At 38.7% G+C, this 144,179-nt stretch overlaps 1 protein-coding gene across 1 annotated transcript; it reads right to left on the bottom strand.

Moving 5' to 3' along the window:
• Nucleotides 1-17,658: 17,658 nt before the first annotated feature.
• On the bottom strand, nucleotides 17,659-19,456 carry LOC107816401 (UDP-glucuronate 4-epimerase 1). Its single transcript, XM_016642118.1, has one exon. It carries the CDS (start codon nucleotides 19,196-19,198, stop codon nucleotides 17,918-17,920), a length of 1,281 nt encoding a protein of 426 aa, XP_016497604.1. The 5' UTR covers nucleotides 19,199-19,456; the 3' UTR covers nucleotides 17,659-17,917.
• Between the last annotated feature and the right edge of the window lie 124,723 nt (nucleotides 19,457-144,179).

Here is a 144,179-nt window from a genome sequence, read left to right as displayed (position 1 = left end):
TATGGCTTACCCTGGTAAAGCACATTGGCATGCTGTGAAATGGATTCTCATATACTTGCGAGGTACTTCAAACATATGTTTGGAGTTTGGGAGAAATACTAACACTTTGGTTGGTTTTGTTGACTCAGATTATGCAGGTGATCTTGACAAAAGAAGATCACTGACAAGCTATGTATTTTGCATCGTGGGTTGCGCTATTAGTTGGAAAGCTACATTACAACATGTAGTAGTTTTATCTACTACCGAAGCAGAATATATGGCAGTGACCGAGGCGATCAAAGAAGCTTTATGGTTGAAGGGTCTATTTGCGGAACTCAGTTTATACCAAGGTGGTATTACCATTTTCTGTGATAGTCAAAGTGCCATTCACTTGACTAAAGATCAAATGTATCATGAGAGGACGAAGCACATTGATATAAAGTAACATTTCATCCGAGAAATCATTGCTGAAAGAAAAGTCTCTGTTCATAAGATCAACACTAGAGACAATCCTGCTGACATGTTCACAAAACCTCTTCCAGTGTCCAAGTTCAAGCTTTGCCTGAACTTGATTGGCATTTATGAAGAATGATTTTTCCCATTTGGGTTTTTTGCGGAGAAGGTGAAGCAAATTTATTATATATAAGCCGAAATTAGGCCAAGGTGGAAATTTGTAATATGGCCAAATTTTCATGACATTTGCCATGACATAATATCCATTATAACAAATTTGTGGATCATGACATTTGCCATGACATAATATCCATTATTAGGCCAAGGATTTCTTACTATAAATAGAGGAGTTTCTCCTCATTTGTAAACACACCAATTCAAGAGCTTTTCACTCTTGTCTTTCTTTCTCCTCCTTTATTTCATTATAGAGTATTTTCTAAGAGAGTGAGTGTTGGGAAACACTTGTGTGAACCATTTCTTTGGAGTGATCTTGTGAGGTTATTCTCTTGGGGTATTTGGGATTAATTAGAGTATTTACTCTAATTTTGTACTCTTGTTGGTATAGTGAAATTGCTCATCTCTGCTTGTGGACGTAGGTCACTTTGACCGAACCACGTTAAATTTGTGTTTTCTTTATATTCTTTAATTGTCGTTATTATCAACTTTCATTGTCTTTGTTATTGTCATTATACCGTTGTTTGGCTAAATTTCGCACTATCCGGATTCCCGATCCTAACAGGATGGTTGAGATTCATCTATTCTTAACTAGAGTTTGAGCTTTGGGGACGAAGAACCATTTGATAGAAAACATTTTATCTCCTTAGTGGATCTACGTAGCGAAATTTTGAATTATTCGAATTAATGAATTTTTGATAGTTAAACCAAAAAAAATATGAAATAATGTTAAGTGAAAAAAAGGGTGTAGTTAAAGGGTTTGACTTTTATTCAAAGGGAATCTTAAATTAGAGTAATCATTTTGTTCTTAAACAAGCTAAATGATTTGATCTAAGACCTAATTAGTTGCCACATCTAAATTCAAACCTACCAAGAATTGTAGAAACTCCAAACCCCTTAATTTTTTGGATTCATAAACAAGAAAACCTCCATTTTTCCGATGCATATATTATTTAATACTAAACTATAACATAAATAAAAGCAATTATAATCCAAAGTATTTGTTCAGTCATCCTATAAAATCGTGAATCAAAAGTTCACAGCGATAATCTTTCAAAATTCAATCTCTGTTTGTATGAACTTGTTTGCACAATCGGTTTTAGTCATGATAAAAGAGAAGAGTTCCAGTAGGTTGACAGTTTATGTAAAACTAGTCAATTTTTTATAAATCCTCACAATTTTGAGCTTAAATTCAATGAAAGTGACGGTATAAATTCATATATTTGACTTCAAATTGCTTGAAATTGAGTTGCCATTGTTGTTACTTGTTACTATAGCTATATTTTTTCAAAATTACAGAGAACTATATTGACTTGTAGTCAAACGGATTCTTGAAATAGAGTGACTTAATTTGTTCTTAAATTTGACTTAATACCTGATTAGTTGCCATATCAATGATATTACTGCTGTAACAACTTTGTTGTTTGCTAAATCCAAACCTTTACCCAAAAAAAGTAGAAAATTCAAAACCCTTTATATGTATTTTTAGTTGCATATATGCAAGAATACTTCCAAATGAGGAATTAACCAAAAAGAAGAAACCAAACAGCTCGTTAATTAATGATTAATCACATAAATTAGAATCTCTCTACGTATTTTGTTCTCCTCTTTGTTTGTGTGTATCAGTCCTTTACAAAGATATCTTATACATAGTAGTATTTAATTAGAAGCTACAAATTTAAAAACATATTCTCATTCGTTAGGCTCGACCTAGTTAATACTCAATAATCACGACTTAGAAGTAAGATCTTAAGTTGCCAATTGGCAAATACTATTGATTGAAAAGGAAATAAATAACAACTCAAATCTTTTCTTTAGCGGACCATAGTTGGTATCAACTGCACGAATCATTACTATCGATATTAGTTTTTGAAACTGAATTCAATTTAATATTTAAAAATCTGGATTCATTAATATATATATATATATATATATATATCCATATTATCTATTAACATATAATTGTTTTTTAAAAAGGTAAAGTTACCTAGCAGACTTGAACTAAAATAAAAGTATCAACATGAGTAAAACTTAATCCAACTTATCTAAATATAAAAGCAATTTCTCTAATTCTACACTTTATTTTACTATGCTGATCAATAACATGTAAATCATTCTCCGAACTCTTGAATTATAGTTTGGAATTTACACAAAAATCAAAATATTTTTTCATGTGAACCCAATATTATATAGTTCTAATAAACTATCACAAAGGCCAAAGCTGTCTAGGCCAAAAGTTGCATACTTTTCAAAATTCAAACGATGCAAGAAAAACTCAAAATTTGGATATTCTACCGCTTAAGGTGTGTTTGGTAGGATGTACGAGGGAAAATAATATGTATTAGTTTTGGTGTTATTAATATTTTATTTGGTAGTGTTTTTAAATTACAATAATAATAACAAACCCAGTTTCATCCCGTAAATAGGGTCTGAGAGGGTAATGTGTACGCAGACCTTACCCATACCTCATAGATAGGGGTGTTCATGGTTCGGTTTGGGTCATTTTTTTCCAAAATAAAACCAAACCATGTAAGTCGGTTGTTCAAATATTGGAACCAAACTAAACCAATTAAGTCGATTTTTTATTGATTTGATTTTTGTCGGTTTTTTCGGGTTTTTCGGTTATTCATCGATTTTTTTTTAAATATGAGATATACACTACTAAACGCATATTCCGGCGACTACATTTTTAACGTAACACTATCAAATCAATTGCTCTTTGAGAAATCTATCATTTACCAAGATATATTGATGATAATTGAATTAAATAGTGACGAATAATTAAAATGTTCAATTTAAAATCGACTATTTTTAACATGAAATAAATTCTTGTACTTAGCAAAAGAAAACTATCAATCAAACTAGAATGTAAAGGCAAAGAATTAGATTATTATAATAGCAAAGAACTAGACTAAAAATATAAATGACTAATATGTACCATAAAATTTTAGAAACTTTATATAAAAATATACATATATATAGGTGTAATAATAAATTTAAATAGCTAGCTACTATTAATACTAAAGTCCGGGTAGTTTAGGACTCATAGCATGAATTACTTGTGTAAATTGTATTCTTTGTTTAATTAATATTATTTGGTGTGTGTGTGTGTGTGTGTGTGTGTGTGTGTGTGTGTATATATATAATAATAAATTTAAGTAGCTACTTTTATAGTCAGTTTGGTTTGGGTTTTTTCGGTTATTTTTTTATTAAAACCAAAACCAAACCAAATTTAATCGGTTTTTAAAATTCAAAACCAAACCTAAAAAGTATCGATTTGTTTGGTCGGTTTGGTTCGGTTTTCGGTTTGGTTCGATTTTTTGGGTTTTTATGAACACCCATACTCATAGAGATAGAGAGGTTGTTTCCGATAGACACTCGGCTCAAGGAACAATGAAGATAAAGCAACCAAGTAGCAGAGAATATTAACAATAATATAACATGGTAACGGGCGTGAATGCCACGACATGCATAATAAAGAACCATAAGTAGAAAATTACAAAAATAGTCCTAGTACTGCTGAATGGCCTAGGAGGAACACACTACTATCTGTCAACCTACAACCCTAATCATCAACCTTCACGCCTTCCTATCGTGGGTCATGTCCTCGGTAAGATGGAGCAATGACATGTCCTGTCTAATTAAGTATTTTTTAAATTATGTATAACTAATCCTTGTATTAATTATACACCTCATTCAATACTATTCTTATTCATAACAAACCATGGCATTAATAATACCATTATTTTTAATACATGGATAAGCATTTATAAAGATTTTTTTTTAACCCCTCCCAAATTAGGAGGATCTATAGTGTTTTTACACTTTTCCTCCAGCGTGACTCGAACCCAGGACTTAAACGGTCGTAGATGGAGGTGCTTTTACCAACTGAGCAAGCCTCACTTGTCAAGTTGGAGACAGACCCTAGAGTCTAAAATGTTTCAAGTTGATCAAGAAGCAGGATATAATACTACAAAGAACTTTAAATTAAAATATATATATATATATATATATATATATATATATATATATATATAAAATGCATGTTATTTTTAATACACCAAACCAAATAGTCGATAAGAAGTAATTCCAACATAAGTAATCTCAGTATTACTAATACACTATATTCAATAATATTTTCATACACCTTACAAAACGACCCGTTAGAATTTTCTAGAAGCTACTATTTTTTTTTTTTAAGTCAAAAAATAATCATGGATTTAAGTGAACTGCAGTATGCAAAGATTGCCAACAAAAGTGTCTGAGTTTTCCATGTGATGAATTATTAGTCAATTGGGACGATATCTTAAAATCTTTTATTTTTTGCAACTTGCGGTAAAACTTTATAATTTGAAATAAATTGAACCTATCATAAATTATGAATGTTTTAAAAGTTAGTGGATTTCTGTTTAATATGGTTTTCACCAGATTTTTGTTTAATATTACTCATATTTTAATGAGCTAGATTGCCGACCAAAGTATATGAGTTAGCCATGTGATCAATTATTAGTCAATTGCTCATGTAATTAAGATTAAAAAAAATGAAAATTAGCAATTCAGAGCCTAAAAGTTTAAAAAAAAAAGAGAAACCTAAGGGATAATAGTAATTAATCATAATGATTTATTAGAGATTTTCTCGAAGCGGAAAACTAAAAAGTTTTAAGATTATTCCATCAATTTTCCTGTAGTCAAAGCCAAATCTAAACTACTATTCTGATCTTTTATACATCAAAGATCAAATACCCAAAGTATTTTTTCAGGATCATGATATTATTTTCTTCATGAGATAGTGTTTATCCATTATAAATTAACTCAATTCTCTTTCTCAACAAAACACAATGTAGTTGACGCCGCCAGATGCGGAACCATAATTTAAAATTTATGAGTTTCTAATTTGCCATTGAATCCACCGCTAGTCTTAATTATTAAGTTCGTAATTAAATATTTATATATATTTAATAAAAAAATTAATATAAATAAATATGTAAATAAGTGTAATGGAGTTCGGCCGAACCCGCATACAATAGACTAGCTCCGCCTCTGCTTATGCAATTGTCAAATACTTTACTCGGGTTCATTCCTGAGAATGGAGTCCCATTGATATCACGCGCTAAAAGTCTCGTAGTGTAATTTCTACGGCATGAATTTGATTTAGTCGAATCAGTAAAGTTTCAAATACCTATTGATTAAATATAAAAATTCAATATTTAAATCTTTCTATAACATCCATCTTTTATAACAACATTTTAGTACAATAGTCAAGTTTTTATTGGAACCAATTTTTCATGTTATGTTCTATATAATAACATTTCACTATAACAGTAAAATAATATCGAAACAAATGAAGTTATTATATAGAGTTTTGAAATATATGTACTTTACCTCCCCACCTTTTTTTTTTCTTTTGCTAATACCTGCCCCTTAATTACACTAACTTAAGATCCTATTACTCGCTATCTTTTCTTATTTCCTTTCAATCAAGGCAAAGAAATACCTTCTCCCATAAGAGTTATTATAACATACAAAAAGTATCTTATTTTTTACAATACAAAACTTTAGTGTTGGGCCAATCATGAAAATCCAAACATGACAATCTGTCAACATTATAAAAAATTTAAAAATCAAAATTATAGATTATTAGTGCACATTAAGGTCCACATATGTCGGTGGATGTCTAGTCCTTTTCTAAAGAGATAAAGGAGCGAATATAGTGTTTGTATTCAAAAGGCGTTTAAATTTTCTTTGAAACCCTTTTCACATTTTCTGAAGCTTTTGTCAATTAAACACAAACTATTTTTCATTTTCTGCGAAATTTGAAAAATACATCTGAATGTTATAAAATAAAAGCAATTTAGTAAAACATGAACAAGAAATAGAGATAGAGAGAAGGAAGAGATTTTCTTCTTCAATTGTGTGTATTTTCTTATCTATTACAAGGCCTTTATATAGGCATGAAAAGTGAAGAAAAATATGTTATTGAATATGTCATTAAGCATAGAAATATGTCATTGAATATGTCATTAAATATTTGAGAAGATCATGGAGGAGGAGCAGACATCCACCATAATTTGATTTTTCTTATAATACTCCCCCTTGAATGTCCATAGATAATGTGCCTCGTTAAAACTTTATTAGGAAAAAACCCTATGGGAAAAAAAATTCTAGGGAAGGAAAAAGAGTACACATGTTTAGAAATACGCCTTTTAATTGTCTCGTTAAAAACCTTGCAAGGAAAACCTAGTGGGACAAAACCTTGTAAGGGAAAAAGAGTACAACGCGTATTAACTCCCCCTGATGAGAACATCAATTCACATCCTTGAGCCTTCGCATCCCAATCTTGTACACTAGTTTCTTGAAGGTTGACGTCGGTAGACATTTGGTGAACAAATCAGCCATATTATCACTTGAACGGATCTATTGCACATTGATATCACCATTCTTTTGAAGATCATGTGTGAAAAATAGCTTTGGTAAAATTTGCTTTGTCCTATCTCCTTTATGAATCCTTCCTTCAATTGGGTTATGCATACTGCATTGTCTTCATACAAAATTGTGGGTAGTTTGTCACACTTCAAACCATATTTGTCTCGAATAAGATGTATTATAGACCTCAACCATACACATTCTCGACTTGCTTCATAAATAGCAATTATCTCAGCATGATTAAATGAAGTAGCCACGATTGATTGCTTAATCGATCGCCAAAATATGGCAGTGTCTCCATATGTAAACACATAGCCTGTTTGAGATCGAGCCTTGTGTGGGTCATATAAATACCCAGCATCACTTGGCCAATCATTTATCTGTCCAAATTTCATGACAGATTTGAGCTCAAGATCCTCGTCAATATTAATAATATTGAGCGCTACATTATATTAACAATATCGTCAACGATCATTTTATATCGGTTCTACTATTACCCAATAAAGACATAACTTATGGAGATCTCTTTATCTTATTATCTTCAGGTACCTGAGCCTCTCCCATGAGGTCTTATGAAGTGTTATGTCGTGATGCTCTTCTAGAGCACTTGCCTCCTTATTATGACCATCTTGAACATTTGCTCCTCTCCTTGTTCAAGGAGTTTTATCTTTGGAACCGATTAGTCTATTATGCTTCATGCATGCCATAGACTCTATTCATTATGAACTTAATTTTATTTGGAGCATTAGCAGCTGAACATGACATTTAGTTTTGGGTCAGCAAATACGCCTGGCAATATTTTGCAAATGAATTATCACTTGAACTTCAAGTTCACATTTTCTCGTACGAGGATCTAGATGTACTCATAATAATTCATTACATGCATTACTTTTTCAGCTGCCCATTTTCTCCCCCTATTGTTGGGATCGCCAACAAATATCCCTAGCCTTATTTGGGGATTCATCTTTGTGCATTGTGGTGGAACAATTAAATCATATAGCACATTCATATTTCTAGATGGAAATTATTTGGTTTCTGACCCTGAACCGATTGTGATAGGGAGAACTTATCATAACTTGGCTAGATGCGTACAAGTGCTGTTGTATATTAAATAATATATCACATACCAAATTTTATTTTGGCAATTTTGTTCTCATAACCAATGGTTTAGATATAATTGGAGGCATACAATTTCTGCTAAACCAACTTGGATTTAAACCAGTATTATCAAGATAAATCATCATAATTTATATTATGGAACTGTGCTCTAATAATTTGAGCAATCAATCTTGCAAAAGTCAAACTGCAAGTTGATAACAAATGCACATGTGACCATAGAATAGATGCATCTATCAAAATCATATAATAGTAAACGGTCCACATGAAAGGTGACTGGACCCATATTTATCACCTTTTATTCGTTCCATAAATCAAGGGATTCAATCCCAACCTTAACTGGTATATCATGAGAATAAGCAGCAGAAGAGAATTCTTGAAGAATCTTATATTTCTTCAATATATGCCAATGTAATTCTCAATTAAATTTTCGCATCATAATTGAACCGAGATGGTCAACCGGTCATGCCAACTAATATTTATTTTAGTAAATCTCTAGTTTACTTATGGCTTGTGATTGCATCATCATGCTTATACTTGTGTAGTACAAATGGAAGAAAAGTCAGGTAACATTTCATATTTACACGATATGATTATAGTAATATAAAGATATTCAATCTTCTTTTCATTTATAGTCTCAATATGCCAACCACTTTGGCTAATATATTTGTAAATCAAAATGTTTCTTTTGAGACTTACTACAAGATTAATGTCATGAATAATTTAATTCATTCGGGTAGTAACAAATTAGTTCTTTCAGATATCTACACTGCTTTTGTACTACAAGATCTTTTGTCACACCATCCATATAATGAATGTCTCATTCACAAAGAGAATCATATCATAATAATTCTCATGTTCAAAATCATCATAAGCAAAATAATTTCTTACTTTAATTTTGCTTTTAATAACTTTCATAAGGCTTGACAAAATATTTGGCGTATCACATGTATGCGACCAATGATATATTCATGTAAGTACACAATAATATTCATTATCTTTCTTTGTCTCAAACCTCCCTTAGAGGTGAGTTGTAGTATTTATCCAACTATGCACTAGTACATTATTATGCATAATCTTTATCACATATAAATTTTTACATTCACTTTCAGGAATGAGTATGCATTCTCAATGTTTATCACATGTCACATTCTCTTCAAAGAATGGAGTATAATCATACAATGTGCTTTATTTTATTTTTTTCATACCAATTTGATGGTAAACATTGTCTTGTTCTCCCTTTTTATAATTACCATAGTGCTAACTATTATTATTTTGGCCTTTCGCACGCCCACATTTATTTTTCAACCACTTGTCTTTATTTAGACTTATCATGCACTGCTATCACATTCACTTCAAGAATGGAGCAAATCAAGTGGGACAAGCTTCATGTTTTTTCATGAAAAATATATTATTTTTTTCTTTAGTTATTATTATTATTATCAATATGGTGCATTAGGACTCAAACTCAATGTCTTACCCATATAAAGGCATGCTAGGCCATAATGCGTTGGAACTTGAATCCAACGTCTTTTTATCAACATAGTGCGTTGGGACTTGAACCCATCGTCTTACCCTCAATCTTTGGCATAATAGGCCAAAATTCACTAGGACTCGCACTCGAGCCTTTAAAATATTATTACTTCATAATTATAGGCATAAGTAAATTAACTTTCAAGAAGACATATATAACTATTTCAATCTTGAAACAGTTCCTCTGCAACAAAAATGCTAGTTAGGATATATGCCATTTGTTTTTTAAAATGATACAATCATTTTTATATTTTAATAAATTAATTAGGGGAAAGATGCAGATAAGCTATAACCACTTATATTTCAAAGACTATAAGAACTTCACCAAAAAAATCCAATACGGAGGAATGAGCCTTATGTTTCCAGCAAAAATATTTAAGACTTAATGCATAACTGTGACTATTATAAATTATAACTATAATGAGTTTATATTGATTGTATATTCGAATGCCAAATTTGCAAGGTACTGTAAAATCGCCTACATATTTGATAATTTTGCTTTCAATAAAATACATCATGTGATGGTAAAAATATTATTACTAAATTACCTTAATAATTATCTATCATAGTATGTAAAAGGTCAGAACATATATATACGTTAGAATATTATTTTTGTCCTATAAGAGATGTAGCAAATAAAGACATACCTTTCCAGTTCTTTATTTCACTGGATACAATTGAAAAAAATATTTTTTTCCAGTTCTTTATTTCAGTGGATACAATTAAAAAAAATATTTTAACTAAATACTGCACATAAAGTGAATGCAAAGATATGAAAATATGAATGAGTTTAGATGGATGTAAAACTTATCTTTGTATTATCATCCAAGACATTTTTCATTGTACTTGATCTCATTGTCTGCTTATAATTTACATAGTCTTGACGTAGAAGATCATAAAATGAGCAATTCGTACTGATAACGTGTTATAAAATAAAAGCAATTTAGTAAAACATGAACAAGAAATAGAGATAGAGAGAAGGAAGAGATTTTCTTCTTCAATTGTGTGTATTTTCTTATCTATTACAAGGCCTTTATATAGGCATGAAAAGTGAAGAAAAATATGTCATTGAATATGTCATTAAGCATAGAAATATGTCATTGAATATGTCATTAAGCATTTGAGAAGATCATGGAGGAAGAGTAGACATCCACCATAATTTGATTTTTCTTATAATACTCCCCCTTGGATGTCCATAGATAATGTGCCTCGCTAAAACTTTATTAGGAAAAAACCCTATGGGAAAAAAATTCTAGTGAAGGAAAAAGAGTACACATATTTAGAAATACGCTTTTTGGTTGCCTCGTTAAAACCTTGCAAGGAAAACCCAGTGAGACAAAACCTTGTAAGAGAAAAAGAGTACAACGCATATTAACTCCCCCTGATGAGAGCATCAATTCACATCCTTGAGCCTTCACATCCCAATCTTGTATACTAATTTCTTGAAGGTTGACGTCGGTAGAGATTTGGTGAACATATCAGCCATATTATCACTTGAACGGATCTGTTGTACATTGATATCACCATTCTTTTGAAGATCATGTGTGAAAAATAACTTTGGTAAAATTTGCTTTGTCCTATCTCCTTTATGAATCCTCCCTTCAATTGGGCTATGCATACTGCATTGTCTTCATACAAAATTATGGGTAGTTTGTCACATTTCAAACCACATTTGTCTCGAATAAGATGTATTATAGACCTCAACCATACACATTCTCGACTTGCTTCATAAATAGTAATTATCTCAGCATGATTAAATGAAGTAGCCACGATTGATTGCTTAGTCGATCGCCAAAATATGGCAGTGTCTCCATATATAAACACATAGCCTGTTTGAGATCGAGCCTTGTGTGGGTCATATAAATACCCAGTATCGGCATAACCAACAAGATCGGGACTGCAATCATTGCCATAAAATAATCTCATATCGGTAGTCCCTTTTAGATAGTGCAATATGTGTTTGATTCCATTCCAAAATCTCCTTGTAGGAGCATAGCTATATCTTGTTAAGACATTAACTGAAAAAGTTATGTCAGACCTTGTAATGTTAGAAAGATACATTTGTGCACCAATTGTACTAAGTTATGGTACTTCGGCACCAAGAAGCTCTTCATTATTTTCATGAGGTCGGAATGGATGTGCTTTATCCATATATAATCGCTTTAAAATCATTTTAGTGTATGTTGGTCGATGGACAAAAATTCCATCTTTCATATACTCAATTTGTAAACCAAGACAAAATTTTATCCTCTTCCAAGATTTTTCATTTTAAATTCTTTCTTTAATTAGTCTACTGCTTTAGGAAGCTCCCTAGGAGTTCCAATGATATTTAAATCATCAACATATACGGTGATTATAATAAATTTAGATCCAGATCTTTTTATAAAGACACAAGGACAAATTAAATCATTCTTGTACCCTTCTTTCAACAGGTACTCACTCAGGCGATTATACCACATGCGCCCTGATTGTTTCATCCATATAAGGATTTTTGAAGCTTTATTTAATAAATTTCTTGAAAACCTTAATATGCTTCAGAACAATTTAAATCCTTCAATGATTTTCATTATACGCATATCACGTTTTTCTTGTATTGCCAGATTAAAACCTGAAATAGCGACATCCACCACAGGAGAACATGTCTCTATATAATCAATGCCAGGATATTTATAAATTTTCTTGTGACACAAGTAGTCTTTATGTTTATCGACTTGACCTTTTTTTTTCCGCACAAGAACACATTTATACCTCCACTGGCTTTATACTTTCAGATGTTGGGACTATCCGTCCAACTTCATATTTTTCAGGTGAAATTAATTTTCATTGCGTATTTTTCATTTGGCCTATCATTTATCTGTCCAAATTTCATGACAGATTTGAGCTCAAGATCCTCGTCAATATTAATAATATTGAGCGCTACATTATATTAACAATATCGTCAACGATCATTTTATATCGGTTCTACTATTACCCAATAAAGACATAACTTATGGAGATCTCTTTATCTTATTATCTTCAGGTACCTGAGCCTCTCCCATGAGGTCTTATGAAGTGTTATGTCGTGATGCTCTTCTAGAGCACTTGCCTCCTTATTATGACCATCTTGAAACATTTGCTCCTCTCCTTGTTCAAGGAGTTTTATCTTTAGAACCGATTAGTCTATTATGCTTCATGCATGCCATAGACTCTATTCATTATGAACTTAATTTTATTTGGAGCATTAGCAACTGAACATGACATTTAGTTTTGGGTCAGCAAATACGCCTGGCAATATTTTGCAAATGAATTATCACTTGAACTTCAAGTTCACATTTTCTCGTACGAGGATCTAGATGTACTCATAATAATTCATTACATGCATTACTTTTTCAGCTGCCCATTTTCTCTCCCTATTGTTGGGATCGCCAACAAATATCCCTAGCCTTATTTGGGGATCCATCTTTATGCATTGTGGTGGAACAATTAAATCATATAGCACATTCATATTTCTAGATGGAAATTATTTGGTTTCTGACCCTGAACCGATTGTGATAGGGAGAACTTATCATAACTTGGCTAGATGCGTACAAGTGTTGTTGTATATTAAATAATATATCACATACCAAATTTTATTTTGGCAATTTTGTTCTCATAACCAATGGTTTAGATATAATTGGAGGCATACAATTTCTGCTAAACCAACTTGGATTTAAATCAGTATTATCAAGATAAATCATCATAATTTATATTATAGAACTGTGCTCTAATAATTTGAGCAATCAATCTTGCAAAAGCCAAACTGCAAGTTGATAACAAATGCACATGTGACCATAGAATAGATGCATCTATTAAAATCATATAATAGTAAACGGTCCACATGAAAGGTGACTGGACCCATATTTATCACCTTTTATTCGTTCCATAAATCAAGGGATTCAATCCCAACCTTAACTGGTATATCATGAGAATAAGCAGCAGAAGAGAATTCTTGAAGAATCTTATATTTCTTCAATATATGCCAATGTAATTCTCAATTAAATTTTCGCATCATAATTGAACCGAGATGGTCAACCGGTCATGCCAACTAATATTTATTTTAGTAAATCTCTAGTTTACTTATGGCTTGTGATTGCATCATCATGCTTATACTTGTGTAGTACAAATGGAAGAAAAGTCAGGTAACATTTCATATTTACACGGTATGATTATAGTAATATAAAGATATCCAATCTTCTTTTCATTTATAGTCTCAATATGCCAACCACTTTGGCTAATATATTTGTAAATCAAAATGTTTCTTTTGAGACTTACTACAAGATTAATGTCATGAACAATTTCATTCATTCGGGTAGTAACAAATTAGTTCTTTCAGATCTCTTAACTGCTTTTGCACTACTAGATCTTTTGTCACACCATCCATATAATGAATGTCTCATTCATAAAGAGAATCATATCATAATAATTCTCATGTTCAAAATTATTATAAGCAAAATAATTTCTTGCTTTAATTTTGCTTTTAATAACTTTCATAAGGCTTGACAAAATATTTGGCGTATCACATGTATGCGACCAATGATATATTCATGTAAGTACACAATAATATTCATTATCTTTATTTGTCTCAAACCCCCCTTAGAGGTGAGTTGTAGTATTTATCCAACCATGCACTAGTACATTATTATGCATAATCTTTATCACATATATATTTTCACATTCACTTTCAGGAATGAGTATGCATTCTCAATGTTTATCACATGTCACATTCTCTTCAAAGAATGGAGTATAATCATACAATGTGCTTTATTTTATTTTTTTCATACCAATTTGGTGGTAAATATTGTCTTGTTCTCCTTTTTTATAATTACCATAGTGATAACTATTATTATTTTGGCCTTTCGCACGCCCACATTTATTTTTCAATCACTAGTCTTTATTTAGACTTATCATGTACTGCTATCACATTCACTTCAAGAATGAAGCAAATCAAGTGGGACAAGCTTCATATTTTTTTATGAAAAATATATTATTTTTTCTTTAGTTATTATTATTATTATCAATATGGTGCGTTAGGACTCAAACCCAATGCCTTACCCATATAAAGGCATGCTAAGTCATAATGCGTTGGAACTTGAATCCAGCGTCTTTTTATCAACATAGTGCGTTGGGACTTGAACCCATCGTCTTACCCTCAATCTTTGGCATAATAGGCCAAAAATCACTAGGACTCGCACTCGAACCTTTAAAATATTATTACTTCATAATTATAGGTATAAGTAAATTAACTTTCAAAAAGACATATATAACTATTTCAATCTTGAAACAGTTCCTCTGCAACAAAAATGCTAGTTAGGATATATGCCATTTTTTTTTAAAATGATACAATTATTTTTATATTTTAATAAATTAATTAGGGAAAAGATGCAGATAAGCTATAACCACTTATATTTCAAAGACTATAAGAACTTCACCAAAAAAATTCAATACGGAGGAATGAGCCTTATGTTTCCAGCAAAAATATTTAAGGCTTAATGCATAACTGTGACTATTATAAATTATAACTATAATGAGTTTATATTGATTGTATATTCGAATGCCAAATTTGCAAGGTACTGTAAAATCGCCTACATATTTGATAATTTTGCTTTCAATGAAATACATCATGTGATGGTAAAAATATTATTACTATGAATGAGTTTAGATGGATGTAAAACTTATCTTTGTATTATCATCCAAGACATTTTTCATTGTACTTGATCTCATTGTCTGCTTATAATTTACATAGTCTTGACGTAGAAGATCATGAAATGAGCAATTCGTGCTGATAACGTGTTATAAATTAAAAGCAATTTAGTAAAACACGAACAAGAAATAGAGATAGAGAGAAGGAAGATATTTTCTTCTTCAATTGTGTGTATTTTCTTATCTATTACAAGGCCTTTATATAGGCATGAAAAGTGAAGAAAAATATGTCATTGAATATGTCATTAAGCATAGAAATATGTCATTGAATATGTCATTAAGCATTTGAGAAGATCATGAAGGACGAGTAGACATCCACCATAATTTAATTTTTTTTTATAACATTGTTTGTATTCAAAAAGCGTTTAAATTTTCTTTGAAACCCTTTTCACATTTTCTGAAACTTTTGTCAATTAAACACAAACAATTTTTCATTTTCTGCGAAATTTGAAAAATACATCTGAACTAATTTTTCCATTTGGGGGAAACTAGAAAGTACATCCCAAATGGAGTTTGGTGAAAAATATATTCATGCTTTTTTTTTTTAATGAAAAACTAGAAAAAGAGATTTTTACCTGTTTAACTCGCTCTGATTCATACTCTCTCCGGTCCAAAATAAATGTTGTTTAAAATTTAGCAAAGTTATTAATAAAAAATAAATAAATAGTACTATTCATAAGAATTTTCTTAATTAATTTGTTATCCCGACTAAGATTTTTCAGAAAATTATATAGATTTTTTTATTGGAGTGATGATAGAGGACATTACAATACCACCAAAGATTATCATGAAGTCGATCGAATTCCTCCACCTTAATTAGAGGTATCGGGAATTAGTATTAAGCTTTAGGGATAGAAAAAATTATGGTAGGTAGTGCTTTTCCTTTTACTGAAAGTTAAATAATATTAATTATATATATTATATATATATTATACATGAGTTATATATATTATATATCTATTAGTTATTTTTAGTTTAAGAGATTAAGTCGGCAAAAGAGGATATAAACCCTCTTTCTGTCCCTACATAAAAACAGTGTAGGCCCACAAAACCCAATTTTGAAATTTGAAAAAAATACAAAAACCCAAGAGTTGAACGAAGTGTCGGTAGGAAAAAGCCAAGAAATAGTAGAATACAGTACAACTTAGATTGACGCTTTACAGTTGGATCGCATCCGCACGATTCAGCCCAATTCAATCCAACGGCCTAAAATAAAACTTTAATAAGAGCAATTACATCATTCACATGGTTGTGGATCCCTAAATTTAATAAAAATCCTTTACAGCCGTATTTCACAGTCAAAGCTTAGCTGTCCCCTTTCCACTATTTATTGCTCAACCTAGCTGTCTTTAAAAAATCCCATTTGCCTATACAAATTTTACTACTACTAAATATTTTACCAAAACAATTATACAGTCGAACTCTTTTTATAATAATTATTTTCTATAATAACAGTTGTATTGAATGTATTGAATTAACGATAAAATTATCTTTGTGTGATATATGTTACGAGTGTGAACCTTGGAAGCAAACATTAATATTTACATTAGTGATAGATTATCTATATCACATCTTTTTGGGTGCGACCCTTTCACAAACACTGCGTGAACGCAAGATGCTTTATGCATCATGTTGTCCTTTAACAATTCACTACTACCGCCAAGTTTTCTTTTTTTATATATAACAACCCTTCACTACATCAACCATAAATTATCAAAACAAATAAAACTGATATAAAAAAATTTAATTGTATTTCCTTAATAAAAACACCAATATGTAGCAAAAACCATATGGCAATCCAAATTCCAACTACATTCTACAAGAAAATACTAATATAAAAGTAAAAATGTTACTGTACTTGGTACTACTTTTTATGAATACATGATTCTGTAGATGTGTTTAATTATTACTCAACCATACTTTAATTATTACTTTTTTACCTTACTCTATACTAGTTATAATAAACTAATATGATTTAATATAAACACTAATGTAAATTACAAACTCAACTCTACCACCTTAACTATTTGGATGAAAAATGCTTCATATTGGGTGCAAATTCTATTGACCTTAGAACTATTGAATCCTTACTTATACTAGTAACATTTTGCTAATTATTTTATTACTAATAGGCAGTAGCAATAGTTTTTACACTATAAATGTATTGTATCATTTGATATTTTTATTATACTTTTTTATAAAAAAGAAGAATAACAAGAATATGGTGCATAGAAGTTTACACAAAAAGTAAGAGACATAATATGAGACAAAGAATGAGAAACTTTTTTATCCTTTACAAGGAAAGCAACAACAATATCTTCTAACAAAGGGGAAAGGGAGTTTATCAAATCTTCTTCTCTCCACTTTCCCCCCAATTAAAATAAGAATTGGTATTCACCTTTTCTTTTCCTTTTTTCTTCCTCCAAATTCTTTTTTTCCTCGTAATTTAGAAAAAAAAAAATCTAAAATAACCACAATAAGAAGAAAAAGAATTAAAAAGAGAAAAAAAAAAGGAATATTATCACTTTACAGACTTTCCTTGATTGTAGCCGTAATAAGAGAGATACCACTTAACAAACTTCTTCAACCCGGTTTGCAAATCGGTTGTCGGTTTATACCCGAATTCTTTTCGGGCCGAACTAATATTCGCATGTGTGAACGGAACGTCGCCGTTTCCGGGCATTTCGACGAAATTCTTCTTAGCTTTAACCTTCAAATGCTTCTCCAAAATCCCAACCATCATCGGAACAGTCACCGGCGACGTATTACCCAGATTAAAAATCCGGTATGGAGCGGGTCCCCGTTTCTTCCCACCCGACCCGGTACTCTTACCCGACGTATCAAGCGACCCAATACACCCTTTCACAACATCATCAATGTAAGTAAAATCCCGAGCCAAATCAACCCGATTCTTGCCCCGATAAACCGTGATCGGTTTCCCTTGTAAAATGTTCCTTGTAAAACTGAAATAAGCCATATCGGGTCTGCCCCACGGGCCATAAACCGTAAAGAACCTCAACCCGGTAATTGACAACCCGTAAATATGATTATACGTGTGTGTAATTTCCTCACCCGCTTTCTTCGTTGCAGCATATAACGAAGCGGGTTGATCAGTCCGATCCGATTCAGAAAATGGAACCTTTTCGTTCAACCCGTATACGGAACTGGAGCTGGCCCATACAACAGCGGGTTGCGGGTTAGCATTCTTGCAAGCTTCTAGAAGAGTTACAAGACCGGCAATGTTACTATGAACGTAAGAACCTGGATTTTCCAGCGCGTATCGCACACCCGCTTGAGCTGCTAAATGCATCACGTGCGTAAAACGAACAATTTCAAATAGCTTTGTTAGCATCCGCATATCGTTAATGTCACCTTCGATTATGAAAATGTTGTGATTATTGAGAAGATTTTTCCTCGCTTTTTTAAGCGAGGGATCATAGTAATTATTGAAGTTGTCGAGTCCCACGACTCCGTCGCCTCGTTTTTTCAAGGCGAGGGAGACGTGGCTCCCGACAAAACCGGCTGCGCCGGTAACAAGTACGGACATGCCGTTAGAACGGTGGATCTGAGCAGAAGTACGGACTTGTTTCTCCCAATGATGACCGCCCCACGTGGCGGAGAAATACCGGTTACCGGTATCCATAAATGATTGGAAACACAAATACGACGCCGTTATAGCTATTAAGAATAATGCCCAAAGGAACATTGTACTTGTTGAAGCAAAACATCTGTGGAAATGCCGGTTCCTGTCCTTGAACTTTCCCGGCGTTGACGGAAACAATTCTTCCTCTAACGACGGCATCTTTTCACCGGAAAATCAAGAAAATACTCGCCGGAAAATCAAGAACGTATTTTTTTCGACTACCCACTTTTTTTTTCCTCAATATGGTAGCAAGAAAAATACTGGGTTTAAGTTTTTTTTTGGGGGGGGATTTTTGGAAAATGGGGATTTTTTTTTTAATAATAAGAAGCAGATGCAGAGAACAATTTTTTGTGAAATTGGAGTCTGCACCTGCGGAAGAGAGAAGGAAGATGGAGGAATATATATAGTAGGTGACCACAAATAAGAGACAATTGTAAACGCGTGAACGCGTTAAAAGAACAGAGAGATAGAGAGAAGAAAATAGGAAAAGTATTTAATATGTTTAGATTAAAAAAGAAATTTCTGACTAGAAATAAGGAGACAGCCAATGCCAAGCAGTACAAATCTTAAGAAAAAGTAAAGCTTTGAAAATGAAATGGGTTTTTCCCTTTTTAGGAGAAAAAGTGATTAGTAATAACTTATATTTGGTTCATTTAATAACCTTTTTTCTTTAATTGTTCTGTGTTCAGAATTACTAGTATGATTAATTCAGATTGTTAATTAGCAAAAAAAAAAAAAAAAAAGATTGTCATAGCAAATTTATTTATATAATATTTTGCTTGGGCGATGATTTATTCAAAACAACCTTTTAACCTTACGTAAGGTAAAGGTAAAGTTTAGTTCCTGGTGTTATTGTTGGTGTCTAAAACCACTGATTTGATTAATCCAAATCGGCAACATAAAAAAAATTCACTATATAAATTTTTTACGATTATTATCACGGAGAACTCTATTGTCGAGTTCGAATTTGAAATCTCTAAACAAATAGGGCAATCGGATGCACAAAGTACAATCAGACATCTGTATAACAACATCCCTATATAACAATACTTCACTATAAAAGCCAAGCTTTTCCAGAACCAATTTTTATGTTATGTTATAATATATGTTCTCTATAACAATACTTCGTTATAAAATTCAAAAATATTCAGAATAAACGAAATTGTTATAGAGAGGTTTGACTGTATCTTGCGTTCACGCAGGGTCGAGAAAAAGGTCGCACCCTAAAAGATGTGATGTTAGGCAGCCTACATACCCTTATACAAGCATTAATGGCTGATTATACTGTTCAAACCCGTGGCCTATAAGTTACACGAAAATAACTTTACCATTACAAGTAGGGTTGCACATAGGTCGGGTTGGTTCGGATTTTCTAATTACCAAACCAAACCAATTTTATCGGGTTATTAAACCTAAATACCAAAAAACCAATAAAAGTCAGGTTTTTTAATCTCGAGTTTTCGGATTTTTTCAGGAGGGGGTTTCATAAAGTCTTCATAGCACAAAACATAAAATTTATGCTCCAAATATTTCTTTAATCCCAGTAAGACAGAACTATATAAGGTGTTTTTCAATAAAATAACATAAATATGAGTGAGTCATGACATTGTACTAAAATATTCAACAATAAAGATAATAAAATTGCATAAAATAAATATTATTAATAGGCCATAATGAAAACAAACATAATTTAAAATTACGACTAATAAGTACTATTATTTACATGACTAACCACTAAAAGAAAAATAAGTTATACATTTTATCTAAATCATGAAAAAATTAAAAAATAGATATTCAACACTATTTTCATTCATAGTATAATTGAATTGAATGTTTTATTAGCATTAGTATTGATTTGATTTTGGTTTAGGATTTATTTGTGTTACTAATATTTATGGACTATAAAACTTATTGGAGCATCCAAAAATTATAAGCACAAAGTTGAAATAAAACGTTAAAAGATAAAACTATAAAAAAAACTTAAGAAATATTTATAAACTACACTACAATAAATACATTTATGTATTTAATATATTTAAAATTTCTATACATATAATATCGGGTTGGTTTGATTTCGGTTTAATTTTATTTAGTTAAAACCAAAGCAAACCAAATATGGTCGGATTTGTTTTCCAACACCAAACCAAACTATAGTCGGAATTTTTTTCTCGATTTGACTCGAATTATCGGGTTGATGCGGTTTGTCGATTTCATTTCTACACCCGTAGTTACTAGTGATAGTAAAATCTTTTTCATTCTGCCACACCTTCTTGGTACTCTATTTAATAACTAATACTAGTAGAGTAAAAATATACTAAAACTTGTTTTTGGAAAATGGTTTAAATTGATCTATATGTGGTGTGAAATATTTGGAATGTTGTGTTGGAAAGTAGTAATTTTCAAATTGGTCTTGTGTGCTTCGTCTTTGTGACTTTCCTGACTTTGCTTAAAGTTTTTAGAAGATGGTGTAAATTTGTTTATACATCTTAATTAGTGATTCGATATTCCAGCGAATCTTGTTTCAATCATTATGTTCTTAAATAAGTACGTTTTTGTCGTTTTTTTAGATTTACTGTCTATAGTTACTCCTACTAAGATTTTGCTAGCTAAGTTCTCTGTCATGTTTCATGTATGGATTTTTTGGGTAAACACTTATTTGTAGTTTCGTATATAATGCTTATATACTAAACATATTAATTTATAATAATTAAGTAATAAATTAATATAAAAATATGTATACTTTTTTTAAAAAGTTATGCTTTAGTGCACTTTGAAAATATGTATATTCTAGTTGTGATTGAGATAAAGGTAATATGTCAAAACATGAATAAGTTTTTTCTGACCGTTGATTGTGTCAATTCTTAAAATAAAAGTGCAAAAATATGTGATTTAATTTTCTATATAAAATTACACATTTGTAACTACATAAAAAAACAACAAAATCGAACTTATTAGGAGTGTATAGAATTAACGTTTCATAAGAATTTTTTGAAAGCAAATAATAACTGCCAATTTAATTCTGCAACTTGAAACATACGAATACTCGACTTAAACAACTGATAGTAAATCATGTGCCGATTTTTTTTATTTATTATTATTCAGAAATTTTGTAAAAAAATTAAACTGCATATAGTTGGAGTCAACTCTCACAATGTGCTCCCGGAGTCAACTCTCACAATGTGCTCCCCCTTGCTATCCTCTCAAAATCTATGAATAATATTGTGATTCTAAAAGTGAGGAAATTAAATCACCAAAATATTATTATTCTTTTTAAATTCCATTCACATTAATATTCTTTAATTTTGCTTTTTCATCTTTATTTGATTGGTATCTACTAATGTCTAGGGGCGTAGCTAAAAGCTCAACTACGTGTTCTGCCGAATCTTAAAATTAAGTTATTAGTACTTCAAGTCATCGTTCTAAAATCTTGAACCTATAAAGTTCGGCTCGGGCCACTATGTTAATGCGGGATTATTGTCAATAAGGGATTGAGGGAACATCACTAGATACACGTAAGGATATTGTATTAAGTGAAGTAACTAATTGACCTTGTTTTATATGGCATTTTAATTATCAAATTGTCTCTTGCTTCCATCAAAGAGCTATTGAATTTCCATAAATTAAATGAATTATAGTGTAACACGTAATGTGCTTGTTCAAATTTGTCAAATTAGTGTTATTTTAATGATGATTTCAATATTTGTCGTCTTTATGATATCTTGATTTGCATAGACACGGTAAAGAAGAGATGAAGGTCAATAAATATAGTTTCATCAAACATCTTCATTTGCTTTCTACCATGCTCTATTGCATTTTACTTGACCCAAAGCTAAATATAATGAATTATCTTTTTATTTTAGCGGGTACTAATACAGTTAAACATATTTAGAGCAAATTCATTTGTTCTGATATTTTATAGTTGTTATAATAAAGTATTATTATAGACACAATATATTATAACATAATATAAAAATTAGTTTAAAAAAGACTTAGTCGTTATAGGAAAGTGATATTATAGATGATGGTTGTTACAGAAAAGTTTAACCGTATCACGAACTTAAATTAGTCGAATCAGTATATTTCAAATATCAAATTACCATTGAAAAAAGAGGGGGGAAAGGAAGAAGCAAAATGTACCCCCTTTTTTTCTGCAAATGTGTACACTTTTGCAAAGGGGAATATTAATTCAAATAGTCGCCTGCCTAATCTCTTAAATTAAAAATAATCGATATATATATAACTGTATACACTTAATGTATAACATATATATATATATATATGCCAAAAAAATAAATATTAAATTTAACCGGCTATTTGCGTAACAATTCCTTTGCAAAGTGTATGTATATGGCCCCAATGTTAACTAGAAGGACGTATATAAAGAGTCCACACGGTTAGAGTTGTACGTTCACGCGCTCTTTCGAGAGGTGTGGAGTGGGTCCTACAATTCAATTGAGTATATTTATGAGTCACTGACTGTGACTCACAGAACATGGACACCATTTCGTTGGGCCGGTTTTGTACAACTTGACAAACAGTGGCTGCACGTTATTTCTCACATATAAATTTTTATTATTTTAAAAACATAGTTAAATAATTACATTCTCACTTTAATTTGTAGTAATTCTTAAAATTAATCTTATTTTCTTGCTAGTTTACCTTCTCGTATTATAGACGTATCACACAGTGGCGAAACTAGTAATTTTGTCAAGGGTGTTCAAATTTGAAAGAAGCAAAAAATAATTTCAACAAAGGGTGCTCAATATGTGTTATATATCTCTAAAACGTAATATTTTATCTATATACACAATGTAAGTTTTTGACGAAGAGTGGTCAATTGACCAGGCTTCGCCACTGGTATCACATATAGCATTACATGGTATTACAGTCAGGGGCGGATGTAGTGCATTGTGGACAGATTCAATTAAACCCATAACTTTCGACGCAGAGTAAAAATTTATATGTAAAAATTTATTAAAATTATAAAATAGTAGATATGAACCCATAACTTTAAATATATAATGGGTTCAATACTAAAAATTTCAAAAGTTGAATCCGTAAGATTTAAATCCTGGATTCGCCTCTGAATTTACAATCAAATCTCTCTATAACGACCTCATCTGTTCCGATAATTTTGGTTGCTATAGTAAAGTGCTATTATAAAGGGCATATTATAACATAATATAAAAATTAGTTCCGAGAAAAACTTAATTTTTATAGTGAATGATTGTTATATAGAAATATTGTTATAGAGAGGCCCGACTGTATTTGTTAATTGAAGTACCTCAAATTGTACAAATAAAGATGGTATGGTGAATATCTTCCCTTCAAATTATACCTAAAGTTTTTGTTTTACTATTGTTCTCCCGAAATAGAAGAGGAACCTTGGAGCAATAGTAAAGTTCTTCTCGTGTAATCTATATACATGGGCGGATATAGTGTGTTACCAACAAGTATAATTGGACCCATAATTTTCGACACGAAGTAAACCTTTAACTGTAAAAATATAATGGGTTCAATGCTAAAATCCTTAAAAGTTGAACCCATAGAATTTATGTCACAACCAAAAATCACGTGACCGGCATCCGGCACACTACCCGACCCGAGCGAACCAAACCATATGATGCACCTAAAACCATATGCATGAAAATAAATTTAACTGCGGAAGCTCTTCGAAAATCACACATGACACCTTTCATGATAATAATGGGATCAAATGCAATAAATATCTTTTTACATATGTCGTGTACCATTCCGTTATTACAACTCATCACAACTATATGTGTAGCATCTATACAAAGAATAGAACTCAATAATTAGGCCAATGCCCGACTAAAAAAAAACATGATAGCTACCATGAAATAGGAGCCTCAGCAGATACTTTGGGAAGAGAGTCATCCTAGCGATGTCTGCACACCACGTATTATACCCCTCATCCTGAAACACGTAAAGTAAGCGAAGCCCTGAAGAGGGCCCCCTGAGGGCTGAGGACACCACCACGATACTCAATAAGTATCATAAACTCTCTCTAACTCAAGTTTGTGGGATAATATTTTACAAAAATTATGCAACCAATATTTGATATAAAGTGATAAATAATTATATAAATCATGTTCTTTATTATTTCAAGTGAAGAGACAAGTGAAGTATAAACTGTGATATAAATTCTTAGAATATTTATATCAATTCAAATTTTTTAATAAAATCATACAAAACCATTTCTCTTTCATTAAGTCATCGAAATCAATTTCGGCTCCTTAGGCCTAAACATAAGAAAGTCTTCTTTATATTTCAGTGTACTATACCGACACCGACATAATAAACAACTACTAGGTGATCGACCTAGCAACAAATATTTGACCCTACTTGTCTAGGCGGCTTCCCGTAGTGCCGTACGAGTCGACTTAACCTCATTACTTTAAGTAATGATCATTTGCCCTCTCAATGGGGAACTTTATCCCATATACCTCGGCCTAGACTTGGAATGCATCCCTACACCGGCACGTGTAGTTTTATGGTAACAAATTTAATATTCGAACCAATCTCGATCGTCTCCACTAGTAACTCCCAAAATATTTGAATATCAAAACTAGATTCATAGCCTAATAGCCTCAATGGATCTATTTTATCAAATCATAATTTTCATTGCCAACCAAACCATTTGAAAAAAAATCAAATGAATAACCTCTTTCATGTTAATGTCTTTAGCAATTTAACATCAATCTTTTAAAGATACAACAAGTGCTACTCCATTGTTCAATTTTCAAAACACATACTTTTTCATGAAACGTATCTTTATCACTCAAATAGTTTATACTCTTATCAACACAATTTTAATAAAACTTATAACGTTTTTCTTAAATGTCATCTTGCAAACAAGTTTTGAAAATAAGATTTTTATATAAAATCACATGACACTTCAAAATCAACAAACTTAAAAACATATGGTGACATCCTTCCCGCTTGTCCCCACTAGTATAATGCACATTTATAAATAATATCACGTATTAACTCAAAATATGCTTTTAGGAGATTTCCTCAAGAAGAGTAAGTCGTAATCAACTTACCTCAATCTTCACGCTCCAAATAATACTACACCGTTCCAATTGATTAAAATGCTCAAATATTGCCAACAATTCAATATTTACCATTAGATATCCCAACTACATCAAAACAACACATGAAAAGATTCATAAATATCTATTTAGGCTTCACAATTCGGTAACAAGCTTTCAACTATTCCAAATTATCCAATACGTCCACCAATTAGACTATTCAATTCCATTCTTATCATTAATTACTCATTTGAAGTCATTAATGATACTATATTATTTACTCGACATCACCAAGTCACTATTCATTATCTTCTCAAATAAAACTCTAGGTTCAAGAACATCCAGTTCATGAACTAGTGTTACTTCATAGCCAAATGGCGATCCCCCCTTCAATTCGTCGATCAATTAGGTTATCAAGTCTATTGGTATCATTAAAAACTCAAAACAATTTCATTTATATCAACTCGCTGCTATTCACTGTGATGACCCAAAAGGCCATCTTATGTTTTAGAACTCGATTTTGCGCTCTTAAACCTTTAAAAATCTCATTTTTACCCTCCTCGATTTTCATGTACAGTCCGAGCATGTTTCCAAAAAATGTTTTATGTTGAAAATTGATGAAAATAAGAATTTTTACCTTAAAAGTTAATTTTAGTTGACTTCGGTCAATATTTTTGGTAAACGGGCCCATATCTATATTTTGATGGTCCCGGTGGATCCGTATCGAATTATGGGACCTGGACGTATGCCCGGAATCAAATTCGGAGGTCCCTACCTCGAGTTATGAATTTTTGATGGAAATTAATAGTCTGAAATTTAATGGTTTTTAAGAATTAATTAATGTTTGGCATTTTTATACCATGTTCGTATTTTGGTTCTGAAGCTTGGTATGGGTCCAATATAATAGTTATGACTTATCTGTGAAATTTGGTGAGAAACGGAGTTGGTTTGACGTGATTCGGACGTCCGGTTGTAAAGATAGAAATTTTAAAGCTTTCTTGAAAATTTCATTCGGTCTGGTGCTAAATTCGTAGTTGTAGGTGTTATTTTGGCATTTTTTTTAGTGTCGAGCAAGTTCATATGATATTTTTAGACTTGTGTACAAGTTTGGTTTGGATCCCCGAGGGCTCGGGTGAGTTTCGGATAGGCTACGGGATGTTTTGGACTTAGAAAATCTGGTATTTTGTTGCAGCATGTGTTCTAGCATGTCCTTCTTCGCGTTCGCAAAGGCTCTCTCGCGAATGCAAAGGGTAAGCTGGTTAGGCTGGAATTTTCTTCTTCGCAAACGCGAAGCGATGGGGGCGTTACCTTTCGCGGACGCGACAAGCTCATCGCGAACGCGTAGTGTTAAGCATTGGAGGGGGGGGGGGAGTCAGTATTTCCTTTATCGCGAACGCGAGCAATGTCTCGAGAACGCGAAGGCCGGGGGGTAGACTACGCGAACGCCAATGCGAAGGCTTGGCAGCCTATACTCTTCGCGAACGCGACAGTGCTCTCGTGAATGCAATGAATATTGTCGCCCAGCACTTAACAGAATCCAAAAACGGGAATTGGCCATTAACTCATTTTCTCAAAAATCAAACGGGCTAGAGGCGATCTTTCAAGAGATATTTTCTGACCCAAAGTGTTTGTATGTGATTCTAAACTATTTTCTTTTAATTACCCATTACATTTCATGAATTTTTAACCTAAAATCTAGAGTTTTCATGGTAAAATTAGGGGTTTGGGTAGAAACTAGGGATTTCAGAAATTTGGGGATTTAGACCTCAATTTGAGGTTGGATTCCAAAACTAATTATATATCCGTGCTCGGGGGTGAATGGATAAATGGATTTTGGTTAGAACCTCGAGTTTTGACCAAGCGGGCTCGGGGGTCGATTTTTGACTTTTTGGAGGAAATTTAGGAAATCTAAATTTATGCAATATAATTAATTCCTTTAGCAATATTTGATATTATTGAGTCGTTTTTTAATAGATACGAGTGGTTTGGAGGTGGATTCTAAAGGAAAAGTTGTGATTGAGTATTGAGTGGCCTTTGGAGCGAGGTAAGTATTGTGTCTAACCCTGACTTGAGGGAATTAGGAACCCCAAATTATTTGTTATGTGAAATTCATGTGAGCGGCGTATATGTGAGGTGACTTATGCCCCGCCAATTTACCTGTTTTCCTTGTTTCTCCTTTTTTTTCTTATATTGTCTCTTTCCTATGCCTAATTGCTACATGTGTATACTAGTGTTGTTAAATTGATCGTTCTTATTATATTTACGGATTTTCTGGTGATAATTGAGAAATTATTTCAAAGTTGAGATTGATATTGTGGAACCAAATGTTGAAGTAAGGCTTGTACTTGTTATTCTATCTCCCTGTTGTTATTTATGCATTGCATTATAGTAAGGGAGAGTGTTAATGCACGAAGGGTGATGCCGTGCCATATTGTGAGTGTTAATGCACGAAGGGTGATGCTGTGCCATATTGTGAGTGTTAATACACGAAGGGTGATGTCGTACCATATTGTGAGTGTTAATGCACGAAGGGTGATGTCGTTCCATATTGTGAGTGTTAATGCACGAACGGTGATGCAGTGTCATATTGTGAGTGTAAAAGTACGAAGGGTGATGCCGTGCAATTTTCCTTTACTGTATTCGTGCTCCTGTTGATTCATATTATATTGGTGGTTCCAGTTCTCATTCTGCTATAGCTCTTTATTTCGTATTTTCCCCCAGCATGTTCTCCCCGATACTTATTGTCTAACTCTTCGTTAATGTTATTTGTATATATACTGTTAAACTGTACAGGTTGATTTATAGGTGGCTTACCTTAGCCTCATTACTACTTCGTCGAGGTTAGGCTCGACACTTACCAGTATATGGGGTCGGTTGTACTGATATTGCACTCTGTACTTTTTGTGTATATTTTGGTACCGGTTCGGGTTGATCGAGATTTTAGCTGTTGGACCCACTATCCGGAGACTCAAGGTAGATCTGTCGGCATTCGCAGACCTTAAAGTCCCCGTCTATCTTTTCAGTTTTACTGTTTCTTTCATCCAAACAGTTATATTTCTTTCAGACTATTACTTGTAGTGAATTTTAGAATGCTCATGAATTGTGACTCCAGATCCGGGTGGTAGTAATTAATACAGTTTTTATATTATTTCGCACTTATTATATTTCATCTTAGCTAATTATTGTTATCTACTGAATGGAAAAAAGGATTTAGGTTAATGATTCTCTAACGTTAGCTTGCCTAGCAAGTGAAATATTGGGCGTCATCACGGTCTCGACGGTGGAAATTTCGGGTCGTGAAAAGTTAGTATCAGAGCACTAGGTTGCCTAGGTCTCACGATTCATGAGCAAGCTTAGTAGAGTCTGGAGGATCAGTACGGAGACGTCTGTGCTTATCTTCCAAAGGCTATGAAGTTTAGGAATAAATTTCACTTCTAATCTCCTCTATCGTGCGATGTTGTTTTCTAAATACTGATTGAACTCTTTTACTCTTATTCTCTCTCAGATGGCGAGAACACGTACCTCTTCCTCAGCTGAGCAGCAGCCAGAGCCTCCAGTGGTAGCTCCTACGCGGGGCAAAGGCCGAGGCCGTGCCAGAGGCCGAGGTAGGGGCAGAGCTCAGCCCAGATCCCGAGTAGCAGCCCCAGCAGTGGAGCCTCAGATAGATCTTGACGAGGAGGTTCCAACCCAGACTGTTCCTGCCGGACCAGCTCAGGTTCCGGAGGGGTTCATTGCCACCCCAGTACTTCAGGACGCCTTGGTCCATTTGGTGGGCCTTATGGAGAGTGTGGCCCAGACTGACACATTTCCCATGGCACCAGCCATCTCTCAGGATGGAAGAGGAGCTCAGACTCCCACTACTCTCGCTCCGTAGAAGATAGCTCCCCAGTATCAGGTCCCAGCAGCTCATCCAGTCGGAGTAGTTCAGCCAGTTGTTGCGCCACAGACCGGTGACGGGTCAGCTATGTCTTCTGAGGCTTTATGGAGATTGGACAGGTTTATTAAGCTCTTCCCAGTTCACTTTAGTGGTGCTCCTACAGAGCATCCCCAGGAGTATCTCGACAGCTATCGCGAGGTTCTATGGAACATGGGTATAGTGGAGACCAATGGGGTCGACTTTGCTACATTTCAGATGACTGGTTCCTCCAAGAAATAGTGGAGAGATTATTTGTTGACCAGTAGCAGGGTCGCCTGCTCTTACTTGTGACCAATTCTCTCAGCTCTTCCTAGAGAAGTTTCTGCCTATCACATTGAGAGAGGAGAGTCGCCGTCAGTTTGAGCGTCTCCAGCAAGGCAGTATGACACCCGTTTTGTGGATTTGGCCCGTCATGCTATTCTTCTGCTTCCCACCGAGAGAGAGATGGTGAGGAGGTTTATTGATGGACTTGCCCAGCCTATCAGATTGCAGATGGCTAAGGAGACTGGGAGTGAGATTTCTTTTCAGGCGGCTGCCAATGTTGCTAGGCGAGTCGAGATAGTTCTTGCTCAGGGAGGTCAGGGTTCTGACAAGAGACCTCGTTATTCTGGTCAGTTTAGCGGTGCCTCATCTAGAGGTCGGGGTACTTATGGCAGAGGCCATCCTCCCAGGTTGTTTCATTCAGCACTCCAGGCATCCCACAGTGCCTCAGGTGGTCGTGGTCCTCATATGCATTATTTCGACCAGCTAGCCTACAGTGCACCACCAGCTCCTATTAGTGCACCTCCACTCCAGAGTTATCAGGGTGGTTACTCAGGTCGACAGGTTCAGTTTCAGGGTCAGCAGTTACAGCAGCCGAGGTCATATTATACTTCTGGTGATCCGAGGCACATTGCTAGATTTTGCCCTCGGGCAACGGGCAGCTCACAGTATCAGAGTTCTCGTGCCATGGTTCCGGCACCAGTTACTGTACCACCTTCTCGGCCAGCCAGAGGCAGGGGTCAGATAGTTAGAGGTAGGGGTCGGACTGTTAGAGGTGGAGGTCAGGCCGTTAGTGGTAGGGACCAGCCATCTAGAGGTCATCCCAGGGACATAGTTCAGGGTGGCGGGGCCCAACCCCGGTATTATGTTTTGCCAGCCAGGACTGAGGCTGAGTCATCTGATGTTGTTATTACAAGTTCTGTTTCAGTTTGCAGTAGAGATGCTTCAGTTCTATTTGATCCGGGGTCTACTTACTCCTATGTGTTATCCTATTTTGCTTCGTATTTGGTTGTTCCCCGTGATTCCTTGAGTGCCCATGTGTATGTTTCCATACCAGTGGAAGATGATATTATTGTAGATCGTGTTTATCATTCATGTGTGGTCACCATTGTGAGTCTTGAGACTCGTGCAGATCTTCTACTTCTCGATATGGTTGATTTTGATGTCATACTAGGTATGGATTGGCTGTCACCTTATCATGCTATATTAGATTGTCACGCCAAGACGGTGACCTTAGCTTTGCAGGGGTTGCCTCGATTAGAGTGGAAAGGTACTCTTGGCCATTCTACCAGCATGGTTATCTCTTATGTGAAGGCTCGGCATATGGTCGAGAAAGGGTGTCTAGCTTATTTGGCTTATGTCCGCGATTCTAGTACGAAGGTTCCTTCCATGGATTCAGTGCCGGTGATTCGTGAGTTTCTAGAGGTGTTTCCGACAGACCTGCCGGGGATGCCACCCGACAGGGATATTGATTTGGCTCAGGGCACTCAACCCACTTCCATTCTGCCATACCGCATGGCCCCGCCAGAGTTAAAGGAATTGAAGGAACAGTTGCAAGATTTGCTTGATAAGGGCTTCATTAGACCTAGTGTCTCGCCCTGGGGTGCACTTGTGTTATTTGTAAAGAAGAAAGATGGATCGATAAGGATGTGTATAGATTATCGGCAGTTGAACAAAGTCACCATCAAGAACAGGTACCCTTTGCCGATGATTGATGATTTATTTGATCAGCTTCAGGGTGCCCAGGTGTTTTTGAAGATTGATTTGAAATATGGCTACCATAAATTGAGGATTAGGGCATCCGATGCCCCTAAGACAGCTTTTCGGACTCGGTATGAGCATTATGAGTTTCTAGTGATGTCATTTAGGCTGACAAATGCCCCAACATTATTCATATATTTGATGAACCAGGTGTTCAAGCCCTACTTGGATTCCTTTGTGATTGTGTTTATTGATGATATCTTGATCTACTCCCACAGCTGAGAGGAGCATGAGCAGCACCTTCGGATCGTTCTTCAGACTCTGAGAGACAACCATCTATATGCTAAGTTCTCAAAATACGAGTTTTGGTTGAGTTCAATTGCTTTCTTGGGTCACATTGTATCAGTAGAGGGTATTCAGGTGGATCCTAAGAAGATTGAGGCAGTCCAAAACTGGCCTAGACCCACATCAACTACAGAGATCTGTAGTTTCTTGGGATTGGCAGGTTATTACCGTCGGTTTGTGGAGGGGTTTTCATCCATAGAAGCCTTGTTGACCAGGTTGACCCAGAAGGGTGCCCCGTTTAGATGGTCAGATGAGTGTGAGACGAGCTTCCATAAGCTCAAGACAGCTTTGACTACGGCACCAGTATTGATGCAAAGTGGCAAGGTTATTGCATATGCTTCGCGACAGCTGAAGGTTCACGAGAATAATTACACTGTTCATGATCTAGAGCTGGTGGCCATTGTTCACGCGCTGAAGATTTGGAGGAACTATCTTTATGGAATGCCATGTGAGGTATTCATGGATCATCAGAGCTTGCAGTATTTGTTCAAGCAGAAGGAGCTCAATTTGAGGCAGAGGAGGTGGTTGGAGCTATTGAAAGACTATGATATCACCATATTGTATCATCCCGGGAAGGCCAATGTGGTGGCCGGTGCTTTGAGTAGAAAGTCAGCTAGTATGGGTAGCCTTGCTTATATTCCAGTTGGTGAGAGACCACTTGCATTGGATGTTCAGTCCCTGGATAACCAGTTCGTGAGATTGGATGTTTCTGAGCCCAACCGTGTTCTAGCTTGTACAGTTGCTCGGTCTTCTTTGTTTGAGCGTATCAGAGATCGGCATGATGATGATCCTCATTTACTTGTCCTTAGAGGCACAATGCGGCACGGTGGAGCCAAGCAGGTTACTGTTGGAGATGAAGGAGTTTTGAGGATGCATGGTTTTATTTGTGTGCCTAATGTGGATGGACTTCGTGAGTTAATTCTTGAGGAGGCCCACAGTTCCTGGTATTCTATTCATCCGGGCGCCGCCAAGATGTATCAAGACTTGCGGCAGTATTATTGGTAGAGGAGGATGAAGAAAGACATAGTTGCATATGTAGCTCAGTGTCTAAATTGCCAGCAAGTAAAGTACGAGCATCAGAGACTTGGTGGTTTGCTTCAGAAGATAGAGATTCCTGAGTGGAAGTGGGAGCATATCACTATGGATTTTGTTTTTGGACTCCCACAGACTCAGAGGAAGTTCGATGCAGTTTGGGTCATTATGGACAGGCTGACCAAGTCAGCGCACTTTATTCCTGTAGCAGTTACCTGTTCTTCGGAGCAGTTGGCAGAGATTTACATTCGTGGCCCATGTCTATCATCTCTAATCGAGGTACATAGTTCACCTCGCACTTCTAGAGGGCAGTACAACATGAGTTGGGTACGCGGGTTGAGTTGAGCATAACATTTCATCCTCAGACAGACGGGCAGTCCGACCGCACTATTTAGATCTTGGAGGATATGCTCCACACATGTGTTATAGACTTCGGAGTATCGTGGGATCAGTTCTTTCCCCTTACAAAGTTCTCCTACAACAACAACTACCAGTCGAGCATTCAGATGGCTCCCTATAAGGCATTATATGGTAGGCGGTGTCGGTCGCCAGTTGGGTGGTTCGAGCCGGGAGAGGCTCGGTTGTTGGGCACAGACTTAGTACAAGATGCCTTGTATAAGGTCAAGATTATTCAGGATCGACTTCGCACAACTCAATCCAGGCAGAAGAGTTATGTCGATCGCAGAGTTCGTGATGTTCCATTCATGGTTGGGGAGAGACTGTTGCTTCGGGTATCACCCATGAAGGGTGTAATGAGGTTCGTAAAGAAGGGCAAGTTGAGCCCTAGGTATATCGGGCCTTTTGAGATTCTGGAGAGAGTGAGAGAGGTGGCTTACAGGCTTGCATTGCCACCTGGGTTATCATCAGTTCATCTGGTGTTCCATATGTCCATGCTTCGAAAGTATCACGGCGATCCATCCCATGTGTTAGACTTCAGCTCTGTCCAGTTAGACAAGGATTTGACTTACGAGGAAGAGCAGTGGCTATTCTAGCCCGACAAGTTCGCCAGTTGAGATCAAAGAGTTACCCTTTAGTTCGAGTGTAGTGGAGAGGTCAGCTTGTTGAGGCAGCTACTTGGGAGTCTGAGTCTGATATGCGGAGTAGATATCCCCACCTTTTCACCACCTCATGTACTTTTCTATGTCCGTTTGAGGACAAACGATTGTTTTAAAGGTGGAGAATGTGATGACCCAAAATGTCATCTTATGTTTTAGAACTCGATTATGCGCTCTTAAGCCTTAAAAATCTCATTTTTACTGTCATGACCCAAAATTCCCACCTTCGGACCATGATGGCGCCTAACATTTTACTTGCTAGGCAAGCCAACGTTAGAATAATATTATCTATTTTTAAAATAATTTCTAAATTTATTAATAATAAAGAACAAATGCGGAAGTAAAGTCTGAAATGTAGTGAATAATACATATAAAAAAATAACGGTGTCTAGATACCATCCCAAATTTGGTGTCACAAGGGCACGAGCTTCTAAAATAATACAAATAAAGGTCTGAATAAAATAAAGCTGTCTGAAAATAAACACACAGCTAAAGTAAAATAGACGGAGACTTCAGAACTGTGGATGCCATGCAGTTATACCTCAAGTCTCCTCTAGGTAGCTGATATCCGAGCAAGTCTACGGTACGCCACTAGGACCAACTCCGAAATCTACACAAGAAGTGCAGAGTGTGATATCAGTACAACCGACCCCATGTACTGGTAAGTGGTGAGCCTAACCTCGATGAAGTAGTGACGAGGCTAAGGCGGGTCACTTACATAACCTGTATGCAATATTAGTAACAACAACAAATAATAAAAATAAATCAGATAACTCATTTATAATAATTGAAGCCAATTCAACAGTCGTAACCAATTATCATTTCCATCAAATCTATTACAATGTGCAACCCGCTCTCACAACATATTCACATTCAATTCTGTTGCATCGTGAAACCGGCTCTCCCAATATATTCCTTTTAATCAAGTCTGTCATATATTTATTTCAATCAAGTATATATAGACTTTTAAATAAGTCTGTTGCGGCGTGCAGTCCGATCCCCCAATATTGACTTTTAATAAGTCTATTGCGGCGTGTAATCCGATCCCCCAATATTGACTTTTAATAAGTCTGTTGTGGCGTACAACCCGATCCTCCAATATGGACTTTTTAATAAGTCTCTTGCGGCGTGCAACCCGATCCTCCAATATAGACTTTTTAATAAGTCTGTTGCGGCGTGCAACCCGATCCTCTAATATGGACTTTTTAATAAGTCTGTTACGGCGTGCAACCCGATCCTCCAATATGGACTTTTTAATAAGTCCGTTGCAGCGCGCAACCCGATCCTCCAATATGGACTTTTTAATAAGTCTATTACGGCATGCAACCCGATCCTCCAATATGGACTTTTTAATAAGTTTGTTGCGGTGTGCAACCCGATCCTCCAATATATCCATTTCAATTAATTTTGTTGCGGCGTGCAACCCGATCCTCCAATATATCCATTTACCAATTCTTATAGAAGAAATTTCCCTAATAAATGCAACAATTAATATAAAATTATAAGACAACAAACATACAATAATTATGATTTAATTATGAAACAAACAATGACAAATAGCAAATTATTATGAAAATCAGGGAGAAAATAGGCAGTTTAATATTTAATATGCTAAATATCAAATAACACTTAAAACACATAATTCAAATAGCACGTAACAATTAATGGAGTAATTCAAGAATTAATATTTGACAAAGAATAAGAGAGAAATAATTATTATAATAATTAATTTATGATTTAAAATAATTTATGATTTTTCAAGTAAGAAGGCAAACAATTAATTTGACGACGTATAGACACTCGTCACCTCGCCTATACGTTGTTCACATGCATTTCACATAACAAATAATTTAATGGTTCTATTCCCTCAAGTCAAGGTTAACCGCGACACTTACTTCGCTTTGCAAATTCCAATCAATTACTCGACCACAGCTTTTCCTTTTAAATTTGTCTCCAAAAGGTTCAAATCTATTCACAAACAATTCGATATACTTAATACGAATCATAGGAATTAATTCCATATGAATTTACTAATTTTTCGGATAAAAATCCTAAATTCATTTAAATATTCGACAGTGAGACCCACTTCTCAAATCCCAAAAAAATTTGCAAAATCCGAATACCCGTTCCTCTACGAGTTCAACCATACAAAAATTATCCAATTCCAATATCAAATGGACCTTCAAATCTTAAATTCTCGTTTTTGGAAGATTTTATAAAAAAACTGATTTTTGTTCCCTAAATTCACGGATTCATTATGTAAATGAGTATGGAATCATGAAATATAATCAATATAGAATAAGTAACACTTACCCCAAGAATTATACTCTTAATCACCCATCATTACCCAAACTCGAAATTGAAGATTAGGGGTTAGAACCTTACCTCTTTGATGAAGAACTTGAGGAATTTCTTGTTGGTTTTCAAGGCCAGGACAAGAATTTGATTAACAAGACACTTTATCTCTTTCCTCTCTCTATAACACTCTTACTTCTCTCTAAAATCATCAGATAAATGCCCCAAAATAAACCCCAAAGCCTATTTATCAAAATGGGGTCGGGTTATGAAAATAGAAAAATTACCCCTCCAAAAACAGGTATGCGGTCGCATAATGGACCGCACAATTGGTGTGCGGGTCGCAAAATGATCGCATAAATCGGTGCCCAGAACTGGGCTATTCTGGACCATTTTGCGACTAGTTTGCGATCGCATAACCATTTTGCGATCGCATAATGGTCGCAGAATCGCATTCTGTCAGCCTTTGGTAATTTGGGCATAACTTCTTGTAGGAATGTCCAAATGACAAACGGTTTAAAGCGTTAGAAACTAGACTCAAAGATATTTCATTTGATATATAATACACCATACACAACTTCTTATTATGAGAGTTATGCTCATTTGAAGTTAGATCTTATGCGAACTCACTTGAAACTTTAATCTTATGAAATTTCCAACTTCTACATTCGATGCCAAAACCTATCGAATCAAGTCCGATTGACCTCAAATATTGCACACAAGTCATAAATGACATAACGGAGCTATAAAATTTTTTTGAACTGGATTCCGACTCCGACATCAAAAAGTCAACCCCGTGGTCAAACTTGGAAATCTTTAGCCTTTAAATTACTAGTTTTCGTTAAATGGTCATAACTTGAGCTAGGGACCTACAAATTAAATTCCGGGCATACGCCCAAGTCCCAAATCATGATACGGGCCTAGCAAAACTATAAAAATATTGATTCGGGTTCGTTTGCTCAAAATGTTGACCAAAGTCAACTCAGTTGAGTTTTAAGGCTCTATTTCACATTTTAATCCATTTTTCACATAAATACTTTCCGAAAATTTTTACGGACTGTGCACGCAAGTCGAGGAATGATAAATAGTGCCTTTTCAGGTCTTATAACACATAATTACTTATTAAATTTAAAGATGACATTTTGGGTTATCACATTCTCCACCTCTAAAACAAACGTTCGTCCTCGAACGGAGTTAGAAAAAGTACCTGAGCTGGAGAAAAGGTGTGGATATTTACTCAGCATGTCCGACTCGGACTCCTAGGTTGATGCCTCTAACGGCTGACCTCTCCATTGCACTCGAACTGAAGGATAACTCTTAGACCTCAACTGTCAAACCTGCCGGGCTAGAATAGCCACCGGCTCCTCTTCGTAAGTCAAATCTTTGTCCAATTGGACTGAGCTGAAATCTAACACATGGGACGGATCACTATGATATTTTCGGAGCATAGACCCATTTAACACCGGATGAACCGCTGATAAACTAGGTGGTAATGCAAGCCTGTAGGCTACTTCACCCACCCTTTCAAGAATTTCAAAGGGTCCGATATACCTGAGGCTCAACTTGCCCTTCTTTCCGAACCTCATTACACATTTCATAGGTCAAACCCGAAGCAATATTCTTTCTCCAACCATGAATGCAATATCACGAACTTTATGGTCGGCATAACTCTTTTTCCTAGACTGAGTTGTGCGAAGTCGATCCTGAATAATCCTGACCTTATCTAAGGCATCTTATACCAAATTGGTACCCAACAACCGAGCCTCTCCTGGTTCAAGCCAACCAACTGGCGATCAGCATCGCCTTCCGTATAATGCCTCATATGGAGCCATCTGAATGCTCGACTGGTAGCTATTATTATAAGCAAACTCCTCAAGTGGCAAGAAATGATCCCAAGAACCTCCAAAGTCTATAACACAAGCGCGGAGCATATCTTCTAATATCTGAATAGTGCGCTCTGACTGTCCGTCTGTATGCGGATGAAATATTGTACTGAACTCCACCCACGTGCCTAACTCACGCTGTACAGCCCTCCATAAATGTGAGTTAACTGCGTACCTCGATCTGAAATAATAGACACGGGTACACCGTGAAGGCAGACAATCTCACGAATATAAATTTCAGCTAACCTCTCTGAAGAATAGGTAACTGCCACTGGAATGAAATGTGTTAATTTGGTCAACCTGTCCACAATGACTCAAACTGCGTCAAATTTTCTCTGAGTCCATGGGAGCCCAACAATAAAATCCATAGTGATACGCTCCCACTTCCACTCAGGAATTTCTAACTTCTGAAGCAAACCACCAGGTCTCTGATGCTCGTACTTAACTTGCTGACAATTCAGACACCGAGCAACACATGCAACTATATACCTTTTCATTCTACTCCACCAATAATGTTGCCGCAAATCTTGATACATTTTGGCGGTACCTGGATGAATATAATACCTGGAACCGTGTGCTTCTTCAAGAATTAATTCACGAAGTCCATCTATATTAGGCACACAAATACGACCCTGCATTCGCATAAGTCCATCTCCCCTCACAGCAACCTGTTTGGTATCACCATGCCGCACTGTGTCCTTAAGGACAAGTGAATGAGGATCATCATACTGCCTATCTCTGATGTGCTCATATAAAGAAGATCAAGCGACTGTGCAAGCTAGAACCCGACTGAATTCTGAAACATCTAACCTCACGAACTGATTAGCCAAAGTCTGACCATCTGCAGCTAATGGCCTCTCACTAACCGGAATATGCGCAAGACTGCCCATACTCATAGCCTTTCTACTCAAAGCATCGGCCACCACATTGGCCTTTCCAGGGTGATACAAAATGGTGATATCATAGTAGTTCAACAACTCCAACCATTTTCTGTGCCTCAAATTAAGATCCTTTTGTTTGAACAGATACTGAAGGCTACGATGATCAGTAAATACCTCACACGAAACACCGTAGAGGTAATGCCTCCAAATCTTCAGCGCATGAACAATGGCTGCCAATTCTAAGTCATGAACAGGATAATTCATCTCGTGAACTTTCAACTGCCACGACGCATATGCAATTACCTTGCCATCTTGCATTAATATTGCACCAAGCCCAATGTGAAATACATCACAATATACTGTATACGATCCTGAACCTGTGGGTAATACCAACAGTGGCGTCGTAGTCAAAGCAGTCTTGAGCTTCTGAAAGCTCAACTCACACTCGTCTGACCATCGGAATGGGACACCCTTCTGGGTTAGTTTGGTCAATGGGCTTGCTATAGATGAAAACCCTTCCACGAACCGACGATAGTAACCTGCTAAACCTAGAAAACTCTGGATCTCTGTAATTGAAGTAGGCCTAGGCCAATTCTGAACAACCCCTATCTTCTTAGGATCCACCTTTATGCCTTATGCCGATACAACATGCCCCAAAAAGGCAACTGAACCTAACCAAAACTCACATTTTGAAAATTTGGCATATAACTGGTTATTCTTCAAAGTCTAAAGCACACTCCGAAGATGCTGCTCATGCTCCTCTCGACTGCTGAGTAAATCAAAATATGATCAATGAATACAACCACAAAAGAATCCAAATAGGGCTTGAACACCCGATTCATCAAATCCATAAATGCTGCAGGGGCATTTGTCAACCCAAATGACATCACTAGGAATTCGTAATGCCCATATCGAGTCTAAAAAGCTATCTGAGGGACATCAGATGACCTAATCTTCAGCTGATAGTAACCAGACCTCAAATCGATCTTTGAAAATACCTTGGCACCCTAAAGCTGATCAAATAAGTCCTCAATTCTTGGCAGCGGATATTTGTTTTTGATAGTGGCCTTATTCAATTGCTGATAATCTATACACATCCGCATAGAGCCATCTTTCTTCTTTATAAATAGTACCGGAGCACCCCAGGGAGAGACACTGGGTCTAATGAATCCATGATCATGCAAGTCTTATAACTGCTCCTTTAATTCTTTCAACTTCGGCGGGGCCATACGGTATGGTGGGATAGAAATTGGCTTAGTGCCCGGAGCCAAATCAATACAAAAGTCAATATCTCTGTCGAGTGGCATTCCCTGCAATCTGTAGGAAATACTTCTGGAAATTCATGAACAACCGGTACTGAGTCCATAGAAGGAACATCCGTACTGGGATCACGAATATAAGCCAAATAGGCTAGACATCCTTTCTCGACCATACGTTGAGCTTTCATATAAGAAATAACTATGCTGGTAGAATGACCAGGAGTTCCTTTCCACTCTAACCGAGGTAACCCCGGCATGGCTAGGGTCACTGTCTTGGCATGACAATCCAATATAACATGATAAGGTGACAGCCAATCCATACCAAAGATGACATCAAAATCTACCATATCAAGAAGTAGAAGATCTACACTAGTCTCAAGATTATAAATAGTAACCACACATGAACGATAGACATGATATACTATAACAGAGTCTCCCATCGGTGTAGATACACACATAGAAGCACTAAGAGAATCATAAGGCACAACCAAATATGAAGCAAAATAGGAGGACACATAGGAATAAATAGATCCTGGATCAAATAGAACTGAAACATCTCTATGGAAAACTAGAATAATACCTGTGATCACAACATCAGATGACTCAGCCTCAGGCCTAGCTGGAAAAGCATAAAATCGGGGCTGGCCCCACCACTCTGAACCGTATTCCTGGGACGGCCTCTAACTGGCTGGCCTCTACCTCTAATAGCCTGACCTCCACCTCTAATGGCCTGACCTCCACCTCTAGCTACATGACCCCTACCTCTAGTTGGCTTAGCAGGCGGTGAAGCAACCAGTGCCGATATGATGTCACGTGAATCATGCCGAGATCTGTTACCCGCCAACCTAGGGCAATACCTCCTGATATGACCAATGTTCCCACACTCATAACACCCATCCGGATGCCGTGGCTACTGAAGCTGAAACTGACCCAAATAGGCTGGATAGCCGCTGTAGTAACTCTGGCGGTGCACTGATAGGAGCTGAATGTGAACTGAATGTTGGCTGCCTAGAGTAAGGCATAATAGGACCGTGACTCCCTGAAGCACCGGGTGATGCATGAAGTGCTGAATGAAACGGTCTGGGAGGATGACCCCTGCCAAAATTACCCTTGCATCCAGATGAGGCACCACCGAAACCACCGAACTGATGAGGCCTCTTATCAGACCTCTGCCATCTCTCTTGTGCAAGAACCATCTCGATCCTCCTCGCGACATTAGCAGCCGCCTGAAAAGAAATTTTACTTCCGGTCTCTTTGGCCATTTGAAGCCTGATAGGGTGAGTGAGTCCCTCAATAAACCTCCTCACTCTCTCTCCCTCAGTAGGTAGTAAAAGGAGAGCATGACAGGCCAAATCCACAAAACGTACTCATACTGAGTAACAGTCATATTGCCCTGCTGTAGACACTCAAATTGCTTACGAAATTCCTCTCTTAGTGTGATAGGGAGGAATTTCTCCAGAAATAGCTGAGAGAACTGCTCCCAGGTAAGTGCAGGCGATCCAACTAGTCGGGTCAATGTATAATCTCTCCACTACCTCTTGGAGGAACCCGTCATCTAAAATACAGCAACATCAACCCCATTGGTCTCAACTATACCCATGTTCCGCAGCACCTCGTGGCAGCGTTCAAGATAATCATGTGGTTCCTCAGATGGTGTACCACTGAAGTGAACTCGAAAGAGCTTAGTAAACTTATCCAGACTCAATAAGGCCTCAAAAGACATGGTAGGCTTATCAGCAGTCTGTGCCGCAACAACTGGCTAAACTACCCCAACTGGCGGAGCTGCTAGAGCTTGATTCTGGGGAGCCATCTACTCTGGAGCGGGAGTAGTGGGAGTTTGTCTCCTCCCCCAGCCTGTGAGATGGCTGGCGCCACTGGAAATGTACCATTCTGGGCCACGCCCTCCATAAGACTTATCAAATGGACTAGAGCACCCTGAAGTACTAGAGTGGCTATGAATCCTTCCGGGACCTGAACTGGTCCAACTGGTACATTCTGAACTGGAACCTCCTCCTGAAGGTCCACCTGAGGTTCTTCAACAGGTGCAGCTGCTCGATCTCTGGACTGAGCTCTACCTCGGCCTCTGCCTCGGGTCATTCTCCAAATGGGACGGGGCCAAACCGGCCTCTAGCACGACCTCGGCCTCTACCTCTACCCCTAGCCATAGTTGCCACCAAGGGTTCTGGTCCCTGACCATCGGTAGAGGTATTACGTGTTCTCACCATCTACGAGAGAATAAGAGTATAACGGTTCAATCATCGATGATAGAATAAAATCGCACGACAAAATAAGAAAGAAGTGATATTGTTCATAAACTTCATAGCCTTTGAGAGATAAGTACAGACGTCTCTGTACCGATCCTTCAGACTCTACTTAGCTTGCTCGTGACTCGTGAGACCTATGTAACCTAGGGCTCTGATACCAACTGTAACGACCCGAAATTCCCACCTTCGGACTGTGATGGCGCCTAACATTTCACTTGCTAGGCAAGCTAACGTTAGAATAATATTATACATTTTTAAAACAATTTCTAAATTTATTAATAACAAGGAACAAATGCGGAAGTAAAGTTTGAAATGTAGTGAATAATATATTAAAAAAAACGGTGTCTAGATACCATCTCAGAATTGGTGTCACAAGTGCACGAGCTTCTAGAATAATACAAATAAAGATCTAAATAAAATAAAGCTGTCTGGAAATAAACACGCAACTAAAGTAAAATAGATGGGGACTTCATTACTGCGGACGCCATGCAGTTATACCTCAAGTCTCCTCTGGGTAGCTGATATCCAAGCAAGTATACGGTACGCCGCTGAGACTAACTCCGAAATCTGCACAAGAAGTGCAGAGTATAGTATCAGTACAACCGACCCCATGTACTGGTAAGTGCTGAGCCAAACCTCGACGAAGTAGTGACGAGGCTAAGGCGGGTCACTTACATTAACCTGTACGCAATAATAGTAACAACAACAAATAATAGAAATAAATCAGGTAACTCATTTATAATAATTGAAGCCACTTCAGCAGTCGTAACCAATTATCATTTCTATCAAATCTATTGCAGCGTGCAACCCTCTCTCACAACATATTCACATTCAATTCTATTGCATCGTGCAACCCGCTCTCCCAATACATTCCTTTTAATCAAGTCTGTCATATATTTATTTCAATCAAGTATATATAGACTTTTAAATAAATTTGTTGCGACATGCAGTCCAATCCCCCAATATTGACTTTTAATAAGTCTGTTGTAGCGTGCAATCCGATCCCCGAATATTAACTTTTAATAAGTCTATTGCGGCGTGCAACCCGATCCTCCAATATATCCATTTACCAATTCTTATAGAAGAAATTTCCCCAATAAATGCAATAATTAATATAAATTTATAAGACAACAAGCGTACAATAATTATGAAACAAACAATGACAAATAACAAATTATTATGAAAATCAGGGAGAAAATAGGCAGTTTAATATTTAATATGCTAAATGTCAAATAACAATTAAAATACATAATTCAAATAGTATGTAACTATTAATGCAGGAATTCAAGAATTAATATTTGACAAAGAATAGGAGAGAAATAATTATTATAATAATTAATTCATGATTTAAAATAATTTATGATTTTTCAAGTAAGCAGGCAAACAATTAATTTGACGACGTATAGACACTCGTCACCTCGCCTATACGTCGTTCACATGAATTTCACATAACAAATAATTTAAGGGTTCTATTCTCTCAAGTCAAGGTTAACCACGACACTTACCTCACTTTGCAAATTTCAATCAATTACTCGATCACAACCTTTCCTTTTAAATTTGTCTCCAAAAACTTCAAATCTATTCACAAAGAATTCGATATACTCAATACGAATCATAGGAATTAATTCCATATGAATTTACTAATTTTTCGGATAAAAATCCTAAATTTATTTAAATATTCGATAGTGGGACCCACGTCTCGAATCCTGAAAAATTTACGAAATCCGAACACCCGTTCCTCTACGAGTTCAACCATACAAAAATTATTCAATTCCGATATCAAATGGACCTTCAAATCTTAAATTCTCGTTTTTGGAAGATTTTATAATAATCTGATTTTTGTTCCCTAAATTCACGGATTCATGATGTAAATGAGTATGTAATCATGAAATATAATCAATATAGGATAAAAAACACTTACCCCAAGAATCATACTCTTAATCACCCATCATTACCCAAACTCGAAATTGAAGATTAGGGGTTAGAACCTTAACTCTTTGATGAAGAACTTGAGGAATTTCTTGTTGGTTTTCAAGGCTTGGACAAGACACTTTATCTATTTCCTCTCTCTATAACACTCTTACTTCTCTCTAAAATCATCAGATAAATGCTCCAAAATAAACCCCAAAGCCTATTTATCAAAATGGGGTCGGGTTATGAAAATAGGAAAATTACCCCTCCGAAAATAGGTATGCGGTCGCATAATGGACTGCACAATTGGTATGCGGGTCGCAAAATGATCGAATAAATCGGTGCCCAGAACTGGGCAGTTCTAGACCAGTTTGCGACCAGTTTGCGGTCGCATAACCATTTTGCGATAGCATAATGGTCGCAGAATCGCATTCTGTCAGCCTTTGGTAATTTGGTCATAACCTCTTGTAGGAACGTCCAAATGACGAACGGTTTGAAGCGTTAGAAACTAGACTCAAAGATATTTCATTTGATATGTAATAAACTATACACAACTTTGTATCATGAAAGGTATGCTCATTTGAATTTAGCTCTTGTGCTAACTCACTTGAAACTTTAATCTTATGAAATTTCCAACTTCTACATTCGATGCCGAAACCTATCGAATCAAGTATGATTGACCTCAAATCTTGCACACAAGTCATAAATAACATAACGGAGCTATGAAAACTTTTGGAACTGGATTCCGACTCCGACATCAAAAAGTCAACCCCGTGGTCAAACTTGGAAATCTTTAGCCTTTAAATTACTAGTTTTCATTAAATGGTCATAACTTGAGTTAGGGACCTTCAAATTAAAATCCGGGCATACACCCAAGTCCCAAATTATGATACGGACCTATCGGAACTATCAAAATACTGATCCGGGTTCATTTGCTCAAAATGGTCAACTCAGTTGAGTTTTAAGGCTCTATTTCATATTTTAATCCATTTTTCACATAAAAACTTTCCGGAAAAGTTTACGGACTGCACACGCAAGTCGAGGAATGATAAATAGTACTTTTTTAGGTCTTAGAACACATAATTACTTTCTAAATTTAAAGATGATATTTTGGGTCATCACATTTACCCTCCTCAATTTGCGTGCGCAGTACAGGCGTGTTTCCGGAAAACTTTTATGTTGAAAATTGATTAAAATAAGAATTTTTGCCTTAAAAATTGATTTTAGTTGACTTTGGTCAAGATTTTTGGTAAACAGGTCCGAATTCATATTTTGACGGTCCCTGTGGGTCCGTATCGAATTATGGGACCTAGGCGTATGCCCGGAATTGAATTCGGAGGTCCTTAGCTTGAGTTGTAAATTTTTGATAGAAATTAAAAGTTTGAAATTTAATGGTTTTTAAGAATTGGTTAATGTTTGGCATTTTTTATACCGGGTCCGTATTTTGGTTCCAGAGTCCGGTATAGGTCCAATATAATAGTTATGACTTATCTGTGAAATTGGGTGATAAACAGAGTTGGTTTGACGTGATTCGGATGTCCGGTTTTAAAGATAGAAATTTTAAAACTTTCTTGAAAATTTCATTCGATTTGGTGCTAAATTCGTTGTTCTAGGTGTTATTTTGGCGATTTGATCGTGCGAGAAAGTTCTTATGATGTTTTTAGACTTGGGTGCATGTTTGGTTTGGAGCTCCGAGAGCTCGGATGAGTTTCGGATAGGCTACGGGATGTTTTGGACTTAGAAAATCTGGTATTTTGCTGCAGCATGTGTTCTGGTATGCCCTTCTTCACGTTCGCGAAGGCTCTCTCACGAACGCGAAGGGTAAGATGGTTAGGCTGGAATTTTATTCTTCACGAACGCGAAGCGATGGAGGCATTACCCTTCGCGAATGCGACAAGCTCATCGCGAATGTGTATTGTTAGGCACGGGGGGAGGGGGTAGCCTACGTGAACGCGAACACGGTCTCATGAACGCGAAGGCTTGGTAGCCTATACTCTTCGCGAACGAGACAATGCTCTCGCGAACGTGATGAACACCGTCGCCCAACACTTAACAGAATCCAAAAAAGGGAATTGGCTATTAACTCATTTTCTCAAAAACCAAACGGGCTAGAGGCGATTTTTCAAGAGATATTTTCTTCCCCAAAGTGTTGGTAAGTGATTCTAAACCATTTCTTTCAATTACCCATTACATTTCATGAATTTTCAACCTAAAATCTAGAGTTTTCATGGTAGAATTAGAGGTTTGGGTAGAAACTAGGGATTTTGAAAATTTGGGGATTTAGACCTCAATTTGAGGTCGGATTCCAAAACCAATTGAGTAAATGGATTTTGGTCCGAACCTCGGGTTTTGACCAAGCGGGCCCGGGGGTCGATTTTCGACTTTTTGGAGAAAATTTGGGAAATCTAAATTTATGCAATGTAATTAATTTCTTTAGCAATATTTGATATTATTGAGTCGTTTTTGAATAGATACGAGTAGTTTGGAGGTGGATTCTAAAGGAAACATTGTGATTGAGTATTGAGTGGCCTTTGGAGCGAGGTAAGTATTGTGTCTAACCCTGACTTGAGGGAATTAGGAATCCCAAATTATTTGTTATGTGAAATTCATGTGAGCAGCGTATATGTGAGGTGATGAGTACTTATGCGCCGCCAATTTACCTGTTTTCCCTGTTTCTCCTGTTTTTTTTATATTGTCTCTTTCCTATGCCTAAATGCTACATGTGTATACTAGTGTTGTTAAATTGATCGTTCTTATTATGTTTACGGATTTTCTGGTGATAATTGAGAAATTATTTCAAAGTTGAGATTAATATTGTGGAACCAAATGTTGAAGTAAGGCTTGTACTTGTTATTCTATCTCCCTGTTATTATTTATGCATTGCATTATGGTAAGGGAGAGTGTTAATGCACGAAGGGTGATGCCGTGCCATATTGTGAGTGTTAATGCACGAAGGGTGATGCCGTGCCATATTGTGAGTGTTAATGCATGAAGGGTGATGCCGTGCCATATTGTGAGTGTTAATGCACGAAGGGTGATGTCGTTCCATATTGTGAGTGTTAATACACGAACGGTGATGCGGTGTCATATTGTGAGTGTAAAAGCACGAAGGGTGATGTCGTGCCGTTTGTATTGATTTTATGGTGAGATTGAGAGTAAAAGCACAAAGGGTGATTCCGCGCATTTTTCCTTTACTGTATTCGTGCTCCTATTGATTTATATTATATTGGTGGTTCCCGTTCTCATTCTGCTATAGCTCTTTATTTCGTATTTTCCCCCAGCATGTTTCCCCCTCCCGATACTTCTTGTCTAGCTCTTCACTATTGATATTTGTATATACATTGTTAAATTGTACAAGTTGATTTGTAGGTGTCTTGCCTTAGCCTCGTCACTACTTCGTCGAGGTTTGGCTCGACACTTATCATTACATGTGGTCGGTTGTACTGATACTGCACTCTGCACTTTCTGTGCAGATTTTGGTATCGATTCGGGTTGATAGAGATTTTAGTTGTTGGACCCGCTATCCGGAGACTCAAGGTAGATCTGTCGGCGTTCACAGAACTTGAAGTCCCCGTCTATCTTTTCAGTTTTACTGTTTCTTTCATCCAAACAGTTGTATTTCTTTCAAACTATTACTTGTAGTGAATTCAAGAATGCTCGTGAATTATGATTCCAAATCCGGGTGGTAGTAATTAATATTATTTTTATATTATTTCGCACTTATTATATTTTATTTTAGCTAATTATTGTTATCTACTGAATAAAAATAAGGATTTGGGTTAATGATTCTTTAACTTTGGTTTGCCTAGCAAGTGAAATGTTAGGCGCCATCACGGTCCCGATGGTGAAAATTCCGGGTCATGACATTTACCGTCTTCTTCATTCAAAATATTATTTTCAAGACCCACTCTACGGTTTATATAATACTGCAATCTTACTTCAAATAAACTTCATAAACATGCTACCCATACTTCAATATATCATATATGTGAAGCTCGAGTGAAGGGATTACCTCTTGATGGAAGAATTTCACTTTTCCTCTTTTTGGTGTTCTTGAAGATTCAACCCATTTGCTATGGATTTTGATCCATAATAATATTAGTGTTATATCAAATGATGTTATATAATCATTCATATACCAAATAACTTGCCTTGAAGTGTACTCATTGTAGGAGAGTTCCTCCTTCTCTCTAGAACCCAAACCCTTATCCAAAATTCTATCTCTTTCTCTCTCCCCAAAATAGTCACTTTTATAATTTTGATGGCATGCGTAGCTACGCACATCTCCAGCGTAGCTATGCTCCCTTCCTCTTCATCTCCCCTTCATTTGACTACCTTGCTGAAATCAGCTACGCCCAAAGCAGCGTAGCTACGTGGTTGTTGTGATACCCTTTAGTAAAAAGATCATAACTTCTTGTTGTAAAATGACGAACGGTTTGAAGAATTGAAAACTAGACTCATAGAAATTTAATTTGAAAGGTTGTACACCACATAAATCTTCATATATATATATATATATATATATATATATATATATATATATATATATATATATGTATTTGTGCTCGTTTGAAGTTAGGACATGTGCAAACTCATTTGAAACTTTAGTCATCATATAGTTTCCAACTTGACTTAGTCTTAGGGATCTTCTTAGACCATAAACCATTATTAGTACACCTTGTACACATACTACCATGATCAATTGGTATTATTCATATCATTAGTCATTGTTCACACCCGAATTAATATAATTAGTACACGTTAATCTTGTTAATAGCCTTAAAACATTTTGAAACTTTTCGGGGTGTTACAATTTAAATCTTGTATCCATCTCTGCCTATATATCACGGGTTTGAGCCGTGGAAGCAGTTATTAATGCTTGCATTAAGGTATGTTGTCTACATCACTCCTCTTGGAGCGCGGCCCTTCCCCGGATCCTGCGTGAACGCAAATACTTTGTGCATCATGCTGCCCTTTACTATTATCTCTAAATGCTTCTCCTTTTTACTTTTTTGGTCTCAAATATGGTGACATAAATATCATCTTTTGTGTTTTTTCTCGGTAATTACTCCATCAATTTCAATTTAGATGATATAGTTTGACTTGGCACAAAATTTAAGGGAAAAAAGAAGACTTTTTGAAACATGTGGTCCTAAAAGCTTAAGGGGCAAAAGCTTTATGGGGCCATGATATTTGTGTTGCTGAAAAAACTTTTCATTAAGGGTAGATTATGTAAAATAAAAAGTTTACAAGTTAAATTGTTTCTGAATAAGGGCGGCAAAATGGTTAAAAGAACACAGTTAACCACCAATATTATCCACTAAAAAATGGGCTGGATAATGAACTTTTTAAAAATGGGTCAAATATGGATAAGAACCATATTATCCATTTAGAAAATGGATAACCAATGGGTAACCAATGGATAACTAATGAGTTTAGCTTTTACATTTGTAAAGCCTCAAATTGGGAGTTCCTCAAGTTTGGGAGACTAGGAATTCTCCCAAAAGTGTTCATATTCAAGAAGTCATGGATAATATGGTTACCCATATTATCTATCGGTTAACCTATTTTTTATCTGTATTAAATATGGGTCGGGTCGGATAATTTATCCGTTTTTTCATTACCTGTTTTCAACCCGAACCATATCCAACCTGACTCGCCCGTTTGCCACTCCTATTTCTGAATATAGAAATGTGTCATTCTTTTTTGAACAAATTGATAAAGAAAATGTGTCATTTAAATTGAAGCGGTACATTTATATCGGAGTATCATACGCATAGTTAAATAATTATAGGTAGATTTATAAATGTTTTTCTTCAAATTAATATCCCAAAATATCCACTTTGAACCTTTGACAAAATATTCGTGCTGTTTCATTTTATAAGATTAGGATTCTTTTGAATAGTTTTGCTTGTGAAGTTAACCATAATAATAATGCAATAACTTTTATTATACTTCATTAGCTGAGACCTGAGACCATAAATGCAAACAATGCACCTCAGTATTATTGTTCAATTATGGGGAATTTAATTAGTTTTGATTTTATTTCTGTGAAGTTTAGCTATAATACTAGCTATAAATGAGTTTTATTCTTTTAGTTTAGCTATAATACTAGTTACAAATGAATTTAATTAGATTTGTCATGTTTATTCAATTATAAATAGGGGATGCATGTGATGTGTTTGAACGTGTATGAAAGAAGCTTCTGGAATTGCAATTTTTTGTATTATAAATTCTTTAATTTTTTGAAAAATAGGGAAGTGATGTGATTATTTCATACTAAAAACTGATAAATTGCTAAATGCCTAAACCATTTTGGTGGTTTTATTTTTCTTTCTTCATTTGGGGTGGGAAAGGTTGATCATATATCAGTTATGCAATGAATAATAGTCCGATGTACTTAGGAGCATTTATATCTTTAAATATTGTTATATTCGTATTAGAAATGTATTCTATTCGCTTTATATTTTGCATAAAATGATTTATAATTTCTTGCATGATGTGGTAAGGTAATTACTTAATATTGTCAACCAAGCTTTGAATTAGTCATGTGGAGATTCATTTTCCTTATACGACAATCAAACGTTGCATTAATAATGCCTAAAGTATTACTTTTTTTTTTAATCTCTCTAATCAAATATTTACACCTTAATATATCAATGAATGGAAATTGAATTTCATTAGCTCACAGGTTTTGACTTTTGATTCGGCAGGCTAAATCCCAATTTTACCCCTAAGGCCGGTGGCAGTTTTCTCATACATGCCCACATTTTCTGCTTGTTTTGTCTCACTACAAAAATTCTATTTACCATCTTTATTTTGTAGATAATCAGTGTAACCTGATTGACTTTTATCTTTAGTATACTTAAAAATTATATTTAATGCCTTGAGGAAGTTTCTATGAAGGTGAGGGGATTGAACTTTTTTTCGTTTCCACCCGTATTTGGTACCCGCACCGCATTGGAGTCCTCAACTCACTGGCGGAGTCAAATTTTTTATTAAGGGGTATCAAAATATAAAAATATAAATACGTAAAAAAAATAAAGGGGTCAACATATAATATATATACATAAAAATATTTTTTTGACTTAACTAAACAGTATAATTTTTCGACAAATGGATGTCAGCATAAGATAGCTCAGTCACTGCCTCAACTACTTCGGTTTTTTTCCCCTTTTTTTTAAATATAAAAATTACGAGTTGACAAAGGAAAAATAGGAGAGGGGACCATAAAGTGGAGAATCGAACCATCATGAATAAGGTGAAAGTTTATGTAGCCACAACGGAGCTACTAAATTCCCTAATTACTCCGGATTAATTTGATGTACGACCCATTAAAGAAGGAGCGTTTCCTACCACGATATTATCTCAAGATTCGAATTCAATTTTTTTTGTAAGGATAGAGAGATTCTATTCATCCTATTACAATCTTTGGTGGTGGCTGAACTTAATAATTTCAAGCGCGTTTTGCATTTTAAACTATAACGATATTTGAAAAAAATATTGAAGCATATTTAGGAAAAAGCTAGAGTTATGCTTTATTTGTACTAATAAAATAATCGATATACCCCCAAACTTACGAACACTACCATTATAGGTGAAAACAGACCAATGCAGTATATAAGTATTCATTGAAATATATGAAGTTGATTCACTTTATTTTTTCTACTATCGAAGTTAGTTCTAAAAACAAATGAAAGGTATCACATGAAATAAACCAAAATAAATTCATTAAAACAATACGTAGATGTAAGCCGACCAATGTGATTGTTTAATTTTTTTAAATAGTGAATCTCTTTCGTTTGTTTTTTCATTAATTTTTTTCCCAAAGAAATGATAAGATGCCAACGTTTGGTGGTTGGAATGAGACTAAAATAAACAAAGCTTATAGAATAAGGTTGAATGTGAACTTAATGACGTGATTGCTTTAAAGTAAAGTCTTCTTTTGAACTAACAACCACATTCTGTCTGTTATAATAACGAAAATACACTAAATAGTACATATGTCACTTTATTTACATGCGATGATTAACGACTAGAATTTTTATGTTTAGTATAAATTTCCCATATTATTTCTTAATGTTCTACGATTGTATAAAAACTTCAATATTATTATCATTTCTAGCAACAAATTCAAACAGTTATTCGCAAGATAATATTTTGAATGGTCATGTTTCTAAAATTATCGGACAAAGGTTGGATATTGAAATAGGAGCAGAAGAATATCTATGTCTTAATGTTGGTAGGAAGTTTGATTTTTATTAAAAGTTTAGAGCGAGAAAATAGTTTTTACCAAAAGAAAAATAAAATAGAAGAATATTATGTTTTAAATAATGAAATGAAGAAGAAGTTGATAATCTAAACGGCAAAACGTACAATATATTTTTAAGATGATTGGCCAAAGGACGGATACTAAAATAAAAGAGGAAAATTTTTTATAGTGTAAAGTTGGAAAGGAGAATGTATCTTGTTAATTTTCTCTTTGACTATGCTGTTCTCAAATATTTCAAAATATTTTGTTACTTTAAGATATCCAATTTAATAACTTTAGTGTACATACACTATTCTAAGCATGAAGGTAGTTGTGAATCTACTAGAGATTACTTATCATATTTTGCAGTACGGAATAATTAAGAAGATCATCAAAGTTGTAGTGAGATTCAATAAAATTCCACCATAATTAATAAGAGATTTCAGGTTCGAGTTTTGAGAATGAAAAAAATCTTAATACAATACAAATCTTGATTAGTCGGAACTCTAACGAGGATAACAAACATCGGAAGAAGAAAAAAATAGCAATCTGATGCATAAAAACATCATACATTCTTGCATGGTCCAAAGAAATATCGCACCATAAAGTAATGTGATATATGCGGTCTACTTTGTGTGTGTGTGTGTTTATATTTTAAATATAACATGTATATATTGATCGATTAGGGGGACACAATATGACCTTAGAGGTCGTTTGGTAGCTGGTTAGGAGAAAAGTTATCCATGTATTGGGGGTAACATAACTTATACAATGTTTGGTAGTTATTCGTTATTTTGTACAAAATTAAGCATAACTAATACTCCCTCCATTCTAATTTATGTGACATGTTTGACTGGGCACGAAGTTTAAGAAAAAATGAAGACTTTTTGAATTTGTGGTCCTAAACAAGTCAAAAAGGGGTCGGGAGTATTTGTGTGGTTATAAAAACTTTTCATTAAGGGTAGAATTGGAAGTTTAAGCTAAATTATTTCTAAATTTAGAAAGGGGTCATTCTTTTTGGAACAGACTAAAAAGAAAATAGGTTCACATAAACTAGAACAGAGGGAGAACCATGTTTGATTGTCATTTTACAATTCTACATAAATAATATATGTATAAGTTATGAGTCAGTATGTGTATTATTTTATGCGGGGTAGAAGATGGAATAACTAATACATGTATTAGTAATACATGGATAAAATATTAAAATGACAAATTTACCCCTATTATTTTACACATAAAGGCTTTCTTCTATAGATTGATCTATATCAAACCCTTTGGAGAACAGGCATGGAGATACTAATGTGTAACGACCTGACCAGTCGTTTTGACTCTTGTATCCCTGCTCCCCCATTTACTATTTATTATGTGCTCAATTGTTGTTATGTGACTTGCCGGGGTAGTTGATTTGGGTCGGGGGATATTTTCGGAATGAATTGGGACACTTAATCCCAAAGTTGGAAGTTTATGTTGAAAAAGTTGATTGTATATTGACTTGTATGTAAACGACTCCGAAATAGAGTTTTTATGGTTCTGATGGCCCCGGATGGTGATTTTGGACTTAAGAGTGTGTCTCGATATTAATTTGGAGGTCTGTAGGTGATTTTGGCTTGAAATGACGAAAGTTGAAAAATTAAAAGTTTGGGGAGTTGGGAAGTTTGACCGAGAGTTGACTTTGTGGTTATCACACTCGGACTTTGGTTTCGGAAGTTGGAGTTGGTCTGTTGTGTCATTTTATGACTTGTGTGCAAAATTTGAGGTCACTCGGAGTTCATTTGATAGGTTTCGGCATCGATTGTAGAAGTTGGAATTCGTTAATTTTCATTAGGGTTGAATTGGGATGCGATTCGTATTTTTGATATTATTTGATTTGATTTGAGGCCTCGACTAAGTTCATATGATGTTTTAGGACTTGTTGGTATGTTTGGTTGAGGTCCCGGGGGCCTCGAGTGTGATCCGAATCATGTTCGGCACATTTTGAACCTTGGAAGAATTCTGATTTTACTGGTGCTGGTTGTCTTGTACGCGATCGCGAGAGGAGGATCGCATTCGCGAAGTGTTATTGTGGCAGCTAGGATTTTGTTTTATGCGTTTGCGAGCTTGTGTCTACGATCGCATAAGTTGGAGAGGCAGTGAATCGCGAACGCATGGGTATAGTCACGTTCGTGAAGAGGAAAATAGGAGATTGGGTTCACGTGAATTTGTTATTTGCGATCGCGTAATGTTGTTTGCTATCGCGTAGGTCTGGAATTTTGTGAGTTGCGTTCGCGTGGGAGATTTCGCGTTCGCTTAAGAGGATTTATGGGCAATTGAGTTTTGTGCTTCGCGAATGTGAGGCACTTTTCGCGTTCGTGTAGAAGGGATATCTAGGCAGAATATGAGTTTCAAATATGAGGGTTTGAGTTATATTTCACAATTTAATTTTGGGAGCTCGAATTGAGGCGATTATAGGAGAGATTTTTAAGGGAGTGATTGGGGTAAGTGAGTCTAACTCGGTTCTGGTTAAATTACATGAATATATCATTGATTTCATCATTTAATTAGTGATTTGGGTTGAAAATTGGAAAAATATTATAGAAACTTCCTAGGCTTTAATTTGAGGATTTGAAGGTCGAGTCGTGATCAGATTTGAGTAATTTTGGTATGGTTGGACTCATGGTTGAATGAATGTTCAAATTTTATTAATTTTGTCGGATTCCGAGACATGAACCTTGGGTTGACTTTTGCTCAAGTACTTAACTTTATCATATGAAATTGATTCATATAACTTGTGTTGATTGTATCAAGTTGTTTGTGGCTAGATTCGAGTCATTTGGAGGCCGATACACGGGCCAAGGGCTTGTTGGAGTAGAGAGTTGTACAGTTTAAGGTAAGTAACACTTCTAAACTTTATTCTGAGGGTATGCATCCCTGAATTATGTGTTATGTGGTTGGTGTTGAGGTGACATACATGCTAAGTGACGGGCATGTGGGTGTGCACCGTACGAATTGTGCCTCGGTCGACTCCGTGAAACTGTGTAGTCATATAACTTGTTATTTTCCATGTATTCCCCATGTTTTAAAGAAATTGAGTTGTTATTCATGTTAGAAATCATGCTTAGGCTATATGTTGGTACTGTGGGACCCGCAAAGGTCGTTTTGCTGTTGAATAATTTACCTAATTTGCAATTATATACTTACTCATAACTATTATTTTCATATCATATCTTTGTCTCTGTTATCATTTATTGATACTCCCCTCCGTTTCAATTTATGTGAACCTATTTTCTTTTTAGTCCGTGCCAAAAAGAATGACCTTTTTCCTTATTTAGCAACAATTTACCTTTATGCAATGATTTATAACCACACAAAATATATGTGCCTCATTTTACACCATATGTTCAAAAGTCTTCTCTCTTTTCTTAAATTTCGTGCCTAGTCAAATGAGTTCACATAAATTAAAACGGAGGGAGTACATGATATCATCATTGTTTGGGTTGATTATCATGATACTCGTGAGCCCGAGAGACTTAAGAGATTGTTGATTTAGTGATGTTGAGGGACTGATTGTGAGGATGTTTATGGGATCGGGTTGCACGTCGCAACAGACTTTATTGATTCATGCCATGATTGACATATTATAGCGCTTGGGTAGGATCCGTCCCTTCTGAGTCTGACTCACCAGCAGTGACCGCAAGTACCTACTAAGTGCGAGTGCCGACCGATTGGGTGGATTGAGTGACTGTGAGGAAATGAGTGATTGTGAGGATTAAGTGAATGGAAGGACTGGGTGAATGGGAGGACTGAGTGAATTGATACTCTGAGAGTATGCATATGATTTTATCACTGTTTTGCATTACAGTTGGCATGCATAATTGACATGTTGATATGGAGATGTATCATCCCCCATTTCAGTCACACTTGGCATAATTTATCCATTTTGAGCTTAAATTGTTGAACTTGAAAGCATATCTATATTTCTGTACTATTATTTCTATATTTGGAGTGTACCTGTTGAGATCGTCACAACTTTCAACCCAAGGTTAGTCTTGTTACTTATTGAGTACACTGGGTCGGTTGTACTCATACTACAATTTGCACTTCGTGTGCAGATCTATTCCAGTACGGCGGTTGCTGATTTTTTTGGAGCTTTATCAGTTCGGAGATTTTCGAGATAGCTGCTCTGGCGTCCGCAGACCTTGACTCCCCTCCTTTATCTTTTAGTCTTATTTACATATACTGTTCTACCTTTCTAGAGAGTGTTTCATACCATATTATTGTATAGATACTCATGTACTCAGTAACACCCGGATCTTTGGAGAATATTGTATTGAGTCGCGATATTTTTCATACGAGTAGATGTTACTCTTAAGCTTATTTTATTATATTTTCAAACTTAAAGATGCGTGGTTCTTTGTGGTTGTCGGCTGACCTAGTATTGCGATAGGCGCCATCACGACATGTGAGATTTGGGTCGTGATATAATGCCTCACTCCTAGGCTCTTCCTCTACTCAATCTATTAGAGACAAAATCAGTAAATAAGTATTTTACTCTAAAATTTATATAATGTATATCAATTTCTAATACAACAAATCAAATATTCAAAAAAAAAAAAATCCCTTTTTAACTAATCCATGTATTACTAAAATCTGTATAACTAATCCATGCATTATTTATTTCTGTATAACTTATACCTACATAACTAATATATGTATAGTTAATAGATGCATAACTCTAACCGGCAACCAAACAACTCGTTAATGTGTTGCATGACTTCGATTTGACTGCTAATATTTGTTCAAATTTTTATTCGACAATAATGTCGCCGTCACTTTTAAATTTTGAGTCCGACTGATTCTTCGCTCGAACACGTAGATAAAGTCAAGAAGATTTGGATTTCCTCAATCCAAGAAGAGCTAACTTTAGCAGAAATATGAATGGTGGAGCAATAAGTAGGTGTAGATTTTGACTTTGATGAGATACTCCAGTAGTATCCAGTAGCATATGAGCTGTGAAATATCCATTTCATTTACTCCACCACTTTCCTTTTCCGTACCCATAAAGACTACTACTTGCATAGGACTATTGATATCTCCTTTTTTTCGGTTTTCTATTTTGTGTGTTGTCATTGTATAAGATTTATTGAAAACAAAAATACTCATTGCCAGAATTTTTTATATTTAGGACTTTGAATTCGAGATCTTTAATTAACGGTTGATGGATCATATTCATCTATCACAAATCTTGATGGTGGATTATTGACATCTCGAGTACAAATATTTGAACTTTTAAGTCAAGTAGTTACTCATTCTATTTCATTTCATGTAATAATTAGTTTCTAAGTTTTGTTGAATTATTCTAAACAATTTGGGTTAGCAAAATGTGCAATAAAGTAATATTGGGCCGAGAAGATCTAACTTAAAATTTGAGCAATTTACGCAAAGTACCCATTAAGCTTATACTAATTACCTTTTCCTACTCATTTAATAACTATTTACCATATATATATATCTATCCAATTAAAAAATTTCCCCCACCCATCCTAACTTTTTTTTATCCATTTGGTTTAGCTTCGCTTGATTTGGCTTCACTTGACCTGGCTTGGTTTGGCTTAGCTTTATTTGGCTTCGCTTGAATTGACTTGGCTTGGATGAATTGACTTGGTTTATAGTAGCTTGAATTGACTTCATTTGACCAGATATTAAAAAAAATGGGCGGGGAAAAAGGTAATGGGTAGGGGCGGGTAAATATTTTTCGCCCCATGGGTATTTGCTAAACATCCCCATCTAATTTTGTGATTTGGTCCTGGCCCGCGTAATAACAAGAAATGGGTCACTTATGTATCCTATTTCGCAATCTAAATTAGGGATCTTTACATAATAGCCGAATGAATTTAATGTTTACTTTTCTTAGCCGGTATACATAAATTATTTACACACACATACACATATATATAAAAAAATGTCGGTTTAAACGATTGAGTAGGCGGCTATTTGAGTAATTCTTCTCTAATTATCGGTTCGTTTGCACAATTTTTAGAGAAGAATTAATCCAAATAGCAGCCCACTCAACCACTTAAACTAAGAATAGCCGGCAGATATAAAATATATGTATAATCAATATAAAATATGTATATAGTTATATATAATAAATGTATAATCTATGTATACCGGCTAGAAAAAGAAAATAACGAATCCGGATGGCTATTTGTGTAAATATCCTTTTTTCAGGCCAAGAAATTGGAACTCTACAAAATTGGGCTGGATGGACGTTGATCCAAAGTTTTCTTGAAACTTCCTTGTTGGGCCAGCAGCTTCAAATCCAATTTCCACTAAAGAAAAGTTTTCTCAGATCAATGAATACTCCCATCAAGTTCTTAATTTTGTTTCATTTTCCATATCTCAAAATAATTAAGAATAATATTAATTGATATTGACAGGATTTCAATTTTTTCAGATAATACGTTAACTTCAAATTTTTGAAAATCTACTTAGCGGAAAAGATAAGGATGCGATCATACCTACACATTAGACTCTTTATGAACTTCAAACCTAATCCGATGAAAAGTTCTCATTATTGCATCATCGTCAAGAAATCGAAACAATAGAAATCTGTTTATTATTATTATTATTATTATTATTATTATTATTATTATTATTATTATGATCATCATCATCATCATCATTATTATTATTGACATACTCTATAACTTCTTAGTCTGTCATATATCCTATTTGATCTTAATTATTGACAAGCACTAAATCTAGTATGATTTGTCCTCTGTAATATATATCTGGTCCATTTCTTATCTTACAATTGATTCGTGCACGTAGTAGCGGCAACTGTCGGTATCACCATTGGCGAATCCAGAATTTAATTTAGACCGTCGTCGGAGTTTAAATTGAAGATATAGGTTTTGAAATATGTATTTAACCTTATCTATACTTATTTTTCACATATATATACATAAGGTTCAAATTAAATAGAAAGTTATAAATTTTATTGAATTATATAGTTGCCATAGAAAACGCCATGTGATGGATACATAAGTTACGTTGAAAAACATCTTTTGCATAAGTGAAGAACGCATAAAACACAATCCAAACATGATTCCTTATATTTAGCCTAAACACAAATGACAATGATCAAATTAAACAAGTCGTACAGGGTACATATTACAAGCTACATAAAGACTTCACCACATTGTTTATTATTAACTTTAATTTGAAATGGTTGATTAATTTTACGAGTGAAAATTGACATGCATGAATTTAGTTACCACCATCTCCTCCACCATGCCCTCCGCCGTATCCACCTCCGTAACCACGACCACCTGATCCACCTCGGTTTCCAGATCCAGAACCGGCTCTTGATCCAGCGTATGACCCGGCAGATGAGCCTGCCTCTGAACCACCACCACCTCCACCAGTCGAAGATGAACTAGAACTTGAGCTCGAGCTTGAACTTGAACTTGATCCTGATCCTGAACCTGAACCTGCACCGGCACCTGAACCACTTCCACCACCTAACCCTAAGCCAATCCCAACACCAAGACCAACTCCTACACCACCCAAATCCAATCCCAAATCCATCCTTGCCACTCGACTTTCAGACATTACAACAAAACTTGAAAAAACAAGAAAAACAAGAAAGGAAAAAGCCTTCACCTTAGCCATACTTGAAACACAAGACTAAAACAGCAAAGACAACGTTAGCGTACTCTTTTTAGCTAGTTGTGCTTGGATGTTTTTGTTGTTGTAACACTTTGAGCAATGTTTGGGCTATTTATAGTTGTAGATACTAATTAGGTACACTAGAATAAGTGGGAGAATTTTGTTTAATTAATGTATTGTGATAGGAATAGCGATTATATGTTGAAACTTTAAAAAAATGAGACCAAAGTTTGTGGACGAAAATGTTAAAGCATGCAATACAAAAAGCTTATTGGAGTGCTGATTTGATAGTGTATACTATGATGAGATTGTGCCCACCCACAATTCCACTATATATGGTTGTGGAGGTATCTCTAATATGTAAAAGAAAAAAACAAACGTATATAAAATAATACAAAGTGGAAAAATATATAATTTATATATAGAAGAAAATGTAGCACGAGGAAAATTGATTAGCACTAGTAATATTTTTTTTTACAAGGTATATAATTAAATGCATGCATATTGTTGAATGGTAGGAAGTGGAACTTTGGAGCAATGATAAACTTGTTTCCGTAGACCGTATGACCTATAGGTCACGTGTCCGAGCACTGGAAGCACTCACTAACGCTTGCTGTCTACGCCACTTCCCTTGAGTTACGGCCTTATCTAAACCCTATGCGAATACCCGATGCTTTGTGCACCGGTTGCCCTCTATATTATTGAATGGAATGATGAAAAGGATATCATAAAAAGAGAGATAGGAAAGTTCTAGATTTAGGACTTAGGTGTGAAAATAATATGTTGCTTCAATTATTGATGTAGTGCTCTAGGTTATAGTTGTGCAGAGTCAAATGATATAATATATGATCACTTGCTATTGACATATTATTACTATTTAGATCAAGATTGAGATGAAACAATTTAAATAAGAACACTGACAAGTGATGGTTGGTGATATATAAGTATATTGGAGTATACGCGCATATATATACTTGTTACTGTTTTTTTTTCCTTTTATCTCAAGTTACACTAAGGATAGCATACATAGTTAGGATTCAAGATCTAAATTTACTAAGTCAATATTTAAAGTTCTTAATACTGAACTAATTAAACTTTTAAAATTATAATTTCAGAATTTAGTATTTATTTAAATATCACTATTTTATACACTCATATAAAAAAAAAACTATTTTCAATTGAACGCATAAATGATACACATATTAGTTAAAGCTTTGGACTAATATAATAGCTTTTGTTTAAACTTTATATTTACATTAGAAAATTTATTAAATATGTATAAATATTTAATTACGAAACATAATAACTAAAACAAACTATGAGTTAGATAAATTTTTTAATATTTTTAAACTTCAAATTCTGAATCCGGTCTCTATTTCTTCCTCGCCCATTTATGTTGGGATTGAGTGTTTGGAAATGCAGCAATCAATCCATATTGTTGCATAACTTTTTTCAGAACGGAAAAGAAGATAAAAGAAGAAACTTAAAAGGAAAGGGAAATGATTGATTGTTGAAAAAACTAAAAAGAGAAGTTTATTTCATGGATTGAGGGAAACGAATATTCATGTTCTTTTAGTTCTCATTACTAAAGGAGACAAAGAGAAGACAAGTTTCTTTCCGTCTTTTGCTTACTATACAAGACAATATAACATTATCAATTTTTTTCATTTTCTCACATGTTGTTCGGTACTCGTATTAAGACTTTTACTAGTCTAAATTTATGTGGTATAAGACCCATTAATAATAAAAGTGTTTTCTACCATAATCTTTTTTCATTCTTAGGACTCGAACCCAAAAATTCTGATTAAGGATAGAAGAGTTTTATCCATCCCACCACAACCGTTGAGAGTCATTTCCCTTTCTTTCCATTTGTTCTCTTGTTCAAAGTAAGAAACAAAATTAATAAAAAAATCTTGAACCGATTAAGATAGGTTGAGAGTTGAAATCCTTTTTCACAAGGAATTGCAATACTTTTTTATAGCAAAGTGTAAAGATCGTAACATTCTTGTAAACAAGGATATATTTGTTGAAATTGTCAAAAGTCCCACATCGGTGGATGACAGTTTTGAATGGGAATTTCACCCTATAAAAGGAGGCCTAATGTTTAGGATTTAAAATACCTCTCATTTGCATTTTTTATCTTCTTAAGGCATTTGTATCTTTTCTCTTTAGTATTATTTCACTTGTAATTTTGGAGTGGAATAAAATATTGATTGTGTCCGAGGAAGTAGGCAAAATTGGCCGAGCCTCGTAAATTCTGTTGTTCTTTTATTATTGTCTTATTGTCTTGTTTATTATTTAGTGGTTGTCATAATTTTTGGTATAGTAGTTGTGACTAATTCACACTATATACATTTGGCTTTCGCAACAATTAGTAACAGATCTAGGTTACTGTCTAAGTATGCTCTGTGGTTGCAGCATAGTCTGATCTTCCACATCAGAAAAGATCTATCTTGGTAACTGAGTCAAGATTCTGTCTGAGTATGCTCTGTGGTTGCAGCTTAGTCTGATCTTCCACACCAGAAAGGAAATAATCTTGATTTGTGTCGTCAGTTACTAAATAATATTTGTTTCAAAATGGAAGACAATAAACAAGAAAAATCTACATCAAGTGTCAATAATACGTCATCGTTGGCATCTTCGCTTATGACAAGAATTGTGTCAAATGCGAAATTTGCGGTAGAAATTTTTGACGGGTCAGGACATTTTTGGATGTGGCAAGGCGAGGTTCTAGATGTTCTTTTTCAACAAGGGCTAGATCTTGCCATTGAAGAAAAGAAGCCAGATGTTATTGGAGAAGAAGATTGAAAAATTATCAATCGTGTTGTTTGCGGTACCATTCGATCCTACCTTGCTAGAGAGCAGAAATATCCATACACAAAGGAAACTTCTGCAAGTAAATTATGGAAAGCACTGGAGGATAAATTTTTGAAGAAAAACAATCAAAATAAATTGTACATGAAGAAGAGTCTGTTTCGCTTCACCTATGTTCCTGGTACCACAATGAATAAACATATCACCAGTTTCAATAAGTTGGTCACAGATTTGCAAAATATGGATGCAACTTTTGATGATGGTGACTTGGCCTTGATGTTGTTGGGGTAACTTCCTAATGAGTACGAGCACTTTGAAACTACTCTACTCCATGGAAATAACGAAATTTCTCTCAGAGATGTTTGTTCGGCTTTGTACAGCTATGAACAAAGAAAGGGAGAAAAACAGAAGGGCGGAGAAGGAGAAGCACTAATTGTGAGGGGTCGTCCTCAAAATCAAACGAGGACTAAGAAGGGAAGATCTAAGTCGAGATCTAGACCCAACAAAGATGAATGTGCCTTTTGTCGAGAAAAGGGACACTGGAAGAAAGACTGTCCGAAGTTAAAGAATAAGGCCAGACATAACAATGGAAAGGCCATTATGGATTCAAATGTAGCTGATTGTGATGATTCAGACTTCTCATTAGTTACAACAGAGTTATCAACATCATCAGACATATGGTTGATGGACTCGGCTTGTAGCTATCATATGTGTCCCAACAAAGACTGGTTCGTGAATTTTCAAGAAGGAGAATATGGAGTCATCCACACAGTGGATAACAACCCTTTTACCTCATATGGCATTGGTTCAATAAGATTAAGGAGCCATGATGGAATGATCAGAACATTAACAAATATTCGATATGTACCGGGTTTGAAGAAGAATCTCATCTCTGTGGGAGCCCTAGAATCAAAAGGGTTCAAAATCATTGCAGAAAATGGAGTGATGAGAATATGCTCAGGTGCACTAGTGGTAATGAAGGCCAATCGGAAGAACAATAACATGTACCGCTATCGTGGTAGTACAGTTATTGGGACAGCAACGGTGATATCCAGTGATGACAAAGAGGCAGAAGCAACCAGGCTATGGCACATGCGCTTGGGACATGCTGGAGGGAAATCCTTGAAAGCTCTATCTAATCAAGGATTGTTAAAAGGCGTAAAGACTTGCAACTTGGAGTTAGTATTGTGTCAAAGGGAAACAGACAAGGGTTAAATTTGGCACAACGATCCATAATACTAAAGGCATTTTGGATTATGTACACTCTGATGTTTGGGGTTCTTCCAAAACACCTTCATTGGGTGGGAAGCACTATTTTGTAACCTTTGTTGATGATTTTTCCCGAAGAGTGTGGGTGTATACAATGAAGAGGAAAGATGAAGTGTTGGGAATTTTTCTCAAATGGAAGACGATGGTGGAGAATCAAACAGGCAGGAGGATCAAGTGTATTCGCACAGACAATGGAGGTGAATACAAAAATGATCATTTCAATAAGGTCTGTGAAAATGATGGCATCGTCCGACACTTCACTGTCAGACATACACCATAACAGAATGGAGTGGCAGAACGTATGAACCGGACTTTACTGGAGAAGGTACGGTGTATGTTGTCCAATGCTGGCTTGGGCAAAGAATTTTGGGATGAGGCAATTACATATGCATGCCACCTCATTAATCATCTACCATCTGTTGCTATTGATGGCAAGACACCATTTGAAAAATGGTATGGAAAACCTGCTGTAGATTATGATTCTTTGCATGTGTTTGGCTTAATTGCATACTATCATGTGAAAGAGTCAAAATTGGATTCGAGAGCAAAGAAGGCTATATTTATGGGAATTACTTCTGGAGTCAAAGGATACCGCTTATGGTGTCCAGAGACAAGGAATATTATATTCAGCAGAGATGTTACCTTTGATGAATCTGCCATAACAGATAAGGTGACAGTTGAAGATGTCAAACAAACTGGTGGTGCATCAAAGCAAGTGGAGTTTGAGGGAAAATTTATTTTTCCTACACAAGAAGCAGAGGAGGAAACTCATGAAGATTACCCTCTGGAAGAAGAGCCAATAGAGAGGGAGATTTCAACTCAGGAATCTCGACAACAACTTGAATCAATAGCAACCAGCAGGCCAAAAAGGACAATAACGAAACTTGTTCGTCTCATAGAGACGGTTGCTTGCGCAACCTCAATTGTAGCTGATGGTGTTCCTACCACTTATAAAGACGCAATCCAAAGTTCAAAAAAAGATAAGTGGAGGATTGCCATGAATGAAGAAATGCAGTCCCTTCATCAGAATCATACATGGAAATTGGCCAATCTCCCGAAGGGAAAGAAAACAATTGGGTGCAAATGGGTATTTGCAAAGAAAGAAGGATTTCCTAACCAAGAAGATGTTCGCTACAAAGCAAGATTGGTGGCCAAAGGATATGCTCAGAAGGAGGGAATTGATTACAATGAAGTATTTTCTCCAGTTGTAAAACATTCCTCCATTAGAATTATGTTGGCTTTGGTAGCACAGTTGGATTTGGAACTAGTTCAGATGGATGTAAAAACTGCGTTTTTACATGGAAACTTGGAGGAGGAAATCTACATGAATCAGCCAGAAGGATTCAAAGTTGCTGGAAAAGAAAATATGGTATGCAAACTTGAAAAATCGTTGTACGGATTGAAACAATCTTCTAGACAATGGTACAAGCGATTTGACAAGTTTATGTTGCGGCAAGGGTACAAGAGAAGCAAATACGATCATTGTGTGTATTTGCACAAACTTAATGATGGTTCCTTTGTATATCTTCTCCTATATGTTGATGATATGTTGATAACTTCCAAAAATTCGGAAGAAATTGATAAGTTGAAGATTCAACTGAAGGAGGAGTTCGAGATGAAGGATCTGGGTGAGGCAAAGAAAATTCTTGGCATGGAGATAATAAGAGATAGACGTTCAAAGAAACTCTATTTATCTCAGAAAGAATATTTGAAGAGAGTACTTCAGCGTTTTGGCATAGATAAGAAGACTAAGCCAATTAGTACGCCACTTGCTCCCCATTTTAAGCTAAGTACTACTATGTCGCCAAAGGATGAAACTGAACAGGAGTATATGTCAAGGGTACCATACGCAAATGCTGTTGGTAGCTTGATGTATGCAATGGTTTGTATGAGACCTGATATTTCACAAGTCGTTGGAGTTATTAGCAGATATATGCATAATCCAGGAAAGGAGCATTGGCAAGCTGTGAAATGGATTCTACGGTATATTCATAGTACTGTAGATGTTAGGTTAGTTTTTGAGCAGGAAGGCAATCGGTCTGTAGTTGGATATTGTGACTCAGATTTTGCGGGTGATCTGGACAAACGAAGGTCAACTACTGGTTATGTGTTTACTTTTGCAAAGGCACCAGTTAGTTAGATGTCTACTTTGCAGTCAACAGTTGCTTTGTCTACAACAGAGGCAGAGTACATGGCAATTACAGAGGCTGTGAAGGAGGCAATTTGGCTTCAGGGGTTGCTAAAGGAGCTTGGTATTGAACAAAAAAATATTATAATTTTTTGTGATAGTCAAAGTGCTATTCAATTAGCGAAGAACCAAGTTTATCATGCAAGGACGAAGCACATTGATGTTCGATATCATTTCGTACGAGAAATCATAGAAGAAGGTGGAGTCACGGTGAAGAAAATTCATACTACGGAGAACCCTGCTGATATGCTGACAAAAGTGGTGACTGCGGTTAAGTTTCAACATTGTTTGGATTTGATCAACATTGTTGAACACTAAAGATTGAAGATGAAGACACAACCAAAATTTATTATTGAGAGAAAATTGAAGATGTGGAATTTTGCCAAGGTGGAGATTTGTTGAAATTGTCAAAAGTCCCACATCGGTGGATGACAATTTTGAATGGGAATTTCACACTATAAAAGGAGGCCTAATATTTAGGATTTATTACACCTCTCATTTCCCTTTTTTTTTTTTTAATCTTCTTAAGGCATTTGTATCTTTTCTCTTTAGTATTATTTCACTTGTAATTTTGGAGTGGAATAAAATATTGATTGTGTCCGAGGAAGTAGGCAAAATTAGCCGAACCTCGTAAATTCTGGTGTTCTTTTATTGTTGTCTTATTGTCTTATTTATTATTTAGTGGTTGTCATAAATTTTGGTATAGTAGTTGTGACTCATTCACACTATATACATTTGGCTTCCGCAACAATATAGATGTACTAGAATTGCAACTGTATATGTGTAATATTCTTGATATTGCTCAAAAAGGTAGAAATCAAGATAGCTAGAAAGTCACTCTGATGATAGCGTCAGAAAAATGATCTCTTATGATCAACTATAATTTGAATAAAAAAAATCATTCTACTCATATATTTTAAAAGAATTAATCCAAATAGCTGCCCACCCAACCGATTAAATTAAAAATAGGTGGAGGTATAATGTGTCACGACCCAATTTCCCCTCCGTGTGACGTCGTGACGGCACCTAGTCTCTACAACTAGGTAAGCCTAACATTTTACGGAATAATGAAATAAAAATATGAATTTAACCAATTATTCAAAAATACACAACAAACCCCAAAACCCGGAACATCGTGAATCACAAACTACAAAAAGAAAAATCTAGTGTCTCTATACATCAGAGTCTAACAAGGAAAAATAGAGAAGATAATGGACATAAGAAAGAGTAGAAGGGGACTCCGAGGTCTGCGGACGCGGCAGATATACCTTGAAGTCTCCAAAGCTGTCCCGGCTCACTGATAATGCGGCTGATAAGGTACACCTGTATCTGAACACGAAAAATATATGTAGAGAGTAGCATGAGTACACCACAATCGGTACCCAGTAAGTGCCAAGCCTAACCTCGGTCGAGTAGTGACGAGGTCGGGTCAGGTCCCTACCGGTAAATATATAATAAAACAATATAGAGTGTAATACCGCAATGAAATAAAGGATGAAATTTAACAACAATGAAATCATAGAAGATAACAGCTCAGTACACAGAAACACAACAGGGGATCTCCCGAGATACCATCTCGTAGTCCCAAACGTAAATGAGCTAGGGGATCTCCCGGAATACCATTCCGTAGTCCCAAAGTAAATGTGCAGGGGGATCTCCCGGAATACCGTTCCGTAGTCCCAAAATAAATGTGCAGGGGGATCTCCCGGAATACCGTTCCGTAGTCCCAAAGTAAATATGCAAGACAGAGGGATCTCCTGGAATACCGTTCCATAGTCCCAAAGTAAATATGCAGCGCGAATGATAGAAATACAACTACATCACGAAATTCTTACAATTTAGACTAAGTACCAGTCAGGGAAGAAGCAGGAAATTGATTAAGCATGCTACACATAATTCACATAAACAATTAAGACACGTAGGCATGTTGTATTAGACTATTTCTTATGTTGATATTGTATAGTGGTATGCGTACCTGTGTGAGCTTTATCTTATGAAAGCTGTGAGAAAATATTCAACGTGCTGTCCGTTCTTTTTCCTTATGCTTATTTGCTGATATGGACTATGGTAGGACACTTGCACAAGCATACACGTAGTTAAGCACTCTTATCGGATAAGAGGCATTCTTGATATTGTTGAGCATAGATGCTCACCCTTGTTACTTGCCTTCTATGTGAGAATAACTCTATTGGCACGTGAGTCGTCAGTACGGTTATGAGATGTTATGAGGGCACAGGATGCCAAGTATTAGAGTTCATGTATTGAGACCCGTGAGTTGTGATATGTCTGAGGTTCGGTACCTCGTGGAGTTGTTGACGAAAACCTAATGTAAAAGCGGTTGTAGTTGCTAAGTTATTACTTGTCCTTGCTGTATTTGTGATTCCGGATTTAGGTTGTGTTTCATTCACCTTTCTGTGTCATTTTCATGATATTCCGATGATACTTGTTGTTTTCCTTCCTTATTGCCATTACTGTACTGTGAGCCATATTGCATAGTCTTTATGTAGACATCATTCTTCTGTTGTTCATGTACTTATATCTGTTCAGTTTATTAGACCAGTGGGTGTCTTAGCTGTTCCTCGTCACTACTCCGCCGAGGTTAGTCTTGATACTTACTGGGCACCGCTGTGGTGTGCTCATGCTACTCTTCTGTACATTTTCGTGCATATCCAGGTACTTGTTCGTTAGCTAACTGTGTCGACTGTTGCTGTGGAGACTTAAGGTAAACCTGCTGTTGCATTCGCAGACTTCGGAGTCACCTTCCAGTTTTTGTTTTGCACTGTTTATTCTTAATTCTGGACAGTTGTATTTAGAAGTTTTCTAGCAAACACTCTGTAGAGCTTATGACTTGTACTACCGGTTTTGGGAATTGTAAGAGATTTTTATTTAACTTGTTAGATGTTATTTAAATAGTGTTGTTTCACTTAATGTTAGGCTTACCTAGTCCTTAAGACTAGGTGCCATCACGATACCAAACGAAGGAAAAATTGGGTCGTGACAGAATAGAACCCTTAAATTATTTGTTATGTGAATTACATGTGAATGACGTATAGGCGAGGTGACGAGTGTCTATACATCGTCAAATTAATTGTTTGCCTGCTTACTTGAAAAATCATAAATTATTTTAAATCATAAATTAATTGTTTCTCTCTTATTCTTTGTCAAATATTAATTCTTGAATTCCTGCATTAATTATTACATTCTATTTGAATTATGTTTTTTAATTGTTATTTGACATTTAGCATATTAAATATTAAACTACCTAATTTCTCTATGATTTTCATAATAAATTGTTATTTGTCATTGTTTGGTTCATAAATAAATTATAATTATTGTGTGCCTTGATGCTTAATAATTTCTCATTGGACGTGGTATTTATTGGAGTAAGTTTTATTACATCTATGAGTTATTTAAAATTATATTGGGGGAACGAGTTGCACGCCGCAACGGAAATAAAAGTGTATATATATATTGGGGGATCGGATTGCACGCCGCAATAGACTTATTTAAAAGTCAATATTGGGGGATCGGATTGCACGCCACAACAGACTTATTTAAAAGTCTATATATATACTTGATTGAAATAAATATATGACAGACTTGACTAAAAGGAATATATTGGGAGAGCGGGTTGCACGCTGCAACAGAATTGAATGTGAATATATTGTGAAAGCGGGTTGCACGCTGCAACAGAATTGGGTGAAATAATAATGGATTATGACTGTTGAGTTGGCTTCAATTATTATAAATGAGTTACCTGATTTATTTATATTATTTGTTGTTGTTATTAATATTGCGTACAAGTTAATGTAAGTGAACCGCCTTAGCCTCGTCACTACTTCGTCGAGGTTAGGCTCAACACTTACCAGTACATGGGGTCGGTTGTACTGATACTATACTCTGCACTTCTTGTGTAGATTTCAGAGTTGGTCCCAGCGGCGTGCCATAGACTTGATCGGATTTCAGCTATTCGGAGGAGACTTGAGGTATAACTACATGGCGTCCGCAGTTCTGAAGTCCCCATCTATTTTACTTTAGCTGTGTGTTTATTTCCAAACAGTTTTATTTTATTCAGACCTTTATTTGTATTTTCCTAGAAGCTAGTGCACTTGTGACACCAATTCTGGGATGGTATTTAGACATCGTTGTTTTTATGGATTTTTCACTACATTTCAGACTTTACTTCCGCATTTGTTCTTTGATTATTAATAGATTTAAAAATTGTTTAAAAATAGACAATATTACTCTAATGTTGGCTTGCCTAGCAAGTGAAATGTTAGGCGCCATCACGGTCTGAAGGTGGGAATTTTGGGTCATGATAGTTGGTATCAGAGCCCTAGGTTACATAGGTCTCACGAGTCACGAGCAAGCTTAGTAGAGTCTGAAGGATCGGTACGGAGACATCTGTACTTATCTCTCAGAGGCTATGAAGTTTAGTAATAATATCACTTCTTTCTTATTCTGTCGTGCGAATGTATTCTATCGTCGATGATTGAACCATTCTACTCTTATTCTCTCGTAGATGGTGAGAACACGTAATACCTCTACCGATGGACATGGACCAGAACCCCCGGTGACAACTATGGCCAGGGGTAGAGGTCGAGGCCGAGGTCGTGCTAGAGGCAGAGGCATAGGCCGAGGTAGAGCTCAGTCTAGAGCTCGAGCAGCTGCACCTGTTGAAGAACCTCAGGTGGACCTTCAGGAGGAGGTTCCAATTCAGAATATACCAGTTGGACCAGTTCAGGTCCCAGAAGGATTCATAGCCACTCTAGTACTTCAGGATGCTTTAGTCCGTTTGGTAAGTCTTATGGAGGGCGTGGCCCAGAATGGTACATTTCCAGTGGCACCAGCCGTCTCACAGGCTGGGGGAGGAGCACAAACTCCCACTACTCCCGCTCCGGAGTAGATGGCTCCCCAAAATAAGGCTCCAGTAGCCCCGCTAATTGGGGTAGTTCAGCCAGTTATTGCGGCAAAGATCGGTGATAGGCCCGCCATGTCTTTTGAGGCCTTATTGAGACTGGATAAGTTTACCAAGCTCTTTCCAGTTCACTTCAGTGGTATACCTTCTGAGGACCCACAAGATTATCTTGAACGCTTCCATGAGGTGCTGCGGAACATGGGTATAGTTGAGACCAATGGGGTTGATTTTGCTGTATTTCAGATGATGGGTTCCGCCAAGAGGTGGTGAAGAGATTATACATTGACCCGACCAGTCGAATCGCCTGCACTTACATGGGAGCAGTTCTCTCATCTATTTCTAGAAAAGTTCCTCCCTATCACACTAAGAGAGGAATTCTACAAGCAATTTGAGCGTCTACAACAGGGTAGTATGACTGTTACTCAGTATGAGTCCTGTTTTGTGGATTTGGCCCGTCATGCTCTCCTTTTACTACCTACGGAGGGAGAGAGAGTGAGGAGGTTTATTGAGGGACTCACTCACCCTATCAGACTTTAGATGGCCAAGGAGACCGGAAATGAGATTTCGTTTCAGGCGGCTGCTAATGTCGCAAGGAGGATCGAGATGGTTCTTACACAGGAGAGAGGGCAGAGGTCCGATAAGAGGCCTTGTCAGTTCGGTGGTTTCAGTGGTGCCTCATCTGGAGGCAGAGGTAATTTTGGTAGGGGTCATCCTCCCAGACCGTTTCATTCAGCACTTCATGTATCTCCCGGTGCTTCAGGGAGTCACGGTCCTATTATGCATTACTCTAGGTAGCCAGCATTTAGTGTACATTCAGCTCCTATCGGTGCACCACCACTCTAGAGTTACTACAGTGGTTATTCGACCCATCTGGGTCAGCTTCAGCTTCAGCAACCACGGCATCAGGATGGGTGTTATGAGTGTGGGAACATTGGTCACATCAGGAGGTATTGCCCTAGATTGGCGAGTAACAAATCTCGCAAGATTTTTGTGCCATCATACCGGCACCGGTTGCTTCACCGCCTGCTTAGCCAGCCAGAGGTAGGGGTCAGCCAGCTAGAGTTGGAGGTCAGGCTATTAGAGGTGGAGGTCAGGCCATTAGAGGTGGAGTTCAGACCGTTAGAGGTAGAGGCCAGCCAGTCAGAGGCCATTCCAGGGACGCGGTTCAGAGTGGTGGGGCCCAGCCCCGATTTTATGCTTTTCCAGCTAGGCCTGAGGCCGAGTCATCTGATGCTGTGATCACATGTATTATTCCAGTTTGCCATAGAGATGCTTCAGTTCTATTTGATCCAGGATCTACTTATTCCTATGTGTCCTCCTATTTTGCTTCATATTTGGTTGTGCCTTGTGATTCTCTGAGTGCTTCTGTGTGTGTATCTACACTGGTGGGAGACTCTGTTATAGTAGATCATGTCTATCGTCCGTGTGTGGTTACTATTGGTAATCTTGAGACTAGTGTGGACCTTCTACTTTTTGATATGGTAGATTTTGATGTCATCTTGGGTATGGATTGATTGTCCCCTTATTATGCTATATTGGATTGTCATGCCAAGACAGTGACCCTAGATATGCTGGGGTTAACCTCAGTTAGAGTGGAAAGGAACTCCTGGCTATTCTGCCAGCAGGGTTATTTCTTATATGAAAGCTCGGCGTATGGTAGAGAAAGGGTGTCTAGCCTATTTGGCTTATACTCGCGATCCCAGTGCGAATGTCCCTTCTATGGACTCAGTACCAGTTGTTCGTGAATTTCCAGAAGTATTTCCTGCAGATTTGCCGGGGATGCCACCCGACAGAGATATTGACTTCTGTATTGATTTGGCTCCGGGCACTTAGCCCATTTCTATTCCACCATACCGTATGGCCCCGCCAGAGTTGAAAGAATTGAAAGAGCAGTTACAAGACTTGCTTGATCAGGGATTCATTAGACCCAGTGTCTAGCCCTGGGGTGCACCAGTATTATTTGTAAAGAAGAAAGATGGCTCTATGCGGATGTGTATAGATTATCGGCAGTTGAACAAAGCCACTATCAAAAATAAATATCCACCGCCAAGGATTAATGACTTATTTGATCAGCTTCAGGGTGCCAAGGTATTTTCGAAGATCGATTTGAGGTTTGGTTACCATCAGTTGAAGATTAGGGCATCTGATGTCCCTTAAATAGCTTTTTGAACTCGGTATGGGTATTACGGATTCCTAGTGATGTTATTTGGGTTGACAAATGCCCCAACAACATTTATAGATTTGATGAATCGGGTGTTCAAGCCTTATTTGGATTCTTTTGTGGTTGTATTCATTGATGATATCTTGATTTACTCCAGCAGTCGAGAGGAACATGAGCAACATCTTCGAAGTGTGCTTCATACTTTGAAGAATAATCAGTTATATGCCACGTTTTCAAAATGTGAGTTTTGGTTAGACTCAGTTGCCTTTTTGGGGCATGTTAAATCGGCAGAAGACATAAAGGTGGATCCTAAGAAGATTGAGGCTGTTCAGAATTGGCCTAGACCTACTTCAGTTACAGAGATCCGCAGTTTCCTGGGTTTAGCAGGTTATTATCGTCGGTTCGTGAAAGGGTTTTCATCTATAGCAAGCCCATTGACTAGACTGACCCAGAAAGGTGTTCCATTCAGATGGTCAGACGAGTGTGAGATGAGCTTTCAGAAGCTCAAGACCTCTTCGACTACGGCGCCAGTGTTAGTATTACCCACAGGTTCAGGATCGTATACGGTATATTATGATACATCTCACATTGGGCTTGGTGCAGTATTAATGCAAGATGGCAAGGTAATTGCATATGCGTCGCGGTAGTTGAAAGTTCACGAGAAGAATTATCCTATTCATGACTTAGAATTGGCAGCCATTGTTCATGCGCTGAAGATTTGGAGGCATTACCTTTATGGTGTCTCGTGTGAGGTATTTACTGATCATCATAGCCTTCAGTATCTGTTCAAACAAAAGGATCTTAATTTGAGGCAGAGAAGATGGTTGGAGTTGTTGAAAGACTATGATATCACCATTTTGTATCACCCCGGAAAGGCCAATGTGGTGGCCGATGCTTTGAGTAGAAAGGCTGTGAGTATGGGCAGTCTTGCGTATATTTCGGTTGGTGAGAGGTCATTAGTTGCATATGTTCAGACTTTGGCTAATCAATTCGTGAGTTTAGATATTTCAGAACTCATTTGGGTTCTAGCTTGCACAGTCACTCGGTCTTCTTTATATGAGCGCATCAGAGAGAGGCATTATGATGATCCTCATTTACTTGTCCTTAAGGACACGGTGCGGCACCGTGATGCCAAATGGGTTGCTGTGGGGGAAGATGGAGTTCTGCGAATGCAGGGTCGTATTTGTGTGCCTAATGTGAATGGGCTTCGTGAATTAATTCTTGAAGAGGCACACAGTTCCAGGTATTCTATTCATCCAGGTGCCGCTAAAATGTATCAAGATTTATGGCAACATTATTGGTGGAGGAGAATGAAGAAGGATATAGTTGCATATGTAGCTCGGTGTCTGAATTGTCAGCAAGTTAAGTACGAGCATCAGAGACCTGGTGGTTTGCTTCAGAAGTTAGAAATTCCTGAGTGGAAGTGGGAGCATATCACTATGGATTTTGTTGTTGGGCTCCCACAGACTCAGAGAAAATTTGACGCAGTTTGGGTCATTGTGGACAGGTTGACAAAGTCAGCACATTTCATTCCAGTGGCAGTTACCTATTCTTCAGAGAGGTTAGCTAAAATTTATATTCGTGAGATTGCCCGCCTTCACGAGGTGCCCGTGTCTATTATTGCAGGTCGAGGTACGCAGTTTACCTCACATTTCTGGAGGGTTGTACAGCGTGAGTTAGGCACGCGGGTGGAGTTGAGTATAACATTTCATCCACAGACAGACGGACAGTCAGAGCACACTATTCAGATATTGGAAGATATTCTCCACGCTTATGTTATAGACTTTGGAGGTTCTTGGGATCATTTCTTGCCACTTGCGGAGTTTGCTTATAATAATAGCTACCAGTTGAGTCATTCAGATGGATCCATATGAGGCATTATATGGAAGGCGATGCCGATCGCCAGTTGGTTGGTTTGAACCGGGAGAGGCTCGGTTGTTGGGTACCGATTTGGTACAGGATACCTTGGATAAGGTCAAGATTATTCAGGATCGACTTCGCACAACTCAATCTAGGCAAAAGAGTTATGCTGACCCTAAAGTTCGTGATATTGCATTCATGGTTGGAGAAAGAATATTGCTCCGGGTTTCACCTATGAAAGGTGTAATGAGGTACGAAAAGTAGGGAAAGTGGAGTCCTAGGTATATCGAACCCTTTGAAATTCTTGAAAGGGTGGGCGAAGTAGCATACATGCTTGCATTACCACCTAGTTTATCAGCGGTTCATCCGGTGTTCCATGTGTCTATGCTCCAGAAATACCATGGTGATCCGTCCCATGTGTTAGATTTCAGCTCAATCCAATTGGACAAAGATTTGACTTACGAGGAGGAGCCGGTGGCTATTCTAGCCCGGCAGGTCCGACATTTGAGGTCTAAGAGTTATCCTTCAGTTCGGGTGCAATGGAGAGGTCAGCCGGCAGAGGCATCTATCTGGGAGTTCGAGTCAGACATGCGGAGTAAATATCCATACCTTTTCTCCAGCTCAAGATCTTTTTCTAACTCCGTTTGAGGACGAACGTTTGTTTTAGAAGTGGAGAGTGTGATGACTTTAAATTTAATAAGTAATTATGTGTTCTAAGACCTCGAAAAGCACCATTTTTCATTCCTCGACTTGCGTGCGCAGTCCAAAAAATTTTCCCGAAAGTTTTCATGTGAAAAATGGATTAAAATGTGAAAAAGAGCTTTAAAACTCAAGTGAGTTGACTTTGGTCAACATTTTTAGAAAACGGACCCGGATCAGTATTTTGATAGTTCCTGTAGCTCCATATCGTGATTTGGGACTTGGGCGTATTCCCGAAATTTAATTTGGAGGTCCCTAGCTCAAGTTATGACCATTTAACGGAACTAGCAATTTAAAGGCTAAAGATTTCCATGTTTGACCACTGGGTTGACTTTTTGATATCGGAATCGGAATCCGATTCTAAAAATTTGAACAGCTCCGTTATGTCATTTATGACTTGTGTGCCAAATTTGAAGTCATTATGAATTCATTTATTATGTTTTGGCACGAGATTTGCAAATTGAAAAGTTTAAAACTCAAAGTTCGAATCAAGGTGTGAATTTTAATTTTGGTGTTGTTTGGCGGGAATTGAAATGCCGAGTAAGTTCGTATTATATTTCTGGACTTGTTGGTATATTCGGACGGGGTCCCGAGTACCCCGAGTGTGATTCGGATCGAAATCGGATCGAATTGTGAACTTAAGCCAATTCTGGAAATTCGGCCTCTAATGTAATCGCACCTGCGAGGGTCTTGGCTGCAGGTGCGATGCCGGAGGTGCGGCGGCATTGCGCAGATGCGGGACTGGGCTAGCCTGGGGTCTTCGCAAGTGCGGCCATTTTGCACATATGCGGATGTCGCAGGTGCGACAGGAATGTCCGCAGATGCGGAACTTCACTTGGCAGCCTGTCATCGCAAATGCGAGTCCGCAAATACGGAACTTTTATCCGCAGATGCGAAAATGACTGGGCAGAGCCCATAAATTCGGAAGTCGCCATTTTTACTCATTTTTGAGTTTCAAGTCTCGAATTTGGGCGATTTCAAGGAGAATTTTCACTACTTTGAATTGGGTAAGTGTTCTTTAACCAAAAGTGATTATATTTCAAAAATCCATGTCTATATTAATCATTTATTTAGGATTTAGATGGAAGAAATCAGATTTTTATAAAATCTTTCAAAAACGAAAAGTTAAGATTTGAAGGTCCATTTGATATCTGAATTGGACAATTTGTGTATGGTTGAACGCGTATCGGAACGGGTGTTCGGATTTTGTGAGTTTTTTTGGGATTTGAGACGTGGGTCCCACTATCAAAATTTAAATGAATTTCGGATTTTTGTCCGTAAAATTTATAAATTCATATGGAATTAATTCCTATGATTGGTATTGAATATATCAAATTGTTTGTGAATAGATTTGAAGCTTTTAGAGTCAAATTTAAAAGGAAAAGCTATGGTTGAGTAATTTATTGGAATTTGCAAAGCGAGGTAAGTGTCGTGGTTAACCTTGACTTGAGGGAATAGAACCCTTAAATTATTTGTTATGTGAATTGCATGTGAACGACGTATAGGCAAGGTGACGAGTGTCTATACGTCGTCAAATTAATTGTTTGCCTGCTTACTTGAAAAATCATAAATTATTTTAAATCATAAATTAATTATTATAATAATTATTTCTCTCCTATTGTTTGACAAATATTAATTCTGGAATTCCTGCATTAATTATTACATGCTATTTGAATTATGTGTTTTAATTGTTATTTGACATTTAGCATATTAAATATTAAACTACCTAATTTCTCTGTGATTTTCATAATAAATTGTTATTTGTCATTGTTTGGTTCATAAATAAATTATAATTATTGTGTGCCTTGATGCATAATAATTTCTCATTGGACGTGGTATTTATTGGAGTAAATTTTATTACATCTATGAGTTGTTTAAAATTATATTGGGGGAACGGGTTGCACGCCGCAACGGAAATGAAAGTGTATATATATATAGGGGGATCGAATTGCACGCCGCAATAGACTTATTTAAAAGTCAATATTGGGGGATCGGATTGCACGACGCAATAAACTTATTTAAAAGTCAATATTGGGGGATCGGATTTCACGCCGCAACAGACTTATTTAAAAGTCTATATATATACTTGATTGAAATAAATATATGACAGACTTGATTAAAAGGAATATATTGGGAGAGCGGGTTGCACGCTGCAACAGAATTGAATGTGAATATATAGTGAGAGCGGGTTGCACGCTGCAACAGAATTGGGTGAAATAATAATGGATTATGCTGCTGAGTTGGCTTCAATTATTATAAATGAGTTACCTGATTTATTTATATTATTTGTTGTTGTTATTAATATTGCGTACAAGTTAATGTAAGTGAACCGCCTTAGCCTCGTCACTACTTCGTCGAGGTTAGACTCAGCACTTACCAGTACATGGGTTCAGTTGTACTGATACTACACTCTGCACTTCTTGTGCAGATTTCAGAGTTGGTCCCAGCGGCGTGCCATAGACTTGCTCGGATTTCAGCTATTCGGAGGAGACTTGAGGTGTAACTGCATGGCGTCCGCAGTTCTGAAGTCCTCGTCTATTTTACTTTAGCTGTGTGTTTATTTCCAGACAGCTTTATTTTATTCAGACCTTTATTTGTATTTTTCTAGAAGCTAGTGCACTTGTGACACCAATTCTGGGATGGTATTTACACACCGTTATTTTTATGAATTTTTCACTATATTTCAGACTTTACTTCCGCATTTGTTCTTTGATTATTAATAAATTTAATTTTTAAAAAAAAATAGATAATATTACTCTAACGTTGGCTTGCCTAGCAAGTGAAATATTAGGCTCCATCACGATCCGAAGGTGGAAATTTCGGGTCGTGACATTGTAATCCCTTCCTATACAAAATTCAATTCGATATAATTGATTTAGTTTTGTCATGATAAAAATCGAACCAACCCGACCCATATACGCCCTTAACATAAAATGGAAACAAACAACTAAACGTTCCATTTGTATTGCAGAAAATCTATATATTATTAAAATGAGAGGAGAAAGCCCTCTCCTTAAGCCAAGTGGCATTCTTAAAATTAGCCACATGTAACGTATTAGCTAATTAACTAATAACTAATTCATATATGTGGCATAACCAGAAAAATCCACATATACATTATTTCTTAATTAATTAATATTTGGATGTCACGACCCAAAATCCCACCACAGGCGTCGTGATGACACTTAGTCTCTAAGACTAGGTAAGCCTATTTTATAACAATTCAAGCCATTTTTTTTTTATATAGGTAATCAAAACTAACAGCGGAAACAAATATGAAAATCTCCCAAGACTGGTAATACTGAGTCACGAACTTTAATTGAATACATGAAATGATATCAAAGATCTGTAACGACTCGGCCTGTCGTTTTGAGAGTAATATCCCCGATCCCCTATTAACTGCTTTCCCCAACTCTATTTTTGCTATTGTGACTTGCCGGGATGATTGGTTTTGATTTTTGGAGTGTTTTGGGACACTTAGTCCCTAAATGAGAGCTTAACCCTTAGGATTTGGATCGTAGTTGGAACTATGTGAATATGACTCCGGAATGGAATTCTGTCAGTTTCGTTAGCTCCGTTAGGTATTTTTGGGTTTAGGAGCGTGTCCGGATTGTGTTTTGGAGGTCCGTAGCACATTTAGGCTTGAAATGGCGAAAGTCGAATTTTTGGAGTTTTGGGTCGGTAGTGAAAATTTTGATATCGGGGTCAGAATCTGATTCTGGAAGTTGGAATAGGTCCATAATATCGAATATGACTTGTGTGCAAAATTTGAGATCAATCAGACGTGATTTAATAGGTTTCGGCATCGGTTGTAGAATTTTGAAGTTTCAAGTTGTTTAAGTTTGAATTGGAGGGTGATTCGTGATTTTAGCATTGTTTGATGTGATTTGAGAGCTCGACTAAGTTCGTATGGTGTTTTAGGATTGGTTGGTATGTTTGGTCGAGGTCTCGGGGGCCTCGGGCGTGTTTCGGATGCTCAACGAGTCATCTTTGGACTTTGGAAGATAGCAGATTTCTGGTGTTCTGTTGCAGGCATTTTCTTCATCGCATTCACGAGGGAGTCCTCGCGTTCGCGTAAGGTATTTGGGAAGTTCAGCTGAATTACTCTCCGTGTCCGCAATGTCGCTCTCGTGTTCACGAAGGTGTGGAACCTCGAAGCTACGCGTTCGCGACATGGTCCTCGCGTTCGCAAAGAAGAATTGGAGGCAGGCGAGATTTTGTGCTTCGCGTTCGCGATGGAGATCCTGCATTCGTGAAGGGTCAAGCTGAGTGGTCTTTGTGTTCGCGACATGTTCATCGCATTCGCGATGGAGGATTTTGGGCCGAAGTAAATTGTACTTCGCGAACACGAGGGTGTGGCCGCGTTCGCGAAGAAGGACGCGTCTAGGCATTATTTAAGTTCCAAAAAACTAAGGTTTTGCCATTTTTATCAAAACCTTAAGTTGGGAACTCCGAATTTGGATGAGGGATTTTCAGAGATATCGATTGGGTAACGATTCTTAACTCCTTTATGGTTATATTCCACTAATCTATGCTTGAATTCATCGTTAAATTTCGGATTTGGGGTGAAATATTGAGAAACATTCTTAGGCCGAATTTTGGGGTTTTGATCGAGATTTTGGTATCGGATTTGAGCAATTTTGGTACGAGTAAACTTGTGAGTGAATGGGTGTTCGTATTTTGTGACTTTTACCCGATTCCGAGACGTGGGCCCGGAGTGACCTTTTGGGTGTTTTTCCTAATTTCATGCTTTAGCTTCGAATTAATTAGCTAAATTAGTTACTTGTAGTTATATTTACATTATGCAATTTATTTGAATAGATTCGGGCCATTTGGAGTCGGATACTCGTGGCAAGAACGTGTTATCAAGGTGATTTGAGCGGTTCGAGGTAAGTGGCTTGCCTAACCTTATGTTAGGGGCTTTCCCCTTAGGATGTCTTGATATTATTTGGTGTGTGGGCGCCGTGTACGCGAGGTGACGAGTACGTACATGGGCTGTTATTGCAAAAATCCTGTTTATCCTTTTTAAATCATAAATTGCTTCTCTTATTAAATTGCACTAATATGCTTAATTGTTTAGTTTAGACTAGAAAAGCATGCTTACGTGTTTTAACTGCCTATTTGACCTTCTGTGCGCCATGCTTAGTTAAATCCCTATTCCCTTATCTGTGTTCAGTATAAACTGTATAACTCGATGCCATACCTGCCATTTCATCTTGCGTTGCATATTTAAATTGGGACTACAGACGTATTCCGGGAGATCCCCCATGTCTTGCATATTTACTTTGGGACTACAGACATATTCCGGGAGATCCCTAGCACTGCATATTTACTTTGGGACTACAGACGTATTCCGGGAGATCCCCCAGCACTGCATATTTACTTTGGGACTACGGATGTATTCCGGGAGATCCCCTGTACTGCATATTTACTTTGGGACTACAGACGTATTCCGGGAGATCCCCCAGCACTGTATATTTACTTTGGGACTACAGACGTATTCCGGGAGATCCCCATGTACTGCATATTCATTCGGAACTACGGGATGGTATCCCGGGAGATTTCCCATTGTGTTTACCTTGTTTTGAGCCGAGGGCTCCCTTAACTGTTAAAATTTCGAGAATTTCTTTAACTATGTTGCCGTAAATTTCACTTATATCTTTTACTGTTTAATTTATTATATTTACTCCGGTAGGGCCTTGACCTTATCTCGTCACTACTCGACCGAGGTTAGGCTTGGCACTTACTGGGTACCATTGTGGTGTACTCATGCCCTTCCTGCACATGTTTTCGTGTGCAGATCCAGGTACGAGCTATCAGCCTTGGGGTTAGTGCGTGCTGCTGATTCTAGGAGACTTCAAGGTACCTCTGCTTGCGTCCGCAGATCTTCGGATTCCCCTTCTACTCCCTCATCTAGAGACTTTCCTTATTATCTTCAGACTTTTGTATAGAGCTATATAGATTATAGCAGCTTGTGACTTAGTGATATTCCGGGTCTTGGAAAATTATTTTGTATATGCCGAGTGGTACTACTCTTGGCTATTTATAATATGTTGTTTATCTTTAAAATGTTGTATTTCTTTATATTTTTCGCAATATTAGGCTTACCTAGTCGTAAAGACTAGGTGCCATCACGACACCTTATGGAGGGATAATTTGGGTCGTGACAAGATCGAATACTCCATATTGTTTGAATAAATATTAACAATACAATAAAATGGAAAGACTCCAAGGAACTGCGGTGACCAAGCAGCTCTACCTTGAATCCTTGCGATCTCACTTTAATTCTGTCCGAGTCCGATAGCTCGAATTCCTGACTCTGCACAAAAATGTGCTGAAGTGTAGTATGAGTACACCACGGTCGGTACCCAGTAAGTATCAAGACTAACCTCAGTGGAGTAGAGACGAGGTACAGTCAAGACACTCACTAGTCTAATAACCTGTGCAATATGATATACAAAATAATAGGAAACAAATAACAACAAGGCAATACAAATCAACCAGTGATATGCACAACAGGGCAACAAGAACACCATTAATATCGCTCAACAATTAATAAATACAAGTACACCCAATTAAATCAAGTCCTTCAATTAAATATCTTTCACATATAATTCTTCCAAATAACTCTCTTTCAAATATAATTCTTTCAATAAATCTCTTTTTGAATAAAAATCCTTCCAAATAAATATTTTGAATATAATTCTTGCAATTAAAAGTCACCATGCGACACCTCATTTCATAATCATAAAAATACGGGTCTCAGCCCATTTTTATATTTTTCGTAAACACGGGTCTCAGCCCACTTTCATATTTTCACTACACTTCGTGCCCATAATTAAATCATCCCATTTCCTCGGCATCTCGTGCCCATTTTTCCTATCACAGCTACATGGACAGTTCACGTGCCAATATCATCATTATTTACTCATGGCACCTCATGCCCACATTTTATTTCATAATCCGCCTGGCGATAGCTACAAACTCCCATTTTTCAACACAGATCAGACTATTATCAAGTTTACCGAAATAACAAGATAAATTGCACAAGATATAAAAAGAAACACGAGAAAGATCACAACATCACATAGAAATTACCAACGCAATAAATCCACATCATCATATATCATCCCTGACAATAGCCACCCTTATCTCTCCTATAGTAGCCTTCCTTATACCTCCGCCCTGACAATATCAATAGCCACCCTTATCGCTCCTATAACCACATTTATCGCTCATATAGCCACCCTTATCGCTCCACACAGACAATATCCCAACACACATAACAATAGTTGAATGCCTCCCTTATGCCCACATAATATCAACGGTGAAATGCCACCCTTATATCCTCAAAATAATAACTCATTTAACACAACAATTTACACAGAATATTATCACGACAACTTAACAAAATCAATTCATATCACAATTTGCCCAATGGCCACAACCAATTCCAAGGATATAACAAAATCAATAAAGTTTACAACAAATAGCCCAAGGCTCCACACAATGTATATATAACCTCAAAAAGAATCAACAGAGATAGAAAATAATCAGCATAGGGCAATGCCTTCATTAATCCAAATTTAGATAATTATATTAACGCCTCAGTTTAAGCTTAGTTCATTAATTATTTGCAAATGGAAAATCCATAATATAAGTATTTCCAGGAAATATCAAATCAACAAACTCACGGAATTTACATAAATATTCAGGTAACAATCACATCAAATTGTCATATAAAAACAAATTCAACAAACAAGGATTTGGGCATGACAAATAGATGATTTAATAAATGCCAACAATTATCCAATTTACTACACAATAGTGCCTAAGACTTTAACCCAATAACATTTACATATATAAGCCCGAGTACATACTTGTCACCTCGCGTACATAGCTTTTCACATTTCACAAATGGCACATAAAACTCGATGCCTAAGGGGTAGTTCCCTCACTCGAGGTTAGGCAAGACACTTACCTTTTTTAAGTTAGGCCGATTGTCACGACCCAATTTCCCCTCCGTGTGACGTCGTGACAGTACCTAGTCTCTACAACTAGGTAAGCCTAACATTTTGCGGAATAATGAAATAAAATTATGAATTTAACCAATTATTCAAAAATACACAACAAATCCCAAAACCCGAAGCATCATGAATCACAAACTACAGAAAGAAAAATCTAGTGTCTCTATACATCAGAGTCTAACAAGGAAAAATACAGAAGATAATGGACATGAGAAAGAGTAGAAGGGGACTCCGAGGTCTGCGAACGCGGCAAATATACCTTGAAGTCTCCAAAGCTGTCTCGGCTCACTGATAGTGCGGCTGATAAGGTACACCTGGATCTGCACACGAAAAACATATGCAGAGAGTAGCATGAGTATACCACAATTGGTACCCAGTAAGTGCCAAGCCTAACCTCGATCGAGTAGTGACGAGGTCAGGTCAAGGCCCTACTGATAAATATGTAATAAAATAATATAGAGTGTAATACCGCAATAAAATAAAGGCTGAAATTTAACAACAATGAAATCATAGAAGGTAACAACTTAGTATACATAAACACAACAGGGGATCTCCCGAGATACCGTCCCGTAGTCCCAAACATAAATGTGCAGGGGGATCTCCCGGAATACCATTCCGTAGTCCCAAAATAAATGTGCAGGGGGATCTCCCGGAATACCATTCCGTAGTCCCAAAATAAATGTGTAGGGGGATCTCCCGGAATACCGTTCCGTAGTCCCAAAGTAAATATGCAAGACAGGGAGATCTCCCGAAATACCAAATACCGTTTCGTAGTCCCAAAGTAAATATGCAGTACAGGGGGATCTCCCAAAATACCGTTCCGTAGTCCCAAAGTAAATATGCAGCACGAATTATAGAAATACAACTACATCACAAAATTCTTATAATTTAGACTAAGTACCAGTCAGGGAGGAAGCAGGAAATTCATTAAGCATGCTGCACATAATTCACATAAACAATTAAGACACGTAGACATGTTGTATTAGACTAAACATGATAGCTACACATATTGGAATAACTATATTAAGAATGAAAATAGATTAGTACTCATTAAAATGGTATAACTCAAAATAACAGGAAAACATGTTGCTGCTCAGTAAGAAAATCGGGTTTTCCACAACTAGCCCGTGTACGTACTCGTCACCTCACGTACACGGCGCTCACATAGCACAATAGTTCCAAATCTTAAGGGGATTTCCCCCACACAAAAGTTAGGCAAGCCACTTACCTCGAGTCAAGCTCAATAAATCCATAAGAATGCCCTTTCCACGAATATCCGGCTTTGAATGGCCCAAATCTAGCCAAAAATAAATACATATCATAATTACAACAATAATAGATTCATCTAATTAACGAAATCAACATTTTAACGAAAATTCCGAAATTTACTCAAAATTTGCCAGTGGAGCCCATATCTCGGAATTGAGTAAAAGTCATAAAATACAAAAGACCGTTCACTCACGAGTCTAACCATATCAAATTTACTAAAATCCGACACCAAATGGTCCTCCAAATCCACAAATCAAACCTCCAAATCCCTAGCCTCCAATTCCCAATTTCCACCTTAAATACACACTAACTAGGTGGTAAAACACATGGGGAAGCAAGATTATTGATCGAAAATAAGCACAATGGACTTTCCTCAAGAAATCTCTCAAAAATGCTCTCAAATATCGCCCTAAACCGAGTTGCAAAGTCCAAAAATGACAAAAATCGCGAAGCCCTTCGATTTTAACCACTGCCCAGGTATTTCCGCACCTGCAGAGCCTGGGCTCGCACCTGCGGGTGCGCTTGTGCGGCAAAATGTGTGCATTTTTGCAAATCACTTACCCCCTCTGCCTTCGCACCTGCGATGAAAGGGCCGTATCTGCGCATGCGCGCCTGCGGAATTCCCTTCCGCTTCTGCGGACCTTGCGCACCTGCGAAGACCTCTAACGCATCCGCGGGCATCGAAGATGCGGAAATCACCTCGCACCTGCGACTCCTGGCACTCCTCCATTTTCCCGCTTCTGCGCCAATCTGCTCGCACCTGCGGGCCGCCTTGCGCAGGTGCGATTACAGTAGAACCAACAAAAGCACCAGATTTTTCTAAGTCCAATTTCATTCCGTTAAGCATGTGAAACACAACCGAGGCCCCCAGGACCTCAACCAAACATACCAACCAATCCTATAACACCATGCAAACTTAGTCGAGCCTTCAAACCACATCGAACAACACCAAAAATCATGAATTAAGCACGGATTCAAGCCTAAGAACGTAGAATTTTCCAAATTCTAGAAACGACGCCGAACCACGTCAAATCTAGTCTGAATTACCTCAAATTTTACACACAAGTCACAAACGACACTACAAACCTACAACCACTTTTGGAAATCCATTCCGAGCTCGATATCAAAATTTCCACTATCGGCCGAAATCGCTGAAAATCTAACTTTCGCCAATTCAAGCCTAAATCTACTACAGACCTCCAAAACACATTCCAGACGCGCTCCTAAGCTCAAAATCACTCAACGGAGCTAATGGAGTCGACAAAATTCCATTTCGGATACGTCTTTACACAGTTCCGACTACGGTCTAAATTCTAAGACTTAAGCTCTCATTTAGGGACTAAGTGTCCCAAAACACTCCGAAACGCAAAACCAATCATCCCAGCAAATCACAATAGCAGAAATAGATATGGGGAAAGCAGTTAATAGGGGTTCGGGGCTCTAACTCTCAAAACAACTGGCCGGGTCGTTACATCCTCCCCCTCTTAAAACAATCGTTCGTCCTCGAACGAGCATAGAGACATACTTGAAGTGGTGAAAAGATAAGGATAATGGCTGCGCATATCCTGCTCGGTCTCCCAAGTCGCCTCCTCAACCGGCTGTCCCCTCCAATGAACTATCACAGAAGTAATGTTCTTTGATCTTAGCTTTCTGACCTGCGTGTCTAAAATAGCCACTGGCCCCTCAACATAGGATAGATCCTTGTCCAATTGAACTAAGCTGAAATCCAACACATGAGACAGATTGCTGTGATTTTTTCGGAGCATAGAAACATGGAATTCTGGATGAACTCCTGCTAGATTGGGAGGCAAGGCAAGCTCATAAGCAACCTCCCCAACTCGACGCAATTCCTCAAATGGACCAATGAAACCCGGAGCAAGACTCGCTCTCCAACCATGAATGCCACATCGCGAACCTTCCAGTCCGCATAACTCTTCTGTCTGGACTGGGTTGTGCGAAGTCTATCCTGAATCACCTTCACTTTTTCCAAGGCATCCTGAACCAAGTTCGTACTCAATAATCTGGCCTCACCGGGTTCGAACCAACCCACTGGGACCGACACCGTCTACCGTACAGAGCCTCATACGGTTCCATCTAAATGCTGGACTGATAACTGTTATTGTAAGCAAACTCCGCAAGTGGAAAGAATTGGTCCCAAGCACCCCCAAAATCTATCACACACGCACGGATCATATCCTCTAATATCTGAATAGTGCGCTCGGACTGCCCGTCCGTCTGAGGGTGAAATGCTGTGCTCAACTCAACCTTAGTACCCAACTCATGCCGTACAGCTCTCCAGAACCGTGATGTAAACTGCGTACCCCGGTCAGAGATAATAGATACTGGTACGCCATAAAGCCTGACGATCTCACGGATGTAGATTCGAGCTAGCTGCTCGGAAGAATAGGTAGTCATCACAGGAATGAAATGAGCTGACTTGGTCAGCCTATCCATAATCACCAAAACTGCATCAAACCTCCGCTGAGTCCGTGGGAGTCCAACAACGAAATCCATAGTGATCCGCTCCCATTTCCACTCCGGAATCTCTAACTTCTGAAGCAATCCACCTGGTCGCTGATGCTCATATTTTACCTGCTGGCAATTTAGACATCGAGCCACATAATCTACTATGTTCTTCTTCATTCTCCTCCACCAGTAATGTTGTCTCAAGTCCTAATACATCTCTACAGCACTCGGATGAATAGAGTACCGCGAACTGTGAGCCTCCTAAAGAATCAACTCACGCAAACCATCTACATTAGGCACACATAGCCTGCCTTACATTCTCAATGCACCATCATCTCCAATAGTAACCTCCTTAGCATCACCGTGCTGGACCGTTTTCTTAAGGACAAGCAGATGGGGGTCATCATACTGATACTCCTTGATACGATCATAAATAGAAGACCGATATACCACACAAGCCAATACTCGATTCGGCTCAGAAATATCCAATCTCACAAACTGGCTGGCTAAGGCCTGAACATCCAACGCTAATGGCCTCTCTGCTGCTGGTAGATATGCTAAACTCCCCAAACTCTCTGCCCGGCGACTCAAAGCATCGGCCACCACATTGGCCTTCCCAAGGTGGTACAAACTAGTATTATCATAATCCTTAAGTAGCTCTAACCACCTCCGCTGACGTAAGTTAATATCTTTTTGCTTAAACAGATGCTGCAAACTCCGATGATTGGTGTAAATCTCACAAGGAACACTGTACAAATAATGCCGCCATATCTTCAAGGCATGAACAATAGATCCTAACTCAAGGTCGTGGACATGATAGTTCTTTTCGTGCACCTTCAGCTGTCTGGACGCGTAGGCAATCACCCTACCATCTTGCATCAACACCGCGCCGAAATCAATACGCGATGCATCACAATATACAGTATAAGACCCCGAACCTGTAGGTAATACCAATACTGGGGCTGTAGTCAAAGCTGTCTTGAGCTTCTGAAAGCTCTCCTCACATTCCTCTGTCCACCTGAACGGAGCACCCTTCTGGGTTAGCCTGGTCATAAGTGCTGCGATAGATGAGAATCCCTCTACAAAACGACGGTAATACCCCGCCAAACCAAGAAAACTTCGGATCTCTGTAGTTTAGGACGGTCTGGGCCAACTCTGCACTGCTTCAATCTTCTTTGGATCCACCTGGATCCCCTCACTCGATACTATATGACCCAAGAATGCTCGCACTTTGAAAGTTTTGCATATCACCTCTTTTCTCTGAAGGTCTGAAGTGCAGTCCTCTGGTGCTGTTCATGATCCTCCCGACTCCGGGAGTATACCAGAATGTCGTCAATAAATACATTGACGAATGAGTCAGGTTAGGGCCGGAACACACTGTGCATCAAGTGCATAAAAGCTGTTGGGGCATTGGTCAGCCCAAAACACATCACAAGAAACTCATAGTGACCATATCTGGTCCTGAAAGCAGTTTTCGGGATATATGGCACTCGAATCTTTCACTGATGATAACCTGAACGTAAGTCAATCTTGGAAAACACTCTTGCACCCTGTAACTGATCAATTAAGTCATCAATACAAGGCAATGGATACCTGTTCTTCACTGTGACTTTGTTCAACTGGCGGTAATCAATACACATCCACATAGAACCATCCTTCTTCTTCACAAATAAGACGGGGGCACCCCAAGGTGACACACTGGACCGAATGAAACCTTTATCAAGCAATTCTTGTAATTTCTCTTTCAACTCCTTCAATTCAGAAGGAGCCATACGATATGGAAGAATAGAGATGGGCTGAGTGCCCGACAACAAATCAATGCCAAAATTAATATCTCTGTCGGGCGGCATTCCCGGAAGATCAACTGGAAACACATCTCGAAAGTCCCTCACTACTGGAACTAACTCAACTATAGGGGTATCAATTTTGACATCTCTCACATAAGCTAGATATGCGTCACACCCCTTCTCAACCATTCGTTAGGCTTTAAGAAAAGAAATAACTCTGCTGGGAGTATACTCTAAGATACCTCTCCACTCTAATTGCGGTAAACCTGGCATAGCCAACATCACGGTTTTAGCTTGACAATCAAGAATAGCATAATGGGGAGACAACCAATCCATGCCCAGAATAATATCAAAGTCCACCATGCTGAGTAATAATAAATCGGATATGGTCTCAAAACCACAAAGAGCAATCAAACACGACCGATACACGCGGTCTACAACAAGAGAATCTCCCACAAGAGTGGATACATAAATAGGGGAACTCAAAGAATCCTGAGATATGCCCAAATATGGAGCAAAATAAGAGGACACATAAGAATATGTAGAGCCCGGGTCAAATAATACCGATGCATATCTATGACAGATCAGAACAATACCTGTAATGATAGAATCAGAAGCAACTGCCTCTGTACGAGCAGGAAGTGCATAATAACTGGCCTGGCCTCCCCCTCTAGGGCGACCTCTACCTCCCCGACCTCCACCTCGAGCTGGTTGAGCAGGTGGGGTGGTAACTGGTGCTGTAATCATAGCTTGAGGACCCGATGGAACACACTGTAGCTGAAAGGTCTATGGAGGTGCACCCTCCTAATCCTGGGGCAATCCCTCACCATTTGTCGAGTGTCACCACACTCAAAATAAGCTCTAGGAAGGCGTGGCTGCTGTGACTGGCTCGGGCCAAGTCTGTTGGACTGGCCGCTAGGAACACCCTATGCAGGAGGCACACTAGTTACTGGCGGTGCATAATAGGGCTTCTGGGGTCTAGAAGGAGCTGGAACACCGCTGGAGGCTGGAAGAGCCGAATGAACGGGGCGGCTCACATAACCCCTACCATGGTGAACTGTTAGGGCATGAGCTCCAGAATAATATCCAGCCTCTCCAGACCTCTTGGCCTCCCTTTCCTCTCTATCCCGGGCAAACATGCCCTCAAATCTCCTGGCAATACCCACAATCTGCTGATAAGAAATATCCATCTCCAATTCCCAGGCCATACTACTCCGCATGCTGGGATGTAGACCCTCAATAAATCGTTGAACCCTCTCTCAAACTGTGGCAACTTAGGCCGGTGCATGTCGGGCCAAATCACTGAAGCGAACTGCATACTCTGACACAATCATAGCACCCTGGCGCAACTGCTAAAACTCCGCGCGCCATGAGTCCCTGAGGCTCCGAGGGACATACTCTCTCAAAAACATGTCCGAGAACTAATTCCATGTAAGTGAAGCTGCCTTAGCCGGAGTACCCAACACATAAGCATGCCACCACTAATAGGCTGCTCCTCTAAGCTGGAATGTGGTAAATGAAACCCCACTCATCTCCGCTACGCCCATAGTACGGAAAATATGATGACATTTCTCCAGAAAACCCTAAGCATCATCTGTAATCAATCCACTGAAAGTATGTGGGTGGTACTTCTTATACCTCTCAAGTCTGAGCTGCTCCGCCTCAGAAGCTGCTGCCCTAACTTCGGGCTGAGCTGGAGCTACTGGCTACATTGGTACAATCTTTGAAACCTGGTCGACCTGAACCCGTTGCTCTGGAGTACCGGCGACGGGAGTTTGTACTCCTCCCCCGGCCTGAGATGTGGTAGGAGAAAGTGGAATCAATCCAGCCTGAGCTAAGGTGCTGAACATGCTCAGAAACTGCGCTACAGTCTCCTGGAGGGCTGGTGCAGCAACAGGTATCTCAGGTGTCTGCCCTCCAACTTAAGCTACTGCCTCTGTAGCAGCTCGTGCGGGTGCTCTGGCTGCACCACGTGGATGTCCTCGGCCTTTACCCAGGCCCCGAACTTTCAAGGCTCTAGCAGGGGGCGCGGGTGCCTGTTCATCAGATCCGCTTGTACGTTTCGTCACCATCTGCGAGAGAATAGAATACAGAAATTTAGAATCTATAAAGTCAACAATTTTCGCACGGCAAGGAATCAAAGTAGTGAGATTTTTTCCTAATAGTTCCATAGCCTCCCGAAGATAAGTACAAAAGTCTCCGTACCGATCCGCGAGACTCTAATAAACCAGTTTGTGACTCACGACACCTACGAACCTAGAGCTCTGATACCAACTTATCATGACCCAATTTCCCCTCCGTGTGACGTCGTGATGACACCTAGTCTCTACAACTAGGTAAACCTAATATTTTGCGGAATAATAAAATAAAAATATGAATTTAACCAATTATTCAAAAATACACAACAAATCCCAAAATTCGGAACATCGTGAATCACAAACCAGAGAAAGAAAAATCTAGTGTCTCTATACATCAGAGTCTAACAAGGAAAAATACAGAAGATAATGGACATGAGAAAGAGTAGAAGGGGACTCCGAGGTCTGCGAACGCGGCAAATATACCTTGAAGTCTCCAAAGCTGTCTCGGCTCACTGATAGTGCGGCTGATAAGGTACACCTGGATCTGCACACGAAAAACATATGCAGAGAGTAGCATGAGTATACCACAATTGGTACCCAGTAAGTGCCAAGCCTAACCTCGGTCGAGTAGTGACGAGGTCAGGTCAAGGCCCTACTGATAAATATGTAATAAAACAATATAGAGTGTAATACCGCAATAAAATAAAGGCTGAAATTTAACAACAATGAAATCATAGAAGGTAACAACTTAGTATACATAAACACAACAGGGGATCTCCCGAGATACCGTCCCGTAGTCCCAAACGTAAATGTGCAGGGGGATCTCCCGGAATACCATTCCGTAGTCCCAAAATAAATGTGCAGGGGGATCTCCCGGAATACCGTTCCGTAGTCCCAAAATAAATGTGTAGGGGGATCTCCCGGAATACCGTTCCGTAGTCCCAAAGTAAATATGCAAGACAGGGAGATCCCCCGAAATACCAAATACCGTTTCGTAGTCCCAAAGTAAATATGCAGTACAGGGGGATCTCCCAAAATACCGTTCCGTAGTCCCAAAGTAAATATGCAGCACGAATTATAGAAATACAACTACATCACAAAATTCTTATAATTTAGACTAAGTACCAGTCAGGGAGGAAGCAGGAAATTCATTAAGCATGCTGCACATAATTCACATAAACAATTAAAACACGTAGACATGTTGTATTAGACTAAACATGATAGCTACACATATTGGAATAACTCAATTAAGAATGAAAATAGATTAGTACTCATTAAAATGGTATAACTCAAACTAACAGGAAAACATGTTGCTGCTCAGTAAGAAAATTGGGTTTTCCACAACTAGCCCGTGTACGTACTCATCACCTCACGTACACGACACTCACATAGCACAATAGTTCCAAATCTTAAGGGGATTTCCCCCACACCCCCCCCACAAAGTTAGGCAAGCCACTTACCTCGAGTCAAGCTCAATAAATCCGTAAGAATGCCCTTTCCACGAATATCCGGCTTTGAATGGCCCAAATCTAGCCAAAAATAAATACATATCATAATTACAACAATAATAGATTCATCTAATTAACGAAATCAACATTTTAACGAAAATTCCGAAATTAACTCAAAATTTGCCAGTGGGGCCCATATCTCGGAATTGAGTAAAAGTCATAAAATACAAAAGACCGTTCACTCACGAGTCTAACCATATCAAATTTACTAAAATCCGACACCAAATGGTCCTCCAAATCCACAAATCAAACCTCCAAATCCCTAGCCTCCAATTCCCAATTTCCACCTTAAATACACACTAACTAGGTGGTAAAACACATGGGGAAGCAAGATTATTGATCGAAAATAAGCACAATGGACTTTCCTCAAGAAATCTCTCGAAAATGCCCTCAAATATCACCCTAAACCGAGTTGCAAAGTCCAAAAATGACAAAAATCGCGAAGCCCTTCGATTTTAACCACTGCCCAGGTATTTCTGCACCTGCAGAGCCTGGGCTCGCACCTGCGGGTGCGCTTGTGCGGCAAAATGTGCGCATTTTTGCAAATCACTTACCCCCTCTGCCTTCGCACCTGCGATGAAAGGGCCGTATTTGCGCATGCGCGCCTGCGGAATTCCCTTCCGCTTCTGCGGACCTTGCGCACCTGCGAAGACCTCTAACACATCCGCGGGCATCGAAGATGCGGAAATCACCTCGCACCTGCGGGCCGCCTTGCGCAGGTGCGATTACAGTAGAACCAACAAAAGCACCAGATTTTCCTAAGTCCAATTTCATTCCGTTAAGCATATGAAACACACCCGAGGCCCCCAGGACCTTAACCAAACATACCAACCAATCCTATAACACCATACAAACTTAGTCGAGCCTTCAAACCACATCGAACAACACCAAAAATCATGAATTAAGCACGGATTCAAGCCTAAGAACGTAGAATTTTCCAAATTCTAGAAACGACGCCGAACCACGTCAAATCTAGTCTGAATTACCTCAAATTTTACACACAAGTCACAAACGACACTACAAACCTACAACCACTTTTGGAAATCCATTCCGAGCTCGATATAAATATTTCCACTATCGGCCGAAATCGCCGAAAATCTAACTTTCGCCAATTCAAGCCTAAATCTACTACAGACCTCCAAAACACATTCCAGACGTGCTCCTAAGCTCAAAATCACTCAACGGAGCTAATGGAGTCGACAAAATTCCATTTCGGATACGTCTTTATACAGTTCCGACTACGGTCTAAATTCTAAGACTTAAGCTCTCATTTAGGGACTAAGTGTCCCAAAACACTCCGAAACGCAAAACCAATCATCCCGGCAAATCACAATAGCAGAAATAGATATGGGGAAAGCAGTTAATAGGGGTTCGGGGCTCTAACTCTCAAAACAACTAGCCGGGTCGTTACATCCTCCCCCTCTTAAAACAATCGTTCGTCCTCGAACGAGCATAGAGACATACTTGAAGTGGTGAAAAGATAAGGATAATGGCTGCGCATATCCTGCTCGGTCTCCCAAGTCGCCTCCTCAACCGGCTGTCCCCTCCAATGAACCATCACAGAAGTAATGTTCTATGATCTTAGCTTTCTGACCTGCGTGTCTAAAATAGCCACTGGCCCCTCAACATAGGATAGATCCTTGTCCAATTGAACTAAGCTGAAATCCAACACATGGGACGGATTGCTGTGATTTTTTCGGAGCATAGAAACATGGAATTCTGGATGAACTCCTGCTAGATTGGGAGGCAAGGCAAGCTCATAAGCAACCTCCCCAACTCGACGCAATTCCTCAAATGGACCAATGAAACCCGGAGCAAGACTCGCTCTCCAACCATGAATGCCACATCGCGAACCTTCCAGTCCGCATAACTCTTCTGTCTGGACTGGGTTGTGCGAAGTCTATCCTGAATCACCTTCACTTTTTCCAAGGCATCCTGAACCAAGTTCGTACTCAATAATCTGGCCTCACCGGGTTCGAACTAACCCACTGGGACCGACACCGTCTACCGTACAGAGCCTCATACGGTTCCATCTAAATGCTGGACTGATAACTGTTATTGTAAGCAAACTCCGCAAGTGGAAAGAATTGGTCCCAAGTACCCCCAAAATCTATCACACACGCACGGATCATATCCTCTAATATCTGAATAGTGCGCTCGGACTGCCCGTCCGTCTGAGGGTGAAATGCTGTGCTCAACTCAACCCTAGTACCCAACTCATGCCGTACAGCTCTCCAGAACCGTGATGTAAATTGCGTACCCCGGTCAGAGATAATAGATACTGGTACGCCATAAAGCCTGACGATCTCACGGATGTAGATTCGAGCTAGCTGCTCAGAAGAATAGGTAGTCATCACAGGAATGAAATGAGCTGACTTGGTCAACCTATCCATAATTACCAAAACTGCATCAAACCTCCGCTGAGTCCGTGGGAGTCCAACAACGAAATCCATAGTGATCCGCTCCCATTTCCACTCCGGAATCTCTAACTTCTGAAGCAATCCACCTGGTCGCTGATGCTCATATTTTACCTGCTGGCAATTTAGACATCGAGCCACATAATCTACTATGTTCTTCTTCATTCTCCTCCACCAGTAATGTTGTCTCAAGTCCTAATACATCTCTACAGCACTCGGATGAATAGAGTACCGCGAACTGTGAGCCTCCTGAAGAATCAACTCACGCAAACTATCTACATTAGGCACACATAGCCTGCCTTACATTCTCAATGCACCATCATCTCCAATAGTAACCTCCTTAGCATCACCGTGCTGGACCGTGTCCTTAAGGACAAGCAGATGGGGGTCATCATACTGATACTCCTTGATACGATCATAAATAGAAGACCGATATACCACACAAGCCAATACTCGATTCGGCTCAGAAATATCCAATCTCACAAACTGGCTGGCTAAGGCCTGAACATCCAACGCTAATGGCCTCTCTGCTGCTGGTAGATATGCTAAACTCCCCAAACTCTCTGCCCGGCGACTCAAAGCATCGGCCACCACATTGGCCTTCCCAAGGTGGTACAAACTAGTATTATCATAATCCTTAAGTAGCTCTAACCACCTCCGCTGACGTAAGTTAATATCTTTTTGCTTAAACAAATGCTGCAAACTCCGATGATCGGTGTAAATCTCACAAGGAACACTGTACAAATAATGCCGCCATATCTTCAAGGCATGAACAATAGATCCTAACTCAAGGTCATGGACATGATGGTTCTTTTCGTGCACCTTCAGCTGTCTGGACGCGTAGGCAATCACCCTACCATCTTGCATCAACACCGCGCCGAAATCAATACGCGATGCATCACAATATACAGTATAAGACCCCGAACCTGTAGGTAATACCAATACTGGGGCTGTAGTCAAAGCTGTCTTGAGCTTCTGAAAGCTCTCCTCACATTCCTCTGTCCACCTGAATGGAGCACCCTTCTGGGTTAGCCTGGTCATAAGTGCTGCGATAGATGAGAATCCCTCTACAAAACGACGGTAATACCCCGCCAAACCAAGAAAACTTCGGATCTCTGTAGTTGAGGACGGTCTGGGCCAACTCTGCATTGCTTCAATCTTCTTTGGATCCACCTGGATCCCCTCACTCGATACTATATGACCCAAGAATGCTCGCACTTTGAAAGTTTTGCATATCACCTCTTTTCTCTGAAGGTCTGAAGTGCAGTCCTCTGGTGCTGTTCATGATCCTCCTGACTCCGGGAGTATACCAGAATGTCGTCAATAAATACATTGACGAATGAGTCAGGTTAGGGCCGGAACACACTGTGCATCAAGTGCATAAAAGCTGTTGGGGCATTGGTCAGCCCAAAACACATCACAAGAAACTCATAGTGACCATATCTTGTCCTGAAAGCGGTTTTTGGGATATATGGCACTCGAATCTTTCATTGATGATAACCTGAACGTAAGTCAATCTTGGAAAACACTCTTGCACCCTGTAACTGATCAATTAAGTCATCAATACAAGGCAATGGATACCTGTTCTTCACTGTGACTTTGTTCAACTGGCGGTAATCAATACACATCCGCATAGAACCATCCTTCTTCTTCACAAATAAGACGGGGGCACCCCAAGGTGACACACTGGGCCGAATGAAACCTTTATCAAGCAATTCTTGTAATTTCTCTTTCAACTCCTTCAATTCAGAAGGAGCCATACGATATGGAAGAATAGAGATGGGCTGAGTGCCCGACAACAAATCAATGCCAAAATTAATATCTCTGTCGGGCGGCATTCCCGGAAGATCAACTGGAAACACATCTCGAAAGTCCCTCACTACTGGAACTAACTCAACTATAGGGGTATCAATTTTGACATCTCTCACATAAGCTAGATATGCGTCACACCCCTTCTCAACCATTCGTTAGGCTTTAAGAAAAGAAATAACTCTGCTGGGAGTATACTCTAAGATACCTCTCCACTCTAATCGCGGTAAACCTGGCATAGCCAACGTCACGGTTTTAGCTTGACAATCAAGAATAGCATAATGGGGAGACAACCAATCCATGCCCAGAATAATATCAAAGTCCACCATGCTGAGTAATAATAAATCGGATCTGGTCTCAAAACCACAAAGAGCAATCAAACACGACCGATACACGCGGTCTACAACAAGAGAATCTCCCACAAGAGTGGATACATAAATAGGGGAACTCAAAGAATCTTGAGATATGCCCAAATATGGAGCAAAATAAGAGGACACATAAGAATATGTAGAGCCCGGGTCAAATAATACCGATGCATATCTATGACAGATCAGAACAATACCTGTAATGATAGAATCAGAAGCAACTGCCTCTGTACGAGCAGGAAGTGCATAATATCTGGCCTGGCCTCCCCCTCTAGGGCGACCTCTACCTCCCCGACCTCCACCTCGAGCTGGTTGAGCAGGTGGGGTGGTAACTGGTGCTGTAATCATAGCCTGAGGACCCGATGGAACACACTGTAGCTGAAAGGTCTATGGAGGTGCACCCTCCTAATCCTGGGGCAATCCCTCACCATTTGTCGAGTGTCACCACACTCAAAACAAGCTCTAGGAAGGCGTGGCTGCTGTGACTGGCTCGGGCCAAGTCTATTGGACTGGCCGCTAAGAACACCCCATGCAGGAGGCACACTAGTTACTGGCGGTGCATAATAGGGCTTCTAGGGTCTAGAAGGAGCTGGAACACCGCTGGAGGCTGGAAGAGCCGAATGAACGGGGCGGCTCACATAAACCCTACCATGGTGAACTGTTAGGGCACGAGCTCCAAAATAATATCCAGCCTCTCCAGACCTCTTGGCCTCCCTTTCCTCTCTATCCCGGGCAAACATGCCCTCAAATCTCCTGGCAATACCCACAATCTGATGATAAGAAATATCCGTCTCCAATTCCCTGGCCATACTACTCCGGATGCTGGGATGTAGACCCTCAATAAATCGTTGAACCCTCTCTCAAACTGTGGCAACTTAGGCCGGTGCATGTCGGGCCAAATCACTGAAGCGAACTGCATACTCTGACACAATCATAGCACCCTAGCGCAACTGCTAAAACTCCGCGCGCCATGAGTCCCTGAGGCTCCGAGGGACATACTCTCTCAAAAACATGTCCGAGAACTAATTCCATGTAAGTGAAGCTGCCTTAGCCGGACTACCCAACACATAAGCATGCCACCACTAATAGGCTGCTCCTCTAAGCTGGAATGTGGTAAATGAAACCCCACTCATCTCCGCTACGCCCATAGTACGGAAAATATGATGACATTTCTCCAGAAAACCCTAAGCATCATCTGTAACCAATCCACTGAAAGTATGTGGGTGGTGCTTCTTGTACCTCTCAAGTCTGAGCTGCTCCGCCTCAGAAGCTGCTGCCCTAACCTCGGGCAGAGCTGGAGCTACTGGCTATATTGGTACAATCTTTGAAATCTGGTCGACCTGAACCCGTTGCTCTGGAGTACCGGCGACGGGAGTTTGTACTCCTCCCCCGGCCTGAGATGTGGTAGGAGAAAGTGGAATCAATCCAGCCTGAGCTAAGGTGCTGAACATGCTCAGAAACTGCGCTACAGTCTCCTGGAGGGCTGGTGCAGCAACAGGTATCTCAGGTGTCTGCCCTCCAACTTAAGCTACTGCCTCTGTAGCAGCTCGTGCGGGTGCTCTGGCTGCACCACGTGGATGTCCTCGGCCTTTACCCAGGCCCCGACCTTTCAAGGCTCTAGCAGGGGGCGCGGGTGCCTGTTCATCAGATTCGCTTGTACGTTTCCTCACCATCTGCGAGAGAATAGAATACAGAAATTTAGAATCTATAAAGTCAACAATTTTCGCACGGCAAGGAATCAAAGTAGTGAGATTTTTTCCTAATAGTTCCATAGCCTCCCGAAGATAAGTACAAAAGTCTCCGTACTGATCCGCGAGACTCTAATAATCCAGTTTGTGACTACCTACGAACCTAGAGCTCTGATACCAACTTATCATGACCCAATTTCCCCTCCGTGTAACGTCGTGATGACACCTAGTCTCTACAACTAGGTAAACCTAATATTTTGCGGAATAATAAAATAAAAATATGAATTTAACCAATTATTCAAAAATACACAACAAATCCCAAAATTCAGAACATCGTGAATCACAAACCAGAGAAAGAAAAATCTAGTGTCTCTATACATCAGAGTCTAACAAGGAAAAATACAGAAGATAATGGACATGAGAAAGAGTAGAAGGGGACTCCGAGGTCTGCGAACGCGGTAAATATACCTTGAAGTCTCCAAAGCTGTCTCGGCTCACTGATAGTGCGGCTGATAAGGTACACCTGGATCTGCACACGAAAAACATATGCAGAGAGTAGCATGAGTATACCACAATTGGTACCCAGTAAGTGCCAAGCCTAACCTCGGTCGAGTAGTGACGAGGTCAGGTCAAGGCCCTACTGATAAATATGTAATAAAACAATATAGAGTGTAATACCGCAATAAAATAAAGGCTGAAATTTAACAACAATGAAATCATAGAAGGTAACAACTTAGTATACATAAACACAACAGGGGATCTCCCGAGATACCGTCCCGTAGTCCTAAACGTAAATGTGCAGGGGGATCTCCCGGAATACCATTCCGTAGTCCCAAAATAAATGTGCAGGGGGATCTCCCGGAATACCATTCCGTAGTACCAAAATAAATGTGTAGGGGGATCTCCCGGAATACCGTTCCGTAGTCCCAAAGTAAATATGCAAGACAGGGAGATCTCCCGAAATACCAAATACCGTTTCGTAGTCCCAAAGTAAATATGCAGTACAGGGGGATCTCCCAAAATACCGTTCCGTAGTCCCAAAGTAAATATGCAGCACGAATTATAGAAATACAACTACATCACAAAATTCTTATAATTTAGACTAAGTACCAGTCAGGGAGGAAGCAGGAAATTCATTAAGCATGCTGCACATAATTCACATAAACAATTAAAACACGTAGACATGTTGTATTAGACTAAACATGATAGCTACACATATTGGAATAACTCAATTAAGAATGAAAATAGATTAGTACTCATTAAAATGGTATAACTCAAAATAACAGGAAAACATGTTGCTGCTCAGTAAGAAAATTGGGTTTTCCACAACTAGCCCGTGTACGTACTCGTCACCTCACGTACACGACACTCACATAGCACAATAGTTCCAAATCTTAAGGGGATTCCCCCCCCCTCCCCACAAAGTTAGGCAAGCCACTTACCTCGAGTCAAGCTCAATAAATCCGTAAGAATGCCCTTTACACGAATATCCGGCTTTGAATGGCCCAAATCTAGCCAAAAATAAATACATATCATAATTACAACAATAATAGATTCATCTAATTAACGAAATCAACATTTTAACGAAAATTCCGAAATTAACTCAAAATTTGCCAGTGGGGCCCATATCTCGGAATTGAGTAAAAGTCATAAAATACAAAAGACCGTTCACTCACGAGTCTAACCATATCAAATTTACTAAAATCCGACACCAAATGGTCCTCCAAATCCACAAATCAAACCTCCAAATCCCTAGCCTCCAATTCCCAATTTCCACCTTAAATACACACTAACTAGGTGGTAAAACACATGGGGAAGCAAGATTATTGATCGAAAATAAGCACAATGGACTTTCCTCAAGAAATCTCTCGAAAATGCTCTCAAATATTGCCCTAAACCGAGTTGCAAAGTCCAAAAATGACAAAAATCGCGAAGCCCTTCGATTTTAACCACTGCCCAGGTATTTCCGCACCTGCAGAGCCTGGGCTCGCACTTGCGGGTGCGCTTGTGCGGCAAAATGTGCGCATTTTTGCAAATCACTTACCCCCTCTGCCTTCGCACCTGCGATGAAAGGGCCGTATCTGCGCATGCGCGCCTGCGGAATTCCCTTCCGCTTTTGCGGACCTTGCGCACCTGCGAAGACCTCTAACGCATCCGCGGGCATCGAAGATGCGGAAATCACCTCGCACCTGCGACTCCTGGCACTCCTCCATTTTCCCGCTTCTGCGCCAATCTGCTCGCACCTGCGGGCCGCCTTGCGCAGGTGCGATTACAGTAGAACCAACAAAAGCACCAGATTTTCCTAAGTCCAATTTCATTCCGTTAAGCATATGAAACACACCCAAGGCCCCCAGGACCTCAACCAAACATACCAACCAATCCTATAACACCATACAAACTTAGTCGAGCCTTCAAACCACATCGAACAACACAAAAATCATGAATTAAGCACGGATTCAAGCCTAAGAACGTAGAATTTTCCAAATTCTAGAAACGACGCCGAACCACGTCAAATCTAGTCTGAATTACCTCAAATTTTACACACAAGTCACAAACGACACTACAAACCTACAACCACTTTTGGAAATCCATTACAAGCTCGATATCGCCGAGCAGGAAGAATCAGAAGCAACTGCCTCTGTACGAGCAGGAAGTGCATAATATCTGGCCTGGCCTCCCCCTCTAGGGCGACCTCTACCTCCCCGACCTCCACCTCGAGCTGGTTGAGCAGGTGGGGTGGTAACTGGTGCTGTAATCATAGCCTGAGGACCCGATGGAACACACTGTAGCTGAAAGGTCTATGGAGGTGCACCCTCCTAATCCTGGGGCAATCCCTCACCATTTGTCGAGTGTCACCACACTCAAAACAAGCTCTAGGAAGGCGTGGCTGCTGTGACTGGCTCGGGCCAAGTCTATTGGACTGGCCGCTAGGAACACCCCATACAGGAGGCACACTAGTTACTGGCAATGCATAATAGGGCTTCTGGGGTCTAGAAGGAGCTGGAACACCGCTGGAGGCTGGAAGAGCCGAATGAACGGGGCGGCTCACATAACCCCTACCATGGTGAACTGTTAGGGCACGAGCTCCAGAATAATATCCAGCCTCTCCAGACCTCTTGGCCTCTCTTTCCTCTCTATCCCGAGCAAACATGCCCTCAAATCTCCTGGCAATACCCACAATCTGCTGATAAGAAATATCCATCTCCAATTCCCTGGCCATACTACTCCGGATGCTGGGATGTAGACCCTCAATAAATCGTTGAACCCTCTCTCAAACTGTGGCAACTTAGGCCGGTGCATGTCGGGCCAAATCACTGAAGCGAACTGCATACTCTGACACAATCATAGCACCCTGGCGCAACTGCTAAAACTCCACGTGCCATGAGTCCCTGAGGCTCCGAGGGACATACTCTCTCAAAAACATGTCCGAGAACTAATTCCATGTAAGTGAAGCTGCCTTAGCCGGACTACCCAACACATAAGCATGCCACCACTAATAGGCTGCTCCTCTAAGCTGGAATGTGGTAAATAAAACCCCACTCGTCTCTGCTATGCCCATAGTACGGAAAATACGATGACAGTCCTCTAGAAAACCCTGAGCATCATCTGTAGCCAATCCACTGAAAGTAGGTGGGTGGTACTTCTTGTACCTCTCAAGTCTGAGCTGCTCCGCCTCAGAAGCTGCTGCCCTAACCTCGGGCTGAGCTGGAGCTACTGGCTACATTGGTACAATCTTTGAAACCTGGTCGACCTGAACCCGTTGCTCTGGAGTACCGGCGACGGGAGTTTGTACTCCTCCCCCGGCCTGAGATGTGGTAGGAGAAAGTGGAATCAATCCAGCCTGAGCTAAGGTGCTGAACATGCTCAGAAACTGCGCTACAGTCTCCTGGAGGGCTGGTGCAGCAACAGGTATCTCAGGTGTCTGCCCTCCAACTTAAGCTACTGCCTCTGTAGCAGCTCGTGCGGGTGCTCTGGCTGCACCACGTGGATGTCCTCGGCCTTTACCCAGGCCCCGACCTTTCAAGGCTCTAGCAGGGGGCGCGGGTGCCTGTTCATCAGATCTGCTTGTACGTTTCCTCACCATCTGCGAGAGAATAGAATACAGAAATTTAGAATCTATAAAGTCAACAATTTTCGCACGGCAAGGAATCAAAGTAGTGAGATTTTTTCCTAATAGTTCCATAGCCTCCCGAAGATAAGTACAAAAGTCTCCGTACCGATCCGCGAGACTCTAATAAACCAGTTTGTGACTCACGACACCTACGAATCTAGAGCTCTGATACCAACTTATCATGACCCAATTTTCCCTCCGTGTGACGTCGTGATGACACCTAGTCTCTACAACTAGGTAAACCTAATATTTTGCGGAATAATAAAATAAAAATATGAATTTAACCAATTATTCAAAAATACACAACAAATCCCAAAATCCGGAACATCGTGAATCACAAACCAGAGAAAGAAAAATCTAGTGTCTCTATACATCAGAGTCTAACAAGGAAAAATACAGAAGATAATGGACATGAGAAAGAGTAGAAGGGGACTCCGAGGTCTGCGGACGTGGCAAATATACCTTGAAGTCTCCAAAGCTGTCCCGACTCACTGATAGTGCGGCTGATAAGGTACACCTGAATCTACACACGAAAAACATGTGCAGAGAGTAGCATGAGTACACCACAATCGATACCCAGTAAGTGCCAAGCCTAACCTCGGTTGAGTAGTGACGAGGTCAGGTCAAGGCCCTACTGGTAAATATGTAATAAAATAATATAGAGTGTAATACCGCAATAAAATAAAGGCTGAAATTTAACAACAATGAAATCATAGAAGGTAACAGCTTAGATACATAAACACAATAGGGGATCTCCCGAGATACCGTCCCGTAGTCCTAAACGTAAATGTGCAGGGGGATCTCCCGGAATACCGTTCCATCGTCCCAAAATAAATGTGCAGGGGGATCTCCCGAAATACCGTTCCGTAGTCCCAAAATAAATGTGTAGGGGGATCTCCCGGAATACCGTTCCGTAGTCCCAAAGTAAATATGCAAGACAGGGGATTCTCCCGGAATACCGTTTCGTAGTCCCAAAGTAAATATGCAGTATAGGGGGATCTCCCAAAATACCGTTCCGTAGTCCCATCGTAAATATGCAACGCGAATGATAGAAATACAACTACATCATGAAATTCTTATAATTTAGACTAAGTACCAGTCAAGGAAGAAGCAGGAAATTCATTAAGCATGCTGCACATAATTCAGATAAACAATTAAGACACGTAGACATGTTGTATTAGACTAAACATGATAGCTACACATATTAGAATAACTCAATTAAGAATGAAAATAGATTAGTACTCATTAAAATGGTATAACTCAAAATAACAGGAAAACATGTTGCTGCTCATTAAGAAATGTTTTAACGAAAAGCAATTACATATCATAATTATAACAATAATAGACTCATCTAATTAACGAAATCAACATTTTAACGAAAATTCCGAAATTAATTCAAAATTTGCCCGTGGGGCCCATGTCTCAGAATCGGGTAAAAGTCATAAAATACAAAAGCCCGTTCACTCACGAGTCTAACCATATAAAATTTACTAAAATCCGACACCAAATGGTCCTCCAAATCCACAAATCAAACTTCCAAATCCCTAGCCTCCAATTCCCAATTTCCATCTTAAATACCCACTAACTAGGTGGGAAAATATATGGGGAAGCAAGATTATTGATCAAAAATAAGCACAATGGACTTACCTCAAGAAATCTCTCGAAAATTCTCTCAAAAATCGCCCTAAACCGAGTTGCAAAGTCCAAAAATGACAAAAATCGCAAAGCCCTTCGGTTTTAACCACTGCCCAGGTATTTCCTCACCTGCGGAGCCTAGACTCACAGCTGCAGGTGCGCTTGTGCGGCAAAATGTGCGCATCTGCATAAATCACTTACCCCCTCTGCCTTCGCACCTGCGATGAAAGGGCCGCATCTGCGCGTGCGAGCCTGCGGAATTCCCTTCCGCTTCTGCGGACCTTGCACACCTGCGAAGACCCCTAGCTCATCTGCGGGCATCACAGATGCGGAAATCACCTCGCACCTGCGACCCCTGGCACTCCTCCATTTTCCCGCTTCTGCGCCAATTTGCTCGCACCTGCGGGCAGCCTTGCGCAGGTGCGATTACAGCAGAACCATCAAAAGCACCAGATTTTCCTAGGTCCAATTTCATTCCGTTAAGCATCTGAAACACATCTGAGGCCCCCGGGACCTCAACCAAACCTACCAACCAATCCTATAATACCATACGAACTTAGTTGAGCCTTCAAACCACATCGAACAACACCAAAAATCATGAATTAAGCACGGATTCAAGCCTAAGAACTTAGAATTTTCCACATTCTACAAACGACATCGAACCACGTCAAATCTAGTCCGAATTACCTCAAATTTTACACACAGGTCAAAAATGACACTACAAACCTACAACCACTTTCGAAAATCCATTCCGAGCTCGGCCGGAAATCTAACTTTCGCCAATTCAAGCCTAAATCTACTACAGACCTCCAAAACACATTCCGGACGCGCTTCTAAGCTCAAAATCACTCAACGGAGCTAACAGAGTCCACGAAATTCCATTCCGTATTCGTCTTCACATAGTTCCGACTACGGTCCAAATTCTAAGACTTAAGCTCTCATTTAGGGACTAAGTGTCCCAAAACACTCCAAAACTCAAAACCAATCATCCCGGCAAGTCACAATAGTAGAAATAGATATGTGGAAATCAGTTAATAGGGGTTCGGGGCTCTAACTCTCAAAACTACTGGCCGGGTCGTTACACCGATATTTCAAAATAGCCTTCTTTCTTGAATTTACCTCCGGACAACTCATATCTATCCAAATTAATTGTATAACTTCATTATAATTCATCGGAAACAATTCTAGATAATAAAATGTCGACTTGAAAATTTATTCTAAAAAGTCAACAAAAGTCAACGCATGGCCCGCTTCTCGAAACCCGATATAATTTTTTCGAAATCCGAACACCCATTCCAATACGAGTTCAACCATACCAATTTTATCGAATTCCAATAACAAATCGACCTCCAAATCTTAAATCTTTATTTTTGGAGGATTTTATAAAAATCTTGATTTCCTCCATTTAAATTCGAGTTAAATGATGAATATAACCATAGATTCATGAAATATAATTATTTTAGGATATAGAATATTTATCCCAACCAAGCTTGTGAAAATTCCTCCAGAATCGCCCAAATTCGAGCTCCAAAAATCCGATACGAAAATGGAAAAATGACCAAAGTTTTCTGCCCAGTTTTTCAACTGCGGACTAATTTCACGCACATACGTACTCGCTTTTGCGAAAAAAATCACGCTTCTACGAAGCATGCTGGTCCATGCCCACTCACACCTGCGGAATTCCTCTCCGCTTCTGCGCAAACGCAGGTGCGAGACTCCCCTCACTTCTGCGCAATATGTCGCTTCTGCATCTCCCTTTTCCGCTTCTGCGGTTCTGCAGGTGCGGGAATTTCTTCGCACCGACGACCACTGTCATGCCCTTCCATCTTCGCTTCTACGGTGAAAACCTCGCTTCTGCGAGGTTGCACCTACGCCCAAAATTCCACTGGTGCGATTCCAACAGCTGTTGCCATTTTCCAGCAGCTTCCTCCAAGTCCAAATTGCTCCGTTAACCTTCCGAAATCCACCCGAGGCCCTTGGGACCTTAACCAATTATATCAACATGTTTCAAAATACAATACGAACTTAGTCGAGGTTTCAAACCACATCAAACAACGTCGAAATCATGAATCGCGCATCGAATCGAATTATGATTTTCCAAATCTTTCAACTTCTATATTTTGCGCCGAAATGTATTAAATTAATCCGGAATGGCTTCAAAATTTGCACACATGTCATAATTGTCGTAATGGATCTATTCTCATTTCCGGAATTAAAATCCGACCTCGTTATCAAAAATTCAACCTTCGGTCGAACTTTCTAAAAATCTTCTATTTTTCAACTTTCGCCAAAATGTATCGAATTGTCCTACAGACTTCCAAATCCAAATCGAACATACACCCAAGTCCGAAATCATCATACGTAGTTATTGCCATCATCGAATTTCCATTCCGGGGTCGTTTGCTCATAAGTCAACTCTCTAGTCAACTCTTTCCATTTAAGCTTTTAAATAAGAATTGTTCTTTCAATTAAATTCTAAATCTTCCGAAAATCAAACTCAACCACACCCACAGGTCATGATACATGTTACGAAGTTGCTCGAGACCTTAAGTCATTGAACTGGGCGTAAATTCTTAAAACGACAAGTCGGGTCGTTACAAAATAACTAAATCTAAATATTGGAAATTTTATTATATAATAGATAAACATTTTATCAATAAATTTAAACAATTTAACAATTTTGAGTATTAATTTCATATATATATATATATATATATATATATATATATATATATATATATATATATATATATATATATATATTTAAAAATATGAGGGAAAGCCCTCTGCTTAAGCCAAGTGACATCCTTAAAATTAGCCACATGTAACATATTAGCCAATTAACTATTAGCTAATAACTAATTCAGCCATGTGGCATAACCAGAAAAAGGCACATATATATTATTTCTTAATTAATTAATACTAAATAACTAAATCTAAATATTGGAAATTTTATTATATAATAGATAAAAATATTAATAATAAATTTAAACAATTTAACAATTTTGAATAGTAATTTCAAATAATGTAAATATTTATATCAAGATAAAAAAACTCACACATTGATCTATTTTACTTTAAAGGATATCTTAAGCCAAGTCTATATATATATAATAAAAGGAGAAACAAAGCCACCATATTAAGCCAAGTGGCATAACCATAAGACAAATGTAAATTTTAGGACAAAACTTCAAAAGAAGTTGGAGCGTTGTATTTGTTATTATTCTTATTATCCTGTGTTACTTCATACTGTTTCATTTCTTTATATATATATATATATATATATATATATATATATATATATATATATATTCACAAAAAGATAAGTAAAATAATTATATTATGCCAATTTAAAAAGTTTTAGGATGACAATGTAGAGTTTTAGGACAAAACTCCAAAAACGTTGAAGATTTAAAATTATTTAATAATAAAAACGATCATATATAAATGAAATATTACCTATTTAAATTGAGGAATAGTTTCAAATTGGAGTTTTAAAATTATTTTAAAATAAAATAAAAAATTATTAAAACTACCAATTCAAATTAGGGAATAGTTTCTTCCTAATATCTCTATCTCTCTCTCTCTCTCTCTCTCTCTCTCTCTCTCTCTCTCTCTCTATATATATATATATATATATATATATATATATTAAAGTGTCGTGTGATTATTATTATTAAGCACGATTTCTGCCGAAGACGTACGGCCCGATCCAGAGTGTCGTGTACACTACCGAGGGACGTGCAGCACGATCCATAGATGCATCTATCCTGCCGAGGCGTTCGGCCCGTTCCACAAGTAAGGAGGACATTTTCTTATGTACCTCCGGAATGAGAGTATATTTGTTACAAGATAAATTCAGGAGGAAGAATAATTTCTCTTAATAATTAATTAATTTAAACAGAAAATCAAGTATATGAGATTTTCATCCTTTAATATTTTTATCTAACAATTCACAATATATATATATCATATAATATTAATATATATATATATATCAATTAATATTAATTAAACAAAAAATATAATTTACACAAGTAATTCATGCTTTGAGTCCTAAACTACCCGGACTTTAGCATTAATAGTAGCTACGCACGGACTCTCGTTACCTCGTGCATACGTAGCCCCCACAATTAGCAACAATTATTCAATTTAATCCCTATTGGGTAATTTTCCCCTCACAAGATTAGACAAGAGACTTACCTCGTCTTGCTCCAAATTAATCCACTAGAAGGCCTATTCCACGATTATCCAACTCTGTCTGGCTCGAATCTAGCCAAAAATAATTCGATACAATCACTAAAAATTATAGGAATCAATTCTATAAGAAAATATTACATTTTCAATAAAAAATCCGAAATAAATTAAAAATTTGTCCGTGGGACCCACATCTCGGAATCCGACGAAAATTACGAAATATGAACACTCACTCAACCACGAGTCTACCCATACCAAAATCACTAAATTCCGATAACAATTCGGCCCTCAAATCCTCAAATCTATCCAAGAGGGTTTTCAAACTTTTCCAACTCAATTCACCAATTAAATAATAAAAATAGTGATGGATTCGGGTAATTTAACCAATATTGAGTTAAGAACACTTACCCCGTTATTTTCTCTGAAAATCTCCCAAAACTCGCCTAAATCCGAGCTCCAAATCGTTAAAAATGGAAAATGGGATGAAGTCCCATTTTCAGAACTTAAACTCTCTGCCTAGAGATTTCTTCTACGCGATCGTGAACTTCCTCACGCGATTGCGTAGCACAAATTTTTCTACCCAAACATTAACCCTACGCGATCGCATCAAGTCCCACGCGATCGCGATGCACCAGGTTCTGACTCTACACAATCGCATCCCTCTTCACGCAATCGCGTAACACAAACGCGTGGCCCGACTTCCTCTCAAATTTCCCCTATGCGATCGCATACAATGACATGCGATCGCGATACACACACTAGCCAATCCTACGTGATCGCGGACGTGTCCACGCGATCGTAGTGAACAAATTCCCAGCTGCCCAAATTGACCCTATGCGATCGCAACCCCATTCACGTGATCGCGTAGAACAAATCCACCTCTGCCTAAATTACTCTACGCTATCGCAGACCAACTTACGCGATTGCATATAGGGATACCAGAAGAAAATACCAACAGTTATCAACAGTGTTCCAAAGGCCAAAAGTGATTCGTTAGTCATCCGAAACTCACCCGAGCCCCTCAGGATCTAGACCAATTATACCAACAAATCCCAAAACATCATACGAATTTAGTCGAACCCTCAAATCATACCAAACAATGCTAAAACCACGAATCATCCCCCAATTCAAGCTTAATGAAACTTAAGATTTCCAACTTCTACATTATGTACCGAAACCTATCAATTCAAGTCCGATTGATCTCAAATTTTGCACACAAGTCCTAAATGACATAACAGAGCTATGAAAATTTTTAGAACTGGATTCCGACTCCGATATCAAAAAGTCAACTCCCCGGTCTAACTTCCAAATATAAATTCCTATTTTAGCCATTTAAAACCTAATTTAACTACGGACTTCCAAATAAAATTCCGAACACGCTCCTAAGTCCAAAATACCATACGGAGCTGTTGGAATCGTCAAAATTCTATTCCGGGGTCATTTTTGCAAAATGTTGACCGAAGTCAAACTTAGCACTTTAAGGCCAACTTAAGGAACCAGGTGTTCCGATTTCAACCCAAACACTTCCAAATCCCGAACCAACCATCCCCGCAAGTCATAAATCATTAAAAGCACATACGTGAAGTTTTATTTTAGAGAACGGGGTTTTAAAAGTTAAAATGACCTATTGGGTCATTACATTCTCCACCTCTTAAACAAACGTTTGTCCTCAAACGGGTTTAGAATTGTACCTAGAGTGCTGAATAAGTGTGGATATCTACTCCGCATGTCTTCCTCGGCCTCCCAAGTCGCTTTCTCGACTGGTTGGCCCCTCCACTGGACCTTTACTGCAGAAATCATCTTGGACCTTAACTGGCGAACTTGTTTATCAATAATGGCAAATGTTTCTTCTTCATAACCCAAACTCTTATCTAGTTGAACTGTGCTGAAGACCAACACATATGATAGGTCAGCATGATACTTCCGGAGCATAGGATACATGGAAAATCAGATGAACTCCCGATAGACTGGGAGGCAATGCAAGCTCATAAGCAACCTCCCCAACTCGTCTCAACACCTCAAATGGGCCTATAAACCTTGGGCTCAACTTGCCCTTCTTCCCGAATCTCATAATTCCCTTCATCGGCGAAACCTTCAAGAGAACTTTTTCACCTACCATAAATGATAATCACATGCTTTCTGATCCGCGTAACTCTTCTGTCTGGACTGTGCTGTACGAAGTCGCTCCTAAATCAACTCTACCTTTTCCAAGGCATCCTTTACCAAATCAGTACCATATAACTTAGCCTCACCGGGCTCAAACCACCCGATGGGCGAATGACATCGCCGACCATACAAAGCCTCAAATGTAGCCATCTCGATGCTGGATTCGTAACTGTTATTATAAGCAAACTCGTCCAAAGGCAAGAAATGATCCCACTGACCTCCAACGTCAATCACACATGCCCTGAGCATATCCTCCAAAATTTGAATTGTCCGTTCTGACTGCCCGTCGGTCTGCGGATGAAAGGCTGTGCTGAGCTCTAAACGGGTCCCCAACTCACTCTGTACTGCTCTGCAGAATGTGAAGTAAACTGAGGACTTCTATCTGATATGATAAAATGGCACACCGTGCAACCGAACTATCTCCTGAATATATATTTGGGCCAACCTCTCTAAAGTATAAGTAGTCATAACAGGAATAAAATGTGCCGACTTGGTCAATCTGTCATCAATCACCTAAACTGCATCAAACTTCCTCAAGGTCCGCGACAACACAACTACAAAGTCCATAGTGATGCATTCCCATTTCCGCTCTGGTATAGTCATCTGCTGAAGTAGTCCACCTGGCCTCTGGTGCTCATATTTAACTTGCTGGAAATATAGACACCTAGCTACATACTCAACAATGTCCTTTTTCATTCGTCGCCACCAATAATGCTATCTCAGGTCACGATACATCTTGTTACCTGGATGAATAGAATACCGAGAACTGTGTGCTTCCTCTAGGATCTTTTTCCTCAGTCCATCCACATTAGGAACACATAGACGATCCTGAAGTCGCAGAACGCCATCCGCTCCAATAGTAACTTCCTTGGCACCACCCCATAGTACCGTTTCTTGAAGAACCATTAAGTGTGGATCATCATACTGACGAGCCTTGATATTCTCAAATAGTGAATACTGAGCTACGACACATGCAAGAACTCAATTAGGCTTTGAAATGTCCAACCTCACAAGTCGGTTAGCCAAGGATTGAATATCCAAAGCTAATGGCCTCTCCTCTGCTGAAATGAAAGCCAAACTACCATACTCTCCGCCTTCCTACTCAAGGTGTCTGCGACCACATTTGCTTTGCCCGGATGATATAAGATAGTAATATCATAATCTTTTAGTAATTCAAGCCATCTGCGCTGTATCAGATTTTGGTCCCTCTGCTTTAACAAATGCTGCAAACTACGATGATCAGTGTAAACTTCACAAGACACCCCATAAAGATAATGCCTCCAAATCTTAAGAGTGTGAACAATCGCAGCTAACTCCAAATCATGTACCGGATAATTCTTTTCGTGGGGATTCAACTGACGTGAAGCATATGCAATAACTCGCCCTTCCTGCATTAATACACAAGCCAAACCAATGCGTGAAGTGTCGTAATACACTGTATACATTCCCGAACCGGAAGGTAACACTAACACTGGTGCTGTAGTCAATGTTGTCTTGAGCTTCTGAAAGCTTGCCTCACAATTAACGGGCCATCGGAACTGAACACCCATCTGAGTTAATTTGGTCAAAGGTGCTGCAATAGATGAAAAACCTTCCACGAATCGACGATAATAACCTACTAAACCCAGAAAACTCCTGATTTCAGTCGCCGAAGTGGGACCATGCCAATTCTGAACTGCCTCAATCTTTTTGGGATCAATTTTAATACCCTCGCCCGATACAATATGTCCCAAAATGCTATAGACTCATTCTAAAACTCACATTTAGAGAACTTAGCATATAGATTTTGTTCCCGTAATGTCTGAAGCACTACTCGCATATGCTGCTCATGCTCCTCCTTATTGCGCGAGTAGATCAAAATATCATCAATGAAGACAATGACAAATGAATCAATATATGGCCTGAATACCCTATTCATCAAATCCATAAATGCTGCCGGAGCATTAGTTAAACCGAAAGACATTACCAGAAACTCATAATGACCATATCTAGTACGGAAAGCAGTTTTCGGAACATCCAAATCTTGAATATTCAACTGATGATACCCTGACCTCAAGTCGATCTTAGAGAACACCCTAGCACCCTGCAACTGGTCAAATAAGTTGTCGATACATGGCAACAGGTACTTGTTCTTAATAGTAACTTTGTTCAATTAGCGATAATCAATACACATTCGCATTGTGCCATCCTTCTTCTTCACAAATAATACCGGTGCACCCCAAAGCGATAACTCGGTCTGACGAACCCTTTGGCTAATAACTCGTCAAGCTATTCTTTTAACTCTTTTAATTCTTTCAGGGCCATGCGATATGATGGAATAGATATAGGCTGAGTATCTGGAGCCAAGTCAATACAGAAATCAATATCACGATCAGGTATCATACTAGGAAGATCCGAAGGAAATACATCAAAGAACTCCCGAACTACTGGCACTGAATTAATAACCGGAGTCTCTGAAGTGGTATCCCGAACATAAGCTAGATAAGCTAAACAACCCTTCTCAACCATGTGTTGAGCCTTTATAAAAGAAATAACCCGATTAGATGAACTAACAGACGAACCCTTCCACTCCAGCCTAGGAAAATATGGAATAGCCAAGGTAATAGTTTTGGCATGACAATCTAGAATAGCATGATATGGAGATAACCAGTCCATACCCAGAATAATTTCAAAATCGGTCATCTTGAGCAATAAGAGATCTGCTCTAGTTTCATAACCACATAATGTAATAATACAAGATCGGTAGATCCGGTTCACAATAACAGAAATGCCTATGAGAGTGGACACATAAACAGGAGTACTCAAGGACTCACGAGAAACACCTAGGAATGGAGCAAATAGAGATGACACATATGAATACGTGGATCCTAGATCAAATAATACTGAGGCATCTTTGCCGCAAACAGAAATAATACCTGTAATCACAGTATCTGAGGCCTCTGCATCTGGTCTAGCTGGAAAAGCATAGAACCGAGCTGGAGCGCCAACTGGCTGGCCTCCGCCTGGCTGATCTCCACCTCTAGGATGGCCCCTACCCAATTGTCTCCACCTCTTGGTGGTCGGACTACTGGTGGAGCAACTGGTCCGGTAAGCATAGGCTGATGACCCTACTGTACTGGTCTACCCCGAAACCTGGGGAAAAATCTTCGCATGTGACTGGGATCCCCGCACTCGTAACAACTCTTCGGTGCGATGGGATGCTGACTAAGTGTCTGGCCCTGGGGAACTGAATACCCACTAGGAGGACCCTGAATAGCTGGTGGGCGGTAAGAACTCTCTGGTATAACACTGAGATAAGGTCGCACTGAAGCACCTCGAGAGGTGGTGGTGCTGGATATGGGGGTCTGCTGGACTGCCCCCTCACGAACTGACCTCTGCCCCCAGATGGAGCACCTTTGAACTCTCCAGAATAACTGAACCGCTTATCTCTCATAATTTGCTCTCGGCTCTGCTGATGCACACTCTCAATCCTCCGGGCTATCTCCACAACTAGCTCATAAGAAGTACCCATCTCAACCTCTCGAGCCATAGTGGCCTGAATGCCAGTACATAAATCGGCTACAAACCTCCGCACTCTCTCCGCCTCAGTAGGGAGTATCATAAGTGCATGGCGAGATAATTCAGAAAACCTCGCCTCATAATCGGTCACTAACATCTGACCCTGCTGGAGCTGATCAAACTGCAACTGCAACTCTTCCCTCTGGGAGGGTGGAATATACCTATCCGGGAAGATACGGGTGAACCTGTCCCAAGTCATGGGAGGAGAATCTGCTGGTCTGCTGAGAACATAAGACTGCCACCATCTACGGGCCCTGCCCTCTAGCTGAAAAGTAGCGAAGTCAACCCCATGAGATTCCAATATCCTCATGTTGTGCAGTCTGTCCCTGCAACGATCAATGAAGTCTTGTGGATTCTCATGTCGCTCACCCCCAAAGACAGGAGGATGTAGTCTAGTCCATCGGTCCAATAATTTCTGAGGATCGGCGGCTACAGCTGGCCTGGGCTTAGGTGTAGCTGCTGCCACTGGCTGGGCTCCACCCACGGGTAGTGCACCCTGGGTCTGATATACAATAGTTGCCTGTCCATGAGCATGCGCGGTAGGGGTCTGTGCTACCCCGCCCGCCTGAGATGTGGCTGGGTCTGCCGAAAATAAACCGGCCTGAGTCATATTGTCCATGAACCGCAGTATACGACCCATGACATCCTGAAATCCCGGTGCAGATGTGAAATCCACCGGAGCTGGCTCTGCCACATGCACCTCACCTTGTTCCTCAATAATGGGATTCTCTGCTGGACCCACTGCGGCATAACTGGAACGGTCCTGGGACATCCTCGCCCTCTACCATGAGCTAGAGCCCTCCCTCGGCCTCTGCCTTGGCCTCTAGCTCTTCCTTGGTCTGGAACCTCATTCGAGCGCGTTCTCACCATCTATGAGAGAATAAGAGAAGGATATATAGTACTACATTAATTGCACGATGGAATATGAAGAAAGGTAGTTTTTCTAACACCCTATAGTCTCTCGAAGATAAGTACAGACGTCTCCATACCAATCCGCAAGACTCTATTAGGTCTGCTCATAACTTGTGAGACCTACATTAACCTAGTGCTCTGATACCATGTTGTCACGACCCAATTTCACCTATAGGTCGTGATGGCGCCCAACACTACAGCCTGACAAGCAAACTTAATAAAATAAGCATATATTGACAAAATTTAAAACCAAGACAAATAATAAGACGCCAAATTCTACCAATGTGTGTGCCAAGACCTGGTGTCACAAGTGTATGAGCATCTATTAGATTAGACAAAATCTCAAATACTGTCTGAAATAAAATAATTAGAATGAAAAATACAAGGAGAGACACTAGTAGTTGCAGAATGACTCAGAAAGGCAGCTCACCACTATGCCCCTGGATAGCGTGGGTGTAAGACAATAAGTCCACCACTAGTACTTGCCTCAGGTTCTGCACAAAAAGTGCAGCAAGTGTAGTATGAATACGTAAACAACGTGTACCAGTAAGTATCAAGCCTAATATCGAAGTGGTAGAGACGAGATGGCCGACTTTGACACTTACTATGGGTCAATAATAATAATTGCAATACAACTAGAATATCTAAATTAACATGATTCACAGAATTTACAATAATTAATTTAACCAGCGAAAATAATCAAATTCCTTCAAATGCAACAATTCTCAATATATTAATTAAATTCCTTCAATTCAAATAATTTTCAATTTATCAATTAAATCTCATTTACAGGAATAATAATTAATTCCTTAAGAAGCAGGCATAATAATTCATTAAAATTCCAAAAATTCTCAAATTTATCAATTGACTTCGCAAGCAGAAATAAGCTATTAAGGTATCGTGTGATTATTATTATTAAGCACGATTTCTGCCGAGGACGTACGGCCCGATCCAGAGTGTCGTGTACACTGCCGAGGGACGAGCGGCGCGATCCATAGATGCATCTATCTTGCCGAGGCGTTCGGCCAGCTCCATAAGAAAGGAGGACATTTTCTTATGTACCTCCGAAATAAGAATATATTTGTTATAAGATAAATTCAAGAGGAAGAACAATTTCTCTTAACAATTAATTAATTTAAATAGAAAAATCAAGTATATGAGATTTCCATCCTTTAATATTTTTATTTAATAATTCACAATATATATGTATATATATCAAACAATTCACAATATATTCATATATATCAATTAATATTAATTAAACAAAGAATACAATTTACACAAGTAATTCATACTTTGAGTCCTAAACTACCCGGACTTTAGCATTAATAGTAGCTACGCATGGACTCTCGTCACCTCGTGCATACGTAGCCCCCACAATTAGCAACAATTATTGAATTTTAATCACCTATGAGGTAATTTCTCCCTCACAGGATTAGACAAGAGACTTACCTTATCTTGCTCCAATTCAATCCATTAGAAAGCATTTTCAACGATTATCCAACTCTGTCTGGCTCGAATCTAGCCAAAAATAATTCGATACAATCACTAAAACTTATAGGAATCAATTCTATAAGAAAATACTACATTTTCAATAAAAATTCCGAAATTAATTAAAAATTCGTCCGTGGGACCCACGTCTCGGAATCCGGCAAAAGTTACAAAATATGAACACCTACTCAACCACGAGTCTACCTATACCAAAATCATTAAATTCCGATAACAATTCGGCCCTCAAAATCCTCAAATCTATCCAAGAGGGTTTTCAAACTTTTCCAACTCAATTCACCAATTAAATGATAAAAATAGTGATGGATTCGGGTAATTTAATCAATATTGAGTTAGGAACACTTACCCCGTTGTTTTCTCTGAAAATCTCCCAAAACTCGCCTAAATCCGAGATCCAAATCGTTAAAAATGGAAAATGGGATGAAGCCCCATTTTCAGAACTTAAACTCTTTGCCCAGTGATTTCTTCAACGCGATCGCGTAGCACAAATTTTTCTGCCCAAACATTAAACCTACGCGATCGCATCAAGTCCCACGCGATCGCGATGCACCAGGTTCTGACTCTACGCGATCGCATCCCTCTTCACGCGACCGCGTAGCACAAACGCGTGGCTAGATTCCTCTCAAATTTCCCCTACGCGATCGCAAACAATGACACGCGATCGCGATACACACTGGCCAATCCTACGAGATCACGGACGTGTCCACAAGATCGCAGTGAACAAAATCTCAGCTGCCCAAATTGACCCTACGCGATCGAAACTCCATTCACGCGGTCGCGTAGAACAAATCCACCTTTGCCTAAATTACTCTACGCGATCGCAGACCAACTTACGCGATCGCGTATAAGGATACCAGAAGAAAATACCAACAGTTATCAGCAGTGTTCCAAAGGCCAAAAGTGATCCGTTAGTCGTCCGAAACTCACCCGAGCCCCTCAGGACCTCGACCATTATACCAACAAGTCCCAAAATATCATTCGAACTTAGTCAAATCCTCAAATCACACCAAACAACGCTAAAACCACGAATCATCCCCTAATTCAAGCTTAATGAAACTTAATATTTCCAACTTCTACATTATGTAACGAAACCTATCAATTCAAGTCCGATTGACCTCAAATTTTGCACACAAGTCATAAATGACATAACAGAGTTATGAAAATTTTCAGAACTGGATTCCGACTCTGATATCAAAAAGTCAACTTCCTGGTCAAACTTCCAAACTTAAATTCCTATTTTAGCCATTTCAAGCCTAATTTAACTACGGACTTCCAAATAAAATTCCGAACATGCTCCTAAGTCCAAAATCACCATACGGAGCTGTTGGAACCGTCAAAATTCTATTTCGGGGTCGTTTTCTCAAAATGTTGACTGAAGTCAAACTTAACACTTTAAGGCCAACTTAAGGAACCAAGTGTTCCGGTTTCAACCCAAACACTTCCATATCCCGAACCAACCACCCCCGCAAGTCATAAATTATTAAAAGCACATAAGAAAAGTTTTATTTTAGGGAACGGGGTTTTAAAAGTTAAAATGACCGGTTGGGTCATTACAATGGCAAGTATAGATTTTTACGACAAAGATATTAAGTTGAAGTTTTAACATTATTTGAAAATAAAATACAAAAAAATAAATAAAAAATAACCAATTTAATTTGTGTTCTGGATCTCTACGGCGGAATTATAAGGGAGGCTTTTACTAAGACTCCAGTCCTGTCAAGCAAACCCGAACCCCGAGTCCTCCCGACCCTTAACGCCCTCCTCGGCTTCAACGAGTCTCTCAAAGGGACCTTCCGTTATGAAACCATAACGTGGGCTTACTGCCTAGGTTATTTTACTTCCTAGATTCTGTTGTCTCAACCTTAGAACCGTCGGGTAATACAGTTGTTAACAATAACAAAACATGTTCATAGTAGCTTAGTGTGTTTAAGTTCAACACAACAGTATAAAGCATATCATTTAGGCTAAATGAATGCTAATATAAGAGGAATTAACAAAAATTAGCATTACCTAGATAAGTCGAGGTTGTGGATAGATCTTTTTTGAATTTTATTCAAAAATTTTATAAATAAAAACTATGTACAAGAGAGTAGGGGTGTTAATGGTTCGGTTCAACCGGTTATTTTATAAAATTTGTACCATACCAATTTGTCGGTTATTCTATTATGAATAACCAAAATCGAAATCGTCCAATCATAATCACAAGGGAGTCAAGAACACTTACCCCAAGTTGTGTGGTGAAATTTGCCTCTGCAAATCGCTCAAACCGAGCCCCAACTCTGTTTATGTCAAAAATGGCGATATCCCCCATTAATAGGGATTTAATGCTTGGAGCGCCACAGGTGGCATGGGGCGATGCATGTGGCACTTTTTCCAAAATCTCAAAATCATCCCAGCGCCAGGGCTAGCGCCCCACGCTACCCTCGGCGCTGGTGACAAGATATTTTTCTTTCCCGACACGGAAATGGGCATAACTGTCTCATACAATCTCTGAATTCGACGATTATTTTTGTTATGGCTCCGTAATTTCAATACGGATCTAATGATTCAATCAAAACTGATTTTATATCTCATTTTCTTAATACGATACCACGTATTCTTGAAGAAACGACGTCAAAACATTCTCGAAATATCCAAATTAAATTCCGTTAACCATCCTAAATCCACCCGAGGCCCTCGGGACCTCAACTAAATATACCAAAAAGTCCTAAAACATCATACGAACTTAGTCGATGCCTTAAATCACATCAAACAATATTAAAAACACGAATCACACCCCAATTGAAGCTTAAATGAAACTATCAAATTTCTACTTCTATATTCGAAGCCGAAACCTACCAAATCAAGTCCGATTGACTTCAAATTTTGCACACAAGTTATAAAATTACATAACGTACCTATTGAAAATTCTAGAATCGGATTTTAACCCCGATATCAAAAAGTCAACTCTCAGTCAAACTTCCATTATTTCAATTTTATATTTTCGCCATTTCAAGCCCAATTTAATTACGGACTTCAAAATGAATATTTGGAAGTCCAAAATTACCATACGATGCTATTCGAACCATCAAAAATCTATTCCGGAGTCGTTTGTACAAAATTCAAATTTCGGTCAACTCTTTTTATTTAAGCTTCTAAACAAGGATTGATCTTTTAACTTAATCCCGAATCATCTGAAGACCAAAGCCGACAATTCACACAAGTCATAATGCACATTACGAAGTTGCTCAAGACTTCAAATTATTGAAAGGAGCGTAGATGTTCAAAATGACAAGTCAGGTCGTTACATCAAGCTAACCTAATGCCTATATGTCTATGGAATTAGAACTAACAAGAACGCATTTATAATTCATGTATATCAACCAAGCAAGACAATTAGGTATATGTCTATCCTAATTGCAAATTCGTTCCCCGATGCTCAGGTTCAAGAACTTGCTCTACTCAATCCTATGTGCAATCTGGAATTTCCACTTTCGAGTTCAATTCTAGATTCGTAGATAGTATTCAATTGGTGATCAAACAAATAAATAATTAAGCGCAGGATTGAATAAACAAACCAATATGATAAATCAAGAAAGCAAAATTAATATCACAATATTCATGAAAGAACCACAACCCTAGAACGTGAAGTTTAGCTCCACATAGACATGGTATCCAAACAACAAATCATACAAATAAACATAAAAATTACTAAGTTTGGTAGAAGAAAAGTTGAAACCCGGCCTCCACGGCGGCTCTGTGCTCTCCCTTTGTCAAAAGTTACTCTAAAAAACGTTCTACTCTCCAAAATAGGTTTAGAACCCCTTTATACAAGTTGGAGCCGTGTAGAACCTAAATAACCTTTACCCCGATGAAATAAGAAAAATCCCGCACGCTGGTCCTGTTTAATTGCTGCCTAACTTCTGCTTCGTTTCTCATTATTTTCCTTTACTTTTCAATTCTTTGCATTTGTTTCTTTTGTCTTCTTTTATAATGTCAACCTTTAATCATTATATATTCAATAATTAAATAATCATGAATCTATTATTGTAGTGTATAAAATACACATAAAATCTCTAATTTGCTCTAATTTGTATCTCCAAAATGTAAAAAAATATATAATTATAGCCAGACATCACTGCCCCACACTTAAACGTTGCTTGTCCTTGAGTCAACCAATAATTTACATATAATTATAGAAGCACACTATACCAATGACTATGGTTGATAGCAACAATTAAACCTTAGCATATCCATTCAAAACACACCTCCCTTTTACTTATGCAATACTTCCAAAATATTCAAATAAAGACAACTTGCTCATAACCATCCTAGCCTCAAAAACCGACTCAATGTCATAGTGCACTCATGGCTTGAAGACACAACATCATAGAGAAGTCTAATAACATTACCTATCCCTCATGAAACCTTGCACCCTCACAATAAGAACTAGAGAGTAAGTTGAATCCACACATCCGAATCTCATGATTAAATATAGTTTAAGGACTCACTTGTATATAAAATAAATCTCTCACTCTCACAAAGAAGTCACATGCATGCAAGTGGCACCATAGGTTTTCCCTTAGTGTAAATCTCTACTAATTTAAGCTCACTCGATTTAAAATCTATTAGGACTTTTTAATGGTTGTAATGTGGGCTAAGGGACGGGTATGATATATTTTAGGGATAGTGGCTAACCCTCCTAGGCACTTTAAGACATCACCAAATAACTTAAGTGCAAATTCTTCAATCCACTTCAATTTCAAAAACAATATTACCCCCAAAAATATTTCCTTTTTCTTTAAGCATTATCGTCATTTACATTCCACTAGCAAAAACAAGATATTTATTCATCGGCATTTTTTTTTTCATTTTTGTTTCAACTATTATTTTCTTTTTCAATTTCCATGAGATGAACCGATAGGCCATTTTATATTTTAGAACCTAAATTATGCATTTTGACGTCTCAAAAACCTCATCTTAACCTTTCTCGATTTGGTGCACAATCCGAGTGTTCTTCTGGAAGGCTTATATGTTAAAAACTGATAAAAAGAGAATTTTTGCCTTAAAATAATTAAGATTAAAGTTGACTTCGGTCAACATTTTTAGCAAACGGACCCGGATCTATGTTTTGACAGTTACGGTACATCCGTATCATAATTTGGGACGTGGGTGTATATCCAGAATCGAATTCCGAGGTCCCAGGCTCGAGATATGGAGTTTTGATGAAAAATTAAAAGTTTGGAAGTTTAATGATTTGTAGAATTTACTGCTGTTTGGTCTTATTGATACCGGGTCCGTATTTTAGTTCCGGAGCCCGGTACATGTCCACTATAATATTTAAAACTTGTTTGTGAAATTTGGTGAGAAACAGAGTTGATTTGACGTGATTCAGACGTCCGGTTGTGAAAATAGAAGTTTTAATAGCTCGAGCAAGTTTGTATGATATTTTAGGACTTGTGTGCATGTTTCGTTTGGAGCACCGAGGGCTCGGGTGAGTTTCGGATGGGCTACGAGATAATTTGAACTCAGGAAAATCTTGTTTTTCTGCAGTTTCAGGTGCTTTCTGGTTTCCTTCTTCGAGTTCGCGAAGGCACTCTTGCGAACGCGAAGTAGAAACTGGGATGGCTGAATTTTTCTTCTTCGCGAAAGCGAAGGCTAGGTCGCAAACGCGGAGCGATGGGGGCTTTACCCTTCTCGTAGAAACTAGGGATTTCGGAAATTTGAGGATTTAGACCCCAATTTGAGGCCGGATTCCAAAACTAATTACATATTCGGGCTCGGGGGTGAATGGGTAAATGGATTTTGGTCCGAACCTCGGGTTTTGACCAAGCGGGCCCGAGGTCGATTTTCAACCTTTTGGAGGGAAAGTTTGGGAAATCTAAATTTATGCAATGTAATTGATTCATTTGGCAATATTTGATATTATTGAGTCGTTTTTGAATAGATACGAGTGGTTTGGAGGTGGATTCTAGAGGAAAAGCTGTGATTAAGTTTTGAGTGGCATTTAGAGCGAGGTAAGTATCATGGTTAACCTTGACTTGAGGGAATTAGGAACCCTCAGACTATTTGCTATGTGAAATTCATGTGAGTGGCGTATATGTGAGGCGACGAGTACTTATGTGCCGCCAATTTACCTATTTTTTTCCTGCGACTCCCGTTTTTCTCATATTGTCTCTTTCCCATGCCTAATTGCTACATGTTTAGACTAGTGATGTTAAATTGATCGTTCTTATCATGTTTACGGATCTTCTGGTGATAATTGAGTATTAATTCCGAAGTTGAGGTTAATATTGTGAAACCAAATGTTGAAGTAAGGCTTGTACTTGTTATTCTATCTCCATGTTGTCATTTGTTCATTGCATTATAGTAAGGGAGATTGTTAATGCACAAAGGGTGATGTCATGCCATATTGTGAGTGTTAATGTACGAAGGGTGATGTCCTGCCGTATTGTGAGTGTTAATACATGGAGGGTGATGCCGTGCCGTTTCTATTGATTTTATAGTGAGGTTGAGAGTAAACGCACGTAGGGTGATGCCGTGTATTTTTCCTTTACTCTATTCACTGTTCCTATTGATTCATAGTATATTGGTTGTTCCAGTCATCATTCTGCCATAGTTCTTTATCTCGTATTTCCCTCAGCATGCTTGTCACGACCTAATTTCCCCTCTGTATGACATCGTGGCGGCATCTAGTCTCTATGACTAGGTAAACCTAACATTTTGCAGAATAAATGAAATGAAAACATAAATTTAACAACTAACTGTAGCAATAACACTATAACTGAGTACCATGCCACTTGGCATGTACAATAACCAACTCCTCAATATACTACACAACATTCCCCAAACCCGGAACATCGTGAATCACAAACTACAGAAGAAAAATCTAGTGTCTCTATACATCACAGTCTATCAAAAGAAAATACAGAAGATAATGGACATAGGGAAGAGTACAAGGGGACTCCGAGGTCTGCGCACGTGGCAGATGTACCTTGAAGTCTCCAAAGCTGTCCCGGCTCACTGATAGTGCAGCTGATAAGGTGCACCTGGATCTGCACATGAAAAACATGTGCAGAGAGTAGCATGAGTACACCACAATCGGCACCCAGTAAGTGCCAAGCCTAACCTCGGTCGAGTAGTGACGAGGTCAGGTCAGGGCCCTACTGATAATTATATAATAAAATAATATAGAGTGTAATATATATATAAAATAACACAAGATAAAATGAAATACCGCAGTAAAATAAAGACTGGAATTTAACAAGAATGAAATCATAGAAGACAACAGCTCAGTACACAGAGATAACATGGGATTTCCTGAGATACCGTCTCATAGTCTCACGTAAATATGAAGAACAGGGGGATCTCCCGGAATACCATTTCGTAGTCCCAAATTAAATATGCAGTACATGGGGATCTCCCGGAATACCATTCCGTAGTCCCAAAGTAAATTTGTAGTACAGGGGGATCTCCCGGAATACCGTTCTGTAGTCCCAAAGTAAATATGCACCCAAACAATAGAATTCAATAATTACGGCACGGAATTTTACAACTCAACCTAAGTACCAGTTAAGGAAAGACAGGTAAAATCACTAAACATGTTGCATGTAGTTCAAGTAAACAGTTAAGGAAAATAGGCATGCTATTCTAATCTAGCAGGATACTACACATACTGATGAAACTCAAATAGGAAAGACATCAGGTTATTACTTAGTAGAAAAATCGGGGTTTTACACAATTAGCCCGTGTACGTACTCGTCACCTCATGTGCACGACACTCATATATCAAAAAAAAATACAAATCCTAAGGTGATTTCCCCCACACAAGATTAGGCAAGCCACTTACCTCGAACCAAGCTCAATCAATTGGTAACAATGCCTTTTCCATAAATATCCGACTCCGAATGGCCCAAATCTAGCAAAACACAATGACATATCATAAATACATCTATAATAGACTAATCTAATTAATGAAATCAAAACTTTAATAAACATTTCTAAATCCGTCCTAAAATGTCGACCCGAGCCCACGTCTCAGAATCGGGTAAAAGTCACAAAATACGGACACCCATTCACTCACGAGTTCACTCGTACCAAAATTATCCAAATCTGATGTCTAAATCCCAATCAAAACTCAGAAATTCGGTGAGGGAACTTTTCCCCCATTTTCCCAACTTTTCAATCCAAATCCGAAATTAATGGAGAACAAAAATATAGATTAATGAAATACAACCAAAAATGAGTAAGGAATCGTTACCCCAAAGCTCGCTCTGCAAATCCCTCAAAGAATCGCCAATTTCCGAGCTCCCAAGTCCAAAAATTGAGAAATGAATCAAATCCTTGAAATTCTCTATTTTCTGCCTAGCAAACCCGTTCTTGCGACCTCATCTTCGCACTTGCGGTGCCACTTCGGCGGATAGGAATATGCACCTGCGAGTTTTCATTAAAACTTCAAAGTCCGCAGCTGCGGATGCGCTTCTGCGTCTACTTGTCTGCTTCTGCGGAACCTTGGGTCCTTCTCATCTCCGCATCTATGACTACCCTTCCGCAGATGCAGCTCCGCTCCTGCGGCTCACTCGTCACATCTGCGACCACTGACTCCCAGACCTAAAGGCGCACCTGCGATCCCAGACTCACTTCTGCGGGGCCGCACCTACGGACTCCCCACCGCAGGTACGAAAACACCAGAAGCGAGCATGTCAGAAATTCTTCTAAGTCGAAGCTTTCACCAGTTAAGCACCCGAAACTCACCCGAGGCCCCCGGGACCACAACCAAACATACCAACCAACTCTAAAACACCATACAAACTTAGTGGATCCCTCAAACCACATCAAACAGCGCTACAATCACAAATCATCTTCTGATTCAAACTTAAAGAGCTTGAAACTTCCAAATTCGACAACTGATGCCGAAACCAACAAAACCACGTCTGATTGACCCCAAATCTTTCCCACAAGTCATATTCAACATTATGGACCTACTCCAACTTCTGGAATCAAAATCCGACCCCGATACCAAAATTTCCACTACCGGTCCAAAACTCCAAAAATTCGACTTTCGCCATTTCAAGCCTAAATAAGCTACAGACCTCCAAAACACAATCCTGACACGCTCCTAAGTTCAAAATCACCCAACGGAGCTAACAGAACCGACGAAACACCATCCCGGAGTCGTTTTCACATAGTTCTGACTACGGTCAAAATCTTAAGACTTAAGCTTTTATTTAAGGGACTAAGTGCCCCAAAACACTCCGAAACCAAAAACAAAACCTCCCGGCAAGTCACATAGGCAGAAAAAGGTACGGGGGAAACAATAAATAGGGGATCAGAGCTAATATACTTAAAACGACCGGACGGGTCATTACATCCTCCCCCTCTTAAAATATTTGTTCGTCCTCGAATGAGCACAAAGACATACCTAAAGTGGTGAAAAGATGAGGATAACAGTTGCGCATAACATGCTAGGTCTCCCAAGTCGCCTCCTCGACTGGCTGACCCCTCCACTGAACCTTCACGGAAGAAATGTTCTTTGACCTTAGCTTTCTGATCTGCCTGTCTAAAATATCCACTGACTCCTTAACATAAGATAGATCCTTGTCCAATTGGACTGAGCTGAAATCCAATACATGAGTCGGATCACCGTGATACTTTCGGAGCGTAGAAATGTGGAATACCGGATGAATTCCTTCTAGACTGGGAGGTAAGGCAAGCTCATAAGCAACCTCCCCAACACGCCGCAACACCTCAAAAGGACCAATGAAACTTGGACTCAACTTGCCCTTCTTTCCGAACCTCATAACACCCTTCATAGGCGAAATCCGAAGCAAGACCCACTCACCAACCATGAATGCAACATCATGAACCTTCCGGTCCGCATAACTCTTCTGTCTGGACTGGGCTGCATGAAGTCTATCCTGAATCACCTTAACTTTCTCCAAGGCATTCTTAACCAAGTCTGAACCCAATAATCTAGCCTCGCCAGGCTCAAATCATCCCACTGGGGACCGACACTGCCTACCATACAGAGCCTCATACGGTGCCATCTTAATGCTGGAGTAATAACTATAATTGTAGACAAACTCCACAAGTGGAAAAAATTGACCCCAAGCAGCCCCAAAATCTATCACATAAGCACAAAGCATATCCTCCAGTATCTGAATTGTGCGCTCGGACTGTCCATTTGTATGAGGGTGAAATGCTGTATTCAACTCAACCCGAGTACCCAGCTCATGATGTACAACTCTCTAGAATCGTGATGTAAATTGCGTACCCCGGTCAGAGATAATAGATACTGGTGCGCCATGAAGCCTGACGATCTCACGGATGTAGATTCGAGCTAGTTGCTCGGAAGAATAAGTAGTCATCACAGGAATGAAATGAGTCGACTTGGTTAGCCTATCCACAATAACCCAAACTGCATCAAACCTCCCCTGAGTCTGGGGGAGTCCAACAACAAAACCCATAGTCATCCGTTCCCATTTTCACTCAGGAATCTCTAACCTCTGAAGCAACCCACCTGGCCGCTGATGCTCATACTTCACCTACTAGAAATTTAGACATCGGGCTACATACTCTAATATGTCTTTCTTCATTCTCCTCCACCGGTAGTGTTGTCTCAAGTCCTGATACATCTTTGCGGCACCCAGATAAATGGAGTACCGCGAGCTGTGAGCCTCCTGGAGAATCAACTCACGTAAGCCATCTACATTGGGCATACATAGCCTGCCCTGTAGCCTTAATGCACCATCATCTCCAATAGTGACCTCCTTAGCATCACCGTGCTGGTCCGTGTCCTTAAGGACAAGTAGATGGGGGTCATTATACTGACCCTCCCTGATAAGATCATAAAGAAAAGACCGAGAGACCATACAAACCAATACTTGACTCGGCTCAGAAATATCCAATCTCACAAACTGGCTGGCCAAGGCCTGAACATCCAATGCCATGGGCCTCTCTGCTGCTGGTAGATATGCTAAGCTCCCCAAACTCTCTGCCCGGCGACTCAAAGCATCAGCCACCACATTGGCCTTCCCAGAGTGGTACAAAATAGTGATATCATAATCCTTAAGCAGCTCCAACCACCTCCTCTGACGCAAATTAAGATCTTTCTGCTTGAACAGATAATGCAAACTCCGGTGATCGGTGTAAATCTCACAAGGAACACCGTATAGATAATGCCTCCAAATCTTCAAGGCATGAATAATAACAACTAACTCAAGGTCGTGGACAAGATAGTTCTTTTCATGCACCTTCAGTTGTCTGGACGCGTAGGCAATCACCCTACCGTCCTGGTCATATGAGCTACAATAGATGAGAAACCCTCTACAAATCGATGATAATACCCTGCCAAACCAAGAAAACTCCGGATCTCTGTAGTTGAGGATGGTCTGGGCCAACTCTCCACTGCTTCAATCTTCTTTGGATCCATCTAGATCCCTCACTCGATTCTATATGACCCAAGAATGCCACCGAGTCTAGCCAAAACTCACACTTTGAAAATTTTGCATATAACTTCTTTTCTCTTAAGGTATGAAGCGCAGTCCTCAGGTGCTGCTCATAATCCTCTCGACTCCGGGTGTACACCAGAATGTCATCAATAAACACAATGACGAATGAGTCAAGATAAGGCCGAAATACATTGTGTATCAAGTGCATAAAAGTTGTCGGGGCGTTGGTCGGCCCAAAAGACATAACAAGAAACTCATAGTGACCATATCGGGTCCTGAAAGTAGTCTTCGAGATATCTGGCTCCCGAATCTTCAACTGATGATATGCTGAACATAAGTCAATCTTGGAAAACACTCTGGCACCCTGTAATTGATCAAATAAGTCATCAATACAAGGCAATGGATACCTATATTTCAATGTGACTTTGTTCAACTGGCGGTAATCAATACACATTCGCATAGAACCATCATTCTTCTTTACAAATAAGACACGAGCACCCCAAGGTGACACACTTGGCCGAATGAATCCCTTATCTAGCAATTCCTGTAACTACTCCTTCAACTCCTTCAATTTAGGAGGAGCCATACGATATGGATGAATAAAGATGGGCTGAGTGCCCGACAACAAATCAATGCCAAAATCAATATCTCTGTCGGGCGGCATGCCCGGAAGATCAGCTGGAAACACATCTAGAAAGTCCCTCACTATTGGAACTGACTCAACTGTAGGGGTATCAATACTGACATCTCTCACATAAGCTAGATACTTGTCACACCCCTTCTCAACCATGCATTGAGCTTTAAGAAATGAAATAACACTACTGGGAGTATACTCTAAGGTAACTTTCCACTCTAATTGAGGTAAACCTGGCATAGCCAGCATCACGATTTTAGTGTGACAATCAAGAATAACATAATGGGGCAACAACCAATCCCTGCCCAAAATAATATCAAAGTCCACCTTGCTGAGCAATAATAAATCGACTCTAGTCTCAAAACCACTAAGAGCAATCAAACACGACTGATACACACGGTCTATAACAAGAGAATCTCCCATAGGAGTAGACACATAAATAAGTGAACTCAAAGAATCCCGAGATACACCCAAATACGGGGTAAAATAAGAGCACACATAAGAATATGTAGAGCCTGGGTCAAATAATACCGACACATCTCTATGACACACCAGGATAATACCTATAATGATAGAATCAGAAGCAACTGGCTCTGTATGAGAAGGAAGGGCATAATATCTGGCCTGGCCTCCCCTTCTAGGGCGACCTCTACCTCCCCGACCTCCACCTCGGGCTGGCTGAGCAGGTGGGGTGGCAACTAGTGCTGTAATCATAGCATGAGGACCCGGTGGAGCACGCTGTGGCTGAGAAGTTTGTGGAGGTTCACCCCTCCTAAATCTGGGGCAATCCCTTACCATATGGCGAGTGTCGCCACACTCAAAACAAGCTCTAGGAGGGCGTGACTATTGTGACTAGCTTGGGCCAGGTCTGCTGGACTGGCCGCTAGGAACACCCTGTGCAGGAGGCACACTAGATACTGGCAGTGCATAATAAGGCTCCTGGGGCCTAGAAGGAGAGGGAACACCGCTGACGGCTGGAAGAGCTGAATGAATGTGGCGAATCACATAACCCCTACCATGGAGAGCTGCTGGGGCACGAGCACCAGAATAATAACCAGTCTCTGGAGACCTCTTGGCCTCTCTCTCCTCTCTGTCCCGGGCAAGCATGCCCTCCAATCTCCTATCAATACTCACATGTTGATAAGAAATATCCATCTCCAACTCCCTAGCCATACTAATCTGGAAGCTGGGGTGGAGTCCCTCAATAAACCATCGAACCCTCTCTTGAACTGTGGCAACCAAGGCCGGTGCATGTCGGGCCAAATCACTGAAACAGACTGCATACTCTGACATTGTCATAGATCCCTGGCACAGCTACTCAAACTCCAGGCGGCATGAGTCCTTGAGGCTCTAAGGGACATACTCTCTCAAAAACATGTCCGAGAACTGAGTCCATGTAAGTGAAGCTTCCTCATCCGGACTACTCAGCTCATAAGCACGCCACCACTTATAGGCTGCTACTCTAAGCTGGAATATAGTAAAAGAAACCCCACTTGTCTCCGCTATGCCCATAGTACGGAGAATACGATGACACTCCTCCAGAAAACCTTGAGCATCATCTGTATCCAATCCACTGAAGGTAGGTGGGTGGTACTTCTTGTACCTCTCAAGTCTGAGCTGCTCCACCTCAGAAGCTACTGCCCTAACTGCGGGCTGAGCTGGAGCTATTGATTGCATTGGTACAATCTCTGGAACTTGGTCGACCTGAACCCGCTGCTCTAGAGTACCGGCGACGGGAGTTTGTGCTCCTCTCCCAGCCTGAGATGTGGCCGGAGTAAGTGGAATCATTCCAGCCTGAGCTAAGGTACTGAACATGCTTAGAAATTGGGCTAGAGTCTCCTGGAGGGCTGGTGAAGAAGCAGGTACCTCAGGTGTCTCCCCTCCACCTGGAGCTACTAGGGTCTCCTCTGTAGTAGCTCGTGCGGGTGCTCTGGCTACACCACATGGACTTCCTTGGCCTCTACCCAGGCCCCGGCCTTTCGCAATTCTAGCATGGGGCGCGAGTGCCTGGTCATCAGATCCGCTTGTATATGTCCTCACAATCTATGAGAGAATAGAATACAGAAGTTTAGAATTTTTGAAGTCCTCAATTTTCGCACGATAAGGAATCAAAGTAGTGAAATTTTCCTAACAGTTCCATAGCGTCCCGAAGATAAGTACAAACGTCTCTGTTCCGATCTGCGAGACTCTAATAAACCGGCTTGTGACTCACGACACCTATGAACCTAAAGCTCTGCCAGCAACTTGCCACAACCCAATTTCTCCCTCCGTATGATGTCATGACGACACCTAGTCTCTATGACTAGGTAAGCCTAACATTTTGCGGAATAAAAGAAATAAAAACACAAATTTAACAACTAACTGTAGCAATAACGCTAAAACTGAGTACCATGCCACTTTGCATGTAAAATAACCAACTCCTCAATATACTACACAACATTCCCAAAACCCGGAACATCGTGAATCACAAACTACAGAAGAAAAATCTAGTGTCTCTATACAACAGAGTCTATCAAAAGAATATACAGAAGATAGTGGACATGGGGAAGAGTAGAAGGGGACTCTGAGGTCTGCAGACGCGATAGATGTACCTTGAAGTTTCTAAAGCTGTCCCGGTTCACTGATAGTACAGCTGATAAGGAGTACCTAGATCTGCCCACGAAAAACATGTGGAGAAGAGTAGCATGTGTACACCACAATCGGTACCCAGTAAGTGCCAAGCCTAACCTCGATCGAGTAGTGACGAGGTCAGTTCAGGGCCCTACTGGTATATATATAATAACACTAGATTAAATGAAACACTGCAGTAAAATAAAGACTGGAATTTAACAAGAATGAAATCATAGAAAACAATAGCTTAGTACACAGAGATAACAGGGGATTTTCCGAGATACCATCTCGTAGTCCCACGTTAATGTGCAGAACAAGGGGATCTCCCAGAATACCATTCCGTAGTCCCAAAATAAATATGTAGTATAAGGGGATCTCCCGGAATACCGTTCCCTAGTCCCAAAGTAAATATACAGTACAAGGGGATCTCCCAGAATACCGTTCCGTATTCCCATAGTAACTATGCAGCCAAACAATAGAATTCAATAATTACGACACTAAATTCTACAACTCAACCTAAGTACCAGTTAAGGAAAGACATGTACATTCACTAAACATCTTGCACGTAGTTCAAGTAAATAGTTAAGGCAAGTAGTCATGCTATTCACATCTAGCAGGATACTACACATACTGATGAAACTCAAATAGGAAAGAAATCAGGTTATTACTTAGTAGAAATAATTGGGTTTTTATACAATTAGCCCGTGTACGTACTCATCACCTCATGTGCACGACACTCATATATCAAAAATAGTACAAATCCTAAGGGGATTTCCCCTACACAAGGTTAGGCAAGCCATTTACCTCGAACCAAGCTCAATCAATCGGTAACAATGCCTTTTCCACGAATATCCGACACTAAATGGCCCAAATCTAGCCAGAAGCAATTACATATCATAAATAAAACTATAATAGACTAATCTGATTAATGAAATCAAGATTTTAATTAAAATTCCGAAATCCATCATAAAATGTCGACCCGAGCCCACGTCTCGGAATCCGGTAAATATCACAAAATACGAACACCCATTCACTCACGAGTTCACTCGTACTAAAATTATACAAATCCGATGTCTAAATCCCAATCAAAACTCAAATTCGGTTAGGGAACTTTTCCCTCATTTTCCCAACTTTTCAATCCAAATCCGAAATTAAATGGAGAAAACAACTATAGATTAATGAAATACAACCAAAAATGAGTAAGGAATCGTTACCCCAAAGCTCTCTCTGCAAATCCCTCAAAGAATTGCCAATTTCCGAGCTCCCAAGTCCAAAAATAGAGAAATGAATCAAACCCTCAAAATTCTCTCTTTTCTGCCCAGCAAACCCGTTCTTGCGACCTCATCTCCGCACATGCAGTGCCACTTCGGCGGATAGGAATATGCACCTGCGAGTTTTCATTAAAACTCCACAGTTCGCACCTACGCGCCTAAGTCCGCATCTGTGGATGCGCTTCTGCGTCTACTCGTCCGCTTCTGCGGAACCTTTGGTCCTTCTCATTTCCGCATCTACGACTACCCTTCCACAGATGTGGCTCCGTTCCTGCGGCTCACTCGTCGCATCTGTGACCACTGACTCCCAGGCCTAAAGGCACACCTGCTATCCCAACCTCGCTTCTGCGGGGCTGCACCTGCGGACTCCCCACAGCAGGTGCGAAAACACCAGAAGCTAGCATGTCAGAAATTCTTCTAAGTCCAAGCTTTCACCCGTTAAGCACCCGAAACTCACCCGATCTTTGAGAGAGGGTTCACTAGATTTCAAGAGGTAATCCACTTTTGATTATTTTTATTCATTAGTATTGATTACCCATTGAATTTACCACCTAGATTATGTATTTTTAAGGTGGAATTTGGGGAATTTTGGACTAGGGATTGAAGAGTAAGATTTGGAGATTTGAGTATCGACTTGTAGTCGGAATTGGGTGATTTTTGTTTGGTTGGACTCATTATTCAATGGGTTTTTGAATTTTTATGAATTTTGTTGGATTCCGAGATGTGGGCCTGGGGTTGACCTTTGGGTCGACTTTTTGACTTTTGTTAAAGAACCTAGATTTATCATATGGAATTGATTCCTATAGCTTGTATTGATTGCGTTAAGTTATTTGTGGCTAGATTCAAGTCGTTTGGAGGTCGATTTGTGAGTCAAGGGCTTATTGGAGTAGAGGTTTTCATATTTTGAGGTAAGTAGCACTTCTAAACTTGAAACTGAGGGTATGAATCCCCAAACTATGTATTATGTGGTTGGTATTGAGGTGACGCATATGCTAGGTGATGGGCGTGTGGGCGTGCACCGTTGTAATCGTGACTCGGTTGATTCTGTGGAACTATGTAGTTATCTAATCTTGTTATTATTCATGTATTCTCCATGTGTTAGAGAAATTAAGTTGTGATTCATATTAAATATCATGTTTAGGTTATATACTGGTACACTTGGGACCCACAAAGGTCATTTCTATCGTTCAATTATTTGCTTAATTTGCAATTATGTACTAGTCACATCTATCATTTGCATATCATATATAAGTCTTCGTTTCCATTTATTGTTACATTATATTATCATTGTTTGGATTGATTTTCATGGGATTTGTGAGCTCGAGAGACTGGAGAGATTATTGACTGAGTGAGCTCGATGGCCTGATTGTGAGTGATATTTATGGGATTGGGTTGCATGCCATAGCAGGCTTTATTGATTCATGCCATTATTTGGCATATATTAGAGCTTGGGCAGTATCCACCCCTCCGAAGTCTGACATACCAGTAGTGAGCGCAGGTACCGACGAGTGCGAGTGCCGGGTGATTGAGAGTGCTGAGTAATTGAGAGTGCTAAGTGATTGGGAGCGCCGAGTGATTGAGCGTGCCGAGTAAGGATAAATACTTTGAGAGTATAAGTATGAATTTTTCATTGTGTTGCATTACAATTGACATGCATACTTGACATATAGATATCGAGATGTGACATTCCTCATATTAGTCATAGTTGGCATATTCTATCTGTGTTGTGCTCAAACTGTTAAAAACTAGCTAGCATGTCCACATTTCTATACTGTCTATAAATTGATTATTGGATTTCTCTCTAAGTTATTTATTGTTATTATCTGGATTTGGACTGTACCTATCTGAGCTTGTCACTTCTTACAACCCAAGGTTAGTATTGAGTACATTAAGTCAGGTGTACTCATGCTACACTCTGCACTTCATGTGCAGATCTCGGTACTTCTAGACACAGCGGTTGCTAGATTTGGAGCTTCATCTGCTTGGAGAATTTTGAGGTAGTTGCTTTGGCGTCTGCAAACCTCAACTCTCCTTGTTTTCCTTTTATTTAAGACTGTTCTATCTTTTCAGATAGTTGTATTTGATGTTTTGACTGTATTGTCATTTAGATGCTCATGTACTCAGTGACATCAAGATTTTCGGGGATTTTGTATTGAGTCGCGGTATTTTCTTATCGGTTATTTATGATATTTTCTTACTCTTAAACATTTTCATTATCTTTTTAACTAAAAATGTGTAGTTAGTGGTGACTGTCGGCTTGCCTAGTATTATGCTAGGCTCCATTATGACATGTGAGATTTTGGTCGTGACAAGTTGATCCTATTCTACTAACTCTATATATTTCGGGATGTTCTCTTTTATAGGTACGCACAAACGCTGAAGTTAAACAAGAGTTAAGAGCAACATAGGAAGGCATTTTGTGAACAATTCCTGTGTGTTTCAAGTGTGTGAACCTGAAGCTACATGAATCAGATAGAAGAACCAACTCCAAGTGTCTGTCTTTTATTTTAGTTTCATTATAGTAGGGTTTTTGAGTTGTACCTCTCAGCTTTCTCTAGAAGTATTTTTACTAAGTACTCTGAGTGTATTGTTCAAGTTAAAGTTAACTTGAAGTTGTCGCGACAGCTTGAGGCTGGTTGCCACAAAGGGTTAGAGGTAATCCTTAGGTTTACAAGATTTTTGTAAACACTGTTTTTGGCTCAGTGATTTAGTGGAGTGTTGGAAAACATCCTATTGGGAAGTAGGTCGTGGCTTTTTCACCTTTTGAGCAAGAATTGTTCCACGTAAAATACTTATGTTCTTTACGTTCTACATTTATTATTCCACAACTATGCACGCGAACGCGTAGAAAGACTAGGTCCTTTTATAATTTGTGGACGCAAAAAATTGAATAATACACAAATCAACCCCCCTCTTGTGTGGCATTGAAGTATAAAACATCAATTTTTATCAGAGCGAGTTATCCTTGAAGAGGCTAACACCTTAGGAGAAGATCAATATGAGTGCACCACCTGAAAATTGGGAAGGGTGATCCACTGCTAGGCTACCACTCTTTAATGGCCAGTACTACTCTTGGTGGAAGCCAAGAATGAGAGATCACATACAGGGAGAGGCTATGAGCTATGAGACATTATCACTGATGGTCTACTGGCTACTTTGAAGAAAAAATGTTGAAATAATAGATGTGTCAAAGACAAGAGCTGATTGCAATGCTGAGGATCTGTAGAAGTGGAAAGAAATTGCCAAATCCAAGAAATGGCTTGTTTGTGGACTTGGTCCAGATGAGTACAACAGAATCCAAGGTTGTTCCACTGCTAAGTAAATTTGGGACACACTGCAAGTGGACCATGAAGGAACAACTTAGGTGAAGTGATCAAGAGGAACCCTACTATACTCTCAATATGTAAACTTTATAATGAAGAATGGAGATACAATTCAGGAGATGTACACAAGGTTCACTACATTGACAAATGAACTGAAATCTCTTGGAAGGATTATCCCTGAAGAAGAAAGAGTTGAGAAGATACTTACTAGGGTTTTGCCAATTACTTGGGAAACCAAGATCACTGTCATCTAGGAATGAAAGAATATTGCTACACTCTCTCTGGATGAATTGATTGGAAATCTCACTACTTATGAACTTAGGAGACAAACCATGAAAATGGATGTACCTAAGAAAGAAAGGAGTTTAACACTCAGAATCACTGAAGGTTTTGATATGGAAGATGATTAAATGACAATGATCACTAAAGACTTCAAGAAGTACCTAAGGAGAGGAAAGGGTTCTTCATGAAGTGGAAGCTACAGCAAGGCAAGATATCCGGAGAAGCAAACCAATGATGGTTGCTACAAGTTTGGAAAGACAGATCACATGATCAAAAACTATCCTTTGTGGGAGATTGAATTGAAGAAGGAAAGAGCTGAACAAAGGAACAGGAAGAAGCATTAGGTTCATCCCAAGAAAGGCAACAACAAAGGATCAACCAAGGTTATGGTTATTGCTTGGGGAGAAATCTCAGATGAAACCTCAGATGATGATGAACAAGCACTAATGGCTATTGGAGAATCCGATGAAAAAACTGAGGTAAGTCTCTTTTATCTCAAAGACAAGATTATTTTTTTGTCTAAAGAAAGATTATCTGAATTATTACTAGAGTGGATTGATGAATCTGAGGGTGTGAATAATGAAAAGGAATAGCTGTCAAAAGAATGTGTCATTTTGAAGGCTAAGTGCAAAAACCTAGAACTTAGGGCTTGTGAAACTAAAAAAGAAAATACTATGTTGAAGTACTAGGTTCATGCACTTGATACAACTATCCTAGAACTTAGATATGAAAATATATAATTGAAATTAGGAACAGGTAAAAAGGCAGCTGGTGACACACAACTCACTTTAGAAGAGAATGTTGGTAAAATGAAAGACGGGTTGTATAAAAGGGATGGACATGTAAGAGTCCTAAAGGAGGACCTGAACAGGGTCAAGCATGAGCTAGACAGAACTTGCAAATGAAATAGGTTCTCAGGTGCACTTTCTGGCTACAAGAACATCATAGTAGCAACATGAGAGGACTTGGCTTTGGGAACTCTGCACCTAAGTGGGATTCCAAAAGAAAGTACCTCACACTCCCTGAGAATAAGATTTGCACACACTGTGATAACACTGGTCACTATAAGAGTGATTGTACTGCAAAATAAAAGGCAGAACAAAAGAACAAAAAGTTTTATAACCAAGTCGTAACCGGCGCTCGATGCCTTAACTTGACCGAGCGAACCATCTTGGATTTTCTATTATGCTCTATTCTTGTTGTGCAATGCATCTCAACACAAATCAAAATAATTTAAAGTAAATTCTTTTCTGAATCTTTAATCGAAATAATAGTCCAAAAATAAATTCATTCTATTATCTGAAATACATTGAAAAACAAATGTAATGCAAAGTGGACACCCATGACTCTGTTTGTCCCTGTCTATGAAGCCTCTAAGAAATATTTAAATAATAAGACAAAATTCTGGAATCAATGAACTCCATGAACTAAAATGGAGCTCATCACATCTTCTGATAATGGAAAGAGAATATCCGATCTCGTAGCTAGCTTACCTGCAAAATCTGTGCCTACATTGACACATGTTAATGCAGGATTCCATGAAGAGAACGTCAGTACACCAGAGCGATACTCAGTAATTAAAGCAATCCTCATACTAAAGCTGGAACGAGACTCTGAAAGAAGTATGTATGCATGATAAAAGACGTTCTAAAAGCTTTTGATAAAGAGTTGAAACAAACATCACATATATCTAGTATAAAGTTCTTCTTGATGTCATTCACGAAAATTCTCTTTCTTTTCTTTTCTCTTATTTTCTGAAAAAAATATAAAATTCAAATAAATAAATATATAATCTTTCTCGAAATAATCCTTGTAAATTTTATAAAGAATTTTCTTTTCTTTTCTGGGGAGTTCCATTGATTTTGACATTCTTTCTGATTCTTATTATGAAATATCGCCATATGATCAATATGGTGGATGATCCCAGCCCGATCACCTGGACCCCATTCCTGTGGTGCCTCACAGTTCAAGGTTCTAGCATGCTCGTGTTCTTGTGCTTTACCAGTGCATTTCTATCATAGTGCACAAACCAACGGTACACTAATCTCCTACTCTAGCTCGAGTAGTTTCGGGGTAACATAAACCACTAGAGGCTATGAACCCTTCTTAGAGATCTAAGGAAACTCCCAAAATATTCTTCTAATTGATTCTTGTATCACAAAGTTTAAAGTAATGATATATTGTCACGACCCAAAATCCAACTAGTCGTGATGGTACCTAAACCAACCCGCTAGGTAAGCCAACTTTCAATAATCCAATTCCAATAACAATTATTAAAGCAATTTAAGTGAATAAGGATCTTAATCTTATACATCCCCCAAGAACTGGTAGTACAAATCATGAGCTTCTAAGAATAGAGTATACAAAGCGTAAATGAAATAAATACATAGTCTGTTTAAATAATACATAAACAGAGCTTTTATAAATTTAAGGTTATCCTGAACAAGGGGCAGCTACAACAGGAACGCAGGTACATCTTCAGATCCCGCAACCATCGAGCACAACAACAACAACAGTCAATATCTGCACGCAATGTGCAGAAGTGTAGTATCAGGTCGGAGTAGCGACGAGCTTCCACCGAGGTCGGAGTCCAACATCCATAACCAACAATAGTTCATAAAAATATTGAACAAGTAATACCAGAAGTAACTCAAAAGAATAAATGGTCAGCTAAATCATGACTTCTAAAAATAGTTCTGCCTTTCAAGTAAATTAATGAAAACCCAAATAGTTTACCGAAGTTACCAAAAAAATATGAATAGGTTTGAAAACAGTAAATTTCTCCCAAAATCCTTTCAATAATAAATAAAATATCTCATTTTCTTTTCAGATAACCAGTGTAAAACAAATGCATCACTATGCCCATCTGTCAACATGTGTGAGAAATCATGAATAATGTGATACCGTACAACATGAGGAAAACACATCTCTATGCATTTATGTCATGTGTGCATGTCAATGCAATGTATCTCAGAGATTGTACTCATGTACTCACACTCTCAGAGTACTCAATATCACTGTCTCGTATTCTCTCTCACTGTGCTCAGCACACTCAATCACTCAGCACTATACAATACCTGCTGCGGCATACAACCCGATCCCTGTTTATAGTCGACTGCGCTCACTGGGGGTGTGTACAGACTCATGAGGGGCTCCTACAGCCCAAGCGCTATAAGCACGGACAACTCACGTGCTGCACGGACAACTCACGTGCTATAATATCATATCTGGATCCGCACGGACAACTCACATGCTATAATAATATCTAGATCTGCATGGATAACTCACGTGCTATAATAAAGCCTATAAGGCCTGCTGTAGGCGGGCAGCCCTGATCCACATAATAATCCTCACAATCAGGCTCTCGGCCTCACTCAACCATCAATCTCTCCAGTGTCTCTCATGGGCTTACAATGCCATAAAAATAGCCCAAAAATGATGATATGATATATCAATAAATAACAACACAAACTGAGATATGATGTGTAATGACATGAATATGACTGAGTATAAATTTTAATTTAAAACAAATAATTCACAGCAATATGACCTATATGGGTCCCAATAATACTGGCACATAGCCTCACCATTATTTTTAATATTCTTTTCAGCTCAATTTCTATAACACATAAAACTGCATGGAAAATGCCAAGATTATTTAACTATAAAATTCCACAGAAATAATTATGTTACAATTTCTACAGTGCACGCCCACACGCCCGTCACCTAGCATATGCATCACCTCCTAACAATTCACATAATACATACATTCAGGGTTCATACCCTCAGCTCCAAGATTAGAAGAGTTACTTACCTCGAACAAGCCAAATCCAATGTCGAGCAAGCTAAACAATGGTCCAGAATTCCCATTATGCGCGTATCAACTCCCGAATGGCTCGAATCTACCACAATTAATTTGATTCAGTCAACACAATTTATAGGAATTAATTACATATCCGAATACAAATATTTTCCGCAAAATCTGAAATTACGCCCCAAATATCACCCGTGGGGCCCACGTCTCGAAATCCGACGAAACTCATAAAATACGATAACCCATCCAATTACAAGTTCAACCATACTAATTTCACTCAATTCCGACTCTGAATCGGTATTCAAACTCGGGAAATTCGTTTAGTGACATTATAGAAATTTCCTTCTATTTCTCTTGAATATTCGATAATCTTACACCAAAAATGAAGATTAATTCATGAAATATAATCACAAGGGAATTAAGAACACTTACCTCAAGTTGTGTGGAAAATTTCCTCTCCAAAATCGCCCAATCCGAGCTCCAAAATCCGAAAATGGGTGAAAATGTCGAACCCTCGAATTTAAGATTCTGTCCCAGCGATTTTCGCATCTGCGGACAAGGGGTCGCATCTGCGACCTTCGCTTTAGCGGGAAAAATTTCGCTTCTACGAGAATAACGTGGCCAGCCATAATCGCTTCTACGATGCCAAGGACCACACCTGTGGTCGCGCTTCTGCGCGCGTTGGGCCGCTCGTGCGCAAGCGCTTCTGCGGCCTGGCTTCCGCTTCTGCGATGCCTTCCCAACCAACACTCCCTCACTTCTGCGGCTTGAGTGTCTCTTCTGCGACCATCGCACATGCTATCCCATTTCAGCAGGTGCAAAGACACCAGTAACATAAAACATTTCCAGCCTTAGCCAAAACTTCCAAAATGCTCCGAACCTCGTCCGAAACTCACTCGAGTCCTTCGGGACCCCATACGAACATATCAATAAGTCCCATAACATAATGCGGACCTACTCGAGGCCTCAAATCACACCTAATAACATCAAAACGATGAATCATACCTCAAATCAAAATTTATGAACTTTGAACTTCCAAATTCTATATCTTGTGTCGAAACACATCAAATCATTCCGGAATGACTTCAAATTTTGCACACAAGTCACATTTTACATTACAGACCTATTCCAATTTCTAGAATTAGATTCCGACCTCGATATCAAAAAGTCAACCCCCCAGTCAAACTTCCCAAAAATTCATCTTTCGGCATTTCAAGCCTAATTCCACTACGGACCTCCAAATAATTTTCCGGACACGCTCCTAAGTCCAAAATCAGCATACGGAGCTATTGGAATTATCAAAATTTGAATCCGAGGTCGTTTACACATAAGTCCACATCCGGTTACTATTTTAACTTAAGCTTTAAACCTTGAAACTAAGTGTTCCAATTCATTTCAAAACCTCACCGGACCCGAACCAATTACCTCGACAATTCAAACAACAACTGTAAAGTACAATTTGAGCAGTAAATGGGGAAACAAGGTTGTAATACTCAAAACGACCGGTTGGGTCGTTACATATATCTCCACAGTTCTCATCAAGATAGTTCCATAAAATCATGTAAAATGAATTTCAATAGTTTATACATTACAGAAATATATGTAAGTTATGGATACATGAGACATGATTTACGGAACAACATACTATTCTTGAGTTAATAACCATGATAATTATCTAAGATCTTTTGTATAATTCTAATGGATAATGTGAGTCCACTCGTTCCATTCAGAGCCCAGATATACATCCTATACAGTACAACAAATACATATGGCATGATCTTTGTGAGAAGACAACTTTAGTAAAAGTATTGTCTCTACTCACCTTGATTCCGTGCTTTTGAATAACTTCGTTTGCTCCAATCCAATAGGTCCAAGGTTTTCAAAATATAGACCTTTTTGATTTTTCTCTCCTTCTAGGGTTCAGCGTTAATCTAAGATTCTGTAGTAGTTTTTAGAAACAAATATCAGCCATAAATCTCTCTAACAATTATGGTTGAAAGCGGTTACGAAATTTACCTTGAATCGCGAAACCCTAGGTTAGCAAAGAGACCTTGTTCTTGAGTTCTTGTTGAGAATCTAGTGATTTTGAGATGGAATATTATTAGAATTGATGTTTGGAAGTAGTATTCTAACGTTAATTGTATTGAAAACTCACTGTAGATTGTATACGAGCCCTTGGATGACATGAGAATAATAGGGGAGGTTTAATCTTAAAAGAATGGGTCTATTTTCTCTCTCCCATCCCTTTTATTTCAGTCTCACATCTTTGGCGTCACGGTCAGCACCCAACGCTTCCCAAAACGCCAAATAAAAATTATTTTTGGTTTTGGTGTTCTGCTTGGCGCCTGGCGCACACCTGGGCTCCCAAAAACACTGCTCGTTTTTCTGACAGGATAGTCTTCAGTAAAATGCCTATAACGTTTCATAGGAACATCGAAATGATGAACTTTTTCATGTGTTAGAAACTAGACTTCAAGGTCTTTCTTTTGATATATAGATCAAATCTTAATTCATTATATATTGATAGATATGCTCATTGAAACATAGGTCATGTGCAGCTAAGGTCATTTTCATCCCTTAAACAACTCCAATATATTCCAATTT

This window comes from Nicotiana tabacum, chromosome 18, assembly GCF_000715075.1.
Source record: "Nicotiana tabacum cultivar K326 chromosome 18, ASM71507v2, whole genome shotgun sequence".
Lineage (NCBI taxonomy): Eukaryota > Viridiplantae > Streptophyta > Magnoliopsida > Solanales > Solanaceae > Nicotiana > Nicotiana tabacum.
Note: the sequence above shows the minus strand (reverse complement) of the source record. Positions and strands in the feature narration are given on the sequence as shown.

Excerpts from the sequence above, each read along its gene's own strand:
- LOC107816401 (XM_016642118.1), bottom strand. The coding sequence starts at position 19,198 with ATGCCGTCGTTAGAGGAAGAATTGTTTCCGTCAACGCCGGGAAAGTTC.